We start from the raw sequence: 128,881 nt of genomic DNA on the forward strand, positions 1-128,881 counted from the left end.
CTTTCGCCTTGCTGTTGATTGCAGGCTCTGACGCGAACATCTATCTCCTGTGATCCCTGACCTGGTGCCTTCCTGCTCCCATTGGCTCCAGCCAGGATGACCAATGGTCGGGGGTGGTGGTGCAATGGGTCAGTGCGTTTGGCTGTTAACCAGAAGGTTGGTGGTTCGAGCCCACCCAGGGACAGCTGCAGGCAGGATTCTTGTTGGACTAGATGACCCTCGAGGTCATTTCCAAATCTACAATTCTGTGGTGACAGGAACTGTAGTCCTGTCTGTAGCATTGACCCAAGACTTGGCCTGGACCCTGATTCAGGGCTTTGGAAAAGAGTATGACTCAGTTTAAAGCACTTCAGAGGCTGCCTGATTCACCTCAGGATCCAAAATTGAACTCTGATTCAGAAAAAAACAAAGCTGCATGCCACCTATTTCCCTACTATTACCCCATCCCCTTTTAATGACAGCTGTGTACATGCCATACATTTAGGGCAAATGATTTCACCCCAAAACCCCTGGGAACTGTAGTTTGTTAAGGGAGCTGGGGCATGTAGCTATGTGAGGGGTAAACTACAGTTCCCATGATTCTGTGCACCTCCACTTAAGAGGGAGCACATTTGTTTCTGTGCTACGGTCAGCTAAATGTCTTGGATATGCCCTGGCTGTTGAATGTCTCTCTACTTGAGTTGGATAGCAGCCTTTTAGCACCAGATTATGTGTACACAGGAAATTGACTAAGCCCATGTGAATTAGAGATCTCAGTGGAAACATGATCACTGATTTAAATGTAGCCAAGACTGTTCGGCCAGATTATTAGATAAAAGTATTTCTGTCTCATGTGAATAATGCTGTTGCACACAAACCACTCTCTGAGGGTTGAGAGGTTTCAGGAGTTCCAGTGCAGAACCTGGGTGGGTTCCCTTTGAATGAGGTCACTGGAGGCTTGCTGGTGTTTATGATACAAACTTCCTTTGTTTTACCAATATATAGAGGCGGGTCATGCAGCTTAAGTCCAACAGGTGTCCCAAATGTACATCAGATTTCCAGGGGGACATAAGGTCAGCCTCCCAAATGTTCTTAGCTTCCAGAGTCTAAAGCTCAGGCTTTCTGTGGGTCTCCCAAACCTGCCATTCTGTTGTTCTTTGAATCCAGACACCCAGATTATATCCTCTCCAGTCAGGGGGAAGAAAGACAAACCAGCCTCTTCCAGAATGAATCTCTGGCCAATTCCGTAGGCCAACCATTCAGACCCATCGATGCCTTTCCACTCTCTCAAAAAAGGGGGGATGATATATACTCAGAGTCGCAAAGTGATTTCATGCTCTTTATTCAGCTCATAGTGGTGAGGAGGAATGAATGAAAGTCCCCTCAAAGTATCTGCTTTATATACATTATTTACACAATGGGCTGCACATGATTGGCTAATTCTGGAATTCTACTGTAAGCCAATCAGGTTGTGGATTCACTTATATATGGAGCATGATTGGGTGGTTCCTGCCAACCAATCATACTGATGCATTGTTCTAGGACCAATCAGACTGCTGCATTCTGAATCCTATTGTTCTAGGACCAATCAGACTGCTGCAATTTGGATCCTATTGTTCTAGGACCAATCAGACTGCTTCAGTTTGGATCCTATTCAACTCAGTACATAACAGGGGAATGAGCCAAAACCCTGGGTTCTAGAACTCTCAGCTTCTCTTTAGCCATCTTCCCTACCCATTCCTATGGCAGAGGTGGGGAATCTCCAGTCCACTGGCCAAATTAGGCCAGGCAGGGGTCTCAGTTGTCCCATAAGGCTGTTTCCTCAAACCGCTTTTACTTCCTCACACCTACAGGGCTGGCTCACGACCTTTTGCTGCCTGAGGCAAAGGACAAGATGGCCCCTGCCATGCCATGTACAGAAACTGAGTGGAATGGCAGTTGAATCTTGCAGCAGGCTAGTTTAAGGGGGCATATGGCAGGCCTGTGGTACACATAGCTTTGATCACCAGCAGAATGGAATATCCAGGGGCTCAAGAGAAGGGAAGGGAGGGGGAAGCTGCTGCTGCTGCTGCTGCTGCCTTCCAGCATCTGTTGCCTGAGGCAATTGCCCCACTCTCCCTAATGGTAGAGCCAGCCATACCCACCTGACATCTGCAGTGTCAAGTGAATGGCAGGTAGAGATATGGCTGCAAAGGAGCGATTGGGAGCCTTAAAGCACACTCCCAACTGTTCCTTAGGAAGTGATGCTTGCTGTCAGCACCAGTCAGCTGAATGGTGCTGACAGCAAGCCCTGGTGGGATCAGCTGCACTATGGCATTTGCAATCCACGACCACATTTTTCTTGCAGTCGTGTGGCAACCCTGTGTGGACTTAATGAACCTCCTGTTTTCACTGACTGCTTGTAGGGGTGGCATCACTGCATCACTGGTGAAGTACTTTCTGTCTGGAAAGTCACAAACTGTTGAGGCCTGTTTTATAGCGGGCAACGGGATCGGCTATCCTGATTTCTGCGACCAGGAGGACTCAGCTCTATGGTGTCAATATCCCAGCTTGAACTACCCGCAGTTGCTTCATACCACCAGTAGTAGTGCTATTGAGTACAGGTAGTGGGAAATATGCCTGTTTGGCAGTACTCACAGTTCAACTTTTGACAGTGTCTGACAACCCCTGACTAGTAGGAGAACACCATGGCAGGTTATTATATCGTGAAAAGCTAGGCAGTAAATATTGATTTTCAGATTTGGCTTGTAATTAAGAACCTTGATAATAAAACCTTGCATTTAATAGCATCTTCCAACCCACAAGAGCCTGAATGTTATAGAGTGTAAACAGCAATCACTTCACCCGTCATTAAATAAACAAATGCAGTTACCTTTGTCATCACAGGCGTACGCCTAACAGTAATGCTCAGAGTGAAGAACAATTATACCACTTCACAGACCAACAAAGACCTCTGCAGGCACAAACATCGTACAAATAGCAGGTGATCTGCTTTCATTTACATTTTGTGCTTCTTTGGCAGGTAGTCAAAAATTACAAATAAACTTGTCCAAGGAGAGGGGACACAAAAATCCAAATAATAGGTGTCAGGGGTTTAGGAGCAGAGGCACGGGCAAGGGAGGAAACAGAGAGCGAAGGGGAGGAGGCAGAAGAAAAGATGAGTGATGACGACGACCCGAGATCTCCTAGTCTTTCCAGTGAATCAGAGGATTCACAGAAAGGAGCACCAGTGGCCAGGGCAAGGGGGGAGTCTAGGGGGGCACCCCAGGAAGATAGAGCCAGAGGGGACTCAGGGGGGAGCAGCTGGAAATCGGGACCAGCGTCACCGCCAGGAAGCAGGGAAGAGGAAGGGAGCCAGGGGGGAAGCGCTGGCAGCTCACCACAGGAGGGAGGGCATGAGTCAGGAGTGGCCACACCTCCATCGGGGAGCGAAGAAACGGTTAAGAGGAAAGTGGAAGGTTGGGCGCGCGCGCCAAGTTCAAATGCAGAGGAAGGCGGCGCAGTAAGCAGCCCCGAAAGGGAACCAGGTCCTAAAGCCCGGCGCAAGGAGGCAGGAGGGTCCGGGTCAGCGTCAGAAGAATCCCGGAAGGAAGAAGCCCCGGGGGGTAGAGGGACCCAGAGGAGGACAGTCAGGCGGAAAAGGTGGAGCAAGGCTAGGATATTAAGTTGGTGCACACGGGGCGGAGACTCAGACGGAGCTTCGCCGACCTAGCTACTAGACGTAGAGTTGCGCGCAGCAGCGTGAGAATGGAAACTGTAATTCAATAAAGACTTTTACTTAATGATCGCTGGCTAGCGTGATCCTCCGTGAGCTAGGATCTTCAAGCAGCTCTGACAGTAAGCTCCGTCTCCCTCTTGTGGGCATCTACAGCCTCGAGGAGGGGAGAGAAACAGGTGCCTACTAGCGAGCTCACGAACGGCAGACGACATGACGGCTGAGCAGCAGATAGAGGAACTCAGAAACGCAGTGGCACAACTGAACGCCGAGGCTCTCGCATCCAGGAAGAGAGAGGAGGAGGCAGCCGCCGCCTGCAGGGATCTCCAGGTCAGGTTAGACGTGCTGACAAAGCAGACACCCCGGCAGGAGGGAATTGGGTTGGCGAGACGGACAGGCGGGCTGGTCTCTCACTTCGATGGGAACCTGCAACAGTATCCCAACTTTAGAGCCGACGTACTGTACGCACTGCAACTGCTGCATAAAGACTTTAGAGATGAACAAGAGAGAGTGGGGTTCATCATGTCCCATTTGCATGGGGATGCGAAAGCATGGCTACGCAATTTATGGAGAGATAAGGATCCGGCGCTCCAGAATGCAGATGCCTTTATTAAAGCGATGGATGGGTGTTTTTTATCAAGTATTGACGTGGATCTTGCACGGAAGGAGGTGCATGGGCTGAGACAAGGGAGGGCCAGCGTCAGGCAGTATCATGCCCGCTTTTTCGCCTTGGTCAGTGCCCTGGAATGGGACAGAGATTCGGCTCCTGTAAGAGACCTCTTTTGGGAGGGGCTGCACAACTCGATTAAAGATGAGATCGCGAGGGGGGAGAGACCCCGAACCACCCAGGAGGTCGTTCAGAGGGCACTGGCAGTGGGGGTGAGGCTGGAAGGACGTCCGTGGAGCAGGGACGAAGGGCGTGGAGGGCGCGAACCAGCCGGGGGCCCCTCCTTCCTTCCCAGAGAAGCAGCGCGGGCGCAATCCACGCCTCCGCCAGGAGGAGGAGCCGAACCTATGGAGGTTGGAGGTGCAAGGGCTCAGTCAGCAACTAGAGCCCTAGCACCGGCAGCAGTGAAAGCGAAGCCTCCTAGAGGGAACAGGAAGTGTTACGTCTGTGAGGAGCCAGGGCATATGGCAAAAGAGTGTCCCCAGAGGCCCCACAAGCTCACTGCAGCCTCAGCAATGGTGACTGCAGCAACGCAGCAAGGAGGACCACAGCAGGGAAACGACGCTGTCTGGCTGGAGGAAGAGGCACTGGGGCCCAGCCAGACGTGTTAGTGACGCAGTCCCCAGAGATTTTACAGCCCGTGAACCCCCTCCCGCCCAAACCAGTAGTGAGGCTCACAGCATCTCTCCAGCTGCCCAATGGAATCACCATGGACGTGCCAATCACCATTGACTCAGGCAGCAATGCGGACTTTATAGGGCAGGACTTTGTCGACAGGCACGCTGTGCAGTTGCTGCCGGCCACACTGCCCCTGCAGGTTGTCACGGTGGATGGCAGGGAGCTGCTCGGGGGGCAAGTGGTGAAGCAGACGCCACCAATGGTGATGCGACTTGGGAATCACAGAGAAATCATCAGCTTCAACGTCACTCAACTATCTGACACGCCCATTGTATTGGGCATGAGTTGGCTGGACAAGCACAGCCCAACGATGGCTTGGTACCAGAGGCAGCTGACCTTCGGCTCTTCCTTTTGTGCTGAACACTGCATCGTGCCCAGGCAGGAAGGAGAGGAAGAGGAGTCACAGCTGCTGCTAGGCACGCTGCAAGCGATTCCCCACAAGTACGCTGAATTTTTGGAAGTTTTCTGCGAGAAGGAGGCAGACAGGCTACCCCCTCACAGACCATATGACTGCAAAATTGACCTGCTGCCGGGGGCGGCGCTGCCTAAAGGGAAACTGTATTCCATGTCAGAGGACGAACTGCAAGAACTCAAGGAGTTCATTGATCATAATTTGCAGCGCGGCTTCATCCGGGAGTCCAGGGCAGTGGGGGGCAGTCCCGTATTCTTTGTTAAGAAGCGGGACACGCCCCAAAAGAGACTCGTAGTGGATTACAGGATTTTGAACAGTGTGACTAGGCCATCGGACTTCCCCATGCCCCGAATTGACGACCTCCTCGCAAAGGTACGGAAGGGCAGAGTGTTCACCAAGTTGGACCTGCGGGGGGCGTACAACCTCATTCGCATGCGGGAGGGTGATGAGTGGAAGACAGCCATGTTCACGCCACTGGGGACCTACGAATATAGAGTTATGCCTTTTGGATTGCAAAATGGCTCCCACGTTTTTCAAGCATTTATGCATCACGTGTTGGCGGGACTTCTCTACAAGACGTGCGTCTGTTTCTTAGATGACATCCTGATCTTTTCGGAGTCGCAGCAGGAGCATGACAAGCACGTCAAGGAAGTGCTGAGCAGGCTAAAGCAACATAGGCTCTACGCCAAGCTGGAGAAGTGCCAATTTGACGTGCCGGAGGTGGATTTTCTGGGCTACAAGCTGTCTGACAAGGGGCTCGCCATGGACAGCGCCAAGGTTCGAGCGGTGTTGGATTGGAAGAGCCCGCGCAACCGGAAGGAGGTCCAACGGTTTGTCGGCTTTGCGAACTTCTATCGCAAGTTTATCAAGGGCTTCGCGATGCAGACGGCGGCCATCACTGACACGCTTAGCTCCAAGAAAAAGAAGTTCATTTGGACAGAGCAGGCGGAGCAGTCCTTTCAGGCACTCAAGCGTCTCTTCGCGTCGGAAGAGCAGCTGCTTCATGTCAACCCCAGCAAGCCGATGAGGGTGGAGACAGACGCCTCGGACAGAGCCGTGGGGGCGGTCCTGCTGCAGAAAGACCCGCAGGGGGTGTGGCGACCGGGAGCGTTTTACTCCAGGAAGCTCAGCAAGTCCGAGCAGAACTACACCATATGGGACAGGGAGTTGCTGGCCATTCACGCAGCGTTCAAGGCGTGGAGGCACTTTCTGATCGGCGCCAAGCACACGGTGCAGGTTTGCACGGACCACAAGAATCTAGAGCACTGGCGCACGGCACAGTTCCTGAACCAGAGGCAGATACGTTGGGCTGAGTTCTTTGCGAACTTCGACTTCCGAATAGAGTATGTCCCGGGGGACACCAACATCATGGCAGACGCTCTCTCCCGTAAGCCACAGTATCTGGAGGACGCAACACCAGCGGCCGCCATGCACATCTTCGCACCAACAGTGTGGGCGTGCGCCGTGGCGACCGTGGACCTAGAGGCGGTGCGACGAGCGTTGCAGGGGGACTCCTTCGCACAAGCAAAGATGGCAGAGGTGCAAAGGGGCAAGGCAGCGGCCGACGGTTTCCAGCTAAGAGATGGATTGCTCATCCGTAAAGGGGCCATCTACGTGCCGGGAGACGAACTTCGAGCCAAGGTGCTGCAGCAGCTGCACGACGCGCCCACGGCCGGGCACTTTGGCAAGGAGAAGACGGTGGAATTAGTAGCCAGGGATTTCTGGTGGCCTGGAATGAGAGGGGAGGTCGCAGACTACGTGGCGAGGTGTGACACCTGCCAGAGGGCCAAACCAGTGCACAAACCGCCGGCAGGACTGTTGGAACCGCTGCAAACTCCGGTCGAACCTTGGGAAAGGGTGGCCCTGGACTTTGTCACGGATCTGCCCAGCTCAAGGGGCAAGACGGCAGTGCTGGTGGTGGTGGACCTGTTTTCCAAGATGGCGCATTTCATTCCGTGTGCTAAGGTGGCCACGGCGGAGCAAACCGCCAAACTGTTCATAGACCACGTGTTCAAGGTTCACGGTCTGCCACGGTCTATTCTGTCCGACCGGGGGCGGCAGTTCATCTCGAATTTCTGGCAGAAGCTGATGGGCTTCCTGAACGTCAAGATCAACCTGGCGTCGGCGAGACACCCGCAGACCAACGGGCAAGCGGAACGGGTCAATGCCATCATGCAGCAGTACCTGAGATGTTATGCAAATCAACAGCCTGCGACGTGGGTGGATTACCTGCCGCTTGCCGAGTTCGCCTACAACAACACGAAGCACGTGTCCACGGGGGTCACGCCGTTCTTCGCCAACAACGGGAGGCACCCCAGAACCTTCCCGGGACTGGAAAGAATGGGGGAGGGGGAGCCGCAGACAGCAGATGCGTTCGCGTCGGAGCTGCAGGAAGTCCACGATCAGCTGAGGCGCCACCTGGAGCTGGCCAAGCACGCATACAAGGTACAAGCAGACAAGCACAGAAGGGTTGGAGAAGAGCTCCACGTGGGAGACTGGGTTTGGTTAGCAGCCCACGCAGTGCCGGCCAGGTCGTTGGCCAAGAAGAAACTAGGGCATAAACAACTGGGGCCCTACCAAGTCGAAGAGCAGGTCAACCCGGTAGCTTTCAGACTGGCACTTCCGGAGGGTTCCAGAATGCATCCGGTATTCCACAGATCGGTGCTCACTCCCTACAAGGCACCGCACAGGTTCCAGGAACCCGGAACGGCGCCGAGTCCGGCCAGAGACAGAACAGGGCACGCGGGAGTGGCACAGAAGGAGCGCATCAACGAAGTCACGGAGATTTTGGACTCCAGATGGGGGGAAGAGGGGGTAGAATACTTTCTCGCCAAGGAGGGCACCCCGGCCAGTGCGAACAGCTGGGTGCCGGGCTACGCCTTAGACGAACCTCTGCTCAAAGACGAGTTTCATGCCCTCTTCCCACATAGACCTATGCCAGCAGACTTTTTCGACGACTGGCTTTTCACGCCCACGCTTTCGGCCAGCACGTTCCGGGGGTTCGACTCGGACGAGGAACCGACACGAGACGTCCGTTCCCCGGAGGGGTCACCCTCGGGATCTGCCTCAGAACCCTCGTATTGGTGGGACGATAGGCCAGAGGAGCAGTTCCGCAGAAAGTGGCTGGAATGCTCAGGACGAGCAACGCCGCCAGGAGGAAGTGAGGGAGAGACGGACATGGACATTTTCGGGGACGACCCTGGTTTCGAGCACGGCGGCACAGAGATGGAAGCGGAGGTGACCGTCGTCGACGAGAGCAGGGAGGAAGACCCGGGAGAGTTCAGATGGAGGCCCGCCACGGGAAGCGACCGATATCCGACGTTCGTCCCTTTGCAACAGCAGCCCCCAGCTCCAGCACCGGAAGGAGGGGAGGCGGGAATGGGGGGCTTCGAGGGGGGGATGGATGTCAGGGGTTTAGGAGCAGAGGCACGGGCAAGGGAGGAAACAGAGAGCGAAGGGGAGGAGGCAGAAGAAAAGATGAGTGATGACGACGACCCGAGATCTCCTAGTCTTTCCAGTGAATCAGAGGATTCACAGAAAGGAGCACCAGTGGCCAGGGCAAGGGGGGAGTCTAGGGGGGCACCCCAGGAAGATAGAGCCAGAGGGGACTCAGGGGGGAGCAGCTGGAAATCGGGACCAGCGTCACCGCCAGGAAGCAGGGAAGAGGAAGGGAGCCAGGGGGGAAGCGCTGGCAGCTCACCACAGGAGGGAGGGCATGAGTCAGGAGTGGCCACACCTCCATCGGGGAGCGAAGAAACGGTTAAGAGGAAAGTGGAAGGTTGGGCGCGCGCGCCAAGTTCAAATGCAGAGGAAGGCGGCGCAGTAAGCAGCCCCGAAAGGGAACCAGGTCCTAAAGCCCGGCGCAAGGAGGCAGGAGGGTCCGGGTCAGCGTCAGAAGAATCCCGGAAGGAAGAAGCCCCGGGGGGTAGAGGGACCCAGAGGAGGACAGTCAGGCGGAAAAGGTGGAGCAAGGCTAGGATATTAAGTTGGTGCACACGGGGCGGAGACTCAGACGGAGCTTCGCCGACCTAGCTACTAGACGTAGAGTTGCGCGCAGCAGCGTGAGAATGGAAACTGTAATTCAATAAAGACTTTTACTTAATGATCGCTGGCTAGCGTGATCCTCCGTGAGCTAGGATCTTCAAGCAGCTCTGACATAAAAAACTGGAAAGATGTGTGAACTTCAAAAAACAAACAAACCCTGAAGCTCACAGCTTAAATTTGAACAACACATGAACTATGCTATGGTTTGGTTGCACCCAGACTATAGTTACCAGGGTTTTTTTCCCAATGAATCCAGGGACACTGTTTTTTGTTTTTGAAGCTGAATAGCAACAGGGAGTCAGTAGTGGGGTTGGTGATGCAAAAGACCCTGGGCCCAAGCACACATGCATATTGTATAAAGGTGCAAAGCCCTTCTTACGCACCCTGTGAAACATAAATGCACAGTTTTTTAAAAAAACTTGGCAATGGCGCGCTGCCCGCCCATGACTCCCGAGCCTTCCCCCTTTGTTTTGACAGATCAGGGGAGGCTTGGGAGTCACGGGCGGGTGGCCGTTGCCCAGGAGGGGCCAGCCTGGTAGTGCAGTTGGCTCTGGCTGGCTTCAGGAGATGCTCGCTGCTGTGGCACAGGAAAAATGGCGCAGGAAAAATGGCGGGCACCACGGCAGCGAGCAGTGCTAGCAGGCTGGCTCTGGGCTGCTGAGGCTGCTGCCACATTTCCTGGGGACAGATTTGCAAATCCAAGGACTGTCCCCAGGAACCGGGAACCCTAACCCAGATGGCAGCAGCCTTCCACACCTGCCCCTTGTATGATTTATTGAGCTCCAAATATAGCAAAGTTATATAGGGAGTTGTGCACTTGAATAGCTGGACAGGGTGCATTTGCAGGATCAAACATCACCCATGATAACATCCTGGCCCTCTAGGTCTCTGGTTAAGGAGCTCTTGGAAGGACAGTAGCCAAAAAAAATCCCCGTATGCTAATGGAATCAAGGCAACATCCTACCGACTAGTCCTGAAACCCACCCACCAAGTCAAGCACCCATGTAATGAGGAAAAGAGCACTCCTTTTGTTCACCTGGAAATCCCTGCTTTTAGTTGCCAACATGTAATTCTGTGAAGGAATAGGAATCTAACCACCCTCAGCACCTTTAAACTAAAGCTCCCAAGACTCTTTGGGAGAAGCTATGGCCGTTTAAAGTGTCGTGATACTGCTTTAAATATATAGTGCAGGTGGAACCTTAATCTAGGAGAAAACCCCACAGGGTAGGGTTGGATTTGCTTCTGAACATGCATAGGATTAATGGGGTTGGATGACAGAAGGGTAACAAGGGCAGCCCAGGAACTTCTCCGACAGCAGCCGATCGTCATTTGTCTTCGCCTCTTCCTGTCAGCTCCTGCTCCTCTTTGCAACTCAGCTATTAAATTTAGAAAGAAATTTATTCATTTGATTGCTCATCAGAGATGCCCACAGGAGAGAAAAAATGTGTTCAGCTTAATAAACCTTGTTAGCAGGAAGGAAGGAGAGAGCGTTTAATTAATGTCATTAATGTTTGTAAGCACTTTGAAGATTAAAAAGGCCACAAGAGCCAAGGGTGAAATTCTGGCCTTAGAAGTTGATGGAAGCCAGCAGCAGAGCTTGCTTTTAATTTATGGTGATGTTCCTTAAGACTCACTCCTCAGGGTGAAGGAATGTCTAAACCGGCAGGGTCTTCAACAGCAGGGGGGAGGGTTGATTTGGGGCTGTTGCTTTCTTTTAAAAAAAGAAGAGGTTAATAAATAAATATTGTCTGGTTTTGGTGTCCAGGTGATAAGACTTCACAAGTAGCCCAAGAATTTAGACTTTTGAGGGTTGCCAGTGGTGTTGTCAAGCAGAGATGGGCAAATTACCAAGTCACATGACGACGATTCAGAAGTTTCTTATGTTAACCCATCTCTCTTGATGAAACTCTGAATTATGTTACTGCACCACCCAATCAAGCAGCCTGTGGAGTATCTCCTCTGGGTTCATTCTCTTTATTGCTTCTTGCAGATGTTTTATGTGGCTTTCGTCCGCACATTTCCTTTTGGATGAGGGATCTAAATGGACAGTGCTGTCTGCCTTCCTCAAGCAGTTTCCTCTCCCAAAGCAAGCAGCATCTACTGGGGAATCCCACAAAGCTTCTGGACCTGTTTATCTTGGCAGGTTAGGTGGAACATCTTCCAGGCAACTGATGCCAACTGATGGTGATTCATGGTCAATAAGCAGCAGAGTAGGCAAAAGACGATGACTGCTGTTTCAGAGCAAAGTGGTATGGAGGTTTTGCGGAATCCACATGGTTCTCTTCTATTAGGAGACTGCATAATAGCCTTTGCATGCCTCATACTGGAGTCTGGTTGTAGAGTATGCCTAAACAAAAACCCCACACATGCGAGAAGAAAAATACCTTGTGCAGACATGATCCAAAAATAGATGGAGGTGTAAAGACCTGATATGCCCCAAAGCAGCAGCAAAAGAACTTGTTTTAAAACTGAGAAAGAAAATAAATGGGCTTTAAGAATCTCTCTGACATTACAGCATGGCTCACCACAATGCAATTGGCGTTTTGTGTGTGTGTGCTTGTGTGCTTATTCCCTAGGATGCATCCCTGAGAGGCACATACTGTATCTTCTCCTCTCTGCGTTAGGCTATTAAATAATTAGTTGCCAAAGTTGAAAATGTCAGCATATGGAAATTAGCTAATAGCTATTCTCATCTGCATACCTGTCCTCCCTTGGAAACACTCGCACGTTCTCGAAAGGCCTCAGCCAGAGGCTAAGGCAGCTTTAAGTAAGTGGGAAGATGAATGCGCATGTCGAGGAGTGCAAGGAGTCAATGAATGCATTTTAATGAGAAAACGTGAGGTAGGAAACTTGAGAAAGGATGTGTGCTGGGGCCCCTGCTTGGCCATTGCCAACACTCTGGGTGTGGGCAGCTCTGTAAAAGCAATGCAAGTGCAATGGACAGAGGTACCGTGGAACAAGTGTGTACATCCATGAAAACCTGGTGATTTACACCCATATTTCACAAAGTAGTGTTTCTGGTAGTTCAAACACCGCACAGTCACTGAAAGCTCTAGCTCATTTACCTTCTGCTGATAACCTTACTAGCCCTATTTAGACGTTCTCCACATTGCCCCATGGCTCGCCATCATTGCCCTGACACCCTCCATACGCTGGGAAGGTGAACTTTTGCAACAGGAAGACTTCTCTGCTTCTGAAGGTGCCCTGTGCAATTTAGAGCCCAGGAAGGCTGAATTAGGCATTAGGAATTTATCCCAGAACCTTACGTCCTGAGCCAGGATGTAGCAAGCAAGAGGAAGTTTGGGTGGGTGGAGCCAAGGGAAGATGCAGTGGGCGTGGCTTGGCAGGATAGGTGGGGACTTGAGGCATCCTCAGAGGTGTCTGGCTAGCACTGTGGGGTGCAGTGCTGAACTAGATGGAGACTAGTAGTCTCCCCAGGATATAACTTACACAACAGAGGTGAAGTCTAAAGGACCTGCTTTGGGTAATCTTAATTCTTTTGTTATTGGGTTGTTTGTCTTTTAATTATATATTTTGTGGTTTTATATTTTGGTTTTGTTCCGTGAACCGAGATCTCCGGGTATAGGGCAGTATATAAATTCAACAAAACAAAACAAATACTGTACAGGCAGGTCAGAAACAAGCCCTTTGTGTGCTTCAGTGCACAAATCCTAGAGCCTTAATAAAACAAACGCCAAATTGCCATCTTGCAGATAAAAACAAAATGGTGGTTACATGAATCTCCCCCTTAAGATGTCAGTGTGGTATGCTGGGTGCTTGGGATGATAATCTTCAGGACCCCGTCCAGTGTTGCTCTCAGAAAACAGCACTTTGAATTGGCCCAGAATTTTGTGCACAAGTGCATTTGATACCCACATATGGTTACTTATAACTGCACCTTGTGCAGAGCAGCAGTACACCAGATCAGACAAATTTCACTCCACTCCGTAGGTGAAACCCATCCCCAATGGGCATAGTAGGCAAAGAAATAGATTTCTCTAGTTCATATGATTTGGAAGTCAGCTGCTTGCCTAAACTAGGCATTGGCCATTATCTGCAAATTCTGTTTGCACAGTCATAAAACAATATGGACTGCTCCAGTCAGGTCCCATCTGTGCTATACATTTATAGGTCTCATAGCAACTCTTGGCACCCATAACAAACTACAGTTCCTATGATTCTTTGGGAGAAGTCATGACCATTTAAAGAGGCGTGATACTGCCACCTGCCCAGATTTTAACTTGTCTGAATTAATTTTAAGATGTATTTTAATTAATTGATGTCTGTTTTTATGCATATTGTGTTGTTTTTATGATGTTAGCTGCTCTGAGCCTGGCCTCGGCCGGGGAGGGTGGGATACAAATAAAAGTATTATTGTTGTTGTTGTTGTTGTTGTTGTTGTTGTTGTTGTTGTTGTTAAATGTATAGTGCAGATGGGGCTCAAATGAGCCTGGGCTCCCTATATTTTTCTTGCTGAGCAGCTGTGCCATGAATTTGTTTTGTATTTTTCCGGTTCAAGTGGCTTGTTTTTCTCTGCTTCCTTGCCCATGGAACACCCACTGTTCATCTGGGTATAAGAATCCAAAATGGGTAACCACTCACACATGTCACTTGAAAACTCCCTCGCAAAACCCATCTCACGTTGCCTTTCTCACTCCAGGGCTGGCTGTATAAGGAGTCAACACACTCTGACAACATGAAAAAGGTCCCCTCCTTCTTCTCCCTCCGTCTGCTCTCTTGTGGACCTAAAAAGGCACACACACACCCCATCAGTTCATCAGTGCTACAGGGAAGGAATCTGCAATCCACTAAACTACACAAGATGTTGTGGGTCATGTAGCTTTGCCCTTAAGTGCTGCTTTGGTTTTGGTGTTAAACGTAGCCAGCGAGGAGATCAGGAACCTAGCATGCTGGTTGTGTGAGGCGGGGGGGGGGGGGTTATATTAAAAAACCTTTTGCCTGTACTGTGAGCCTTCTCTTGATTGGGTCCCTGTGGCTGCAGGCTAAATTGCCAAAGCAGCCCTCTTTGTCAAGGCTAGCCTAGCTCAATAGGCAACACAGGCAGTCAAAACTGCAGAATTCAAGGTGTTGACTAACCAGGATTATGTTTGAAAGGAGAACTCATGGTCTTCCAGCAATTTTCTCCAAGTCCAACCCACTTCTCCTCACTCCACTTGTTTAGGGACTGGGAGAAAGTGGGTGCAGTTGGGGAAACCACCACAATTGTCACCACATGCAGCATGGACAACATGATGCCCACAGGCACAGCATGTTAGTGTACCCAGTAGAATAGGTTGTCACGTGTGCTTGGTTGTGTGGTGTATGTGTGGTGCCCACAACAGTTTCTCCAGTTTCCAAATGTGCCCATGCACTCGAAAAGGCTTGGCGACCTTGGCCTACAGCATTATGTGTTACGAACACAAGGCTCCAGAAGCCATGCACTTGTATGACTTCCAAGAGGATCTCTGTTCAGACGCATGCCACTGTCCACATCCTGCCCAACTAATCAACTGCACAGAATCACTGGGCGATTATGGGAATTAGTCCAGCCCCCTCACCTAGGTAAAGGCAAAGGTAAAGGACCACTGGACGGTTAAGCCCAGTCAAAGGCAACTATGGGGTTGCGACTCTCATCTTGCTTTCAGGCCGAGGGAGCCGGCGTTTGTCCACAGACAGCTTTCCGGGTCATGTGGCCAGCATTACTAAATCGCTTCTGGTGCAACAAAACACTGACGGAAACCAGAGCGCCCGGAAACGCTGTTTACCTTCCCGCCACAGCGGTACCTATTTATCTACTTGCACTTTTTGGTGTGCTTTCTAGGTTGGCAGGAGCTGGGACAGAGCAACAGGAGCTCACCCTGTTGCAGGGATTCGAACCATTGACCTTCTGATTGGCAAGCCCAAGAGGCTCAGTGGTTTAGACCCTCACCTACAGGGATGAAGTCCTCTTCTCTCCCCCCCCCCCCAAATCTGTGAAGTGTTTTGAAGCCTTTCACAGAGTGGTATGTGAAAAAGCACAGAAAAGGGTTTAATGAAGGGTGAAAATGTTCTTCGTGGCAACCCAAAGGGACAGACCTACTCAAAGACATCTGAGAGGAACCCCCTAACAAAGCAGTCTTGTTTTCTGTTTTTATGTTGTTAGCCCTTAGTGAAAGAAAAGTGGATTGTAAACTTTAAAAACAACTAAAAATCCAAAACATTATCCTCTTCTTGTTGATATGGAGCTGAGGCCAAGATGACAGCAGCTTGCCTAAGGACACTTTGTGAGCTTGTGTGTGTCAGGCCAGGTTTCAGCCAGGGATTTTCTGGCTCATACTTGAGGCTCATAGCCACGATTTCCCAGTCACTGCTTCTCAGTGAAGAAGGAATTGCCTTTCTCCGCAGAGCAACTTAACCACAACTTCAAAGAAATCTGCCTGTGAAAGGAATTCTTGAACACTTAAAAGAGTCACATGCCCGCCACCACTCACATGATTTGAAATCCAGGAGGGAAAGCACGGCTGTTTTGCCAAATTTATCCAAATGTATCACACACACCCTTTCAAGGTCCCTTCAAATGGGTATTGCCATTCAGCTGTGATTTTACAGAATGATTAAACAAAAATCAGGCCATCTATCAGCCCCTTGATGTTTTAAGAACAAATGTGTGTGTGCTTTTTTAAGGACAAAAAAATAATAAAATGGAATGTCCTTTGGTGCTGTAAGGCTGCAGCCGGACAGTGAACTTTTGACAATGGCTCCCTCTTGTGATAAAATTGCTATATTGCAATGGCCACCCAATATGAAGGTTCTACAGAAGAGGAAATATCCGCTGTGTGACTCTTATTTTGTTTCCATTTGCCCTGTGTTGTCCTAGAACAGCCCCTCTATGGTCCTCTGCCAGTCTTCTGTAGTTCTCAATTACCCACACAAAGACCAATGTAGGAATTAATTTTCCCTACAAGTTGATGACAACAGGACCCAGAATTTGATCACAGAACAGCTAAAGTGACTGTATGCCACCTCAAGGTAGCCAGCCAACCATATTGCTATGATTAGCAGCACAACATCACCAAATTAAAAACAGTAACGTGATGAAGACTGCAGTGAAGTAGGCTATAACACAAGCTCAGAGTGGACTGGAATGAATGAGTGCTCTCCTGTGTAGCCACAAGATGAGAACATGCACAGTATGATGGTTCATCCTCAGGTGTCTCCCCTATAAAGAGCAGTGTGAAACAGGGCTGTGTTCTCACCCCAACTCTATTTGGCACCACCTTCTTCCTGTTGCTCTCCATGCCTTCAAGGAGCAATGGGGGTCTGTTCAACTTGGCACGTCTCCATGACCAGACAAGTGTGGCAGGTTCTTATCCAAGAGATGCTGTTTTGCAGATGACGCAGCCTCGACACCGCACTCCAAGAAAGCTCCTCAAAGACTCATCAGCCATTTTGCCCAAGCCTGCATGGAATTCGGCCTTCCCATCAGACTGACGAAGACCAACATCCTGGGTCAGGATGTTGCCAGCGCTCTATGCATCAGCACTTGGTGACCACATGCTTGAAGTGGTAGGTGATTGTATCTACCTGGGCTCCATCGTAACCAGCAACTTCTCCATCAACACCGAGCTGGACAAGCATATTGGCAAGGGAGCTACAACAATGGCTCACCTCTCCAAAAGGGTATGGAAAAACGTGATGCTCATGATCAATGCCAAGATGAAAATCTACCAGGCTTGGAGAGTTGGGCACACTGCTTTATGCAAGCAAGTCATGAGCAACTTGCAACCACCGAAAACGACACCTTAGTGCCTTCCATATACGCTGCAATCCCTTGCAGATGACAGCTGTGCCTGGAGGAAGACAGGTCATGTATCCACAGCAGAGGAGTGACCGATGGGAGAAGCGCAAAAAGAAGGAATGTCATGGTGACGTGTAGTAGCAAAACCAGACATCTTCATCTGCCCCAACTGCAACAAAATTTGTCTTTCCCACATTAATCTCTGTAGCCACAGCAGGCGCTGTAACTCCCCAACTGTTAGAATTTACCCCCAAAGGCACACTCTTCTGTTGTCTCCTGAGACAGGACTGATGCCAACAATTCCATCTGAAAAGGTCCCAACAAGAAGGTAAGAGCCACCCTTTCTAATGTGCTAGCTTTTATTGGTTTTATCTAGAAGATAAATAGGGTAAAACATTTTTTTTAAATAACAAAATGGCATTCCTTTCACCTTCAGCCTGCAGTTGTGCAGTCCACTCTAGCACTTCGTGATCTGATTGCTTTGTTTTGATGTAAGCGTAGAGTGGGCCATGGAGAAAGTGGAAGACCACAAAAACATTTCCAAGATAAATTAATCTGCCTCTTATCTTTGTCCATGGAGTTTTCTTGGCAGGGATACTTGCCGGTTCCTGCTCCAGGTGGATCACGTTTGGTCAAAACTCTCCACTATGACCTGTCCATCTTGGGTGGCCCTGAACAGCATAGCTCATAGCTTCTCTGAGTTATTCAAGCCCAATCGCCATGGCAAGGCAGTGAGAGCTGGACCATAAAGAAGGCTGATCGCCGAAGAATTGATGCTTTTGAATTATGGTGCTGGAGGAGACTCTTGAGAGTCCCACGGACTGCAAGAAGATCAAACCTATCCATTCTGAAGGAAAACAGCCCTGAGTGCTCCCTGGAAGGACAGATCGTGAAGCTGAGGCTCCAATACTTTGGCCACCTCATGAGAAGAGAAGACTCCCTGGAAAAGACCCTGATGTTGGGAAAGATTGAGGGCACAAGGAGAAGGGGACGACAGAGGACGAGATGGTTGGGTGGTGTTCTCGAAGCTACCAGCATGAGTTTGACCAAACTATGGGAGGCAGTGGAAGACAGGAGTGCCTGGCGTGCTCTGGTCCATGGGGTCACGAAAAGTCAGACACAACTAAACGACTAAACAGCAACAAATATAGTTGCCTCAGACGTTACACTGTATAAGGCTATATTTATTTCTCCTTCAGCTGCCCTTTTTCCTTGAACCCTTGGGGTGTGTTACGCTGGTGAGACAGCAACCTCCTGACTCACGTCAGTTCTCTGATTTGTTTATACATTGAGGGGATGACTCAAATGCTGAAGGAGAGGGCGAGCCTTTGTTAAATCCAAGCGTTCTTGACTCATGTTCTATCCAAGAATAATCAGATATGGAAGCATGAAGAAGATTAGTATCTCTGGTATGCACAGACGGTTAGACTGTGGAGCTGTGTAGAAACATCATGAACCATGAATGCTGAGGGATATGCAGAACGGCTAAGAAAGGTGACTTTCCTACCTGGGAGTTTCTGAAGGTGCAGCCACCACAGAGCTATGCTCCCTGGGTAGCACACCAGTCTGAGAGTCCTGTTTATCAGAGAACAACTGCTGCTCACTACAGGCCAGTGGCAAAATTGCATGTAGACAGCATATAACATCAGAAATATTAAGACCAGTGTCAAGTGTATTGAAGAGCCACAACTCTTAATTTTTTAAAAAAGAAAGAATTATTAGGTTTATTAATTAATTAAATTAATTAACAAGCTCTCACAATTACAGCACAATGCGGGGAGTGGTTTTCTTGGTCTCAATATAAAAAACATATAAACCAAAAACATGATTTATTTCCACATGTTGTTCTACATGAATACCCATTGCCTACAACAAAAGAAGACTGCATTGTCTCTTGAAGGTTCTGACTCCAGCATCTCTTTACTGTGTAAAGATCGCCAGGACTTCAGACTCCACTGGTAGGAACTAGGTAGTAAAATCTACCTAGTTCCTACCAGTAATTCTTCTTCAAAACATGCTTGCAATCATTAGGAAAGCATACATCTGTCAGTCACCTACACAGAAGTTGCTATGGGCACCTGTCCAGATGAACACAGCCTCTAGATTTCAGATACTAAGTACACAAACCTTAAGAACAGCAAGTGCTCATCACCTTGAAAGACAGTCCTCTGTGAGATTTCAAAGCAGCAGGTAGACAATAGGTAGCTCACGCTGTGTACTTTTCATCCCCTTGCTTTAGAGCTTTGTGGTAGTGAGAATAATCGTGATACAGTTCCTTGAAAACTTCTCTCACTCCCACTGGTAAGGACGCATTTAAGAACTTGATATCACGCTCCACACAAAGATCTAGGATGTGATAAATCCCCTCAGTTAGATGTTTCTTTACAGCTGGGTGCAAAGTCACCTAGAGGGAACACAATGACTCATTAAAACGTGTTATTAAACACACACAACACTCATAAGTAAAAGCTCTGAGGCAATACAGTAGCTTATTATCTGTCCAGCCGGTTACCTGATGTAGAAAAACACAACCTGAAATTTTGTAAGACCTGCTGAAAAACTGAAAAATCTCAACACTAAAATGTAGTACACTTTTATTGTTGCATGTGTTCGTGCCACTGAATTTAAATTTGCTTTTATTCCTTATTGTAAGCCACCCTGACAACTTTGTTACAGGGCAACCTAGCACGTACCTCTCCTATGATATACTTCCCTAAGGCCGCTGTCATGTAGCAGTTTGCTTGGCTGACAACAGGTGGCGCAGTGAACTACAGTGGTAGGCCAGGTGAGTCGCGAAGTCACAGCCAGTTGGGACAGCTCCTAAGCAATAGGCCTGGGCCATATATCGATATATCGCCCAGGACCGGTATGAGGAGCAGGCCGTGATGTTGGTTTCCCTCAGTGGTATATTGTTTTTGAAATCATCCTTCAAATTCAAGACAATATATCCAAAACATCAAGTTCATCAATATGTAACGAATAATAGAACAAAAATTGAGAACACAGCTGTCCTTTATAGAGAAGACAGTAGATGCAGAAGAGACCATTCACTTCATTAAACCAGCTTTGCTTTACGACGTTTCTAGCCTGAAAGTGATGATGCACATAAACACACACGAACACACTCTTCTTCCACTGTCACCTCCTCAGGCAGGATATGCACTCATTATCTATTATCCTCTTAAGCACTTCTAAGCCTGTCAATCATCAGAACTGGCTATAAAAATCTTCCACACCTGAGCGCTGGCTGTTCCCTTCCAGCCTTCCCCAAAACTGGCACAATCTCTGCACTCAAATGTCACCCTGGAAGCATCTTGCTGCCAAGATTTCTAGCCCCAAGGGGAGATTGTGCTATTTTCTGCCACAGAGAGATCCTCTCCTTTCCTCCCTCCATGCGCCAAAAGCCCAAATTAGCTTCATGCTTCCAGACCTGTCGCACTAAGTTCCTAGAATAATGGAAATTAAACTAGAGGCTGTCATTAAAATCCAGGCTTCCCTCCTCTTCCCCAGGCAAGTAATAAACTCTTTCCTAATGAAGTGAACTTCTAATCGCTGTGACAGTTCATGCAGCTTCAGCGCAGCTGGAGAAGTGGAAGATGCCTTCGAAGAACAAAACAACCAACGCACATCATCCGAGATGGCCAGGGAATCATTATTACCAAGAAAAACCGCTCATCTTTATATGTACCTGTTTAATAGGGTTCCAGCAGCCAACAACTGGCCTTTATTTTGTACCTGAAGTACGACACCCTCTTGAAAAAGCTCCCCCTAAAGCTGGAAAAACTGCAGCAAGCTGCCATGCTGATGCTAAACGTTCACAGAGCAGACTGTATTTTAAATTGCTGCCACCGCCCTTGGACTTTATGGTGAAAGGCAAGAAAGAAATCGAATAAATGATTACAATGTGCTCCATGGGGGGGCTGCCCTTAAAACTGTTTCAGGAGCTGCAGCTAGTGGTGAGGTTGCTGAGAAGGGCGACCTAAGATGAGCATGTGACGTGCTTTTTCGGGAGGGAAACAAAACCTGCACGGGCTGCCAATTTGCTGCTGAGGCAGATCTAAGGTTCTTGTGTTGGTGCATGGAGCCCTAAACAACTTGGGACTTTGATATCTGAAGGAACTCCTTTTCCAACAGAGACCTGCCCTTATGCCAAGAACTTTCAGTTACGCTCACCTTGTTGCACCACGACTTGCTGAGGTCTATCCCGACACAACCCAGAGGGACGGCCTTTTCCACTATGGCACCCAAATTGAGGAACTGACTCCTGTCTGGAATAAAGCAAGTGCCATCTTCTTCCGATGGCTGCTAAAGGCATTTCAGTTCACCCAGGTGCTAGCAGGTTATGAATGCTAAGCCTAAGTGCTATTCAGCTTGTGCTCCATGGATTGTGATGTATATTATAATATTTTCAATAGAATTTTGTTGCATTGCTGTGGACCATCCTGGCAACATTTAATAAGAGCAGTATAGAAATATTTTAAATAAAAATAAATGGGGGAGGGGGAACTGGGGAGAAGAGCTTGCTTCCACACAAAATTCAGAATCCTCCTTCACTTATTACTCCCTGAACTGGAAAAATGGGTGCTCAAATTAGTATGTAAACTAGGGATGAAATACCTGGTTAATGAACTGTATGTTAAAAGGGATGGGGGTTTTTTGTAGTAGCTTGGACTACTGCAATGCGCTCTACCTTTGAAGGTGACCCGGAAACTACAACTAATCCAGAATGCAGCAGCTAGACTGGTGATTGGGAGTGGCTGCAGAGACCATATAAAACCGGTCCTGAAAGACCTACATTGGCCCCTGGTACGTTTCCAAGCACAAATTAAAGTGCTGGTGCTGACCTTTAAAGCCCTAAATGACCTCAGTCCAGTATATCTGAAGGAGCATCTCCACCCCCATCGTTCAACCTGGACACTGAGGTCCAGCTCCAAGGGCCTTCTGGCGGTTCCCTCACTGCGAGAAGCAAAGTTACAGGGAACCGGCAGAGGGCCTTCTCATCAGATGTCAAGGAAATAAACAACTATCTGACTTTTAGAAGAAATCTGAAGGCAGCCCTGTATAGGGAAGTTTTTTAATGTTTGATGTTTTATCATGTTTTTAATATTCTGCTGGGAGTTGCTCAGAGTGGCTGGGGAAAAGCAGCTAGATAGGTGGTATGTACGTATAAATGTATACATAATAAATGTAGGTATGTATGTATGCATGTATGTATAAATAAATAAATAAATTTAGTTAGTTAGTTAGTTAGTGAGAGGGGGTGAAGGCAGAGAAAGACAGACAACAGAGCACCTGCCAAGAAGCAGACCCCAAAAACAGCTAGTATATCAGCAACGAAGACACAGGTTCCGATGTCAGGAACAGGCTTCAGCCTTGCAGGGTCCTGCTTCCCTTCCCTGCACTGTCTGGGTTTGCTGTAACCACACTTTGCGCCAAGGCTCCTGATCCAGTCAAACCATAGTTCACCTCCAAACCAGAATCAGAAACCCTACTTTAAACTGAGGTTTAAGAACGTAAGAAAAGGTCCTGATGGATCACCTCTTCTCATGGTGGCAAGCCCTGAGCATAGGCCACCTCCATTAGCAGTGGTACTAGGCAGCCGTCGTGGCTGGTGGCTAGTTTCCATATTCTAATAAAAACCTTCCTTAACGGCAAGCATCTCTTAAAGCTCCAGAATCTTTTTGCAATCTATTTATGGCGTTTGATGCACAAGAAACATATAATCATTATACTCTCCTCTTTTCCATTCTTACAAATAAACAGTAAATAGCTGATTATTACCTTCTGCAGTTCAATTACATACTGGGCCACAATGAAGGAAGATAACACAGTGAATTCTTCTGTTTTTGCAGCAATGTAAGTATACATCCGCTCCACCAAGTGGGCACATTTCAGTATTACTTCAAATTCATCTGTGATCCCTTGGAAAACAAAGTTTAAAGTCAGAGTTTTATTTTTTTAATCCTTTTGTGATTCTCCCACCCACCCCCCTGTAAAATACGGGAACAAACCAAAAATTAACCAAACACAACTGTTTCTGCAGCCTGTTATGAAATGTTAACAAAATGAGGGAAATAAGGGGCTGAATAGACAGTATGCATATGAAAACAATGAGACTGTGTAACAGGAACTCCCTCCTGACCTGTGCAGGGCAAATTTTATTGCTGTGAAGGAGAATAGAAAGAAACATGACCTTGCATGTTCACGGAAGGACTTCGGCTACAGTCCCATACACCAGGGGCAGGCAAGCTTTCTTCCAATGGAAGGTGATTGACCAATCAGGAAAAGCCATTGAGAGACCAGAGACAAAGGTTGACGTACCATCCCTTCTGTGGTCGTTGGGATAGGCTTCTACCCCAAGGAGTGAGGTCTTACTGGTTCTTGGTGTGATCATTGCCTCCACCCACTACTGAGTAGCACTATCACACAAAGCCACTGCATGGCACTAGTTAATTTAGGATGCACACTTTAATTTAGGATGTAAGCCCTACTGAGCAAAAATGAGACATATTTTGGAATAAACAGTTTCCAGTTTGTGCTGCTAAACTTTGAATCTTGCAAGATGTAGCTGGCTCCGCTATGCAAAAGTGTTTTATGCATAGGACACAACCAAAGGGTAGGAATAGAATAGGATACAAATAAAATACCAGACCTCTGTCTCCTTTCTGTTTCCCCTCGTGCATAACTGAAATAACCAGTCTATGGAAACTGTTCAAGAAAGATGGAGCTGCTTTGAGCATCACCTGCAAACCAATTAAATACAATACTGAAGCACTGGAACAAAAGGCAATCCGTGTTTTAACTTCAAAACAGATTTGTTTGCTAAATTTATCTCCCATCCTTCCATCGCAATATGATCACAGGGCAGGTGACAAGCTACTAGAAAACCAACCGTAAAAATATTTAACAGGGCCTAAAACTCACAATCCAGTTTTGGATGCAACATCCCTTCATCTGTCCTTCTCAATACACAAGCCGGTCACAAAGCTCAAGGGGTGACCTGGGACTAATCACACTCTCTTAGGCTAAGCTACCTCGTAGGTGGTTGCGAGGATAAAATGGGGAGGAATGCCACTTTGAGCTCCTTATGGGAAAAGGTGGGCTAGAAATGGAATTAATAAATAAAATCATAATGATGGGAGTTGTTGACCGGCAACTTCTAGACCTTAGGAAAAAGGATGAAAAACATCAAAATCAACATACAAACTCTGCCCCCTTTGTTACCTTAGGATGACACTGCAGGATGGAAAAGAGAACCTCGTGAATTCCCAGGAAGATGTTCCCATACTCCCTTTGGTCGAGAGGCGCAGTCAGAAGAATATTGAACACCAGGGTGACATGATGCGGGTTGGAGAGAACGCCTTCTCCTTGCCTTAGGAGGGCTGCCACTGTCTCCAGTATAGGTACTACGAGGATGGGTATGCGCTTTGGATCTTGAGATGCCTCTTTCATTTGCATCTGAGTCAAAAAGGAAGGAAAGAAGCAGCAGCTGTAAGAAAGGATGTGCACCCCTGTTTCTCTACCATGTCCTTTCCTGGCAAGCTTCTGCTGCCATCAAACAGTGAAGCAGAGCTTTCGGAGGCACACGTGGTTTTCTCCAACAGGAGGAATACTGGTGAGTGAATGCAGATCCATAGTTCTGTATCCAAGACACCCGAAATCTGACTTTGTAAAAGTTTATGTATGTTTACGGCAGAAGGACGTACCAAGCAATATAGGCAGAAATCGACGACCCTTCTGTGCTACTATTTCTTTCTAGCTCAACAGAGGTACAGTGGTACCTCGGGTTAAGTACTTAATTCATTCCGGAGGTCCGTTCTTAACCTGAAACTGTTCTTAACCTGAAGCACCACTTTAGCTAATGGGGCCTCCTGCTGCCGCCGCGCCGCCAGAGCACAACTTCTGTTCTCATCCTGAAGCAAAGTTCTTAACCCGAGGTACTATTTCTGGGTTAGCGGAGTCTGTAACCTGAAGCATATGTAACCTGAAGCATATGTAACCTGAAGCGTATGTAACCCGAGATACCACTGTAACTCTGTTTTCTGCACACACACACACCAAGTGTCTCAAGGCTGCACATCACCTGCTGGGATACTACATCTCCCTAGCGCTGGATGAGTGATGTTCTGAAATTCGGAAAGATGATGTTTCCCCAGAAGGGACATTTCATTGCTCCTGCAACTTCTATTTGTACCTGCATCACAGGAACCTATTGAACGTCTCTGATGCGGCCAGCAATTCCCCTCTCCTCTGCACCACTTTGTAAATACTTAACTTTTTCCATTTTTGGTTTATGTTACTGATGGCTATGCACTCCCCTGTTATGGTATCTTAGTTCTGGGGCACTTGAACAATTTTATTTTTATTTTTTTTAAGTGAAAAGGAGGAGGGTGACTATTTTCTGCTGGAATTGCAACTGCTTCATCAATTCATATATACATTCATTGCATACACAATATAATTTTTCCCCTCTCCTCCCTTGACACGTATCCTGCCCTGTGCCCAAATCTGCTCTGCTCCTGAGGGTTGAGTGGGAGACACACAGAACAAAGTTGTGCGGGGAGAGGGGGTGAAGATTCCTTTGCACAAGGAGAAATCATTGAGCTGACAGAATGTCCCCTTAGTGCTACTTTAAAGCACTCCAATGTCCAGAGTGGCTTCATATTCTCCCACTGTGTAACCCTAGGTCTGGAACACTCATCCAGTCCCCATTGGGAGAAACAATTCCTCCCTCCCTTTATGATTCTTTGGAGGTGGAGTGCTATCACTCCCATACAAAATCCAGCCATGTTGGAAAACTAAAGCGTGGAAAGGGCATGGCCCCAACAAGTGTAGCTCCTCACTTTCATCTACTCCTGTACACATCGGGGTGGGGAATCTGTTGCACTCCAGACACTGCCGAACTCCGGCTCCCATCAGCCCCAGCCAGCTTGGCCAATGATGGGAGTTGGAGTCCGATCAACAGCACCAGCTCCCCACCACACACTCCTTGGGAATAAAAGACGTGGGGAGTGCATTAGTGTCAGTAGCATAAATAGGCTCTGAAGCGCCACAGTTCTGGCTGCAGAGATACTCACAACTAAAGCAGTGATTATCCGGGGACTGGAAAACCAGAACGCTTTCTCTTTCTCTCTGCTTAAAGGGCAGCCAAGCAGCACTTTGACTAGAGTAACAACCGACAATGCTTCCTGCACAAAAGAAAAACAAACATTGCATTTCAAACAGGAGACATGAAGGTGAAAGGGTGCAGCCCCAGGAAAGTTAGGTACAATCACAGTTCCATGGAAATGAATAACATTTAAGTCCATCAAAATAGGAGTTCAGAGTCTGCGTTATACATTTTTTTCTAGACATGTAAAATATTTTTTAATATGTCTCTTCCTCAGACCTCCTTTTTCCATTTCCCCCTATCTTTTTCCACACAGACACACTGGTTTTCAGGCTTTTCCTTCTGTGGCCACTGAACACTGTCCTTACTGGGTTCTTTTAGGGCATTATTCCTTCCCCTAAATATATGTTTATTTCTGCAACCCCCACAGGTTATTCTGCCAATACTTTTCTTGTGCATGTGGTTTTAGTAATGCAAGGACAAGCATTTCAAGACTTGAGATATTAGCACGTAAACAGAGTAGGATCTGTACTAGAGGTCCAATTCCCCATTTACAGTATTTACAAATGAAAGGTTAAAGGGCTTTTGGGAAAGGGCCATAACTCAATGGGCAGAACATACGTGTTGTCCTGAGCAGATCCCAGGTTCATTTTCCAGCATCTCCAAAGAAAGCAAACATCAGGGAGTAAATCTGAGAAAAGATCTGAACCTGAGATCTTGGGAGAGCCAGCACCACACAGAATAGGCAACATCGGTTAAATCAGGAATTGGCCTGCCAGATGTCTGTGAACTACAACTCCTATCATCCCCAATACCAAGGGAAGTTAGAGGAGAGCAACAATATCTGTAAGACCAGAGCTTGTTCCTCATCCTGAGATTAAATAGTTTGATTCTGTAGAAGCCAGCCTAAGATGCCCAAACATGTCAGTTTCAATGCTACACATTCTGATACCTCCTTTCCACAAAGAGTAGTAAAAAAAGTCTATGCTGTCATATGGTTGCTATGTAATGTCATAACAAGGAGTCGGACGGGCAACGAACAGTTATGATGCATATGAGAAGTTTAAAAGATAAGTAAATAATTTCCCCCTACTTCATGATTTTGTTTCCAAATATTGCGAACATCTAATCCCTCAAGCACCACCCTCAACATGGCACCAAAGTCGTCAGGGGTACAATTCTCCACCAGCTGGGCCATCAGTTCTGTCAGCTGCACTTCCAGATCTCGAATCACTTGGACGGTGACTCCGGGACCTGCAGTAATGAAAGACAACACTATCATCCAAACTCCAGGCCCGCTGGAGGCTGCTGGGTTCTGAAGCATTTTAAGAACAATTCACAAAATGGGTTTGCATGAATTGTAAGGCTTTTCTGAACTTCTGATGAAGTTCTTGGCATCCATCTGTCTCGAGAGGCAATGGAGTGCCTCTCTGAGGGGGAAATGAAACTGCTGGAGAATCACTGTGTCTGCTGTGGCTGCAGAGACCCGTAACTGCTGCCTCCTGCATTGTTTTTGCTGCATTAGCAGCACCAAAATGATCTCTCTGGGACGAAGCCTGGAGCTCCTGGGCTGCTCAGATGGCAAGGCTCCCCTCAGCCTCACTGATATGGTCCAAAGGAAAGCAGAACAATACATTTGGCACCAGCTTGGTTGCAGGAGCTGCTGGAAGGAGGAGTACAAGGTGCCATCCAACCGTCTAAGGGACTCCACTCTTTATTTGTGTAGGGTTTACTCCTTAGCCTTTTCTTTGTATCATTCATCGCACACTAGCTTCCATCAAAGAGAATAAGTGCTTCTTAGGTGGGTAGGATCCCTATTCCTTTCAAAAGCCTGAGGCTAAGGAGAAGAACGGGTGGCCCGGCCTTCTCTTGATACATGACCTTGATTCTGAACTCTCTAAGGGAACATCATCATGATTTTCCTTGCCTAGTGCAACAAAGAGATGGGATCTTGCAGGGTGAAGTGGCTATAGGACAGGGTGGGTGGTACAATGCACGACAGCAAGTAAGGCTATGCTATTAAGCAGCAGCTATCAGCCAGGTAGGGAGCCTGTGGTTCTTCAACGCTGCTGGACTACAACTCCCATCATTACTGACTTTAGGCCACAGTGGCTGGAACTGAGGGGAGTTGTAGTCCATCTACTTTTGGAAGGCCCAAGATTCCCCATCCCCGAGCTGGATGTCTGTACCAACATTGTAAGTCACAGACTCCCTTAAGGCTTCCATGTGTAACAAAGGGTTGAGAGAGTAGGAGGGATAACCAGTTGGTACCTGCAAGTAGTTTTCCGATGGAGTGAAATGCAGCAATGGAAGTTGCTTGAGCAGGATACAGTTCCGGCATGGAACAGAAGGCAGTTAGGAACTGCAGCGCGGAGCGAAGGAACTGGACATTGCCGCCAGCCAAGTCAAGTTCTCTCAAGAGCTGAATGTAGAAACGTTGGTACAATTCGCGGTGAGACAACTGCTGGCATTTGCTCGGCTGTGCGGGGCTTTTTTGCGTGTTCTCCCCCGTCACCGACTGCGCAAGAAAAGAATCTGCTTTCAGAAGGGTAGTAATGCATGGCAGGAACACCAAAGGCAACGGCTGGCCTTTTGGGTGATTTCTAAGGCAGAGCTGGATGGTTGCTCCCGTCTGCAGCACTGCCTGTTCCAGCAAAACAGGCAGTGTTCCTGAAGCCTGGTGGCTCCCCTGCTGCTGGAGGTGCTGGAGGTGCAAAGTCAGAACTTGACACTGTGCTGTTACTGCCACCAAGAGGAGCTGGTCAGCAGCAGGGCTCCAACTCTCAGCATGTTCGCTGCTGGCTGCACACGGCTTGCAAGTGGCTAGGAACGACATGAACTTTTCCAGGTTCAGCCTCACACTTTGCCGCCTCTCGAGAGTGAACTGAAGGTAGTGCTCCAAAAAGACCTGGACCCCGCATAGAAATTCATCCCACGGAGCAGCTGCTGAAACGCTGGCCGAAGTCTTGCACGCTGTAAATGCAGAGGAGAGGGCGGCTTCGAGAACATCACTGGCATGCAGGACCTTGAAGGACGAATTTGCGTTCCTGCCTGTCTGCAGGCAGGCCAGGAGACGGTAGCAGGTTGTCCTGAACTTCAGAGACAAGGCCTGGCAGCAAGCAACGCTTGCCTTGGTGTTGGCAGCCAAAGATAACAGCAAAAGGAAGCACCGCGTGTGGCCCAGAGGAAAGAGGCTGTCCAGATTCAACGCCGAAATTATATCCAGCAAACCCAAAAGCCTATTGAGGTGCTCTTCTTCCAAGGTCACATAATCCCTCCCCTTTGCTGATGATAGTATAATCTGAGCAGCTTTCTCCATTGCTGTCCAGCACATGGAAGGTTCGCTGCTCGGCCCTGTGCTGGCACCGCGACCAGAAGGGTCAAACTCACACCATGGCACATCTTCTGCAGACAGCTGTTGTAGAGGCTGGTTGGCAACGATGCTCGCACAGTGCTGGACTATGTGGCTTAGGAAAGAGGAATGTAGCGCCCGCAGTTCTGGAAGAAGAGGACTATGCAGCAAATCTGTAGACACCTTTCCAACGGTGATTAAGGAGCTGTTGTCATCATCAGGGGCTGCCTGTGTCTGGTTCGCCAACAGTGTTTTCAGGAGCACACCTGCAACGTGCCATGTATCACTCATGGATAGATAGGGGCCCAGGATGGGAAGGTTGGAGACCACGAGGTGCCAATGAGCGGTAGGGTAAGTGAGGCTAGTTATTGCGCCTGCATTGCCATCCCAGGGCTCTGACTCTTCTCCATTCGTGCAACATCTTCCAGACTGAAGGATGAAAGCTCCAGCACACTGCAAAGCCTGGTGGGATGCCTCGGTCTGAGAGTTGGATTGCATCAGCATCATCTTCATTTTCTGAAGCACCAGCCATTCTGTACAGTATCTGCTCCCTGAGCAGGAACAGCTTAAGAGCTTTGTGATCTTCTCCCAGCACTGCATATCCAAACCAGGGAGGACAGCCGAGAAGTCCCAGTTGCTTACGGTGGAATCAGTAAGAGCCAAGGTTGTTTTGCCTACCGGGGAGGCATACTTTGGGCAATTTAAACTGAAAAGAGTATTGACTGCTACCCAAGTGCAAGCAAAGAGGAGAGCAGAGCCACCAACTTTCTCGGCCCAAAGCTCCAGCTCCGTTTCTTCTGCCTGGTAATCTGTCAGCAGGTCAAATAAAGCTCGGATCACCTCCCTCTGCATCGTCTCCATCAGATTCTGAGTCCGACGCACAACAGGCAACGGGGTGGAATCATCTAAGCTCCTCATATGGAACAGAACAGAGTGCAGCAATGAGCTCATGGACTGGAGCTTCGAGGCCACGTCGGAGTCTCCTCTGACATCAGGTATAAGGAAAGTCTGGCACTTCTCCAGTATGAGCGCCACAATGTCCAGGATCTGATTGGGTGGCAGATCGAGGAGGCACTCGGAGAGCTTGGCCCGGATGCCTGCAGGAAGAACCGGGAGCCTCAACTCCTCTGCAGCAGGACGGCAGATGACGGACAGAACCTCTTCAAAGAGCTTTTGGAACTGGCGCAGCTTGGCGTAAGTGTGGAAGAGAGTCGCGACGAGTGTCTCCTGAGCCTTTTTTGTACGCGGCTCAGAAACCTCTGCATCAATCCAAGCAGAGGCCACCAAGTCGTCCAAATCAGGCTCCACAATCAAATGATTTAAGGAGATCAAGGCCTTGAGACACCTGAACCAGGCAGGGATGGCAGGCTGGGAATGACTCACCAGAATCTGTGCCAGCTGGCGGTAAAAGTGAAACTGCACTTCCTTGTGCCGAATCCTATCCGCGGCAACGTTATAGATGCCGTTGCTCAGCACCGAGTTCAAAAGCTGCTCCATGGCCAGGAGCTCCGAGGTCCATTCTGACGGAGAAAACTGGCTGTTCCAAAGATCCTCTTGCAGGCTGGAAATCCTTAGACAGCGATAAAGCCTGGTGAGCATGTGGAAGCAGACAAGGTGGTTTTCGGCCTTATTGTAGGATTCTAGGAACAGCTTAAAGAGCAGAGGCACCGTGTTTGCTACCACTTTCCCATGAAGAGCTGGAGGACAAAAGCTAGCATCTTCTAATCTAGCCTGGATTGTGCTGGCCGGCAGCAGGAGATGTTTCAACCCCGCTTTTCTTACAGCGTGAGGCTCCTTCTCTTGCAGCAACTCTTCACTGTAAGACGGCAAGAGTTCTGGCCGGAAAATACCAGCCACCAGCAAGGCTTCTATGCTGTTCCGGATCTCCTTGCTCTGATGCTGACGCAGATGGCCGTCTTCCGCCTGTGTCCATGCCCCGCTAGTGAGCAAATGCCTCAGGAGCAGGCACGGCTGAAGCAGCTGCTTAGTCACTTGCCCAAATACGCGGTTCGCATTGGCCTGCTGCCTCTGAATCAGGAGGTACTGCTGGAAGGTCAGCTGGAGGACTTCGAGCAACTGGGGTGACACAGCCTCTTCCGATGACAACTGCCAACACGCCAGACAGGACAACTTGCTCAGAAGGTCCACCAGGAGCTCAAATTTTGCAGTGTAAACTATCGAGAGAGGGGGCACAGACAGAATGCCACTACAGCAACTTAGCACAGTGCCAACGTCCTTCAAGGTTTTTTGGGCATAAGAGGTGGAAAGCTTTTCATTCATGACCTGGAGATTAAACAAGAAGCAAAGACAATTCACAGTCAATCTTCTACATGGGAATGATACTCTAATGGTCAATAACTAGGGGAGCTGAAGGTCAGAAGCTCTCCATCGAGTGTCTTCTTACATGATGTTTGGTTAGAGTTACAGATATTTACTGCAGCTTATGTATTACGTAATAAATCACCTATTATTCTTTGCCTCTCTCTCTTTCTGCCATCAGTATTGTTGTCCCTCCCAACAAAAATATTGTTGTCCCTAAGACAAATAATCCACTGAGGCTCCTTCTAAGGCTAGAGTTTAGATCCTGACAAAAGAGGGGCCAGGACCTGCTGACAGCCAAACTAAAGACCCCTAACATGTGGATGAGGGGAATACCGTGGTATGCAGTCTTTCTAAAAGTCATATGTGACACTGACTCTAAAAGCTGCATTGTGCCTCTGCAGAATGAAAAAAATCTTTTTTCTAAACGTCATCTAGGCTGTTCTGCAGCATATCCTGTTTCAGTGACCTTTTAGATTAGGTTCTTCAAAAGTGACCAGAAAAGATTTTGTTCTTATAAACATTCTATATTTTAATGTCCTAAATATGTTTGTTCTAAATTGCTCAAAGCAGTATGTTCTCAAAAAATTACATAGCTAATTTTCCTGCATGATTGCAGAATTTACTGGGCAATAAAAGACTGACAGCACAGTGCTAACCTAGTCAATAGCAAGTCCTATTGACTTCCCTAGGGCTTACTCTCAAGATTAGTTAGGGCTACAGCCTAAAACTATCTGTTATACAGTTATAATCATAAAACAAGTTATTGGGAGTTAAACCCTATTGTACTGGGAGTTAAATCCCAATGTATTCAGTGGGATTTGCTTCTGAATAAATATACACAAGATGGCCTTGTTTACACATCAAGGTAAGGTTGAATCTTGGGCTACAGCTTGTGGTTCCTAAGGAGAGACAACATGCTAGGTCAAACCTTGTCTTAAATGTAAAGGTAAAGGGACCCCTGACCATTAGGTCCAGTCGTGACCGACTCTGGGGTTGCACGTCTCGCTTTATTAGCCGAGGGAGCCGGCGTACAGCTTCCGTGTCATGTGGCCAGCATGACTAAGCCGCTTCTGGCGATCCAGAGCAGCGCATGGAAATGCCGTTTACCTTCCCACCAGAGCGGTACCTATTTATCTACTTGCACTTTGACGTGCTTTTGAACTGCTAGGTTGGCAGGAGCAGGGACCAAGCAACAGGAGCTCACCCTGTCACGGGGATTTGAACCGCCAACCTTCTGATCGGCAAGTCCTAGGCCCTGTCATAAAACAGGATTTAAAAAGACCAGGGAGGAACAAAGCAGTTGTGACCTCCCTGGAAGCCACACCAAGTTTCTCACACGCACATGAGGATTATATATACATACAAGCTGCAGCCAATACATATAAACATGGCAGCATGCACTTTTGCAATATTAGAGGAATACGGCAGTCAGGGTGAGCAACAGCTGCCAACAGTTAGTGGAGGTTACCAGAGAAAATTAGAGGGGAACTTATGACGGAAGAGGTGGGACAGTCAGAAAGGCCCAGCATGGACTATACACTACCCACTGATAAACAGGGTCATACTGTCCTGAACATATCTACACATCAAGTTACCTGTGCAATTGAAAAACGTAGGGTGATTGTCTTTCCATCCTTGAAGAGACTCTGCAGCTTCCTGCTATGAAGGATGTTGTCCAGGTACGTCCAAAGCTTCTCAACAATATCATTGGGCAATTCAAGTTTCTTGTTGGAACAGGAAACCAGGGTATGGCACACCCAATCCAGCAAGACCTGTGTTCACAAATATATTTATACACTAATAATAGCCATTCTACATATTTTAAAGATAAAGGGGGTGGAGGTGGAGGGAGGGAGGAAAGAAGGGGCGTGAGGACACATAATGCACTGTCCAGATGGGGGGGAAATGCCTAGAAACCATGTGTAAGCTACTCTGGAGTTTCATGGAAGTTTCCAAGAGTGCTAACAAGAAGTTCAAGTTCAGCTGGAATTCTGCATATGCTCCAGAACTATGGGCAGGATTCACTTAACAAGTCCTGTCAGCAATGACTGAGCAGCAGCTTCTGCTTGCGCAATGACTCATGGCATAAACTCTGAGGGTTCATGGATTTTGATGTCTCAAAGCACTATTCAGGAGCAGTAAAGTTCTTTTCAAGTCCCACTGGTTTCAGTGCAAGAGAATTGAGCACGAGCTTAACTCTCCCACTGAGATCAGAAGGATGCCTAGACTGGGGCTTTTAGGAAATAAAATAGCAATCAAGGTGTGCTAATACTCTGGAAATCCTAATGTAGAATGTACCCCCACTGTGACGTGTAAAAAACATTATTTGGAAAGGCAAGACAGTACAGTTGCTACAAAAACCAGGTGTTACATATTTACTGAAACCCATATTTCCTTGAGAGAATACACATATTTACAGTAATGTACCAAAGATGGCATTCTTGTAATAAATCTTATTTGTATGATTGTAAGTTGTTTAAACGGTTTTTAACCCTGAACCTTAGGGTAAAGGGCAGGTAATAAATAAATAAACAAATAACAACAACAGCCTTTTATGAAAAATTGAACAAAATGAAATACCAAAGTATTCCCTGCCACTTCCAGTTAGAGATGGGTATTAGCTAGATATGAAAAAATGGCTTGAATAACATTATCTCTGTTGAACCAAGGCATTCTATATACAAAATTAATTTGAACATCATTTTTGTGTGTGGGGGGGTACATTTATGAAAACACATTACTTGTTCTTTGTTTGGAAGAAAGCACTGGTGAGAAATCCATGCAAACTGAGCCAACTTGAGTTTGTCCTCCCATGATGTCTTTGCACTTTTTAGCTTCAGGTGAATGCCAGAGTAAATTGCAGCCATGAAGACAGTATCTAAAATAAAATAAAAGATTTTGAGAAGGAACACTTGAAGTATGCATTAATTGCGCTACTAGTCCACAATTTATTATTTTATGCAGGTGCACTTCCTTAACACGGGTTCTCTGTATCTATTCTGGTTTGTGCCATCAATGAAGAAAGAGCTAATGTAGGGTTAAGAGTGTGAGCTGTGAACCAGGAAGTTCCTATTTCAAGTTGCAGCCCTCACTTAGGTGGCCTCGCTTAGATGTCACTAACCGCAACATCTTCCCCAAAACATAGCAACTGCTAGCAAGATTGCCTTTCATTCCCCAGGATCACAGAAGCAACACTCCGAACAGGTTATGGGTTGCTTATGGTTCTCAAGGGGCAACTACAAAAGGGTCACCATTAACATCCGGACTTCAATGCAGATCCAGCCCTCACCACCAAGAAACCACATCCTGCCCGTACCGTATGAAAAATCTTTCATGCAGGCAATGACAGGACTTCCAGGGAAACTTGAAAATTTGGCACCTCTCGTTAAAAAAAAGATCCTAAATACTTTGACACAGATCCCTCACAACCAAGTGCCACACGTGCTATTAAGGTCGCACGCTTTCTTAACAGTGAAGCCCATTCAGTATAGTCTCGGTATATGAAAGATATTTCACTTGCGATCTGGTCTGTACCTCCTCTCTTCGCTTGCCCCCAACTTCTCCTTTTAAAAATAAGAGTAGCAGTAGCGGCAAAAAATAGTGTCTCACTAAACTCAACTCAATGAGAATTGCTTATTTAAACAGCCACAGCAACAACGCACGCAGAGGATCCCGGTTCGCTCAGACGCGCATCTTGCGCCGAAAAGCACCACGCGGACGAAAAACTCCCCCTCACCCCGGACTTACGCGCCTATGGCGACGCTTCTCAAGCGCAGCACCACGCTCTTGCTCTGGCCCCGCCCCCTCTCCCGGTCCCTCCGCGCACGTGCTGCTTCTTCCGGCACATCCTCAGACCCCCCCCCCACTCCTCCTCCTTCGGCGGCACCTTTCCCCGAACCAGCGAGTTGCCGGAGCCAGAGAGCGAGAGCGAAAAGAGCTCCGCAGGCGTAACTAGCCGAGCGCCGACAGGGCCAGCCTCCCCATTGGCTGGCAGGCCGCGCCTGCGCGTTCGCCTTCCTCCCCCGGCCCCGCTCTCCTCCTTCTCTGTGTCAGTGCCGTCAGTCATGGAGCGGCTCCTTCGAGCCGCGGCGGCAGCAGCAGGAGCAGCGGCGGCGGCGGCAATAACAGGAGCAACCCCAGCGCTAGCGGCCCGGGACGCCCAAGGCAGCCTCCTTGGCGGAAGACCCAGCAGCGAGGAGGTGCTGCAGGCGCGCGCGCCGGGGTCCGCACGAGCGGCGGCGGCGGCGTCTCGCGCCACTGGGAGCAAGTGACTGACGGCGCGAGCCCAGGAATTCCGTCTCGTGCCTGCACTGGGAGTCGCTCAAACGCACAGGCACGCGCGCGCGCATACGCAGCGCCTCTCTCTCTCTTCCTCTGCCTGCGATGCTTCAGTGAGTGCTTCTTTCAACCCCCCCCCCCCGGCCCCACTTCCCCGGCATGCAGCAACAAACAGCGGCGGCTCCTTTTCCCGGGCGGGTTGAGCGGCAGGACGGGCTACGCCAAGTGTGGCGCGCGGAAGGGCCCTCCCTGGGTGGAGGCGTCGTCGTCGTCTTCTCTCCTCTCCACCCCCCATCCCCACGCCGCTTCTGCCTTTCCCATACAGCTGCCGGCAGGAAGACCTTAGGCTCCATCTGCCTCGGTGCATCCTTCCTCCACAGCTTCCCATTCGCCTCCCTTCTCCCCCCTGGCAGAAATGGGAAGAGCGGGGTTGGGGCCGAATGCAGCCTGGATGGGGTAAAGTTTGGAGCGAAGGGGGACTTCGAGTTCTTGAAACGCGTGGGTCCGTTTTAGAGTGAGGCGTCCTGTAGTGAGTTACTCTGAATAGTTTTAGTTTGCTTTACCGTTGTGGCATCGATTGGATATCAGTGCTATACAGGCTAATACACAAGGTAGTTTGGTCCATGAGAATTTTAAAAAAGAAAAAGAAATCCCAAATGTTACAAGCTTTCAAGTTCTCCAGAATTTTTCATCAGGCTGGATAAGCAAGATATATCCATCCTTTCCATGCAGAGTTTACAAATGAAATATCTATGTACTGCAGCAATTATCAGCAGTGGTTATTGCAACTATGGTATACTGTATGAGCAAATGTTGTGCCACCTTTGAAAGTACACAATTGAAACATCATTTTAAAAATACAGCTGGTATTATACCATATCTCTGAAGGAGAATGTCAGTCATTGCTGACTTGTCTCTGATAGTAATCAGAATTATAACTCACTTGGTTGCATATACACACTTTGGTGGACAAAGATTTTTGTTTTACATTTCCAAAATTGCATGTATTTTTCAAATCCTCAAAGGGAACAGACTGTATTTTCTTAATTATTGCAAATTCAGCCTAAAATCTCTTTTGCCTTTGTAGGGGAGTGTTGAAGGCATAATTATACATCTCATGGGGTTTCTTCTCCTCCCCTGTCCCCCCATAAGTAATACAGTTGGTAGAGTAGTAAATCATTTGTGTGGAACCAAAGTGAACATCAGAATTCTGCAGATTAATTGATTTTGCATGAAAAGCTTCAAGGAACCACATAATGGTGATGCTTTTAAAATACATTGGGAAGATCAACTAGTAGTAGTAAAAAAAGGGGGGGAGATGAGTTCTACTGAAGTTATTTCATTGGAACTTCAGCTTTGTTCAATATTTTACGAGCTATTACTTGAAATCAGATTTGCTCCCAATGGGGCTAACAAACCCTTAGCATTTCTGTGTTTTCCTCTTTTACATTAGAACCATGATCCAAATGTACATATGTAATGCAGATGCCTTTCTGAAATTAGGTAGGTTTGGGTCTGTTGTGCTTCGATGGGATGCTGCCTTGATCTTCCTAAAGAAAATGCAAGATATGCATGTAATAAATCACTGTGAGTGAGCAGAGATTTTAGCAGGTAACAAACACCCAGAATGCTTTTCTATTTCACTTACACACTTTTTTGACTTTCACTCTGTGCCTTTCTACCATGCTTGAGGCAAAAGTTAAGGTTCTACACTAATATTCCATTCAACAGGAATGCCTGCTGTTATGCACTATTAGGTATAAAGGTGGGGCAGAGTGTCAAATAAAATAATGATCTGGAAATAGAAACCTTTAAGCAAGCTGACCTTTGACAGCTAACTAGTAAAAGTGAAACAAAACTGAAACTAATTTTTGATTTTTCATATGTTTGACAGAGAAAATAGTATTAAGAGTTAAGAGTAGAATTTTATAAAATCACATTTGATTATTAACTGCACTACACTAATCACTCATAGGGTTCTATGCAGGATGGCGTAGTGCCTCTACAGTGGGCTTAAGTGTAAAATATTTAAAAACACTGCTGTTGTGCTTGGGAATAAAAATAGAAAAAGTGAAGGAGAACAGCAGCCATTAGAACCCTGAAGTTGTCACTAGTGATATATGCACCATTTGCACCTAAACCTCTGCAATCCTAAAAGAACCTCAGTCCTTGCAAACTTCTGTGCTTTGATGCTTTATGATCTGAGTGATAAGCTGATATTTCATTGAATAAGTAAGGTGTGCATTTTCTACTGTGTCAGCTTTTGGAATGCGTAATGAGTGTCAGTTTCCCACAGGTTTCTCATTCAACAACCATGTTTTAAGAAATGTGCTTCCTTTTCTTTTGGAGGTCATGAAACGTGTACGCACAGAGCAGATTCAGATGGCAGCTTCCTGCTACCTGAAACGCAGGCAGTATGTGGACTCGGAAGGTCCTCTGAAACAAGGGCTTCGCTTATGCCAGACTGCAGAAGAAATGGCAGCTAATCTAACAGGTACCAACTCAAGTTTCTTAATGAGTTTATTGCAGGTGTCGCCAACCTGGTGCCCTCCAGATATTATTGGATTACAAACCTATCATCCTTAAAATTTGTCCTTGTTGGCAGAGCTGTAGTCCAACAACATTGGTCGGGCACCCTGCTGGCTACTTCTGGTTTATAGTAAAGTGCAAATCTCTACTTACTAAAGAGTGAAACTTCTAAGCAATCGATTGGGGACAGACTGAAGCATGAATGGCTTCATGATACTGTAACTCCCACTTGTGTCCAAAGGCTGGGAAGCAAATAAGCAAGCAAGGAGGTGATCTGGTAATTTACCAAATAAGACAAATCAAAATGAAATGTACAGCAGGAATGCGCGCATGGCGAAACCCGCAAAAATACTTCCGGGTTTGCTGCGTTCACATCCTGAAAAATACACACACCGTCTAGAGGTACCACTGTATTTACCTCTAGGAGGAGGGGCTGTCTCTCTCTGTTTTAACTCGTGAAAGAATGAGTTTTTAAAACTAAGACAGTCTTTTAAATCTCATTTATTATTTTACTTACGAGGTAAATTCTGTCAGGCCATGCAAAATGTTGGCTATATTGATGCGAATTGTAAAATACTAACTGATTTAATGAATAAAATTCTCAGATTCTAAAATGTAGTGCCAAGTTACTTGTAGCAGGCTCACTGGTAATACGCTTTGAGTCTTTTCCATTCTTGCCAGCTTTTAAGTAGCTTTGCCTCAAAAGTTCGCTTCAGAATCCTTTAGATCCCTAGAATGCTTATGACTTAACAGTGAAATCAATAACTACTCCAGACCTCTAAAACTTAAGTGACTTGCGGTGGTGCTGGACTACTACGATTGCTGAGAACTTGAATACACTGAAAAAAGGTGCAAGTGTGGGGAAAACATCACAATTATGAGAAGTATTCTGTGCAGGATTTTTTTTTTTTTTTAAGAGTAGGAAGGTCTGATTCATGGCAGTCAGTGGCTTTGTATGTTTGATTTCTCCATAATCAAAAACTTTCTCTTCGCTGGACTTACGAGTGAACAAAGTCTGAAATAAAGTGTGGGGTTTTTTTGAAGTGATGTCAGGTGATACAAAATCTCTGGCATTGGTTTGTGATTTCACCTACAGGTAATGAATTCACTCCTGTCGCAGCAAAATGCAAGTAGAATGGCAACATATTCACTTGTATCCCCATTTCCAGTGTATATTTAAAAGGGATGATATTTGACTAGAAACGCCTTTGTCACAAGCATAAAATATTTGAGCAGCTGTAGCCCTATTGCTTGTGGTTCATCTCCATCATTCACTGATGGAGGAATAATACTTAACATAATAAAATCCTGCTGGATAAAACCAATAACCCATCTAGTCCAGCATTCTGTTCTCGCACTGGCCAACAAGATGTCTATGGGAGGGAAGGAGGCAAGCAGTACTAGACTGCTTCAGTGACTTCACAAATCTTGTCTTGAATGTAAAAGTTAATATATGTGCAGCAAGTGTAGGATTACTTTTGGTCATTTAGCACAAACATTTTGTTTGCTCTAATGATGTAGGTGATTTGGCACTTTTTAAACACTTATCTGTCAATTGTGTGTTTCAATGTAAGAACAATTGGTGTGTTGTATTGCAGCTTCCAGTGCTTTATAGAAACTATTTTTAAAACCTTTGTTTGTTCCCTTAGTTCAGTCTGAATCAGGTAGTGCCAACATTATCTCTGCTGCACCCTGCCTAGCAGAGCCACAACAATATGAAGTACAGTTTGGGCGATTACGCAACTTTCTTACAGGTGAGTTTCATAAACATATGTCCCATATCTCCCCTGACCCTCACTGGGTCTTTTCAAATGGCTTTTGCGTCGTCATTTGTGAAGCTACGAATTCTGCATCCTTGGTGCATGTAAGAATGGGAGAGAGGCTCCCATTTTGTAAATATAATGCCTGAAGTTCACTCTAATGAATGGGTTAATGCTGGCCCTGATGGTTATTCCTGAACAGAGTCAGAAAATGGTCCCAGGAAGGTGGCTGAATGGGGTATGGTAGTTTTACATTTGACATGGAATAATATATTCAGATGTACTCTTGAAATTACCATTGGGATTCACTTTGGCCAAAAAGCAGAAAACAAGCAAGCCAGTACAAAAAAGAAGGAGAGCATAGCATGTTATGGTACTTCCCAAACTGCTGGTCTGTGTGTTTTCCTCCACTCCCAGGTCAACACCATGTCCCTAAATGTGTGTGTTCCTAAATGATGCATTAACAGAAATGGGCTAGTTGCATTCTAAAGTTCTTCTTTGATGGAGAGCCCCATGCCTAATTAAAAATGAAGTATGGCTTAGCAAAACAAATGCGGGTTTTTAGGACTTTCAGAGCAGCTGGATATCCTTTGATGAGGTGAAAATTGCACTGAATGGCATGCAATGTGCATTTTTAAAACACAGAAAGAGAGACCACAAGTGCCTTTAGAATATGTTTTATCTTGCTTTCATAAAAATATCTGCTGAGAAAGTGAACCCTCTCTCTCTTTCCATATGTTTAGATTCAGATTCCCAGCACAGCCATGAAGTGATGCCTCTTCTGTATCCCCTCTTTGTCTACCTCCATCTTAACATGGTCCAAAATGGCCTGAAGAGCACAGTGGACAGCTTCTATAGTCGCTTTCATGGGATGTTCTTGCAGGATGCCAGCCAAAAAGAGATCATTGAGCAGCTACAGACCACACTAACCATGCAAGACATCCTATCCAACTTCCAGCTCCGGGCATTTCTAGACAACAAATACATCATCCGCCTTCAAGAAGACAGCTACAACTTCCTCCTTCGCTACCTCCAGAGTGACGATAACAATGCTCTTTGCAAAGTCCTCTCCTTGCACATTCACTTAGATGTGCAGCCAGCCAAGAGAATGGACTACCAGCTGTATGGTAGTGGTGGCTCTTCACGCAGTGAGAGCAATGGCCTGGAGCCCACCGACATGCCTGCTTCCATCCTGCAAAACGAGGCAGCCCTGGACATCCTGCAGGATAGCATTAAGAGAGTCAAAGATGGACCGCCCTCGCTCACCACCATCTGTTTCTATGCGTTCTATAACACTGAACAGTTGCTGAACACTGCAGAGATCTCGCCAGATAGCAAGCTGCTTGCAGCTGGCTTTGACAATTCCTGTGTAAAGCTGTGGAGCTTGCGGTCCAAGAAGCTGAAATCTGAGCCCCATCTGGTAGATGTCTCCCGAATCCACCTGGCTTGTGATATCTTGGATGAGGAGGTCAGAGTATCTTGCTATCAGTATACGTTTGGATGGAGTTGGTTTATGTTCTTATTGCAATGATTTTTTACATGAGAGCTCCTCAAAGCTTGCTGTAGCCTCCAGCCAGGAAAAAACCCACACCACCTCCTTCTGCCCATCAGCTGTAACTGCTAGGTGAAAGTGATAAGAAGCAACAACTTTTGCTGGGTAAAGATTCAGGCAAGGGTTAGTCGCTATTCTTTGTTGCGCTGATTGCAATGTGACAGATCAGCCCTTTGTTGCTTCTTACCATTAGAATCATAGCTGTCAACGTTTCCCTTTTTTTAAGGGAAATTCTCTTATTCCAAATAGGATTACTCGCAAGAAAAGGGAAAAGTTGACAGCTATGATTAGAATGAACATGTATTTACGTCTTTGATAGGAATTGTCAGGGCCTTCCTATGGACAGCTGCTCCATCCTTAATGCACGTACATTAATGCACCCTGACTTCCAAAGTGTGTGGGCTTCAAACTGCATGAGGCAAGGAGAAAACTGTATGTAAGTGCATATAAGCCTCTAATGATAGCTAATGGATGCTATAAGTGATAGGGCAGGGATAAACCACATTTTTTTGTTTCCTGCCAGCAGGTCAAAAGGTGGAGTGGCCCGGCTTTTTAACTTTGGCTTCCGATAACCATTTGTTGTTTTTTTTTAAAAAAAACAGTTCTCTCCCATTGCTCCCAGGCAGAGGAATGTGAACTGTGGCCCATTTGATACCTTGGCTTAATGCAGATTGTGAACCCCTTGTGTATGCTTTAATTACCGTTTTCTCCAACTGCTGCTGTCCTACAGTTTCTCCTCCCTAAATCCAGAGATTCACTGTGCAATTGATGTAGCATTTGGATTTTCAAAGCATAGGAGTCTCCAATTCTATGGAAGGGGAAAGTGTGGGACAGCCGTAGTTTGGAGGAGACCACCGCATGGACAAAGGGCAAGTAAATTCTACTTACTGTAGATGCATTGCAGTTAATAGACCTATGTTGGCAGTGTCCATTAATTTCAGTGGTTCTGCTCTGAGGATTACTAGCTTTGGGTAAACCCCCAATTTTCCTCCCTTCTTGGAACATGTTAGCAGAATAGAAGGGCTTTGGATCCTGTTATTATTATTATTATTAACAATAACAATAATAATTTATTTATACCCTGCCAATCTGATTGGGTTTCCCCATCCGCTCTGAGTGGCTATAGGTTCACATCTTCAACCAGCATGTCTGTGTGCTGTTTCAACATAAAAAACAAACGGGTTGGGGGGGACTGCTTAATGCAAGCAGAGGTAGGAGGCTTGTTCAGTTAGATTTCTCTCTCCAAGAGTAGTTCCCCCAGTCCACTGCTGGAGTAAAAAATCTATATGATTCTGTGGCCCCTGAGAAACCCTCCCAAATATTATATGCTACTGGGCTTCCAGTTGGTATAACAACGTGTTCATATTCTGTAGTACCTTACAGGCAACCCCCAATTAGCACAGGGATTGCATTCCAAGTCATCATGTGCAATAGCGGAGCACGCATAAGTCTGCTACACCCCACTCCATCCTCTTTTCTGGCCACTTCCTGGTCGCTGTGATGCGTTTCTGCACAGTTGTTTGCACTGAAGAAAGTTGTTTTTGCAACCTAGTTTGAATAGGGATTTTGTGTGTGTGTTTGGGGGGGGGAGAGAGAGACAGAGAGATTTTTTCCTTTTGATCAGTAGGGAGTACATTTCTAAAATTATAATTAGAATGCAGTGACTGCAGTCAAGTTAAGACTTTATCATTTTTAACAGATTTATCATCTTGCACCTTTCTCATTTTTAAATGATACAGCATTATAAAATAACAAACAATAGTATTATAAATTTAAACCATTAACTCTAAAGCTAAGAAAAATAACTGGGCCACAGTAACTATAGAAGACAGTGACGCTCAGTGTTTGGTGATAAGTAGTTTTTCCACCAGTTGTACAGTATCTGCTGTTTTGAAAAATCACTGAAAGTAAAGGGATATTTTATTTCACCCTGACTGCTGCAAAGCTTTGGATAGCTGGTGCTTTCACTACTTACAAATCTTATTCTGAAAAGATGAAACTGCAGAAACATTAAGTAAATAACATTTTTCTGCCATAGTATTTCCAGCCTGAATCTACAGGCAAAGATACAGGATTCAAACCTATTGCCATTTTGAATGTAATTTAATGCCTATTCATCCAGCTGCTAATTTAATCCAGAAGCAGAATATTAGTTGCTTACTGCTTTTTGTACACAGTTCTCAGTGAATACCAGCTGCAGCTTTTGCGGATGGAGTAAGAAGGCTGCAGCAATTGGAGATGTCTCTTAGAAAAGTTTTAAAAAACATTTTTAGAGCAACAGCGCTGGTGGTAAAACTACTATAACCACTGATTTTAGTTGCTGCTGCAGTTGTTCACGGGTTTGGGGACCCCATTAATACCTAAGGGGAGCTTTCAGATCCTAGACTGCTTGTATAATAAGCAGGACTGCAAGCCTTCCATTGTCCATTAAAATATTAATTGGGTCTTATCTGGTCCTGTTCCTTCTTTTCTGCAGACTGGGAACAGTGTACAGCAGTCCCAGGAAATTTGCCACTTTTAGTTAGTTTTCTTATAAAAGCAACTACTAAGATGGTGGGTGGGTCGTGGCAGAGTTGGCAGGGACCAGCAGCCAAGGGTTCACAGAGTGGCACCAGTCTACAATCCACCAATTTTAGTGGCACTGATTTGCACTGCTGTTAATTTTAACTGGTATCTTTTGCCGTCTATACCATCTTGCAGTAAGTTTGCCCTTCATTACTTGCAATAGAATATTTACCATCTTGGGTAAATAGGTATTCCTAAACATCTAAATATTGCAATTCCAATTTGTTTCCTATTCTATAGTTTGCTGCTGCCCTTAAAGCTGGTGAAGTTTTGGGGGCCCCAGAAATTTTCCATCTGTTGACTTGTATGTTCTTATTGCTGCTCTTGAGTGTAGATCTCAAATGTTCACCAATATGTCCTCTGAACAGATTTGACTTCTTTATTCCTCCTTGCAGGGTGAAGATGACGATAATAACGTGGGAACAGAAATGAAGATACTAAGAGGGCACTGCGGACCAGTGTATAGCACAAGGTTCCTGTCGGACAGTTCAGGACTGCTGTCATGTTCCGAAGACACATCCATCCGATACTGGGACCTTGGATGTTTCACAAACACTGTGTTGTACCAAGGGCACGCCTACCCTGTGTGGGATCTGGACATTAGTCCTTGTAGCTTGTACTTTGCCAGCGGCTCCCATGACCGCACAGGAAGACTCTGGTCATTTGATCGGACGTACCCACTGAGGATATATGCAGGCCATTTGGCAGACGTGGACTGCATTAAGTTTCACCCCAATTCTAACTACTTGGCAACAGGATCCACAGATAAAACAGTGCGTCTCTGGAGCACACAGCAAGGAAACACAGTGCGCTTGTTTACAGGTCACCGGGGCCCTGTGTTGTCGCTTGCGTTTTCTCCAAATGGTAAGTATTTGGCTTCAGCAGGTGAAGACCAGCGGTTAAAGCTGTGGGACCTGGCATCTGGCACGCTTTACAAAGAACTAAGAGGGCACACGGATAATATCACCAGCCTTACTTTCAGTCCGGACAGTAGCTTGATTGCTTCTGCATCAATGGATAATTCTGTTCGGGTTTGGGATATTCGAAACACTTACTGCAATGCTCCCGTCGATGGTTCTTCCAGTGAACTAGTTGGTGTATATACCGGACAGATAAATAATGTACTGAGTGTACAGTTCATGGCCTGTAACCTCCTTTTAGTGACTGGAATTGCACAAGAGAATCAGGAACATTAACCTTTTTAAAAAAAAGAAAAAGAAAAAAAATGGGTGTGTTGTTGAAATCCAGAGTCTATTATAAACTAAGATTATATATAATTGACTGTGAAAAAAAATGTTTTCTTTCCCATTGGTGGACATGTCCAGAATGATGGAAATACTGTACTTGAAGATGTCTTGTATTGTTGCAAAAAAAAAAAAAAGATAGGAAAGGGAGAACAACAGGAGAACTTCACTGCAAGGGCAGGAAGCTATTGGGGGTGGGTGGGAACCAGCTACACATAATATTTTTCTGAAGGGATAGCCAAAACTCAGTCCAAGCAACTCAGATCATTGACTTGAATGTGTTGCAATTAATGGGCATGTCCTGCTTAACTGTTACCAGGAGTTTATATGTCTGTCTTTTAGCTATTCAGCTCCACCTACTTACTTCCCCACCGAAGTTTCTGTGGCACAAGAATCTTTACCGTCATCTTCGAAAGAAAAATGTATTTTGTTATAGGGTTGCTCCCAAACATAAGTAACATTAAAATAATGTTTAAAATAACATTGAGGCAGGCTTCCAGCTTGCTAATATAAAAGGCATAGTATTTTTATTTTTATCGTTGAATTATAAAAACGTGATTTGAATGTGACAGTGGCTGCAAAAAGATGCAATTTGGATTTGGTATCTTCCATTAGATATAATGTTTTTAGCTCTTTCTTGATAAGAAATTTGTGGGTTTCCCCCCCAAATCTGGTTGCACTGTGATGGTGATGCAGAATACTAGATTGCTGGGGTGATAACTACTACCTTGCCTTCCGAAAAGAACTAGCAAAATATGGCTGACTTTATAGTAGCATGTTTGGACTCCTAATAGAAAGGGACACATTTCACCTCACCAAAAATACTTTCTGCAGATAAATATGGGCAAAGGTGTGCAGGCGATGTGAAAAAAATAGTATTACTAAATTATTAATCGTGAGAAGATGCAGCTTTGCCAACTTCCAATGTTTTCCACTGATTACTGAACTATTAAGTTGTTTCATGAAGTTTTCATACAAGTGTGTGAGCATGCAAAACCTGGGGTTGGAGAAAGCATACTCTTAAATTTTGTCATTCTAAGAAGACTGAATATTTCTGCTTTCCGGAAAGAGATTTTGTATTTTTGTTTTTTTCTATTAAAGCATTTAGTTTAAAGAGGTTTATTATCTCTGCATGGTACTGAATGGGTTTTAGACTTCCATAAACAGATAAAAAGTTTTTACCTTGTGGGTTGCAGCTGTCTGCTGCATGAGCCAGGCAGGTGAGCTGTCCTGCAGGTGCATGATACAGATGTTCTCAGTCCCCTGAGTTTTTACAGAAGCAGTGTCTGTCTACGGGCTCAAGCATAATTTAAATAGCAGGTAAGTGGTACTCTTAACACATGAATGTGTTAGAGCCAGACATTCAGTCCTCTTTCTTAGAATGTTAATACCAAGTTCTCAGTGGACACCAAAAAAATAGGTACTTGAGTTAAAATTTCAGCCTAGAGTGTTCAAAATCAAATTTTGATCAAATGGTCTACATTTATTGTATTTTCTTACATAAACAGCCCAGAGTGTTTCTGTTCTAAATCAAATTTTGATCAAATGGTCTGCATTAACTGTATTTTCTTATATAAACATTTATGTACCACCTTTCTAGTGCCTATGCCCTACTCAGGGCAGTTTACAAGAATTTAAAATTGCAGTACCACAGGGGGGGAAAATACTTACTGTTAAAATGTGGGGGGAAACCAGAAGTGGAAACCTGATATAACACAAACTTTTAACTTGGTGGTGGGCAAACACACAGGCCTAATCCAAGCTGTGGCCCCTCTATTTCCAGGCACACCCACCCCACTCGGTATGGGGAGCAGTCTTCCTTTTCGTGGCACATGGAATGGGGAGGTCAGAGTGCCATAGCAGGGATAAGAATTACCCAGGTCTCAACCATAGCAGATCACCCAGCTCTTAACAGTAAGGTTGGTTAGCAGTATGTTGGTCTTTGATTTCCTGTTTGGCACTGAGAAGCAAGCCGGTTCAAATCTTGCAAGCCGCTACTACTACTAACGTTTTAAAAATAATTTCTTTGGTTGCTGGCTTTAAGAAAAGAAACAACAATATAAATTGCATCACATTATTCCTAACTTTTAATAGAAGGGATCATGCAAAAGTTACTCGGTTGTATCCAACTGCTGCTTCTCTAACAGGAGGCTTCTGTCAACAGAAAGGGGAGGGAGGCCCTCTTCAGCAATGCCCTCCCTCATCAGATCCCTACAACCCCCTGTAAAGTTTGTGACATTTCCAAATTAAGTTAAAATATTTTCAGTACAATACAAATCTGTATTACGGTCATAGACCAGCATAAAAGGGTGGAATACAGTCATTTAAAATCTGAAAAGCGTTTTGGAAAGCTAAAAGGTATTAAAACAGAAGGTAAATATAAAAATCTCTTAAGAATTTAAGAGAGTCTAAAAGAAGGAATAGGAGCATTGGGTGGGTGTGGAGGAGCATAAAAGGTTGATATATAAAAGACAATCTACAGAACATTCTGATATGTTCATTAAATCTGGTTTGTGGCACAGGTCATCCTCCGACAAATTCTGAGCGCTGCTGTGCAACATCATATGTTGTAGCAAGACTGGTATCTGAGAGCAGCAGGGAGGTATAGGATTGCCCTGTGTGCCCTCGGTACTTACAAAGTAGTGGGGAAATCAGGCTAATACGAATGTCTCTGTAACGCAGGCACTAGAGAAGGACATGCTCTATTGCAGGCATAGGCAAACTCGGCCCTCCAGATGGTTTGAGACTACAATTCCCATCATCCCTGACCACTGGTCCTGTTAACAGGGTCATGGGAGTTGTAGTCCCAAAACATCTGGAGGGCCAAGGTTGCCTATGCCTGCTCTACCGTTTCTATTTGTCCCGAGTCATAGGGGCATTGTCTCTCTGGGTAGTCAATCTTGTATCGACCTAATGATAAAGTACTGTATTTTTCCATGTATAAGACTATATTTCCCCCCAAATTTTTTAAGTTTAAAATTGGGGGTCGTCTTATACACGGAATGTTTAAAATATTTATTTCTTAATTTTGGGCTCAAAAAATAGGGGTCGTCTTATACATGGGAGCATCTTATACACGGAAAAATACTGTATTTTCTTCCCCACCCACCTCTCTCTCACACACAAATATTATATGTTCGTCACATTCAAGATATACCTTTTTTGGATATTGAGCTTCATGTTCTGTTGCTTGGAGAAAACATTCTCAAACTATTTAGGGCCTAATTTGACCCCGTTGCAGCTGGGTTGCTAATACTATTTTTTTTAAAGGCACATAAAATGGCTGCCATTGTATTGGATGTCACATTGCTTGTACTGAGCCAAGCTCTAAAACTGTACTATTACGGAACTCCTGTGTGATGGTGTCATTAAATGCATAAATTATCTCTGCCAGAGTCTGTCCCACCAGACCACTCTTCAGCTGCAATTAAAAAAATGTTTTTGGATAGAAGCCACACATAGTAGGAATGGCTATCAGCTTACTCACCAACTAATAGCCCTCCAGGTACAGAAACTCTTCAGTAGTTGAGGTTGAACATATTTATACTGATAAGTCTCTATGCCAATTATGATTTCCCGTCATGCTGATCACCTGTTTTAAATAGAGTTCTACATGCATATCCCTTGGTTGCATGCGAAGATTTGTGGAGCAAGGTAAGCATTTTTCAATAGGCTTTGTAGGTAGGAAATTGATTTCCTTTCCCTTTTAGTTATCACATGTAAAAAATTATGTATTGGTTGATCCATTAGGAAAACACCTGGCATTTTCAGGTGCTGAACAGTTTGTGGTCTACCTAAGACTTTCAAGCAAAAGAAGAAATCAATTCTAAGCTAAGGGGCTTTATAACTGTTCTTAAATCTGTACAGTGGTACCTTGGGTTACATACGCTTCAGGTTACAGACTCCGCTAACCCAGAAATAGTGCTTCAGGTTAGGAACTTTGCTTCAGGATGAGAACAGAAATCATGCTTTGGTGGCGCGGCGGCAGCTAAAGTGGTGCTTCAGGTTAAGAACAGTTTCAGGTTCAGTACGGACCTCTGGAACGAATTAAGTACTTAACCCGAGATACCACTGTATAACGTACTATGCTTTATACATACACAAGTTAACGCCTTGCAAAATCTGCAGTTGTAGCTGGCATAGGTTGACAGTTGCACAATTTTATTACCTTCGTACCAATTTACAACAACCAAGCCTTGGGACCAAACTCCATTCAATACTATGTAAGTCATGCATCTTTGCATAATCTGTCTTAATTTATTGTAGAGTTTTTATTTTAAAAAAACCCACACTAGAATTTTTAATTGCAATATGGGGGGGGGGGGTTGTTGGTGTCCTTACAGTAGATTGAAAGTAGGGTTATTAGCCAACCATAATTTTACAGCCACTGCCAAGTCTTTGCTATCTAGTTTTCCTGATTAGAAGGTGCAACACACACCCCAAAACAGAAAGTCAAGCTGTTAATTGCAAATGTGCTTTTATAGGGCTTGATTTATTATGCATGTTGCATACTGAGTTATGCAACTGTGCTTTCAGAATGACAGTATGTGCTGTTACCACTGATAATACGAAAGCCAAGCCAGGCCATAACAACAATCTTCCTGGCTTCCCAAAGCATACATTCACCTTCAGGAGAATGTCCTCTATGACACTGGTCTTCATCTGGTGGGTCAGAACACATTAGTGGGTTGCAGCTTGACCTAAGGTGGGTTGCAACTGGGGCCCTACCACTGTACAAATATATGGGTTTCAAGTGGGTCGTGGATCCGAAAAGGTTGAAGATACCTGCTTTGTTTGCTTTGGAAGCAAGACTCTGTCAAGGGTGACCCCAAGCGTATTGTGGCATGCAAACCTCTAGTTCCTTCATCTCTACCCACATTGGCTATTATTGGCATGGGGGCATCATGCTTGAACATGTCTTATGTCCAAACATAATTTTGGCACTACTCTTAAGATGGAAGATTATGACAGTGATTTGTTGGCACATATAAATTCTGATGCAGCAAAGCAAATTAGCAGGATAACGTGTTTTTTAACACCCCTTTTAAAAAATGATGGACACAACTGAGTAGCCCCCTGATAGGCTTCATAAATGGGGTGTTGCCAGTGCTTTTTCCTGGGGGAATGCAGGGGTACGCATACACCTAAACATTTTGTGAATCTTTGTACTTTTGTCCATTTACTGTATTTATGTTTCCTGATCTGAACTATAAAATGGTGGTTTTCTTGAGTCAAAATGAGAGTACCCCTAAACATTTTTTTAGAAAAAAAGCACTGGTTGTTGCTACATGATTCTCTTCACAAAGGAGCATGTCAGTAGGACCTCTGTTTTGAAAGACCTGTTCTCCTTGGAGTAAAACTCTATATATGCTCAGAAGACGAACAGCATACTGAAATAATTTACAGAGTCCAGAAAATATCCTTAAAACCACAGAAGGGAAAAACTGCTAGAATTGTATTCAAAGATATATCTCAATTATAATAGACTGGCGGGGGATTTTTAATCAGTGGAGCCTAATCTAGTGCTTTCTTCCCCAGGCCTTACTCTTTATTACTATGATATTGGCAATATTTCAGAAAGAAAAGGGAAATGTGCCAGATTTTTGGTTTGTGCCTTCCTGTCCAGATGCTTTGAATTAAGACCTCCCATTTCCAGCTTCAACAGGGTTGTGATTTCTTTATTTGAATTATCAGTTGGCTGCATCTTACTCTTCCAAAGGGGGAAAGCACACACAAAAATGCACTAACAAGGGGTAAAGGCTCTAAGAGCATTTCTGTTTCCTGATTCTAGTTGAATGAATTTTCCATGCATGGAATGAGAGTGGTGCAGGCATACAGAGGAACATATATAAAATTCAAAGAAAACAGGCATGATTAAAAGTGCACCTTTGCTGCGGTGTTTTGAAATAATCATGCCTTCTGCCTCCCCCCACAAAAAAAATGGACAATGCTGCTTAACACTAGTATTTATCAGAAATAAATAATGGTGCATGCAAGGAATGCAATCTTTTTTTATTTTTATATAAAGTTAGGCTCTGTGGTTCTCTATTTGTCTTTGAAAATTAATGATTGTCTTCGCTACAATGAACCCAGTTTATACACTGGAAATCCTTTCTTATCCTAATAGCACCAAGACATAGCCTTAGAAATGTTTGTTCTGGGAACTTGCTGGTAGAGATCAGAGAAGACTGGGAGTTTTAGAAAGGAGGGGCTAGCATAAAACAGAGGCTGTATAAAATCTTCAAAATATGACAGCCCAGCTGTCTTGAACAGAGCGGCCATTTAGTTAGCATCCTGTTTCTAACAGTAACTAGACAGATGTTTCTGAAAAGTTCACAAAAGCAGGGCATGAAGGTTAACTTGAGCCTGCTGTATGCTTCTCTTTAATTGATTTCCATCTTTTAAATTGCCTAAGGGCTGGCTGGAACTGAGGAGTTGTACCGTAGTCCAAAACATCTGGAGGGGACCAGGTTGGTGAAACCTGCCCAAGGTTTTAGGTTCAGAAGTAGGCCCAGATGCCCATTTCATCCTTTGACAGGAGGCTCTTGTACTCTGAGGGCTGCAATCCTCTGCATACCTTGCTTCCCAATAAACATGGATAAAAATGGACTGTCAAAATGGCAATTAAATTTCTGTGACTCGCCAGCCTTAAGTACTGAACTGAGGAAGAACTGAATAAGGGCCTGGATAAGGAACTAAGGAAAAACTGAATAAGGGCCTGGATAAGAAGAGACTGAGAGGAGATATGATAGCCATCTTCAAATATCTACAGGAAGATGGAGCAAGCTTGTTTTCTCCTGCTCTAGAGTTTAGGACCCGAACCAATGGCTTCAGGTTACAAGAAAGGAGATTCTGACTAAACATCAGGAATAATTTTATGACTGTAAGAGCTGTTCGACAGTGGAACCAACTCCCCCAGGTGGTGATACTCTCCTTCCTTGGAGGTGTTTAAGTAGGGGTTGGATGGGCATCTGTCGTGGATGCTTTAGTTGAGATTCCTGCATTGCAGGGGGTTGGACTACAAGGCCCTCAGGGTCCCTTCCAACTTTACAATTCTATGAATCTTCAGTATTGATCTGAATTTATCAGCCAGTTCTTAGGTTGCAGGCATCGGAACACTGAACAAGTTACATACAGTGGTACCTCAGTTCTTGAACGTCTCTGTTGACAAATGTTTCGTAATCCAAACGCCGAAAACCCGGAAATAAATGCTTCCGTTTTTTAACTTGCCTTGGAAGTCGAACAGCTTCCACTGCATGCTTTTCAATTTTCTCAATTGAATTGAGGCTTCCGCGTTGAGTTTTCGGTTCTCGAACGTTTTGGCACTCGAACGGTCTTCCGGAACAGATTACGTTCATAGGCGCCGACTCCATGGGGCTTGAGGGGGCCCGAGCCCCCTCAAAAATTCGTTTGGGGGGGCTCCGCCCCCCCAATAATCTCCGGCGCCCCTCCAGCAGAGTGCCACCGCCGCCCCTCCCCCAGCCCAAAATGCACAGGGTCGGGCTGCATGCCTCCTGCCCTCCCTCCCAAGCAAAAGCTCCACCTTCGGAGCTGATTAATAGGAGCAGCACGCTCTCCCCTATTCGCTCACGAGGAGGCGGCGCCACTTTATTTGCATATTCATGAGCTTATTTATTATTCATGAGCTTTCCCGGCCCCCCCCCCCAATATTTTTTATAAGTCCGCGTCCCTGATTACGTTCGAGAACAGAGGTACCAAATAGAGATAATTTTATTTACCACATTTATATCTCGCTTTTGCTGCAAGGAATTCAAGGCAGCGTACATGGATAAGCATGGTACTTATGCACCTGCTTGGTGTTTTCACAACAAACCCACCAAGTAGGGTAGGCTTAGTAGTGGTGGTTGGCCCAAGATCGTCACCCAGTGAGCCATATGGCTGAGTTGAAGATCTGAGCCAAAATGACAGGACATTCCTAAAAAGGAACCCCACCTTAGACACAGACTTACCTGGAAGTTGTACACAGTGACTGGAAACTCCTTGGCTTTTACAACCCATGTATGCTTACCGCGTTCACTGGAAAGTAAAGATAGGAATACAAAATACATAATAAAAACAAGAAAAAAAAATCGGAAACCAATAAACCTTACTACCCTCCTGTTGTGTAAAAAACAACAACCGTGCAGATCAGTTTTATTCCCTGGACTGTCTCACTCCCAAGTGTACATAGGCTTGCAGCCACAAGTCCAAAACCTGGTTTATAGTGTAGTTCCGGGGAGAGCAGCACCCTGCACATGTTCCAATAAGCTTTTGGGGGGAGGGGGGGAAAGCCACTTAGCGTGTTTCAGGAACCTTAACTGAAAACCTGGCAGAGTGATAGGGTGTTGTTGTTGTTGTTTTCCCGTTTTCGTTATCAGCGTGGTGATCATGGGGCGCGGGAGGCGGGCTTCTCAGGGAGGCTCCCTGTCCTCCCGGCATAGGCTGGACGAGCAGCGGCGGCGGCGGCCTCTACGCCCTGGTCCGGGCCGCGAGCGGTAGAGGGCGCCGCCGGACGCCGCGATCGCTCGGGCGGGTCGCTTCTGCCGGCTGGGGATGGTCGGAGGCCGCCTCAGCTGAGAGCCTTATCAGCGCCCAGCAGAAGCAGGAGGGGCCGGGCTGGGCCCCGTTTAGGCGGGCCGCGCTCTATGGGGCAGCGCCGGCGGCGCAGCCTGTGAGGAGGCGCTGCTTTGCTCTCTCCCGCCGGGCGCCGCAGCAAGGAAGCAGCAACAGCAAGCAGCCGCCACCTCCGCGCGGCCCATTTGCTCCATGGCAGGCTTGCTTCCCCGCCTCCCTCTGCTGCTGCTGTGGCGCCAGCAGCGGCGCCGGCGCCTGCATTGCTGGCCCTGGACTCCGGCTCCTCTCAGAGGCGCAGCGGCGGCCGGTGGCGGCGGCGGCGGGTGGGCCGCGTCGCCCTCGGCGGGCAGGTGGCGGGACGCTGCTGTTCCTTCGCCCGGCTCCCTGCACTCGGCTCCCAGCTCCGCCGCGTCCTCGTGGGCGGCCTCGGCGGGGACCTCACGGAAGAAGGCGGGCGATCCCCCGGGAGCCGCGCTTCCCCCGGCTGCCGAGCCCGCCGCCGAGGTCTCGGACGCCAAGAGGCTCCTGGCCTTGGCATATCCCGAGCGCTGGAGACTGACAGGTACCTCCTCCTCCTCCTCTGCCGCCCCGGGACCGTCTCCCTGCTCGCCTCCCGGAGGGCTCTGGGGCGCCAAGGGCGCTCCTTGCTACTACCATGCCCTGCCAGGCTTCGTTGGCTCTTCCTTTTCTCTCTGTTTTCTCTTTTTCTCCCACTTCATTGGCCTCCACCCACTAAATGGCTGAGAGTTGAGAAAATGCTTCCCCCCCCATGAGGTCGTTCTCTTCTACCCCCCTGGTTGCACCTTTGCTGCACCCCACAAATGCCCACCATAAAGAACTGACTCTATGCAGCTTTTTATCTCTCCCAAACGCCGGACTTCTGGCGCTTAATCTTTCTTCCCCGCTCCACAGGTCCTACAGTTATGTTCTCTTTCCCTTTCTGACACATCCACAAGGATGTGGTGGTAAATTTTGATGTGCAAGAGCTCATCGTGACAACCCCTCTAGCCATGCACCCAGGGAGAGTCCAGAAATGCAGGAAGCTGGGTCGATCCACTTCTATATTAGCTGGCCATCCTACAACAGTGAGCTGTCCTCATTCTCTTTCTTCCACCATGGCTGCATATGCATGATGCCTTTAGAGCGCATGCAAAGCACGGTCTGTTCCTCAAAGGTTCCAGATGCTGTAGTTTGGGACGCTTTGCAAAGGGAGGTGGGGAACTCTGAGGGGTAAACGACAGTGCTCAGTATTCCTTCAGGGAAAGAATGTGTTCTGAAGATGCTTTAAGAGTATAGTGTGCCATGGGATGAACATCTGAATACAGTACTGCATTACTTTTAGTGGAACATACTTCTGTGTGTCCATATTCTGTTCCAAGTGGTGATGCAAAAGTGCATGCTACAAAAAATGGATCAATGCAGAAGTTTTGCCATGTATTACAAGTGGGCAATGTACTATGCAATATGCTGTAGGAAGGCAGAGAATGTCGGCTTTGTTGTCTAGGCAGCGTCATTGTATTGCCTCTCCCCACCTTCAGTGTGAGCAGCACTGGATTTAGGGTGGTGCGGGCAGTTCCCCAGCACAGGGTGCCAAGCCGAGGGGGAACAATAACAGCAGCAGCAGCAACAACCACCTATATTTATACGGGTACCTACTCAAAATTGAGGGGGCGCAAAATGTTGTCCTTGCTCAGGGTGCCATATTACCAAAGTCTGGCCATGAGTGTCAGTGCAACGTAATATTGTGTAGCCTGAGTGATTATATCGTGCAGTGACATGTTGTTACATGTTATCCTGGACTGGCTGTGGTCCATCAGGGTTAACTATGAGGAAACCCTTTCAAAGGCCACTTTATCTTAATTTATATCTGCTGTACAGATTCCCTTTAAATTAGGCACTGTGAAATGCACCTGATGTTAAGCTGATGTTTCATATAAGTATTTCACAAAGTATCCACGGTTATTGTGGACAGAATGCTTCTGAGTACTAGTTTTTGGAAACTCCAGGAGATGGGAGGCCACAGTGAGAACAGGATGCTAGATTAGATGAACAATTGGTCTGATCCAACAGGGCACTTCTTAGGTTCTTAATACTAAGAATTCTCCAGTTAGACTGCTAAAATATAAGAAGCTGAAGTATTTTATAAAATGTTAATTTTATAATCCTTGCATCATCCCCCCCCCCCCCATTTATTAAACGGCTTTTATTTTCCCCTAGCTGCTGTTGGCTTTCTGACAGTTTCCAGTGTCATCACAATGTCTGCCCCTTTTTTCTTGGGGAAAGTAATTGATGTCATCTACACAAATCCCACTGGTGAACTTGCTGACAACCTAACCAACCTCTGTGCCTTGCTGAGTGGAATATTTTTATGTGGTGCTGCTGCCAATGCAATCCGTGTCTACCTCATGCAGATTGCAGGTAATTGGAATGAATACCTAAAATGATCTTCTGGTATATGGAACAAGTGGCTGAAAGAAGCTCCAGACTAATAGTTGCATATTTAAAAGCCAGTGGTTAGGGATGGTGGGAGTTGTAAGCCACAAACATTTGGAGGGCCACAGATTCCCCACCCTTTGGTCTCTGGGTTCCTTTCCTATTATACGAACTGAAAATGTATATGCTCCAGGGTATGAAAACAGCTGTTGGACAGCATCCAGTCTGGAAGCCTGTTACCCTGCACTGGAAGGGGTTAGGAACAGTCGGAGGTCTCCCTCCCCTGGGTTCATCCAAGCCAGCCCAAAGGATTGGTGGTTTGGAAGCAGCCAATGTAAGGCCCCCAAACAGGGCATTGTAGGGCGGAAGCAGAGCAGGGCCATTGATTGATCCACAGACTTTCTGTTGGTGCCAATAAAGGTTTTGCCCAACCCAACTACAGTATAGATTTGGAGATTTCCCCCTGTGTGGGTCAGTAGAACTACCTTTGCTTTTCACAATGTACAGTACTCTGAAATGCACAATTAAATTTCTTTGGAACATTGTAATAGTATGAATTGCCTTTCTCTGCCTAAAGATAAGCTTCTTCTCCTACGTTATGCAGAAACTACTCCATCTTCTAAATGAATATTAATTTTTGATCCAAATATTTAACAGTAGCAAACAATACAACCCATATCCTCCATTCTCCCTATATGCACACACACACAAGCACACCATTCTGTCCAAGCACATTTTCTTCTCATTATACAAGATCTGTTGCAAAATGACTTGCAATTAGTGAAGTTGCTAATTTGTTTTTTATATGTGAAATCTCTTCAGTGAATTGTCATACTTCTTGACCCTCCTAGGACAAAGAATTGTGAAACGGCTGAGAGCAACAATGTTTTCCTCTCTCTTGAAACAAGAAGTAGCTTTTTTTGACAAAACCAGCACTGGAGAGCTGATTAATCGCTTATCTTCAGACACTGCACTCTTGGGTCGTTCAGTCACCGAAAACCTTTCTGATGGGCTAAGAGCTGGCGCTCAGGCTTCAGTTGCAGTTGGGATGATGGTATGTGCCTCTTGTTTCTTTCTCTGTCTCTCTGTTTATTTCTCTGTCTCTCTGTGTGTGTATTCTGCCGGCTCAGAGTGTTTAGGATGAGGTTGCAAAGATCAGGAGTCCACCCGTGAAGCTGTTTTGTTTGATACAGGACACATATACTGTACTAAGAATGCCTTTAAATATATCTGGTGATGTATTTTTTGTTTGTTAGGTAATTCTACCTTCTATTGTGACTTGTGATGCAAATGGATCATACAACTTGGGTGGGGTTTGAGTCATTTGTCTGTAGTGAGTGATAACAGTGCAGTACGGCTCCAAGTGTATCCCTGAACAGCAGGGATTGAAATATTTCCCTTCAGTTGTTCCCCATCTTGCTTGTGAATAATCTATATTTCTTTTTGGAGTGGACAGAATTCATTTGTTGCTGTAGTAGAGTGCAGTTAAATGGGGGGGGGGATGTTAAAAGGAAATCTCATTGTGTTAACATGTCTTTAATTTATAGTTTTAGCAGAGTCTATTTAACTGTACTAAAATATTGATTCAAGGTTACTTCTTTTCCTTCTAGTTTTTTGTGTCTCCCAAACTTGCCACATTTGTTCTGAGTGTGGTGCCACCTCTGGCTTTTGTGGCTGTTATTTATGGAAGATATTTACGAAAACTGACTAGAATGACACAGGATTCCCTTGCAGAATCAACACAGGTCAGTTACGACATGTTAAAATAAAAATACTGAAAGTCAGTGTTGAGGTTATATCACTCTGAACTTTGCCATTATTCAGCCATTTCCCACTCATTCTCAGCTGTCTCCTGATAAAGGTTCAGTTAAGGAAAATGAGGTAACATCAGGCATGGATTGTGGAAGATGAAGCAACAGGGATGTTGCAAGCTTTCTATTCCCCTTTTTAACTGAGAGTGAAGTCCTTTTTTCTTATTATGGTATACAACAGTTTTCTATGTAACTTTTCTTTGTAGGTGTCATGGTAGGGTTTGTGTATATTGCCTCGTAACAACAAGGTTAAGAAAATGAAAGCCTGCATCAACATTTTGTGTGGGTGGATCTGCACTGAGCTTGTGTTGTTGGCCTGTTTCAGGTGCCATGTTAAACTATAGTTGAAAATAAAGGATGGCTTAATAAGAACAAGCAGCATGCTGGTGAATACTGCTCAGTAGTGCCTGCTTGGCTCATTTGACACCTATACTTGTGGCTTGTTTGGAGAGAAACTATCAGTGCTGGTTCACACATAATGCAAAACCAGCCTCTGGTTTGCTTCCTTTGTGGGATGGCAAAGACAGAAGCAGGGAGGAGCAAAGCAGACACTATTGAGCAGGGGGCATCAGCTCACTGCTTGTTCTTGTTAACCTATTTTAAACTACAGCTTAATATGAACTAGGCCATTGTATAACTGCCCTCTGTGGCCTGTGCTACAGTGCTTCCCCCCCCCCCAGCCCCATGTGGTACTGGGGCTTAGCCTTAGATCATGTTATAGCTGCCTTTTACACAGGAACACAGAGGCAAAAGTTCAGGTATGTCTTTTAAACCATGGCATCACATGTGAAATACTTCTAGCATACGTCTAGCACCTTAGTCTAGTACTTAAAAGCAATTAGAGCAATGGTTCCCAACCTTTTTTTGGCCATGCCCCACCTAAGCATCTCTAAAATCCTGATGCACCCCCACCCCATGACATAGAATTCTTACTATTCAAAAAGTGAACTTCTATTCATGTGGGGGAAGTCTAAAAGGCCATTCACTGTTAATAACTCATTATTGAATTGCCCCCCCTTAAAAATCAAATTGCCCCCCTGTGGGGCGTGTAGCTCATGTTGGGAACCACGGAATTAGAGGGATCACATTTACTATTATTTTGGTTTGGGGCACATGAAATTCAAGCCTCCTGGTTTATATCTATATATATTTTAAATGTTAACTGCAGTTAGCAGAAGAACGGATTGGAAATTTGAGAACAGTTCGAGCTTTTGGGCAAGAATTGAAAGAAATGGAGAAATACAGGAGCAAAGTTGACCATGTGTTACAGTTAGCCAAAAAGGAAGCGTTAGCTCGAGCAGGATTCTTTGGAGCAGTAAGTATATGAAGAAGGTGAGGAATCCACAATGTTTCTGTAATGTCTCTGGGTTTCTCTTGAATATTTATACTGCTACTTTGATATAGGCACCTTCATTCTCAGATTTTCCATCTGTAAATAGCGTATCACAACACCCCTACAGAAAATTATTTGCACATCTAGCTGGGAGTTGCACCTCAGGCCATGTATCACTTTTTTTGTTTTGTTCTGTTCTGTTTACAGAAGCTTTCCTTGTTAGCAGTAACTGTGACCAAGGCACTTTTTGGAGACCTCGGCCACTAACTGCTCCAGAGAATTTCCAATCTATCCTGATTTTAATAGGAACATTGGTGGGGGGAGAGTGGATATCAGAGCTCATTCAGTGGAAATTCAGGATATATACTGCATGAGTATGGCAGCATTTCCCCTTTAAACTACCTTTCTGCCTGTCATGAGCTTCCTTGTTCGTGTAATGTAAACAGGGACTACAGATATACAGTATTTCCTAAGAAAATTGGTTGAAGACATTTACATGGTTTGTTTTCCTATCTGATAAGAGAAGACGTAGTCCCAGGGTGGGTAGAGCAGGCAATGGATTGGATCATAAGAAACTGCCTTGTGAGCCAGACAATTGGTCCATCTAACTCTGTGCTTCCTGCACTGACTGGCAGCAGCTCTCCAGGATTTCAGGCAGGAGCTTTTCTGAGGCTTGTCAGGAGACATGTTGGACCTTTTCTGTGCAAGGTAGATGCTCTGCCACTGATCTGTGGTCTCACCAAACTCTTCCTGCAACAGGTCCCAACAACCTCAAGAAGAATAGACCTAGGACTGCAGCGGGGGGGGGGGGGGAAACAGGGAATCCTTTGCATGAATGGAAGTGCCTTCTGCCAGCACAGGGGCTCCTTTGGCTCATAGTTAATATTTATTTGGCTTTCTTTGGAGACCTTCTGAAAAGTTTGGAAGTACTGAAGATAATAGTTGCATTCCTAGAGATGCACTCCAAATGTAATAGACTTCATGTACTGAATGTTGTACTGAATGTTGCGTGTCCAATTGATTCTCTTAGAAGAATGTGATGAAAGAATTTATGTCTTCACTTTTTTAATTTTGGCAATATGGGTACCGTAGATGCTCCCCCCCCCAAATACAATAAATTACTTTAAGATTTTAGATAAATGTTCTCAAACATGAGAGAATTTTAGAAGATGCCGCTATGAAGGTTTGGATTATCTTGGAAGATACGTTACTTTTTCTTTTTCAGACTGGGCTATCTGGGAATTTGATTGTGCTCTCTGTTCTGTACAAAGGAGGATTACTGATGGGCAGTGCCCACATGACTATTGGTGAACTGTCTTCTTTCTTAATGTACGCCTTCTGGGTTGGCATAAGCATTGGAGGTATGGATCATAAAATATATGCTTAAAAATAATGAGTTAGAAATATTATAGGCAAGCTTCAGTTTAGAAGTAGAGACATGATAAGTGTTTATAAAATCATTCATGGTGTTAAGGAAGTGGGTAAAGAATAGTGTTTATCCCTCACCATACCAGAACTTGGGGTTATCCAATGGAACTTACTGGCAGGAAATTCAAGAAAGACAAAGGAAAGCACTTATTTCCATAACACACAAGTAATTTATGGAATTTTGCTGCCACAAAACATGGTGATGGCCACCAGTTGAGACAAATCCATGGAGAATGTGTCTGTCAAGGACTACTAGTCATTTTAACTATATGCAACCTCCATGATCAGACAGAGTATGTTACGAAACACCAACTGTTGGGGAATAGCAAGAATTGCTCTCACGTCCTGCTAGACGGACGCTCGGCCTGATCCAGCAGGGTGATTCTTTTGAAAAGTCCTTTAAAGTATTCTTTAAAGTATACTTTACTTAAAAGGAAAAAATAGTTTTCCAGTGCTGGTGTACCATATTCAAAAGACAGGGAAAGGTAGTGCCCTCGCAGAATGACTGCTCTCTGCCAAAAACACCCTAGTCTTAAGATTTCAATTTTATTTAAGTGTACTGTACATGCTAGCTATTTAAAATCTCCTGTTTAGAAGCAGGTTGGCAGAGTTTATTCTGTCAAACATGCAAAACTTGTTTTTCAGGCTGAGCAGCCATGAAGCAGTTAGAATAAGGATTTAGGCATGGAGGTTATGCCACTCTATTTCAAGACAAACTACCTGTCCTACATGTTCCTGTTTGTACATAACAATACTTTTTCTTGTTTAGGTTTAAGCTCTTTCTATTCTGAGCTTATGAAAGGATTAGGTGCAGGAGGGCGTCTGTGGGAACTTATGGATCGAAAGCCACAACTTCCTTTTAATGGTAGGTTCTCTGTTTCATAAATGTTTAAGCTGTGGTGTGAGCTCTCTAACCCGGAACACCATCTTACAGCTGAAGTTCCCATCAGGGCTGGTTTTCAGGCATATATATAGATGACCCGCGGGTCTCTTGCAACTCTATAATTCTGTGACTTGCCCAGGGATGTTGCTGATTACCTCTAGCCTGACTCTGTATGCTCCTTGTTGTGTTTGTTCCATTTAGTGGGGGACTGAAATCCCCTCCACATTTTTTCAGAGCTATTTGAACCCCACCTCTAAAAAAGGGTGGGTTTTCAGTTGCTTTCAGGGAGAGGCAAGAGCAATTCCTGCAAATGTATTAGTATGTGTGAGTTTTCCTTACTCTGTGATTTGTCTTCTGTGTTTCACACTTTAAAAAAAAGCCTTACTGGCTTCTGACTGCAGCCTGCAAAACTCCTAAATTTTCTAGCCATGTTTTCTCTTCCTGCCTGTGCCACATCCCCATAGAAACAACACTATGTGTTTCCATAGGGATCTGGCACAGATGGGAAGAGGATATACTATAGGAAAACATGCAAAAGTCTTGCCAACTGTGATCAGTGAGATCCTTTTCAAAAAGGTAAAAAAACAGAAAATCCTTAGCTATGTTGTGTTTATAGTAAGGGAAGCCACCCACACACAAAATTTGAAGGCATTTCCCCCACCCATGCCTTATGTGTATATTGTCTCTCATCCCTCCAAATATATGAGAAGAATGAACCAAACATATCAGCCCAGCCCTTCTGTTCCTATTGTGTGACCCATTCTCTGTCTTTGGTGCTGCTATTGATGCTGCTATTCCCTTGGGAGAAAGTGGGAATAACTACCTAGTCCAGCTAGGCCATAAGCAGAATAAGCCACTGGGGATTTTCAGAATGTGCAAATGCTAAGGTACTTAATTCCCAGAAAGAACACAGCTAAGGCTCATGCCCAATTCCTCTGATCAGACTGGTCCAGGTTGCCTTATAGATAACATTTAAAAATGAGCAAATCTGTAGAACTCTAAGAAGAATCACAGTAGATAACCTGTGCCCCTTATTTTGATTTTTTTGATGGGGCGACTGAATGTAATGCACATAGCTGCATCTTACTTGGACAAATTTTGGGTTCCTCTTCTGTCATAAATGTGTTTATATTACTGCAGTTTTAATTTTTAATTTTTTTTAGAGGGAATGGTATTAAACCAGGATGCTTTCAAAGGTGCTCTGGAGTTCAGAAATATCCAGTTTGCATATCCAGCTCGTCCAGAAGCATTGGTTTTTCAGGACTTTACCCTTAGCATCCCATCGGGCTCTGTGATGGCATTGGTCGGCCCAAGTGGCTCTGGCAAATCAACTGTTGTCTCTCTCCTGCTAAGGCTTTATGATCCAATCTCAGGTAAGAATGAGGGTGTACTAGGTCAGCAATTGTGTTGGATGCCGTTTTGCATTCAGAATGGAATGCAAAAATGCTGGTCTCCTGTTCACAATGTGCAGAGTTTGCTTCAGCAAGGTGGCGGCCTCCTGGGTCTTCAGACTATTACAAATGATTAAGATCCAGAGCAACCTTATCCAAGTCTTCCAAAGCATAGGCAAATAATTGTGATTTTAGTAGGTGACAGTTCCAGTCAGGATACAATTGCCAAGAAGGCCATGCATACAGTAACCTCTGTGGCACTTAGGCATTCCCTCTGCTATTATTTCTCATTCTCCTGAGCCTCCTATTTCTCCCTCTGTTCCTAGAATATTATCTAACAACCATCTCTTGTTCAAGGAAGCATCACTGTCGATGGTGTTGATGTTCGTCAGTTAAATCCACTCTGGTTCAGGAATAGAATCGGAACAGTAAGTCAGGTAAGAAGAGAAGCACTGATTCTTTGTATATTTATCTTAATTCTTGCACTCCTTGTGAAAGGAAGATTCTTATTGCAATGCTCCATTCGAAGCTTTGGACAAAAGTTTGAGAACACTTCCTTCTGTATTACTATGGAATATAGGAATACTTCCTTCTATATTCCTATAGAGGGAATAGATCCACTGCTGTACAAAATGTTTAACCACTGCAATTGGTAGGAAATATTAAGACTTCGGATATTTAAAAAACCCTCATATACTAATGCTATATTTTACACGTTAGGAACCAGTTCTTTTCTCATGCTCTATTGCTGAAAACATTGCCTATGGTGCAGAGGACCCTTCTACAGTAACTACTGAAGAAATTGAGAGAGTTGCTGAGATAGCAAATGCTGCTAGTTTTATCCAAAACTTTCCAAATGGATTCCACACGTTAGTGGGGGAGAAAGGCGTTCTTCTTTCAGGTATGACTTTGAACTTTTCAAAATGCATTGTGTAATATATGTGCTTTTAAAATAGAATTTTAATTTTGTTAATATCCCAGGGAGGAGCAAAGAGGCCATGATCTCCTCTCCATGGGTCCACACGCTTACACATTTGCACTGACTGATAATTTGGCTTAGCGTGACAAACCAGGCCACTCTCTGTACTTTACGCATTCTATTTCTCTCTGACCTGACTGTTTACAAATCTCCCTTTATCCAGCCTGCAACTTAGAATAGCACTATATTATAAACAAAGAAATAAATTATTATTATAGCAGGATAGCTTAGCTGGTTAGAGCATAGTGCTGATAATGCCAAGGTTGCAGGTTCAGTCCCCTTTAAGGACAGCTGCATGTTCCTGCTTGGCAGGGGGTTGGACTGGATGATCCTCAGGGTCCCTTCCAACTCTGTGATTCTACGATTCACTTACATTAAATGATGAAGTGAACCCTAGTCCCCAAAACCTAGGCTTTTCTAAATTTATCAATCTCTAAGGCAATGATGGCCAAACTTGGCCCTCCAGCTGTTTTGGAACTACAACTCCCATCATCCCTAGCTAACAGGACCAGTGGTCAGGGATGATGGGAATTGTAGTCCCAAAACAGCTGGAGGGCCAAGTTTGGCCACCACTGCTCTAAAGCATGGGTAGGCAACCTAAGGCCCGAGAGCCGGATCTGGCCCAATCGCCTTCTAAATCCGGCCCGAGGATGGTCTGGGAATCAGCGTGTTTTTACATGAGTAGAATGTGTGCTTTTATTTAAAATGCATCTCTGGGTTATTTGTGGGGCATAGGAATTCGTTCATTCCCCCCCCCCCTTCAAAATATAGTCTGACCCCCCCCCCAAGGTCTGAGGGACAGTGCTAAAAAAGTTTGCTGACCCCTGCTCTAAGGTGTCACAAGACTGTTGTTTTTGCTGCAACTCACTCATACAGCTACTCCGCTGGAAAGCTTTAAAATTTAGTTCTTCTTGCAGAATTAGTGGAGAGCAATTAATCCTCCTGCGTTTAACTAAGAATTTTCATAAAGAGAAAAAAACAGAAAAAAATATATTTTAATGTTACATTTTTTAACAGGTGGGCAGAAGCAACGGATTGCAATTGCTCGAGCTCTTCTCAAGGTAAGACAGAAACCAATTGGCTTTTCTCATATCCATATCTTGAAAGAAGAACAAGCGAAAACACATGTGTCAAATAGACTTTTCTTAACTGAGGTAGTAGGAATAGGAAATGTGTTACAGTTGTGGAATTATATGATGCTTACTATAGAGTCAAATTGTCCGGCGCTACTTTTCCATCTGAAACCTGCTCTACAGGTTTGTCTGGAATAGATTGCTCTTCCAGGAGCAACATTTTTGCTCTGGGAAGGTAGTAATTTTGATTAAGGTGTCAAAGGTGTAGTACCTTTGCTTAGCACTTTAAGAGGGTTAGCTTGCAGGTTACTTTAGAATAATGTAAAATGCCTTTCTGTTTGTTGGCAATAGCTCTTAATTTAGTTAGATACAAACTCCAGTCCCTACATAAAAATTAAAAAAAGTTTGAGGAAAGGACTTTTATAGCAGAATCTTTTTTTTCTAGTATGTGATAAAACATTTTTGTTGTTTTAGTACTGAGTACTAATACATTGCCATTTTTGCAATTGTGCTTTAGAGGAATCTTAATAATCTAATGGTGCATATTAAAAGCTACCATGTTTACTCCAGTTCATCCTTATACGTAAATATGTATTGTTTATGTCAGCTCTCCAAGGAATTTCAAATTTTTGCATAGAATGACATTGGCATGCTGCTCTTCTGAATGCGTTTGCTTCTTCCATATATTCTTCATGTAATTGGAGCAGCAAACGTAGCTGCTTCATATCTATGCTTATGTAGCAATTCCACCAGAAACCAGTGAAAAGTTCATTGTTAATAAAGGTGACCTCATAGTTGCTTTCCACTTGTATAGAGGAAGAGAGATCTTAAGTATTCTCCCTAATGTTCCAGTTATTTTTCCAATGTATGTACATTAACGCAACCTTCAACTAAAAAAACTGTCAAAGTAAAACCAAGTTCGTTTTGTTCTGTAGAATCCAAAAATTCTTCTTCTTGATGAAGCAACGAGGTAAGTAAAACATTTCTCCCCAGAAGTGATGATTTCTTCTCTACTACTGACCTTTTAATACTTCTATACTACTCACCTTATGCCAGAGCAGGCCATGTATTTTTCTTCAAAGCAGTTTGGAAGGAACTTTGACTTGATGTTCCCAACAGTTTCTGACCACATCTGTGGAATACTTCAGCAAGTCCAGGCCAAGAGATCACAAAAATCAGCGCAGGATAAGCTGTGCTCATTTATACAATGAGAGGAAATGTCTTTCTTTCTGGGACACTTCCTTCTCTCCTACTGGGAAGCTCCCATTCGGATGTGCTCCTTGCCTTTTGAAACTTGATTAAAAATAAATTTGATTAAAAATGAACATGTTTAATTAAATTTCAATAGGAACTGATCTGTCAAAAGGTGCTGCGTATTGCCGAAGACAAAATGGGTTAAGATTATCTTTTCCAATAAATAATGGGATATTATTTCGTCCACAGAATGCGTATTTGTGGCAGATTTTTAAATGAAATGAAAGCAAGCTGGTTAGACAACTAGTCTGCCCTAAAATAATAGCTCTCAGAGTGTAGAAAGGGGAATATATCACATCTTTTCCCTTCAATCTATTCCTGAATTAGTGCTTTGGATGCTGAAAATGAATATCTTGTCCAAGAAGCACTAGATCGGCTCATGGAAGGGAGAACTGTCCTCATTATTGCTCATCGTCTGTCCACCATTCAGAATGCTAATTCTGTTGCAGTTCTTGACCAAGGTAGAATTATTGAGTGTGGAAAGCACGAAACACTGCTTGCAAACCCAGATGGACTTTTCAGCAAACTAATGAAGAAACAGTCTTTTATCCAGACTCCTGAAAGTTTTGCATTAAATGTGAAATCCTGAAAGAAAAATATTTTTTAAAATTATGAAAGCGTATCGAAATGTATCACATTTCCAAGAATTTTAAATTATGTTTCAGTTTATGTACAATAAATGTTATATATATTTTTTCAGCGTGTTTCAAATATTTTAAAACTTGATTGTGCTAAACTTTTTATTCAAAACTACTAACTATATTCTGAAGATACCCAATACTGAGCTGTTTTCAGGTTGTAATTTCTTTGTATTTTGATTGATGACTATCATATGGATGTTCATTGGTTTTAAGTTATGGCAGCACACAGATTTTTCCATTGTTGGAAATTAAAACGACATTTAGTTCTGAATTTTTTTAAAGTTATGGGGTTGGAAACAGAGATCCATTCATTGAACAAAGTGGATCAGAGCAGAGGAAAAGTTTCACCAGTCCCCTGTTCCCACCATTGACCCTTGCATCCTCCAAATTTGTTCCGGGGAGTTGGAGAACCCTCTGGTACAGTATAAGATGTAGCACAGGAAGCTGAAGGGGGAATCATAGAAAAGCTGCTACTAGTTGGGCTGGAAGACAGAGACCTATGACAGAGATGGGGGACTTGTGGCTTTCCATATGTTGTTGGACTAAAACTCCTGTCATCCCTAGCCATTGGTCATCCTGGCTAGAACTGATAGGGGTCAAAAGCCCAACAAAATGGGAAGGCAGAAATTCCATCCTAACCTGTTCAGGTGTGGGTTTTTTTAGAATATTTGCCCTGCTGACATGATTTAGACATGTTCTTGAGTGTATCTAAAACTTGCACTCTTCCCAATTGGATAATTTTTTTTAATTAAATCGTGAGGCTAGTAACTGATTAGGAATAAAGAACCTTCCTCTGTCTTCAATTCTGTCCTGATGCCAACAGGACACTGGATGACATTTTAAACTGCCTTTGCAATCTCTTCTCCACTTTAGGATTGCACCCTAAAAATCATTCTGTCACTTGCTTAAAAAGCTGAACAAGCAGCATTTAAAACCCAGTATACATTATCTGTTCCAAAGTGCCCCACCCCCATAAAAAAACAAAAACATTCAAAATAGTCCAGGGCAGGGAAGCATTCACCTGGCACCAAAAAAGTCTGGGGTGCGAAGAGTATTCACTTGGCTCAAAAGTATCTTAATGTAGGCTCATTTCATATAAGGCAGCTTCATTTGTTCATATGTTTATAAATATATGTTTAAGTCACACAGAATAAAACTGTATAAATAAAAAAAACAGTTTACTGTGCATGGGATTGCAGTCATAGCCACTTTACTATTACCCACCATCTATTATATTGAATCAAAACTGGAAATATGTCATGAAATATAAAATGGGTATAACTTCGCAAACATGTTTATGCTTAGGTGTGTGTTAAATATTGGAAACTTTCATGAGGAAAACTATATTTACTCAGTTGTAAACCTTATTGAATTCAATGGGGCTTATTCCCAGGTAAATGGGATTAGTCTTGCAGCCTTAGATTGTCAGAGTAAAGAGAACAAAATTAATAATACTATGCATTCTAAAAACTACCAAAAAATAAATAAACAAAAGCATAGGAATTTACTTCTTTGATTTTTAACTGTATTTATTATTAAAATACTAGCAAACAGTCCTCTTTCTAACTTTGCAAATTTTATCAGATTACATAAAATTGTATACATCACACACTGGTGAAACATAATTGAACTGTCAGTTAACTCACTTCTTGGTTTAGAACTTAATGTATTGGTGCATATTTCAACTTTTGAAAAGAAGCATTTTTAACAAACCTTTAGTCTAATATAAGAGCCTTTGACAAAGCTCTACGTAATATTGAAAGCAAATTCTACTGCAGCTTTGTAGAATAGCTTGTAAGTAAATGTATTTGGAACTGCTGCCTTTCTGATCAGCTACACAATATTTTAAAGCTTCTTCAAAATGAGAGATTTATTTATTCTTGTTAGAGCATTTCATAACATATACATCTGTAACATGACAGCAGGGAAGTTTTTCAAGAATTTCTCATGGATTTAATGTTACAGGTTACCATGTTGCAATGCTTCTCTTTTAACTGCTGATAAGTGAGCTCTGTGTCCAGCTTTCATACCAAATACTGTCCCCATTCTTACTGATCCTACAGTAATGGTTTGCTTCTTTTTCATAGGAATTGTCTTGCTTGTTTCAAAAAATCTTATGGGAACCAAATTGTTGGTCTCACCTGAAAGGTGATTTAGATCATGGGTAGGCAAACTAAGGCCCAGGGGCTGGATCTGGCCCAATCGCCTTCTAAATCCACCCCACAGACGGTCCGGGAATCAGCATGTTTTTATATGAGTAGAATGTGTCCTTTTATTTAAAATGCATCTCTGGGTTATGTGTGGGGCCTGCCTGGTGTTTTTACATGAGTAGAATGTGTGCTTTTATTTAAAATGCATCTCTGGGTTATTTGTGGGGCATAGGAATTCATTAATTCCCCCCCCCCAAAAAAAAAATAGTCCGGCCCCCCACAAGTTCTAAGGGACAGTGGATTGGCCCCCTGCTGGAAAAGTTTGCTGACCACTGATTTAGATGGATGTCAAGTCATCACATGAGTTCATTGTCACCTAGTGTCCAAGGCAGGAAATGTTCCGAGTTGAGAACTATGCAGCTACTTCGTGCCCTCATTCAGTCCATTTTCTTCCTTCATCCGAAGTGGACCTCTCAGAACTGTACATATGAACAAAGCAAGTTTAAAATCGAAAAGTCCTCTTTCTATATTAAACAGATGCCATTTCATTTCCATGTTGGGAACAGACATGGTAGGGGAGATAATGAAGGGCACCCAGGACTAGCTCAGCACCTATAAAAGTTTCTATCTCCATATATTTTTGCACCTTATTCAGCTTTATCGGAAACATTATTCCCTCAGAACAGCACTTGTGGTGTCTTCTCCAGGGCCTGCACCACACACTTGCTGTGGGTTAATTTGTTATAACCCAGTAGTTGGGATTGTCATCTACAGCAGTGTGTGCCTGTCTAATAGTTTTTCACATGTATGTACAAACGTACAGTGCCTCCTACTGTCTGTAAGAGGAAAATGAGATGATCTAGAACTCGATTTCATGTATAATGTAGCATTTTGCCCTATGTGAAAGGAATGGGGAAATCAAACCATATTTAGAAGCCATGGTTATCTGCTTTTGAACATGGATACATATTGATCAAAGTACTTCACATAACATGCATTTGCACAGGTATCTCTGAGACAAGCCGTGACCTTTTTCTGTATTTGAGTTCTTGAGATGATTTTATATTGCAGTTTGCAAATAACACTATAAAATCCAACAGTGCTTATTAGGACAATATAGAAGCCTCACAATGTCTTTACTACATTGGCATATAAATAGCAATTAATTCTCACAAATTGAAATACTGCAAGGAGCGAATAATGATGTCAATTTCAAATCGGCAAACTACAAATTATTTAATTTTTTATGGGTGCAAATCTTACTATTATTACTATATTCGAAATCAGGGGGATCTAAATGACAAGCTATTGTACATAGGCTGCTGCAATGTTTCATGATGACTACACCAACTTCTAAATGTCCTTAACTTAGGAGTAGTGTGCATTGTTTGATGTTGCTTGCTAGTTTTGTAACTTCAAAGTTCATTTCATGCAGGTTTTAACAATGGAGTACAAGTGCGCAAACTCCTACAATTGCAAACTATATAGCTATTACTATCTGTAATTCAGGGGTCTCTGGATGTAACAGTTTTATAATTAAGTAAAGCATTTGACAGTTTAGAGTCTAAAACATGTTTGTCTATCTTCTGTATACCTGACTTCAAGTAAAAAAAAGCTTTTTTCTACATTCTTTGATATTTATTTTTCAACACTATCTGCTTGTCAGTAATATTTTCTATTATGGATTAAAATTCATTGATAAACCATGAGCTGTGGTTTTATGTAACTTACCTTGCTTTTTAATGATACCATGAATTTTTGGATCATTATTTTTATTGCTTATTTATATCCTCCTCTCAGGGTAGAACTACACATTTCCAAGAGGCTGGCAAAGATTTGTGTGGCTTCACCCCAGCTCCGCATCACTTAACTTTCTTCCATTAAGCAAACCCAGAACATTATGGCATTACAGGGTACAGGATGTGATACAACACGCTACGGGAGTGAACCCAATAGAGAAATGCCATTTTTTTGGTAACATCACAATGTCTTCCATAATTTGTAATTCTATCCAGAATGTCAAATTAAGAGTGCTTTTATTTTAGAAAGATAACACAGAGGCACTAGCACAGGTCCTTACAATGCTATTCTAGAGTGAATCTGCTACCTCTCTCTAAGTCACCAACTTTTCTTCACCCCTTCTTCCTTGATTCTTTTGTCTTCCCTCTTCTGCAATCTTTAAACTTTTCCTTATTATTTATTTATTTAATAAATTCTGATTGTAAAATAAATACAGTAAAATAGGGGGGTCACAACTATACTTTAAAACATACACCAGTTAAAATGCTAAAATAGATTTAAATTACCCGTTTCAACCCCCACCCGCTAAATGCACCCACATTCCTCTGATTTGTCTTGCTACTTGCCATGCAAACTTAAGTCTTAGAAGGAAGATGTGGGGCATAAAACTTTTAAAGAAAGTGATAAGCACATCACTGAGAGAACGGGCGTTTAAAAATATTCTCGAGTCCCCGCCCGCGAATAAACGCTTTTCATACTAACCACGTGATTCCTCCCTCCGCTCTCTCCCATACGTAAATAACGGAACTTCCCGCCTTTCTGACGCGACAGAAAAAAGGGCTCTTCAGCCAATCCCCTTCGTGGTGGGGCATGGGTGACGCAAATCCGACGCGCCAGCAAGCCGGCACGTCAAACGGGGGCGCCCGCAGCGCGCGAGTTTCCTGAGTGCCGCCGCTGCCGCCGCCGCCGCTGCTGTGTTTTGCGAAGCCTTCGGGCTCTTCTCGCTGAGCTCGCGATGTTCCCTTCAACCCCCGGCTCGCCTCACACGGCGGCGGGCGGCGGGTCGGGCCGGAGAGGCCTCCGGAGTGGAAGCCGGAAGGGCCAGCAGGCCTTCGCGACCTCGTCCCTCAGTTCCCCGGCTTTGTTCTCGCCGGTGGCCAGGAGGAGCGTCAGTTCTCTGTCTGCGCGGTGAGTGAGGGGGCCGGGCCCGCCCTGCTCTGCCCGGCAGCGGAAGGGAGCCTTCCCTTCCCTGGTCAGGACATCGGCTGCCCGTCTCGCGCGTTGGTTTTCCTCTTGAAGGGCGCCTCCAGGCCATCGCTGTTTTGTGGGAGGGATTTAAGCGCATCCCAGGACTAGCTTTGCTGAGCTGAAGGTGGAATAAAAAGCTGTGTCGCCCTAGGGCAGCAAATCCACTGTTAAAAAAGAACTTGACTTTGTGCCAGTGAAGAGGTAATTCACTGCAAATTGTGGGATGAACAAATAACTTGATGGGAAGAGATATAAACAAACTGGGATGGAAGCAAGACGAATGCTTAAGTGTCATATAACTGCCGTCTATTAAATTGCATTGGAGATAAACTGCAGTACACCCTACCGTAACTGCCAGAGGGCTGAAAAGCCCTCTCCCAATTCTATTCATGGTCCAGAAAGTAGGACAAGAACTGCTGTGGCATAGTGCCCCTGGTTCCCATGCCACAGAGCCAGTTCAGGAGGCTGCCATGGTCACTGGTATCAGATGCCACAGAGAGGGCAGGAAGCAGGTTGCACTCTTGCTGTTCCGCTCTCTGAAGATTATCTAGGGGGGGGGGGTAAACAAGGCCAACTCTTGTATCATGACCATGCCTGGAAATAGATTGGAATGGATCTAAATAATCTGTCATCCAAGAATGCCTGCAGGTGCGCCACCACAGCTTTCTACATTACCTGCCCCAAGGAGCCAGCTTTTGTGACTGTTTAGTAGTTATTCCAATCCAAGGGGTCCAAGGCCAGTTTCTTTAGGAGTGGTTGCGCCACCATCTTTTTCAAGGCAGCAGGCACCACTCCCTTGCACAACAGAAACAATGCAGAAGTGAAGTAAAATGTGAAAGCTTCTATAAACTTAAGAAACATTTGGTTGAACAGCTTAAAAAAGGTACACATTTGTTCAAACAATTACAAGAAAATGAAAAACATAACATGGTATTGGATTAATGCAATTTACTCAATTGAAACTGAAATATTGGAAATGTTTATGACATTACATACATCTTTTTGCTTAGAGGTACACCCACAAAAGTTGTACATCATCCATCAGGAAGTGAAACCATCAACTATGATGTGAAAAGCTTTGGTTCACCTCTGCCAGTAAAGGTTATGGAGGCCTTGAGAATGGCTGGTGGTAAGTAGTTTAATTCCTTCTAATGTTCTTAGACTAGATAAATGTTTCAGTCAGCATGCAGTTAAGTTTGAAATATAAATATGCAAATTAGCGCTTGTACTCATACATGAGATATTGTATATTCCAGACAAGGAATTGATGGTATGGGGTAATGGCTTAACAAACCAAAGATGTGAAATTTAGCCTGCCTTAGATGGGTTTACACTCCCACTTAAGGGGGTGGGAATCAAAGTTTGAAGGTGTTCTTAGATCCATCATTGTGCAGATGGCTTCAGAAATATGTCATGCCTTTTCCAACTTCAGTCATTGTGCAAGCTTCACTCTGCCTGGAGAGAAATAGTCTGTCCAAAGTTGTCCATGTTCTGATAACATCTATGGCAGGTTAATGTAATGTAATGCACTGAACATGGGGCTGCCTTTTAAAAACATCCAGAAGCAATGGGTTCAGAATACAATTGCCGGAGTGGTAACTGACTGACTACCATGACCATAATACACCAGTTTTGGAAGATCTTCACTGATTGCTAGTGATTCCAGGCTAAATTCAGTGTCTGGTTTTGACCATCGAACCCCTAAATGGTCTGTATAGTCAGAATAATAACTTCTCCTGCACAGTTAAGATCTTTCACATAAGTCTCTATTCAGATGCCCCTACTTTAAAGTTTAGGCCACCAAAGAGAGGGTCCTTGCCACACCCCAGTGTGGTGATGTCCAAGTCATGGAACTCCCTTCCCAGGCATATTTATCTGGTACACAGTCATCATCAACCCCTCTAATTCTGACTTTCAGGCTTTGAAAGCTGTTGCTTCTGTTGCCAAAATGGCATCACCCACACATAACGGAAGAACAAACTCAGGGAAACCCCGAGGTTTGTAGGTATTAAAAATTTAGAAAGAAAGGGGGGAAACCCCAAAAAGAGCTCAGTGGGAACTGCTCAATGGCCATGAAATGCAAGTTGACTGTGGGGATGGAACAGAAACCCAGGTGATGTGTGAGAGGAAGCATTCATTGAGCTGGAAAACTGAAAATCGGCTGTTTTATTTTTATTTCAGCTGCTGATTTTATTAGCTTTGTTTATTGTTTTATATACTGAGGTTTTTTTACTTATTATTAGTGTTTATTGTAAAGTTCTTTGGAACTGTTTTGCAAAAGGTGGGGTAAAAATCACCTAAATACATGTGGGTCATGTGCTAGCATTGTTGCTTTTTATTTAACGTTACCCACAAACTGTAAAGGACCTGTTCTAGCAAGTCATCATAATGGTAATGGTTTTAAGTGGGCTACGTCCCCAAACAACACTGGGTAAAGTAGGTGCCATTCAATAAAATGTATAGGGCTTCAAATATACACTTGGATATCTTATTCTGCTATGCCTCGGGTATGATAAATTTAAAACTTTGTTCATTCTTGTAGCTGAGGACCATTTGAATGTGCATCTCGATGAAAGTGGATGGGCTTGGCTAGTCTACAGAGACAGACTGATTATTTGGAAGACTGGCCAATCTCCCGTTGCTAAGGTAAGATAATAGTACGTCAAATATAGAATTGTAGGTTTTTGTTGTAATGTATATCTTCAAAATAAAGTGTCGTAGCAAATGAGCAACCTCAAAACAGTGACATTGCTATGAGCCTCATCAACTTAGGGTACTTCTGTGTTGCCACATTTAAAGTTCTCTCTGCAACAAGTTAAGACCTTACATGAGTTGGTATCTCTGCTAAAGTAAAAACTAGTGTTCACCTTACTAAGTTTCCTATTTTCTGTTGTCTCACTGAGTCTTTAAGTAGCCTCAAAAGACTGTTTTGAGTTCAGTGGAGTTTCCAGGTAAGTGTGGTTAGGATTGGAGCCCTAATGTTTTGTCAGAAACTAGCAATATATTCTAGTGGTGATATTTCCTGCTTTCAACTATTTACCCATGAGTACAGACAAATCTACATTTCATATGCCATCTCATATGCTGCATACGAGAACTAGGCCTTAGTGCAACTTTGATGTGTTGGTGATGCAGGAGGAAGTACAAAGCACGTGGCTTCTTTTTCACATGCTTTTCCATTGCATCCAAAACAGAACATTTGTGCTAGCTCATGAATGCAAAAACTGCATTTCAGCTGTGGCAGAAATTTCCACTTCCTGTTACTTTTGCACCATTGCAGTTTGCAAAGTGCCTTTAGTAGACACTGAACTGATAATATAGACTACTTCATTTTGTTCAAGAAACTCATAAAGGAAGCATCATAAAATGATGTGTGTGTTTTGCAGTTGTCTGCATGTAAGGAACTTCAGTTACCACCTAGCGACTATCTGTGGAATTCAAGCTTAGTGGCAATATCGTCTCTTAATGCCTCTGGTGAAGCACCTTCTTTACAGGTGAGAAACTTAATATTTATTTTGGGAATATCATTTAGGAAAGTAATGAATCGCAGCTTTTGTTACAGGATCACAAGTGATGTGGAGCATATTTTAAGTTCATTTGCAACAATCAATGGATGCCAATTTCAAGTACAATATTTGGCAAACTTTGCAGTTTCAAGCTTTTTTAAAAAGCTTTAAAAAATGAAATACAAGTAAAATGAACATGGTAAATTAAATTATTGTCTTAGGCATGCAATGCAAACTGAAAAAAATCCTATGCAAATTAGACTAATTTGCAGAAGAAAGTTTTTAATTCAGTATTTCCAGAAAACCAACATAACTGGAGTAATCCAATGTTCACTTTGCTAGAGCTGATAGTATTACTTTTACAAATGGGTCTTGTTTACAATTTACTTATGAATGAATAAATAGAAAATTAGCCTGTAGCTTGTACTGCATAAATTGTATCAGCCTGTTTATCTTACGGCACACTGCACTACAGATTTTTAAAAAGCTTAAAATAACTTTACATTCTTCAACAACCTCACAAATGAGTTTTTGTTCCTTCACACAATTAGTTTCAAGAACTGCTTGTCTAGAAACCATGACATGAGAAGCTTGAAACTGGTGTAAATATGTTGCTCAGATTCTGAATAAATACTTAATCATTTTTTTATTTGCTGTGTTTGCAAGTCTCTGTCAATCATGGTTGCCACCTGTGAAGGATTAATACGCTATTGGCCCAGCTTTGTGCATGAAAGCTCTTTTACTGAGACCCATACAGACTTTGGAGGCGCTCTCTGCAGTTTTCTAACAGCTGTAAAGGTAAAATAGAAACTTAAGTGTGAGCATATATTTTATGGGGTATTTGTTAACAATTCTGGGAAATCTGGATTGCGTCCTGTCACTGACCATTGTCCATAAGTGATGAAATGCTTTTTTTCTCACATTGTATTTGTAAAACAGAATAAAATGTTGCTCTGAGTTGGATTAGCAAGTCTGTATTCTCTTTTTAAAAACTGAATAATAATGCAGTGGCAACAAAAAGCTGGCCGGATTAAATTGGGGTTTCTTTTCTTTTAGGGTGGAAGCTTTATTTTATCATCTTCAAGGAGCCATTTTATTCGACTGACACCAGACAGTAGTGGCAAGATTTATCAGCATGGCCTACCACAAGGACAAGGCATGTTTTCTGGAATAGGCCGAAGAGTTTCTTCTCTGCTGGGAATCTTGTCTCCCAGCAATGATGTAGTAGTAAGTCTTTAAAATAGTTTAAACTTAATTATGATGCTGTATTTGGATTTTTTAGTTTTTTTCATATGAGGGAAGCATCTTACAACATCAGCTTTAAAAAGTAATAGAATTACAAAAAGTATCCAATATCTGACCATGATACTGATGGACTTTAGTCTTATCAGTTAGCGCTTGTGTCTTCCAGAACTGGTTTTTGATCTACAGTGGTGCCTCGCAAGACGAAATTAATTCGTTCCGCAATTCTCTTCGTCTTGCGGTTTTTTCGTCTTGCGATGCACGGTTTCCCATAGGAATGCATTGAAAATCAATTAATGCGTTCCTAGGGAAACCACCTTCAGACCAGGTCCGGGGACAGTCTGTCCCCGGACCTCTTCTGAAGGCTGGGGGGGGGGGGACAAGGGCTTTTCTTCCCACCCCCAGCATTTTAAAAAACCCTGGGACAGCGGAGGACTTCTCCGCTGTGCGGGGCTATCTTAAAATGCTGGCGAGCGGCATTTTAAAATCGCTCCGGACAGCGGAGGACTTCTCCGCTGTCCGGGGCGATTTAAAAGCCCCTGGGAAGGCAGGCAGGGGGGACAAAGACTTTCGCCCCCTGCCCGCCTTCAGAAGGTGTTCCCGCCCCCCGCCCCACTTCGGAACAGCTTTCCGAAGTGGGGCGGATGGGGCAGGTGTTCCCGCCCCCCCTCCCCACTTCGGAACAGCTTTCCGAAGTGGGGCGGCGGGGCCAGGTGTCCCCGCCCCCCCCGCCCCACTTCGGAACAGCTTTCCGAAGTGGGGCGGCGGGGCCAGGTGTCCCCGCCCCCCGCCCCACTTCGGAACAGCTTTCCGAAGTGGGGCGGCGGGGCCGGGTGTTCCCGCCCCCCCCACTTCGGAACAGCTTTCCGAAGTGGGGCGGCGGGGGCGGGTGTCACCGCCTGCCCGCCCCACTTCGGAACAGCTTTCCGAAGTGGGGCGGCGGGGGCAGGTGTTCCCCCGAGCGCTTCTAAAGGCGGGCGGCTGGGAGGGAATCCCTTGGCCCCCCGCTGGACTTCCCGAAGCTCTTTTGAAGTCCGGCGGGGGTCCAAGGGATTCCTTCCCAGCCGCCCACGTTTAAAAGCACTCCGGGGAAAGCAGCGCACTTCGCTGCTTTGCCCGGAATGCTTTTAAATGCGGGCGGCTGGGAGGGAATCCCTTGGCCCCCCGCTGGACTTCCCGAAGCTCTTTTGAAGTCCGGCGGGGGTCCAAGGGATTCCTTCCCAGCGGATCTCTCTGCCAGCAGCGGCAGCTCTGCCGCTGCTGGCGGAGACTTGCCGGCATCCCGAAGCCTGTGCGCAGCGCGCCCAGGCTTCGCGGATCTCTCTGCCAGCAGCGGCAGCTCTGCCGCTGCTGGCGGAGACTTGCCGGCATCCCGAAGCCTGCGCGCAGCGCGCCCAGGCTTCGCAGATCTCTCTGCCAGCAGCGGCAGCTCTGCCGCTGCTGGCGGAGACTTGCCGGCATGCCGAAGCCTGTGCGCAGCGCGCCCAGGCTTCGCGGATCTCTCTGCCAGCAGCGGCAGCTCTGCCGCTGCTGGCGGAGACTTGCCGGCATCCCAAAGCCTGCGCGCAGCGCGCCCAGGCTTCGCGGATCTCTCTGCCAGCAGCGGCAGCTCTGCCGCTGCTGGCGGAGACTTGCCGGCATCCCGAAGCCTGCGCGCAGCGCGCCCAGGCTTCGCGGATCTCTCTGCCAGCAGCGGCAGCTCTGCCGCTGCTGGCGGAGACTTGCCGGCATGCCGAAGCCTGCGCGCAGCGCGCCCAGGCTTCGCGGATCTCTCCTGCCTTCAAAAGCCGTCTGGGATAGCAGGAAGCGCTTCCCTGCTATCCCGGACTGCTTTTAAAATGCTGGCCCTGGGGAGCAAAGCCTTTTGGCCCCCGCCAGCCTTCCTGGACCTCTTCTGAAGGCCGGAGGGGGGGGAAAGGCTTTGCTCCCCACCGCTAGCATTTAAAAGAGGTCCCCGGAGATTTCCCTATGGGCTTTCGTCTTGCGAAGCAAGCCCATAGGGGAATTCGTCTTGCGAGGCAAATCGCGGACGAAAAAACCTTTCGTCTAGCGAGTTTTTTGTCTTGCGAGGCATTCGTCTTGCGGGGCACTACTGTAGCTTGAAATTCTCACATTTGTGAAACACTAAAGCCAGTCTGACCAATCTCAGCAAAGTGTAGAGAAACTTGTTTTTAGTTTTTGAGAGGTGGCGTTAAACAGTTCTGTTTTATTCTTTAAAACTTTAAATAGAGAACTTTATTGTATCGAACACTAAACCCCTATAATTTATGTTTAATGCAGCTTTCTAGTGTTCTTTGGGACAAAAACGGTTCACGTTTTTATGCTTTGACCAGCTTAAATCTTTACAAATGGGAAATAGATGATACTACAGAGCGTCAAGTTGTCAGCTGGGATGTAAACAGAATACTTAAAGAAAACATCATGGAATCAATATGGGTAAGAGGCAGTACATTTGGAATGTAAAACAAGTGTTTGCTTTCTTGCTAGCATATTTAATAACTATTATTTGCACAGGGTTCTGAAAGCAACTATGAAGAAATTAAAGGAGATGTCAACGTGCAGTATTTGGATTTGCAGCAAAATCGGTGAGTTCTTATGATAAAGTTTCTTGGTAATACTGAGTAATACCCCTCCCCACCTTCTCACTATATAGAAGGATCTGGCAACTTCTGTTTCAGTGTATCTGAAGAAGTGTGCATGCACACGAAAGCTCATACCAAGAACTAACTTAGTTGGTCTTTAAGGTGCTACTGGAAGGAATTTTTTTTATTTTTCTTATGAGAAAGTGAGGAACCTATTATGAACTAGCATATACATTGTCCTTTTGTGTCAAGGTCAGTTATTTCAAGCTGCAGAACTGTTACGAGAATTGACATTTTAGAAAAATACTTAATTTCTTCTTGGTTTTTAAGTCTACTAGCATGAGTTTTCCTTGTTTTAGAAGTTCTCCACCCAGAATAAGATGTCAATTTTTGTAATTTAATCAGGGATCTTCTGTGAAATTCTGTGGTTTCTCCTCCCTTCAAAAGCCAAGGGATATACAAAGGCTTAGCATATAAATGTAATGAATTTGCTTACATGCAGCATGTAAAAAGATGCATGTGTACATATTCTTAAGATACTATTTTCTAAGAAAAGCAAAGTGAATGCTGTCAGATACTGTATTTTTCGGCCCATAGGGCGCACCGGCCCATAGGGCACACCTAGTTTTGGGGGGGGGAATAAAGAAAAAAAATTATTTTCCCCCCCCAGGCGTGGGGCTGGGGTGGGGGAAGCCCGAGCTTCCCCAGCCCACAGAACAGGCAGCTCTCCACAAGCCGTGGGAGAGCTGTGCGAAGCCTGAAGCCTGGGGGGCGCTGAGCTCAGCGCCCCCAGGCTTCAGGGTGCAGGCAGTTCTCCACAAGCCGTGGGAGAGCTGCATGAAGTCATGCAGCTCTCCCACGGCTTGCGGATAGCTTCCTGAAGCCTGGTGGGCCATAGGGGTCACTTCAGCGAAAGCCTGCATTCGCCCCATAGGACGCACACACATTTCCCCTTCATTTTTGGAGGGGAAAAACTTTGTTTTGCTTCTTGGTATTTCTGATCACAGTTTTGCAAGGCAAATGCTTATCTCTTTTGTCTTCCAATAAATAGTGATGGATTGGTGATTTTAGCTGCAGCCTGGCATCTTGGTGACAGTCCATGCCTCATCTACTATACTTTAATAACAGTAGAGGATAATGGTTACCCCACATGTGATAATGTTATTGTGGAAGTCACCCAGTATAATCCACCGTTTCAGGTAATTGACCTTATGCATTACAGGGGTTTTTGTGCCTTATTAGCTATTAGCTCTTGATTCTAAACACACTGTTGGAAATACATCATGCTGACTGTGTTCACCTGTTGCATTAAGGGGGGAAAGGGGGGTATAAAATAATAATAATAATAATAACAACAACAACAACAATCACCATTTATTTTATACATGAACACTTATGTTAGCAGCCTAGAGCTGGATATCAACCTAAACATATTATACTATTATGGAAAACGATGTGGAGTTGGCAACACCAACCATAAATGTGTCACTTTCAGCCTGTTTTCCCTACCCCTTTGGGATCAAGCCGTTAGGCTTCATACAAACGCATAGGTGTCATGCTAACAGGTTGAGGGTAATATGCTTTTATAAATGTCGGTGTTAACCCTTAATGCAACATATTTCAGCCTGAAGAACTGATGTGTCGTTTAGTAGTCCCAAATTTCTCCAGCCATGCTGCCTGTCTTTACACAGAAGAGGAGGTATTTGCTTGCTCAACAGGAACAGGAAGAATTTCTTTGCCCCAGGAGAAAATGATATTCAGTATTCAAGGTAAGAACCTAAAGAAGCCGGAGCTCTTAATAAGCCAATGAGGGTGTTTGTAGGGTCTCTCCAGAACAATTATGCTTTTAAAACTTACTGTATTTACTTTTTATGGAAATGGTCATAGGTATAGCAGTGGTATAGATAGAGCAGTGATTATTCATCTTGCCATTGACTCACAGTACAATCCTGTACATGTCTACTCAGAAGTAAGTCCCATTGAGATCAATTGGCCTTACTTCCCGGTAAGTGTGTATAGAATTGAAGTCTCAATGACTTAAGCAGTTACGGACCTAACAGTGAAATCTTAGATTTAAGAACAATCCCTATTGTGTTATATAGAGTTATTATTGTAGGCATAGGAACTTTATAATAAACTCTGTCTTGTTCCTTTTTCGCTTGATAACTCTGAAAACCAGGCCTTGCAGCCTTTTAACTTGTGCTTATAACATAGCTTAGCAAATCAAACTTAAGCCCACAGTTTGACATTCATTAATGGTGTTGAAGTTGTATTGTGTTGTGTTTATTTCCTACCTTAGGTGATAGAATTTTAGGAGCAGGTTCCTGTGCTGGACTTCCAATTTTTTTCACTAGAAAAAGTGGGCTGGTTGCCATACATTCCAGGGAAAACATTACCGTGCTTCCTGAAGATATTGAGGATTCTTTAGCCTCCTCTATAGCTGAGACAAATGATGAGGTAAGGAGGGAAAACATTGTCTTAATTGTCTTAACAGTAAAGATGTATATTCCTGCACTGGATTTTCTTAGATAATTTAGTTATTTCAAAGTTAGCATTTTTACTATTTCAAACTACTTTTTTGTGGAAGCATTATTCCTCCCTTTACATTTTTCTCTCTTTTTCAATTTTATTTTAGAGCATTGCGTTTGATGCTGCTTCCAGGATGGATATTATAGCGCAAGAGGATAAGACCAAAATGTTAAAATCTGCTTTCTTACAGTTTTGCAGGTATAAAATTATGTCATATTTAATATACAGTATATTTCATTCTGGGAGCATTGTGGGTTTGTAAAACTGAAGAGAAATATTAACATTTTAGCATTACCTTTTATAGAGGATGAAAGCCAACATAATACAAATAGGTATGCCCTGGGTTTTCTTCCTCTCTTCCCTGCAGCCATTTGTGCACTTCCAAAATCTGTAAAAATAGATGGCTTTATGTTCTATCAGATAACAAACAATTGGGTTCTGCAGACTATCAAAAGATCTTGTTCTCCTTTCTATCCAAGTAGTCTATAATCCCTCCTGTTGCTTGTAAGACCTCTCCCTTTGCTGGTCCTTCAGTCTGTTTCTTATCTTCCTTCATTTGGAGCAGAATCCATTTGTTCCTCCTTCAGTGTGCTAATCTTCTCCTTTAAAACTACCTCCCATCATTAAGCATATCACGGTGGTGAGATGATTACTGCCCACCCCTGCTTCAACCACAAGACAAATTACACCACCGTCCTCCTCTTTCATCACGGCACAAGTTCACAGGAAGCAGATAGAGCACTACCAGCTGAAGCTGTGACTGGGGTTAATCTCCTTTCATGCACCCCTCCAGTAAAGACAGTCACAGCTCTGCTCCTTACAGCACCTATGGCAGCTTCTGCCTGTTCCCCATCTGATGTCAACATCATTCTCCCACAGTAGTTCTGCAGTACCAGATGTGGTCCCCCAGAGGGCAGAAGATAACCATGAAATACTTAGAGAACTTGAAGAAAGAGGCAATATTTTGAATACAGCATCAGCATCTACAACCTGCTGCTGTGGATCCAGCTGATTGGTCTTAGGTACCTCTCATCTAGTGCCCTGCCCGACAGTTTTTCCTGTTTTGTATTGAGGACCCAATTTGTCCTCAAGATTGAAGAGGCTGTTGTGGCAGATACAGCTGAAGAGCTAGTTCCCAATAAGCAGTTTTAAGAGTATCTAGGACCCTCTCCTGCTCTTGAGGGCCATCCTTTAAGTGAAACCCCAAAGTTGTTTTTGTTGTTGTTGTTTTTAATAGTCAGTCCACCGCAGATTCTGTGATTTCTCAGCACCATCTGCAGAGGAATCTCCTGACCCTATTAGCTCACTAGTAAGCACTTTCATAGAAGAACACTATTGCATGTACCCTACCCTCAGCCTGTGTAAAGTTGACAGCATGATAGATTACCCCTTTGCCTTAGAGACCAGCCACCAGACCAAGAGATACGTCAAAAGGTTCCTGATCCAGAGGGCAAAAGCTGTGAATGCCCTCATAACATCATGGCCTCCAACTCCCCTACTGTCACACGTTGTTCACAAAATTCAGTTGGACAGGGTTTAGGTAGTCCTAGTGGCTCTCTGCCGGCACAGCCAGTCCTGGTTTTCCAAAATTCTCTAGCTGGTAGAGTATCCACCGTAGTTCCTGCCACTCAAGCCAGACCTACTCTCACAGAGACCCCTATTGCAGCCAGGCCTCGCCCACCTCTAGCTAACTGTTTGAAAACTGAACAGAGCGTTCTCCTGAGGGCAGGTTTCCAACCAGAAGTGGCTGAATGGTCCTCAGCAAGCACTTTCGTACACCATTTCGTACAACTTAGACCTACTTGCATAGGTAGTAGCTGCTTTGGGGAAGATGAGTGCTGCGGCACATGCTCCCATTTCACCCTGCAGCCACCTGATCGCACCCACAGGACAGCAGTTTTGATGCATTCCACTTGACTCACATCCCATGCCCAAGGTAGCCCAGAACCATGGTCTTTATTATGAATGTGGTTTCCAGTTGAGCATTAGCAGGTGCCAATGCCACCCACTTAGCAATCACCTGAAGGGTTTTTTTGGTCTTGAGCATCCAGCTTCAGTGCACACACAGCTAGCCTTGGCTATGTTTCCTTCTGCCCCTCCCCAGCCCCAGTCCTTTTATGGATGTTCTTCCTGATTCCTGTTGTCATCGTACACTAGCTTAGCCACAGAACAGAACTGAAGGGCAAGCAGAAGGGGCCTTCTTGAATATGGGGCAAGAGGGATGCAATCACAAGCTTCTTGTCTTCCAAGCAGTCGGAGGGATTATGACCTACTTGGACACCCTCAGATGTGCAGTTAAAAGCAACATTCCCAATGAGGACCAGTGTTCCGTTCTAAGAGTCAACTCACCAAGAGTTTCCTTTCATTTCAGTAATAATATGAAAGGTGCACAAATCATCGTCGCTGAGCTCTTTCCACAGCATGGAGATGCATACCCTGATGCAGACCTAGACAGTGCTGTGTTTCAAATTAGTGAGAATTTGGTGGATGATTATCCTACATCTGACCCACGATGGGCTGAATCAGTACCTGAAGGTGAGAAGTCCCATGTGTAAAATGGACATTCTGACTGTACAGCCTTAAGAAAGTAAGACTGTAAGTTATACTAACTTTCAAACCCCTTTCCTTGTCACTTTTTTTGTACCAAAGCAGCTAGTTTTCCAAATTCTTCCATCATTCTTCTTCATCAGCTGGAAAATAAGACAAAGGCCCATTCTCTATTCATTGACTTTCTTCGTCAGGTAGGTTCCTAATGTTCTTGTGTAAATGTGGTAGTATAGGATGTGGCACAAGAGTATTTTTATGTACAATTATCTCTATCCAAGGTGGGTCTATTTGGTCGCCTGGGCAATTTCCAAGTACGAAGCATACCAATGGCAACTCGGTGGTTACTCTGTGAACATGCAGAAAAGTTAGCGGCAGCCATTGCTCTCAAGAACCATCACTACAGATTGCCAGATGTGGTCAATGCTGCAATAGAGACTGCTTTGATGAAAAGAGAAGACGACGTTCCGTCAAGTCTAACTCCTGCAGATGTTTTCTTCAGAGAGGTGATATAAAGAAATAATTTATCTACAACCACATCTGTCGTTTTCTGTGTGAATAGCATTTCCTAATAAAATTCATGAGAATCCATGTAACATTCTAGATTTCTTCTTTTAGATCCATACTTTAGGACGGGGGTGGTAACATGAATACTTTTCCTTTAGGAAAGTGCCTGATGAAAATCTCCCATGCTTATGGATCCATTTTAAGAATGAAAATTAAATGACACAAAAGCCATTTATGAGATTCGCGGAGCAATCTAAGCTCCCGGCTGAGAGCAGATGCTCTACCACTACACCTGAAGCCTTGCTGCTCACACATGGCAGGAGGAGAGGTTTTGTTTTTCCAGCTCCAGGCTAGTCCTGCTAGTGCCTGTGGTAGCTAGTAGATCATTGTATCCCCAGCCTGTTTGGTTGGGTATACAATTGCGCTCTTAACGTGCTAAGTGAAACACTTAAACTGCTCAGTGCATAAAATATCAGGCTGAATCACTGCTTTTATACCTGATCAGCAGTGTTAATTGTCAGTGTTCCGTCTTCTTTTCTGTTTTTCAGGTGTCACAGATAGATACTATTTTTGAATGCTTACTGGAAAAGGAAAAGCAAGTCTTGAGGGATATGTCAGTTCAATCTGAGGAATGGTCTGAAATAGTCGTCAATGTAAACAATATCATAAAGGTATTACATTTCAAAAATTAAGTAACGGTAAAAAGTCCCCGACCTAGGAAACTGGACGTAATACACCCAGCTAAATGTTTTAAAGCCCCATTTGATTTCATAGCTTAAATCCTTCCAGATCCAATAAATGAAATTTGAAAAGGGGATCATACACTAATTTAGGGTTTTAATAAGAAGTGGGAGGCTGGACAGTTTTAGATTACATGTTGCAGTAAAATGAAAATGAATGACAATATTGTTGATTTCCCAAAATATCTTCCCATCAGATGAAAACAGAAAATTGCAGTAGCAGTAAAATAACTGGTTATTCTCGCTACCCATAGGAAACTACCCAGAATAAAGGAGGGGGAAATACAGTGTGGCTTGGAATCATAATACAGGATACAGAAATGTAAAATGTAATAATACTAAAAAATGCTGAGTGCTAATATATAGATGACACTCCCAAAAAATCCTGTTTGGTAACGTCCTATGTTTTCTGTGTCAATATTCTCTAGGATATGCTGCAAGCTGCTATCCAAGACCGTCAGTCCAAAGCTGCTTTATATAAAATAAGAGAGCCTCCCGAAATGGAACCAGAATATGTTCCATGGACAGGTGAGAATAGAGGAAATCTTATATAAATGGTTTTGTAACACAGTATTTCTCTTTCTACATAAAATCCACCGAAGAGTACTTTATTAGCCTTTCAAATTGTTGCCCTTGCTCTTAAATTTCTAACTCAATAGTGCCATGTTTCATAAATACCTCACTGGTTTTCTTGAACATAAATGTTACATTTTTCCTGAACGTCTGGGCTAACATGCTTGCCTGCTTATCATCATTATGGCTTATGTAAGGCCATTACTGCTGTCTGTGCATTTGAACATAAGCATTTATTTACTGGTGCAGATAACATTAGGAGGCTAGTAGTGCTGTTAACATTGTAAGATGGTTGCCCTGGAAACTGATTTCAAAACTTTCTTGAATTAAATTGTGATTGGTTGTTTTTTTAATGGCATTTCAAAATAAATGTGATTTCTCAGCCACAATTTAAATTTGCACCTTTTTTCTTCCTGGAGAAATCAGACAGGGAAGGACAGATGAGAGCTGAGTTAACCTGAGGCACAGTCTCTCTCCTACTCAGTACAACACTTGTTCCTGTGAACAAGCCCTAAGCTTATTATAGACTTACATTCCTGCCTGCAATAACTTGAAATTTACACTTTCGTAAAAATTACGAGCAACATCACAGTACAGGTGGCTTTGCAGGAGAAATATATGATACATTCCCTCATGCTTTTAAGTTGTTTTGCACATCATAGAATTAAGAGCCTACATGGAAGTTATAACAAATGCTTTCCAATGCATGTGCACATGTATCATCAAACAAATCTATGTACCGGATGGCTGTAACATTTTGCTTAGAAATCCCTTCCATGTAGAATTTTGTAATGCAGGCAGGAGAGACTTTTAGAAACCATGGTTTTAAAGCTGTAAAGGAAAGAAGCCTGTGTATTAGGTTTTGGTGTAAAGAACAGGATTTTATCCTATTGTTTCTAAAGTTTTCAGATTATTTCATGAGGGGAAAGGTAGACAAGAGGGCATACTTGACACTGAGCTCAAGCAGTTGCCTTTTCTTCTCAGCCATAGCCTTGGCTCTGCTAGGATTGTTTATGTGGACGCTTTTCTTTCTCTGCTGTGCAGTGCTGTTGTTCCACTAAATGACTTAGGCTGGGGGTTGCTGCTTTGCTATGGAAAGTAGATACATTTACTTTGTAACGGCCTCTTGTGTCTAACTTCCCCTTGGTACGCTATCATATGTCATTTTTCAAATTCCATATGCCAAATATAATAATGCGTTACTACTTCATTTTTCGGTCTTCTCAAGCATCTGTTGGTGTGCGAACGACTATAATACAGCAACATGAAATCATTCTGAAGAAGGTCTATCCTCAGGTTAACAGCAAGCTTCGTAGCATAGTGACAGAACAGCTGGTGGCACTTCTAGATTGCTTTCTGGATGGTTATGTTTCTCAGCTTAAATCTGTGGACCGGCCAGAGTACCAAGAACGCTATAACAGTCTGGAAATGGAATACATGCAGAAAAGATCTGAACTGTTGTCACCACTACGTAAGTGCTGCGATTATTATACAGGGTGCCATTTAAGTCTCTGCCATGGGTATAGGAAAGCAGGGGAATAAGGAAATGCTCTTCTTTCTTTTCTTCTTTCCAATAATGTTTGCCTATTTTTAGCTTTCAGAGCAGAGTTTTCTTTGTAATGTCAAGTCAAAAATGTGGATTAGAATATTTCAACAACATTTCACAGTGTGCCGTTTGGTTCTTAGTTTTTCGATTCTTGGCAATGTTGAGTTGCTTTTTCTTAAGGGGAAGATAATTTTCAAGGAATTATTAATGAATGAACGTGTGATTGTATTATTGTCAGAACCTAATCCTTTGCTTAGGAGTTCCTCCCTGGCACCTTCTCCATGCTAGAGTTTGGCTTGTCAGGAATTACAGTCAGGCCCCCTCTGCCCTAACATTAACTTTTCCCTTACTCCTCAATTATAAGGAACTTTGAAGCCCCCCTGCCAACAGCTGTGTGTCCCCAGGTTGTTCCTTATCTGCCTTATCAGGCTCCACTGCAGGGAGGAGAAATGGTGTGTTTTGTCTGACTGCAGGCTTGCTTCCCAGCCATTCTCCAGCAGCAAGCTCTGCTTACTGAGGACTTGATCCTGCATCCATGCAGGTGGGAAACACAGCGGGCAATACGGTGGTCCCTGGTGGCTCACAGCTCTTCTGTAGGAGAAAAATTGTATTGTCCTACTACTCCATTGTTTGTTGCTGGGGAGAATGCAGTACCCACCTTCACTCACAGGAACCAAATCCTATTGGTTGAATCAAATTGTCCCCCCACTCACAAAAGACTCTTTGATCTAGCATAGTCTTTCAACTTAATCATATAGAGCCTATGATCTTTCTAATGGCATGTAGAGTATACCCCTTGCAAATTGCTCTAACTGCTTTATAATTTTTGAAAACAATTATCTAGAGGCAAAATGCCCTTGAAACCCACACTCGTGGATCTTATTATTATTATTATTTTAAGTCTTCACAAAATGGCCATGTTTTTATTGTGGGTATTTTTCCTTGTTTGTTTTTGTTCAGTTTCTCTTGGACAGTACCAGCTGGCTGCCGCTCTAGCAGAAAAATACTGTGACTTTGACATATTGGTACAATTGTGTGAGCAGACTGATAACCAGACCAGATTGCAACGTTACATGACACAGTTTGCTGATCAGGTAGTGTTTTTTATTTACTCCAAACAACAGGCTGTTAAGTAAGTGTATATTGTAGGAGAAACCTCAGACTTGCTGTCGGGTTATTTTTCAGAATTATGTCAGTACAGATTTCTTTTTCTCTTAAGCAGCTATCTTATTACACATACAGATAGTGACTATCCAAGAGCGTCATAAGTTACAGAGAAAATAACCAGGCTTAGCCATTAGGTGGCTGCATCAGGCAACAGATGCTAGGGGAGAATTGAGTTGTTGGAGAACAGAAGTCTGGGTGCTCCATGACTTATGTGTTGCAGTAAGTTTCATCTGTCCATCGGTCAACTTTGGTATATGGAATGGTGAAGGGGACCCCATTGTAAACAGCTATTTCTTCACTGATGACCTGTTCCTGAAATGTAAACTTGTGTGAAACAAGTGATAGAACTTTTATAAGTATTTTCTATGCTGGAATGTTAAAACTTGCCCCATTTGGTTAAAATGTTTACTTTTTAGATTATTATTTTTAACACAAGTTGCATTCTTGCAAGCTTGACCGCATTCTTGCTACTTTTAGAATTTTTCAGATTTCCTCTTCCGTTGGTATTTGGAAAAAGGAAAACGGGGAAAGCTGTTATCACAGCCCATTGCTCAGCATGGCCAGTTGGCCAGCTTCTTACAAGCTCATGAGCAACTCAGCTGGCTACACGACATCAACAGCAATGATTTTGAAAAGGTAAGGCTTTATAAAAAAAGCAAAGTATTTGTAATGGGTAGTTGCTCTGTCCTCTGTCGTTGCAGAGCTAGGGAATGTGACTGTCTGTACACAGGCACCTCACTTTGTTAATCGAAGGAACAAGCGGAGACCTGTGTATTTGCACCTACCATTTTAGTGGGATTCTGCAAGCAGAACAGCTTTTCCTGACTTGGCGCAAGTTACATGCACAACAAAAGAAAACTGAAATCCAGCAGTGTGCCTCTGATAGTGCATGGCTTTGTTCAGTATCTTGTACGAAAACCTGCACCGCTTCCCACAATGTGTGCTAGCACAATGCATTGCATATCCTTTTGCCTTCTGCTGTGTTGTGCTGAGTTTTCCAATAGTTTTTCCACAACAGTTTGTAGAACAACACTGTTATCAGAGTTTTATTCTGTTCCTGTGTATCTCTGGCTCTTACCCCATGCAAAGTAAAAATAATATGCATAGGAGGCAATTCTGTTCTTTGAAATCTTGACACAGAGGTAATTTGTAATCTCATCAAATATTTCTAGAACTTAAGTGACCCAGCATTCTGCAGTTTTCTTTCTTCACTGAGGTTATTCTGATAGCTTTGTAAATATTAAGCTGTTGGGTCCAAGTTACACAAATGAATGTCTTTCTTTTGTTTTATTTGTTAAAAGTGCAAAATATAACTTAACTTTTTTTAAAAAAAAAACTTCCCAGCCTAAATACTGGACAAGTTATAAAATCAGATATTTTAGCAAGCAACTGTTTTTGAAATATCTTTCCTCTTTTCCTTTTTCTTATTCTGGTAGATCCAGTCATTATTTTAGTGAGTTTCTCTTAGTGAGTTTCTTAGCATTATAATTACAGGAGGCGACCATTTCGCACAGGGTTTCTACTCCTGGCCCCCATGAGAGCCAGTGGAATGAGCATCAACCTGCCCCATTACACCCCCATTCTGCCTTCTTCCTGGTCCAAAAGGACTCACACATTGGTGATTGCATGTCAATTGGACATGCCTAAAATGGTCACCACCATTCACAATACTGGGGTGTGAATTCTCTTTAGAGCTTTGTTTGAAGAAACATAATAGAAATATTTACCTGAAATCAATGTATTTCTAAAATACCATTTCTTCATAATAGACTTGCTTTGATACTATTTCTATTTTCAGTTACTTTTAACGTGTGTCCTGTAGTGCAGCTGTTTAACATCTTCCCTATCTTGCTTTTTGCATGTTGTTATTCCCAGAGTTATATAAAATTGTTCACTGTAGAAGAAAATTCTCCTTGGGCATATCAGAATTTGAATGTGTTTATGAAATAATAACAATATATAATCATCATGCAGATTACTAATGTCCCTGTTATATGTGTGTGTGTGTGTAAATAAACTTACATGTTGAGCTTTGTGTCACTTGAAATATTAAAAGTATTTTTTGTCAATGTTAGGCTAACCGAACACTGCAGAATTTAGCAAATACAGAAACTCGGTACTTTGCAAAGAAGAAAACTCTTCTTGGCCTGTGTAAACTGTCTCTACTGGCTTCTGATGTATCAGAAGTGATGCAGAATGAGAAAATTGAAGGTACTATTTTTTCCATTGCAAAGTTTAAAGTACGTTTTCTGTATATGGAGATACCCCTTAATTTATTAGATCTGGAAGGTCAATTGTGATCCCAGCAGTATGGTGGTTGAGACACCAACGACAGAGCTTTAGTTTCCAAAGCAGTTTGTCCGTTCCCCACTGAAATTCTTGGCTGCCACACACAACAAATTAATACAGGTACAGTGGTACCTCGGGTTAAGTACTTAATTCGTTCCGGAGGTCCATTCTTAACCTGAAACTGTTCTTAACCTGAAGCACCACTTTAGCTTATGGGGCCTCCTGCTGCTGCCACGCCGCCGGAGCCCGATTTCTGTTCTCATCCTGAAGCAAAGTTCTTAACCCGAGGTACTATTTCTGGGTTAGCGGAGTCTGTAACCTGAAGCATCTGTAACCTGAAGAGTATGTAACCCGAGGTACCACTGTATCTATGAACAATTACTGCTGTGGTTGGAATGTGAAAGTTTTCCATCTTTCTGATGTTGCTCCAGTAAGGTGTGCAGCACTTGAAGTAAGGGGTTAATTCAGTGGGTGTTGATGTTTAGCTAGTAGATGACACCACCTTGTAATGTAACTATAATGTGTATATTGCTTTTTAAAGAGCCTGCCCATTTTGAGAATGATCACTAGGATATTAAGGAATTTTCCATAGAACTGTGGTGCAGAAATGTGGGGGGGCAGGTCCACTATCATGAAAACGTGTCATTTTTGCTGCCTGCTTTCGACATGATTATCAATAACTTGGGAGGTAGCACATGGCAAGGGCTGTCATTTACAAGTCTTTCTGAATACATGGACAGAATTCCCTCCCTTGGGATCTTGTAGGTAGACTTCCCACCACTTTTAGGGGTGGTGGTGGTGGCCTTTATGTTCTATGTTCTATGAGGTCAGAAAATAAAAGCTTCTTGTCAAAATCCTCCCTCCAACTAGCCATCCAGTTCTTTGCCAAGAAGTGAAGGGGATTTGTAGCAAGTGGTCTGTCTGTCTACTAAACATACTGGCAGGTTACAGGTAGAGGTAGAGTCACTGGTCTTCAGGCTCACTGAAAACCTTGAGCGTGATGGAATATTCATAATTAGGTAAATAATACTTTCTTTGTACTCGGGAATTATAGTAATTTGTGCTGTGCTTTTTATTTCTTGTATACAAGAAATTACTGAACAAGAGCGCTTTCTGCTACACCAAGAGACTCTACCTGAGCAGCTGCTGGATGAGAAAAAATTAAATCTCAATGAAATGCCAGTGTTAAGTGCTCCACAGCTGATTGAGGTATGTACTACTAAGTGTCCTACCGGTATTGAATTTCTGAGCTACTCTGTCGAAAGACTTCTCTAACACGGTTTTGTGTTCCTGAATAATATTGGGTAAAATGACTGGATGAAAATGGGCCATGCTTTGATCCCCTGACCCCAGCAGACAACTCGGCAGCCCCATGGCATCACTGTGGCATCACAATTGATGGGTGAATTGCCACGCTCACCAGTCAAAATCACTTGTGCTTACAGTGCTCTTTGCAGCAGTCTTTCTTCATTGCTGTGTGATGGAGCAGTCTCTCAGAGCCAGTGTCTCCATAAAGCAGACATCAGCTCTGGCAGGGACTGCTCCATCGTGCAGCAATGAAGGAAAAAACTTGTCTGCTGCTTTCATTGCCTGCGCAAGGCTGAGCTTTTTTAGAGATTGAAGGAATCAGTGGAGGTAGGCTGTCCAAGAAGGTCCTGTCTATCAGCTGACATCACCAGTGATGTCAGTTGATGGGCATGGTTTGGAGAAAATGGGCTCTTGGCTCAAATTGGACCCCCTGGCAGGCCCAGATTGGCCCGTGTGCTGGAACTTCCACACCCCAGGGAGGGAGGGACGGCTAGAAAATTTGTGTGTTAGATACTGTTCATGTGATAGATACTGAGTGCCCTGCCTTGCTTGAGTAGAAGTGCTTTCTGCTGCCACAGAGTCACTATTAGATACAGCCCAATGAAGCTGCCCTGAGTCTGTCCTGACTCCTTTGTATTACAAATCTTAGTGACCTCGCCAACACAATCAAAATAAATTTAGGAAATTTTGGTAGGGAGTCTGCTGTGCGGTTTGAGTCAAAAGAGTTAATCTTCAGTGCTAACATACCTTATAGGTTTGCTGTGATAAAATGGGGAGCAAACCATGTATAATGCTCTCAGCTCCTTGGATGAATGGTGGTGTTTGGGTTAAATTATTTTGTGCCTCAAATACCAGGAACGTATCCTGTTTCAGATGAGTTGGCTATACTCTTACATAGACATTGTCCTCTGCCACCATATCCAGATGCCTTTTGCAGTGGGTTTTGATTATACACGCAGTTCATGGGTTATTAGAGCACTAATCTGTGCTTGCTTTGTGGCAAGATCTGTGACTAGGAATGTTCATCAAATCCACTTACACTTTTTTGATGATAGTCGGAGACTGGGACACCATTGAGCTAAGCTTATAAACAGTTTCTTGGTAAATACACTTTTTAGTCCTTTGAATTAAGGAAACCAGAAGGATAGACAGGTGTGGCAAATTGTCTGCATATGTTTTTATGAATGGAAACTCCTAGTAAAAGTATTACATATATAAGGGCTTTTTTCCTTTTCTGCCTCTGCATTCCACGAAGTCCATCCTGGGAGGCAAAAAGGAGTCCAAATGTTTTGGTGTTTAGGCATTACAATGGTATTACAGAAGAAGTCTCTGTAAGCAGAAAGGGAGGAGGAGTTTCTTTAACAGCTGTGCTAAAGCCAGGCAGCTCTGATGCCCCCTAATAATCTTCCTGCTTGGATCACTGCCAGACCCAGCTTTTAATTTCTTCTATCAGCAAGGCCTTTCCTTTCCAATCCTGGTGTCATTCAAGTTTAGGAACTTTTTTTTTTTTAAGAAACAGCTATAATCTGAACAAAGCTGCTCATTGTGCTGAACCATAGCTTAACTTTTGTGACTGCAACCATACTTCTGGATCTTAATTCAAACAGTCCCACAACTTACAGACATTTAGCTTGTGTACATCCAGCTTTATGTTCTTGGCAAATAATAATAAATAGAAAGGGGACAGGTGTCGGGGGAGGGGAGTCTTTGGCAATCCCACCCACCATTGCACCCAATGTTTTGTGATTATAAGCAATTTTGGCTTTAGGTGTGATCCCCAGAACATAACCCCCATGTCAGTTGAGGGCTTACTCTATTAAAGTAAATATGCATGTCTCCTTTGTGGGTATTTATCTTTCCAGAATATTGCAGATGATTTTTTATTTTTATTTTTTGCACATAGGAAGCTGTCTTGTACTGAATTAGACCCTTGGTCCATCTAGCTCAGTGTTGTTTTCAGACAGAGGTCTTTCCCAGCCCTGCCTGGAAATGCTGGGATTGGACCCTGAGCCTCCTGCAGCCCAAACAGATGCCTTGCCACTGAGCTCTTCTATAACAGAGTACTTATTTGTGGAACTATGTTCCTACCACAATAGGCTAGGAATGCCAAAGCCTTAAATGGTTTGTAAATTTGAGCCGATCATATAGCAACCTTATAGGCAGTGTAATCTGTCCATTGTAATATTGGTGGAATGCCTTTCTAAAACCCCGACTCTCTTCCTTACTATAAAAATGCCTCCAGCTGAATGAAGGCATATTTCAGTCAACAGTCACATGAGTTAGAATCCAGGGTGGTCTTCCCACAAGGAGTTCTTAACAAGATCAGTTACACTGTTTTGGAGGCTAAAAATAATGCTGTCCTTCCATCTTTCATACAATAGTTGTACATATCCCCTGAGAACAGAAGGGCTAATGAATATGACTTCAAGAAGGCACTCGATCTGCTGGAGTATATTGATGAGGTATGAAAATGAGTGAGTTTTGGTGATCTCTGAACCAGGATGTTTTTCAGTCTAACTGAAGTCCCCTCCCCCATCTGTAAAAAATAAAATAAACATAACCTCTTATTTCTCAGCTACCAAAATACTCAAGTCCCATCTAATACCAACTGCTTGACTTATTGGCCATCTTTTAAAAAAATAATGGAAGGCTAAACCTGTGAAAACATAAAAACTGAAACTGAAGACTATGACTCAGTTTTAGTGATGCCATCAGTCAAATATCAGTTCATATCAGTATGGGAATTGATCATTTCCCATCCACCTTCTTTTTAGTTATTGATGTCGCTACCCCAACTGGTATAATTACCTTGTCGGGATCTAGATTCATGATATGGCAATGTCCCAAGACCTCTTATCGGTCCTCCGCCTGCCCCTGTGTTAGGTTTTATTTTATTAATATTTCTATTAAAATATTTTTAACCCATTCTGTATCACTTGATCCCAGCCAAATTGACACTTTCCCTCTCACAAAAACTGAACTGCAAACTGTTAAGTGCTCTGTGTCACATTCTGTGGCATCAGACCAGGTTTTCTCATTTCCCTAAGCACAATAATATACTGATCACCTTAAAGGAGCTTACATGTATGATTACATATCTGTATGGACATTGTGGGTTCATGCAAAACTGAGAACCTCTCTGAAGGTCCCGTTGTTCTTTCTGATCTGTTCTTGTTTAGAAAGCACATGGCTTTGCATCTTCTTGCTTGCCCTCTTCATCCTGCCACAGTTTTCCCAGTCTGGTATTTCTGTCTGTGGCCAAGAGGAAAAACATTTTTTATTCTTGTTCTTAAGAGACTCTTGTGCAAAGTCTCTATATGCTTGGCTATGCTGGAATAAAAGGCATATTTTAATAAATAAAAGGCATAAATGAAGTCTTTTTTAATGTAGATTCCCCTCCTTTCCCCATCAAGTCATAATCCATTTTCAGACATACTTCAAAAAACTATTTTCTGGCCCATACCCTTGAAAATTGTCCCTTTTTCTTACTTCTAGTCATGTTTTTAGCTTGTGAACTATTGAATTTGGATATAATCACAATGCATAATGTGTGTTTCTCTAAAATCTCCAATGCAATTTAATATTTCTTTTCTTTCTTTTTTTCCTTTGAATGAAGGATGAGGAAGTGGACATAAATGATCTTAAACTTAAAATACTTTGCAAAGCTCTTTTAAGAGATAGGTAAGCAAGCTATTTGTTTGTTTGTTTAAAGCATTTTTGTCCCCACTTTTTGGCTGTAAAGAAATGCAGCTCACATAAACTCGGTAACAAAGACAGTTCCTACATGTAGGCTTACAGTCTAAAAGACATAACACAAAAGGAAAATGCGATGACAGAGGAAGGGGAAAATAAGCAAACTCGGGTCTTAAATTTACAACAACTATTTTATAACAATCAAACCAGCTTGAATGGAAACAATTAGGGAGAGGAGAAAAATAGAACTCAAATAGAAGAGCTGATGGAGTGGTCCTGCTTCCTCTCTCTCCCTTTTTTCTGTAGCCATTGTATAAAAACATGTTAGTACACTTAATATTCTGTTAAAATTTGTAGTTTTCCCAGCTGCTTATACCAGATTGAATATTTTCTTCGAAACATGTTTATGTCACTCTTCATCGTATCAGATTTCAGGGTGTTGTACAGCAGGGGAGGGCAGACTTGAGGCTTGCAGGATCTACTTTGTGTGTTACTAGAAGCCTGAGGTCCACCGACCGAAGCAAGGTGTAAAAGACATGAGCTTAGAATTGAAGAACACATTGCCTCTAAGCAGCTGTTGAGGACAGGGATTTGTTTTGAGTATTAGAAGTGAGGCTGAGCTCACAATCTTTCCATGCAAAAATCTATTCCTAGTTACCAAGTCCCCCCCCCCCCCGGGGTTATTTTGTTGTAATAAAAAAGTTCCTTCCAGTAGCACCTTAAAGACCAACTAAGTTAGTTCTTGGTATGAGCTTTCGTGTGCATGCACACTTCTTCAGATACACTGAAACAGAAGTTGCCAGATCCTTCTATATAGTGAGAAGGTGGGGAGGGGTATCACTCAGAAGGGTGGTGGGAATGGGTGATTGGCAGTTAGCTGAGATGAGATTATTTTGTTGTGTTATTGTTAAACAGGTTGGAGTCAAAAATCCTTGCTGATCTATTGCAAATCACCCAGAGATCTACCAGAAAATTCTGGTCTACTTTCTGCTCACTCCTGGTGTACAGCATTAAATATTTTTTAAAGTGCAAAAACAAGATAGCAGATAAAACATTTAAGTGACTACAATATTATTGGTTAAATCAGTAAATCATAGCAGTGTGGGTGCCAGGCAAAATTCTTAAGGGAGAGCATTCCACAACCAGGGCATCACTGCAAAGAATGCCAAGACTGTCCCTTGATTGAGGAGGTGCATGTCAAAGGGTATTGGCAGATGATGACAAAGATCTGGCAAGTTAATATGGGGTATGGTGCCTCTCAAATTATATTAGTAGGTTGTATAGTTATGGGGAAGATGCACTGTGCTCTATTGAAAACACATCCATAATAGGTTGTCTGTGCAGGCTCATGATTTGTGTCTCTCCAAACAAATTTTGTCCTTACGTTTTACTACTCCTGCTTGGTTGGGGTGAACAAACCATCAGCCTGGGTTTGGACAAGGTGACAAGCCAGCCCATAGTTTGTTTCCCAGCAGGAAGCAGGAAGCCTGCAACTTCAGTAGCATGCAAGAGCACACTACACATTCACAGTAAACCATAGTTTAATATGATGTGTGAACCTGGTCATCCTCAGTAGCCCTCAGAGAAGCTAATAATTCCCCTCCTGTTTCAGATGGGGGGCTAAATTAAGATTACCTAAGGATACCCAACAGGTTTTGGCAGGGCTGAGACTTGAACTGTGGGCAACTAGAATCTCCTAACTATTATGCCAAGCCAGCTTTTTTTGGTTCTCTGGCCAACGGCACAGCAATGGTACATTTCTTTTACACTTCAGATGATTGCTGATTGCATTTTCTTCCTGGTAATATGCTACATCATGGGTAGTAAACCTTTCCCAGCCCTAGAGCCACTTTCCATCATGGGGGAATCTGGAGGAACCACAGGCCAGTAGTGGGCGGGGTCAAATATCTTTCCCCATCGACAGCTTGCTTGTGTTCCATACTACATGCTTCGAAACAGGCGTCTTTCTCTAAGGGCACAACATGGAAACATAGCAGGCTTCCGATAGAGAGATTTATTTCTCCCTCAGCAGCAGGCCTCTGCAGCGGTTCCCCCTCTTTCCTGCAACTCAGCCATCACTGATCACTTGGGCACCAGGGGTGAGAACTTGGGTTTCATGACCTGCCACACCTCACTACTTAGCTGGTTGGCAGAAACAACCAAGTAGTGGGAAAATGGTGCTGCAGTGTGGGCAGGGCATGGGAGGAGAGGCCAGTGGGCCAAATGGAGTGGCCCAGGAGGCTGTGTGTGGCCTATTCTACATGTTCCATTTAAGGAATTGCCTGCAGTTACAATAGCATTTGAACTAAACGTTATTGGCTCTAAATCAAGAGACAATTGAAGGTGTGTGTTTTGTATTTGTGTCAGGTGGTGTTTAGAACATGCCTGTTTGCAGGTTGTTCCAGACAGCCCCTATGACAAATGAAAACCCCCATATCCCACCTTTTAATTTTCAAAAACTAGTCAGTTTCTAAAACAATACTCAGTCTCTAAAGCCTAAATGATGGAATAAATCAACACTGTGTTTCAAACTTGCTTAGCTGGCTAAATCCCTAAGTCTTTGCAAGACTAAGCTGCTGTTTCTACCTTCAGACGTTTGAGTGAATATCTGAGGTACACTTATTCCGAACACTAAAGAAATCTGTGAACCCCTTTGAAGCCCAGTCTGTGCAGGTTTACTCAGAAGTCAGTTCTCTCTAACTTCATGGAATGTTTAGGATTTTGGAGTTAATTATTTCTCCTACTATACTGAGAACAATTTAAGGATTCACTGAACAGGGATCACTATGCACAAATAGTATATAAACTCTGAGCGAACAAAGTTAAATATAAATCTGTCAAGGTTTGATATCCAAGTTGGCAGCCGAAACATTTGTTGGAAACTGATCTTCATTTGAATAGCATGTTTAGCATTTCAATAGATATGCCCAATTGATTGAGCTTTAGATAAAATAGCTATGCAAGAATAATCCTTATTCATGAGAATATGTCATCTTGAGTTTTGATGCATCTTCAGATCATTGCATTGGACACTTTGAACTACCTGTTCTTCAGGAATGTGCATAATGATGCATAATCCTTTATGCATCCCTGCTTCATAGCTATATATGGCAGCTGAATTCTTGGGTAGTACCCTGAGGCTTGTGGGGAACACTTGGTGACTTCCTAATATGGTAGTAGACTGTGTTTCTCTTACATTTTGTGCCCTCCTCGTGAAGGTGAAGTAGCAAATAGAAAGGCAAAGGAAGTTGTAGGGAAATAGATCCTTTTCCCAGCATGCTTAGTTGTTTAACACATCCATTTTCACCTACCTAGGAAATTCTTATTGTAAATGGTAGTGGCAAGGGAAATTAAGGAAGGTCTTCTTTCTGCCAAGGTTTTGACAATGCTTTAAAAAATGCATTACTGAGAGACATGCTAAATGGATTTATTGATTGTATTGAAATGGAACGCTAAACATGATTTCAGAGTTCTCTTGGTCCAGCATCCTGCAAATGAGACACTTCTGAAAACCTGCTTATAGGGCAGATTAAGGCCGATAGTTGAGTTAATGTGCTAATAGGACATTTCCTCCGTTGACAATGTTTTGGGGCATGGATGCTGTTTGTATAATGCAACAACACTGAATCGGAAGGTATATTGAAATAAAAAAGCTTGTTGTGCAAACTGCACATCATTTCTAATATTTGATAAGCCTCTTTCTGTGGCATAGGTCACTCTGAAAAATTGTTTGCTAATCCCACTACAGGGGACAGCCCAGTACTAACACCTCTATGTATATATCCTGCAGTGTTTGGAAGTGCAGCTTATTAGTTGTAACAAAAATTTTATCCATAGTGAGGCACATATAATTATTCTTTTTTTACTTTAATCTCTGTCAAGTAGAGTATACTTTTTAGCATTCTTAATACTGTACGGCCTTGAAAGATGTGAAATTGAGTAAAGGATACACAATAACTGCAAATAATCAAAATACACACAAAGTGACACTGGGAATTCTGATTTAATACTGTATATATTTGTTTTTTAAAATATATATTCTATTTGTACTACCTTTTAATTTTTGGTTACAGTTGGTGTAGTTCAGAAGGCAAAGACGATCCAATTGAAGCATCTAAAGACAGCATATTTGTGAAAATTCTACAAAAGCTGTTCAAAGAAGGTACATATTGTGTGAAATATGCTCAGAAATAAGTTTTTGTGAGTTTGCTGCTTACATATATTTACATCAAATGGCATTAATATCATTAGTAGTCAAGATATAAACACAGCAGGCAAAATTGAAAATAAGGCATGGTTTGCTAAGGGCAGAAGGGAATTGCCAAATGTGGTTTGAAAATAAAACTTACCCATTGGTGATAGTGCTTGGAAAAATTATCACTGTTTCTCAGGCCTAGACAAGTTATTCTGAAATGTAGGTACACATTTCAATGATCACTCAACGTTTACAGTTTACAGTAGCTAATAACTTCTTTCTGTTTTAGGAATTCAGCTCAGCGAATATCTACCTGGGGTAAAAGACTTAATGCAAGCAGATGAACTTGAACACTTAACATGCAAACCGTACTTAGAATTCGTACTTAAAGCAAATTACGAACTTTATGTCTATAGGCAGACCTGAGAGAATTCTGAATTTTAGAAAGACCATTTCTAAAGAATGAAGTTTTTGTACACTTTTTAAATTTTTTTGCAATAAAATCTTTATGTTAACTGAGGACATGTCCATCTTTAAAATGGTAAAGAATTCATTGAGTATCTAGAAGGTTTGGTGGCCTTTCCATCTGACAAAGACAAAAACTTACAAAGCTTAAGAAAACTGTTCTGTGCACTCTCAAGATAAGCTTTAAAACATGGTTTGGAACAGACATCTCCTCTTGCTTCAGTAATCCAACTTCTGACTTGTGCTCTGCTTCTGTAAGTAAATGAATATAATCCATCCAATTTTCAATCTTATCCTGAAGAATGCTTTTTATTCAGTTACAAACACACTGCAGGTCCACAGATATTTTATACATAAATAATGAAAGTTTTGGTGCTCACCACAAAGCGGTATCACGTTCTACTACCATCTAGGTAAGGGCACGAAGACTAGAAAGCTGTTCTCTGCCTGCCACTCTTGGAAGAGTCTCTTCTCTGTTTGATACCAGGCTGTTTTGAGTTGCTGGGTTGCTGTACAATCCACAGAATTTATACATTCTAATGCTTTGAGTAGATAGCTAACTTTATTAGTCTTATTGGCTTTAATCTGACAAATGTCACGGGAGAATCTTTCTTACAGACTGCTAAGCATGCACAGATTGACTGCAAAGCAAGTTGCCTCTCCTCACATTTTACTTTATGCCTTGGCTAAATGCCTATTAGAAGAACTTGATCCAACAGCTGAGAAGGTCATAAGTTAAATCAGTTGAAGAGAGTCCAATTTCTAGTTTTAAAAGCCCTGCTATCATTCCATGGCTTCCCTTCTTGCTGTGCTAATACGGCGCTAAGAGTGGAGGAGCTGAATGTGTTCGGAAAAATAGACTTATCTGGACATGTTCAAACCAATGTAGAAAAGAAATGCATTAGCACCACTGGAAATAGATCCAAAGTTCTGCATAGCAGAGAGGGGCTCAGTGTACTTGATAGCAATAATTAAGTAGAGTATCTTGGCTATTTATCTAGAGAATAATGGAGTTAAAAATATGACTTAAAATGGATAGTGATAAAATGAAGCTATTTCTCTCCCTAGACTTTACTGCTTGGCTTTGTGTCTAGTAATATGGACTGAAGGTTCTGCTAGAATTTCCCTCCTGTTGTCTCTAAAACCCACTTAGCTTGCTTTGTTGTATTTAACATTGACGAGTGCTGCTTAACCCTCATCAGCCGGAAATTCTGTTACTGCTGTCTGAAGACCTCAGAGTCAATTGGAGGTTCCCCCATCCCATGTCACTGTTTATTGACCAAAATACATTTGGTGAGAGTATGTTGCTCATAGAGTTTTTGTAAGCCCCATCCTCTGCAAGTTTACTCAAAAGCAAGTCTCACATGAGCTTACTCCCATGAAGGTGTGCATAGGGTTACAGTCTTCACAAGTGTGAAATCAGGAAGAGTAATTCCATTATGTTTTAGTGCATCACTGTACAATGACCTGTTGATGTTGATACCCAGTGGGGAGTCACCTTGCTTAAAGATCGCAGGGCTAGGGAGTGGATTTTGTTTTGAGAGTTTGGCTTCTGTAAGCATGGGTTTGCAGCCTTCCCATATGAATTTAGTGAATGGCAATTGCAAGAACTAACTATGTGATGATAAAATGGGTCATCTGAATATACCCACAGAATACCTTTGGAAGATTTATCAATAATATGAATTCCTCTTACTGGAGATTATATGTATTTCTTCAATATCAATCCACTGATATTACAAAAAAGGGCAACATTTGCAGCACATTATACTGATCAGCTCTACTGAATTGGGGAAATTCATTTCTACAGGATGTTTTAATCGGTAAGTTATTTAGCAGAGTGGAAAAGTTGGATTAGTATGTGAGATAACTACCAAACGTGGCAGTTTGTTTTAATGTTGCACCTTACAAATGACTCTTCTGAAAACATTCTATGATTTAAAGCAATAGGCAAGGGTGTAAAGTTGTTACTTTCATCTAGACAGACTTGAGAACCTACAGCAATTTCTCCTATGGAGATCGGCTTTACTCTTAGACCAGCTCTCGTTGCTGGAATTTGACCTGCCTTGTCTCTGTTATAGCTGAGTACTAACAAAATATTAGTTTAATCCTTCATGCCTATCTCCCTACATCCTAATCCCTAAGAATGTTTACAACGGAAATGACCACTTGCTTGGAGAGAGCAGAAAAACTGATGTTTAGTCATTTTTTGCATTTAGTTTATATACTGTTGGCATGGATATTTGTAAAAAGACATGCATCATAAGGCAACATTGTGTCAGAAGTTTGCATAACTGAAGATCACAAAGTCTGCTTTTATGTTCTGTAGCTTGGTTGGTATGATCAACGTTAACAATCTGAGTGCAGGTAACAAATTATAATACAGGCAACTCCCCATTTATGCAAGGGTTATGTTCCAAGGCACCACACGTTTCAGTGAAATAGTGTATATTTGAAATGCCATTGGAAAAGCCTGCAAACACCCCATTCCGCCCCCATCCCTTTTTGTGATGTTTTTTGGTCGCTTCCAGGTTTAGTCCAATGCACATATGCACGGCCGTGCACATATTGAAAGTGTGTAAATGGGAGGTTGCCTGTAATCCCGTATGTTAAAAGCAACTTCATTTTCTGAGTGTGGATCCCTGTCCAGTAAAATGTCATCACCCATGCTGAAGAAAGGCATATCAGCCAGCTTGGGGAAATCCCATGGCTTGCAAAAATATATAAAAAATAAGGGACTCAATATAGCTCTGAGCATGGACAGTAGCCACAGGATGCTGGCTGACTTGTGGAAAATGAATGGGACAGGGAATGGGGTATCTGAGAAGAGGCACGGCTGGAACCCTAGACAGCAACACTTTCCACTGCAACAAATTCCACTTGTTGCAGGCTCCACATGTTCATTCATTCTTAAGTGCTTGGGGGAGGGAGCGTGATAAGAGGCTGTATAGAATATAGAACGGAGAACCTCCCTGCAAGTTTACAATCTTAAGATTAGAATTCAATACACAAGAGGGGATTTATGCCTCATGATAAACTTGGGCCATCCCATATCATGAATCCAAAACTCCAGGGGAGTTGCATCTGTAAGACACCTCAGCAGTGTATCCGGCCCGGCTCTGGGTGCAACACACTTGCAGGTGTTGCCAAGAACACCCAAAACATGCATAAATGAACAAAATTGGGATTGTGCACCCCAAACTTAGCTTTGGTCACCCCTGCACCATCCATCCACATGTCCAGCAGAGTAGAAGAGGAGGCAGCATATGAACCAATGTTTCATTTTGGCACAAGCCACTCTCAAGCATAGTGTCTGTAGAAATTAATAATGCACCAGTTTGAGCTGCCCAAATGTGTCTGCTTGAAGTTTGAGCATGCATGCACTGACATGTATTATGACAAACTTGTAAGACTAGATACGTTCAGAACAAGGTAACTATAATCTCTTAACAACTGAAATTTAGAGGTTTCTTGTGAGATTTGCATAAATGCTGTTAATATAAAGTAAATTTGCACAGAATGCTGGTTGGGATGCTTCAAATAACTATATCAAAACATACAGTAAAGAGTTCCACCAGGCTGCAGTTTTATACCCACTCTCTAGAGAATAAATCCCATTTAATTTCAGTGGGTATAAAAATATTCTGAGTAGATATATATTGGATGGCACTGTTAGTAACGTAACAAATTTTTGACACACAGACTATATGATGGGTGCAGGCCTTATCACCTATTCCCTACTCTCGAGATATAGATGCTTCCAAAAATCATGTTCTGGAATGATATGTAATAAACCGCATGGGAAGAATTTACTGCTTTTAGTGGTATGGCTCAAGAACTGTGGATTGTATCCAAGTCATCCTGTTCCCACCAGGACTTGTTCCCACCATGAGATTTCCCCTCCCTCTTCTCTAATATGCTCCATAGGATCAAGGGAACTCCCCAAAAGAGATTTGGGAAGCACACAGGGATTGGAGGGAGGAAGTTCTGTTACACAAGTGGAAGTTCCAGCACCAGCAAAAAAACTTTATAGGATACAACCCTATTTAAATGTTTCCAGATGTGAACATTTAGAAATGTCTATTTTACATACAGATTAACACAACTTAAGTGCAGTGGATCATAGCATCACAGTGGAATGCAATTCAGATACATAATCCAACCTAATTAGTGTATATTGTTGTTTAAAGCAGTTTGGGGTATTATATGGGACACAGATGGCCTCTGGTTTTTTTACAGAGAATGTCTTCAGTAAGGTTGAAGGGGATGAAGGTCCAAAGTCCCGTACTTCCTTCACTTTGAAAATGCAAAAGTATATACATGTGCATTTCCGTTCTAAAAGATACATGGGAAATCCTGAATTACTATTATTTTACCTAACACAAGTACAACTAACCATGCAATGTGCACATATCAAATTAGGCCATGGCGTAATTTCAATGTGAGATTATGGTGTCTTTAAATCTTACATATTGGGGTGGCGGACTGCAGGGACAGGGTCCCAATGCAGTCCTCCCAAGTTTCTCTATCTGGTCTTCCCCCCACCCCATGCCCTCCCCACTAAGACCCTGTCCCTCACATGTCCTTCTTGGCACCCTTGAGTGTTTTTGCCTTGAACTCTAATAATACCTTGCCTGCATGGAGAACAGAGAGGTGGGTGGGTGTGGGTGTGTAGAGACTAGTCTACTGTATAAAAGTAAAATTTACATTGGTTGTTCCACCCTCATTTGCCCCTAGCCCCACCCACCACTGCCATGTGGCATTTGGAACATGGAACATGCCCAGGAGGGAATGCAGTCCTTGAGCTGAAAAACATTCCTCACCCCTAAATAGATGTGTTTTTTCACATGTACGAGTCCAAATGTACAAAACTGGGTGCTTGCCGTCAGAGTGGGTCTTCGTCCTATTGCTGTTGTGAATGCCTGTAGTTTAGCCAGTAATGAAAACATGCTACCAGTGTCACCAAATTGCAGCAAGGGACATAATGGTGTGTCATCTGCAGTCATGCAGGCAGTAGGATTATAAGATCTCCAAGGTGCCTTACAACTCTTAAAAGGCTATGATTCCGTAACCAATTTCCTAGTGAGTCTTGATGATTGTGAAAACAGGTTTAAACAGGCATGTGCACAACAGCTGGTGAAATCTCCAGTTGGATGTGCTGCAGGGGGAGCTTAGAAGTTGCAATGGAGAAATGGGACTAGGCTTCAGTGTTCCATATTGCATCTTACCCTCACTTGTTGCCTACAACCTGCCAACCTCTGCTATAAAGACACTGTTAACCTCTCAGGAAACCTCTGATTGCTGCAACACACTTGGGGCTTCCTTTGAAAAGCATTCAGAAACTACAGCTAGTGCAGAATTCAGCAGCCAATTGTTGACTGGAACCAGGCAGTCAAAGCATATCTGACTGCACTGGTTGTCAGTTTGGGACCCCGATATCTTAAGGACTGCATCTCTCCATCGGAACCTACCCAGATCCTGCTAATACCATCAGACGTCCTTCTCTGTGTGCCCAACCTCTCCCCTACCACAAGAGGTGTGGTAGGTGGCAAGGCAAGAATTTTTCTGTGTATGTATGTAAAGCAAAACTCAATAAAAATTATTTAAAAAGAATGGGCTTGTCCAGTGTTGTCGCCATTTGTAGAATGCTTTTTCTAGGGAAACATATCTGGCATTGTCATTGTCAACTTTCAGAAGCTAGGCAAAGCATTGTTGTTCACCTAGGCTTTTAAGTTGTTAAATAGGATCATACTAGAGTCTGATTTAGGGGTTTTATTTGGCAGGGGAGGCTTTTTCCCAGCAGTATTGTTGGGTGAATACTTTTTACATAAAATGTGCACTTTTGTTGCATTTTCTTGATGTATTTTTTAATGTTTGTTAATCTTGTTGCTTTGAGTCACTCTTTGTGTAGAAAGTGACAAATAAATGCTGATGATGATTGTTAATATTCCCATGGTTAGCAAATACATTTGTTTTTACATAATTTAAAGTTACAATATTGACTTGGTACAGTCCTGCCTGCAAAGTTCTTGAAAATAATCAGCGTCTATTCGAAGGGCTGCAAGTATAGCTGTTACTTCCTCTTACTTTTGGCAGGGTGTTTGTACTGTCCTCCTAAGGTATCTGTTCAGTCCAGTCCTCTCCATAAGTGGTTGGTGCCCTGGCTCATCCTAAAGGGGACTGGACTTCCACCCTTTCTCCAATCCCAAAACTGCCATTAACCACCTCCATGACCATAACTAGATATGAATCTCTTTAGATTTTTTTTTTAAAGTCAGTGTACCCAAGTGGTATAAATAGCCTAAAGTGCGGCAGGGCCCATGGTGTATGGTAACTGTTCAGTGTAGTCTGGCAGCTAGCCAGACCCTTAGATATTTATCATCCTCTATATATAAAACTGATTTTGCACAGCATTTTGAATTGTAGAGAAAAAGGTTAGGAGCTCCCCTACCCCAATAACAAATTCCTTTGACGTCTCTCCTGATTTGTTTCTGAGCTGATCTTGTACAAGGCTTTCAATAAGCTTTTCTCATACAATCTTGCATGGAAATAGACTTCACTGTGCTCCAGTCTACCTGACAGCCCCATTTAACTGGCATATATCTTGAGAACTGGTGTTGCCAGCCAGAAGGGAGAGGCCTAGATTATCAGCCCAGTTCGGCCATGATTGTCTAGGGCACATCCTAATTCCTCATGTAAAACTGTTCTTCACATGTAAACGTTGGTAAATATTGATTTAGTTCACACAGCTGGAGTTTAATAAACTGTTAATTAGTACAGATTAGACATGACAATCTATGCAAAACTTGCAGTGAAAGATCACATTTCAATAGCCACATGGTCCAGTGAGGACAGAGATGTAAAATGGTTTTATACTTGTTCCCTTCAATGTATACAGTATGTTGTATTTTGTGAATGTGGTTCAACTATGCCGAGCTCTAGCATCCGATTAACACCTTGAACCAACCTGCTAATTAATATGTTTTTCCTGTGATACCTCCCTGATCCAAATACTTAGAAGCAAATCATTGATTTCAGTAAAAAAAAATCCATCTCATAATGTCTTTGTTAGTAACGTGGCATTGTTTGCCACTGCAAACACAAGAGGTACAGTAATTCTGGGGTAGACAGAGCAGATCAAAAGAGGTTTTCTGTATGTGTCCTAATTCAATTTTAAACACTTTCCTGTACAATAAACCCATTTGCTTCCATTCCTTCTCCCAATGTGATCTTAGCATCCTATACTGGAAGAATGCGAGTTCATGAAATGCGCCCTACATTGGATTAAAATTAACCCACAACAAAAGCGTGTGATCTTATGAATGAGCCCTAGACCACAATAATTGATCCTGAATGAAGAGATGTGATACAAGAGCTCTAAAAAGTAGCATTAGTCTGAGATAAAAGGGTGTGCTTGTTTATGTGGTTTCAGACAGGAGAGATGAATTAGCGGCCAAATTTAAGAAAACGAAAAAACCAAAGGTACGCTCCTTAAGGCTGCAATCCTACCACACTAACCAGGGAATGAGTTCCTTCCGAGTAAGCATGCACAGGTTGACCCCAGCCTTGTTCACACCTTGCACCGAACACAGGTACAAGCGTATGTGAAAGAGTGTACACGTGAACAAGTCGGTACAACTGCGATTGCAGGTTACACACTCACTGAATGCAACCCTTACAGTAAAAAGTACTTGAGTTTAGCACGGGTCCAAACCTATCTTGGGCGCCCGTTGCAGCTAAGGCGGCCCTGCTCCGAGTCCTGGCCCGCCCTGACTTACCTGGGAGTAAAGCCTATTGAACAAAGCAGGCCTGTTTGCTGGCCAATTCCCCTTCCCGCTCCGCAGGCGGAACGAGGCTGAGCGAGGGGGATCCGCTGCTGGCCAGCTCCTTCCCGGCGCGGCCGAGAGGGAAACGCGGCGGGCTGGACAGGCGCGTAGGCCGCAGCCTCGCCTCCCCTCCCGCCCTCAGCCCCGGGCCGTTTCCTTCCTCCCCCTTTTCCTTCCTTCCTCCCCTCCTTCCCGGGGCCTGCCTGCCCGGCACCCCCTCCCCGAGCCGGGGGCTTCTTTCTCCTTTCAGGGCATGGCGGCTCGGGGGACTATTTGGGACAGGAGCCCTCCTGGCCCGGGGGGCGGAGGAGGTCCCGGCCGGCAGACACTCCTTATACGGCCCGGCCCGTGTTACCTGGGCGCGGGCCAGGCGCTCCTTCTTTGGGCAGCCCCGCGGCAGCGCAAGGGGCCTGGGGGGCTCCGGCCAGGCCGCCCGGGCTCGCTCGGTGCCCGACACCCAAATATGGAGACATTCCTGTGGGTCGGCGGCAAGGGAGGGAAGAGCCCGGCCGGGAGCCTATATAAAACCCACCGGGCTTCCTCGCAAGCCCACCGAGCTGTAAGAGCTGGGAGAAGCAGCAACCGGAGCTAAGAGCCAGGAACCAACCCGAAGGTGAGGAGCGGGCGGGCAAGGGGGATGGATCCGGGCAGGACCACATGATGTGGGGGGAACTCCCAGCCACGCGGCCCGGGGGATACCCGGGAGAGGGAAGGTGGAGACATCGCAAAGCCAGCCCCGATAGGAGGGAGCCTTCCAACTCCTCTCCGGTGCAAAGCAGAAATGGGCAACAGGGAGCAGAAAGCAGCTGCATCCAGCCGCCTCCGCCTGGCGTTCTTCAATTGCCACTGCTATTTTTTTTTATTAAAAAAAGGTTTTTTACATTAAATTATAAAAGAGATCCTGCCTGCATCCAGCCTTTAAACCAATCCGGGAGCAAGTTTTCAAATTATGCAGAATCTCTCACTTGGCTTACTTAGGCTGCTGCTAAGACTTGTGAAGATTCTGACACACACGCTCATATTGTAAGATGGAATCATCCGTAGCCAGAGTCTGCGGAGTCCCACGGCAAGGATCTCTAAGATGTGGGCTCAGGGTCTGACTCTGCCACCCACGGAACTCTTGTGACTTTCAACAAGTCGCTGCTGGCCACTTGGAGGGGACTCTGAAGGAGAGCGGAGGCTGGAACTGACAGCTGCCAAGTTATAAATTGCCTGGGATGAACAAATCCACTTCTCACTTGGAACATAACTGGTTCCATTGGTATTTATCATTAAATTAGAAGGTCTTTGAAGAATCCTGCCCTTTTGTTACCGTGTTTTATATTACTGAATGAATGGTAATTTTACTGTGTGTTAGGCACAGGATGTTGAGCTACAAAGGACAGGAACCATTTTCTTTGAAGGATGAGATTTGATTCTGGGTTATTCTTTTTTCATCCTTTGCTTCCATAATTCCCGAAGTTTTCATGCACAGAGAAAGGGCTCACCCAGTTGGAAGCCTCTGTTACACCAAGCCAGATTCTGTAGGGTGTAGCTAGTCCTGTAGAAAGTCCCCAGGACAATCCATCATTTGCAGCACTACAGCTCAGAGTGTTTAGTGCTGCCTGGAAGTACAGGTATGCCCAGAAGGTTTATCAAGGAAGCAAGCCTTCAAGCTTTTCCTTGCAAACCGTATATTCCACAAGGAAAAATATCCCCTATTTTGTGAGCTGTTGCACGCTGTGTCGTGCTGTTCAGATTGTGTGACAAGGTTTGGGTTATCTCCATTGAGATGTAAAATGGACCAACCTTATTCAACTTTGTCACTCTCTGAAAGTGCTAGCCACTTTAGCCATGTGTCAAAAGTTTGGTGGCGGGGTGCCTTTGCTAAAGCTCTTCAGCATACTTCTAATTCCAGGCACAAGAGCATAATACCTTGTATATTAGCATCTTAATATGGGGATCTAGAAGTGGGTGGCCTGCACATCTTTTAAGAGGGAGTTTGATTTAAATTTTATTTTTCAAAGTGTACAGCTCCAACCCTAACCACATTTACTATAGACCAAGTACCACTGAATTCAGTGGAGCTTCCTTCTTATTCAAAATGTGTTGGGTTGCATTGTAAAGCCTAACCTATTACTCTGGAAGTCACTGGAGACAAATGGGACTTCATCCTAAGTAAATGTGATTCAGTTTCTCGACCCCAATAAGTTCATCTAACTGTGCTGAAGATTCAGCTGTTACTTGGTTTGCAGTTTGCAGATCTTTATTAACAATAAAGTAAACAGGTAGAAGGGGAACAGAAAATAATCTATTTTGCGGCCAGTGTAGGAACTGCTTTCTCCAGATTGATGGCCTATACACCCCCACCATGGTGGAGACACCCTGTCAGACTTCCATAGATGAGAATTCTGCCCGTAGCCTCTAAGCTTTTGTGAGTGGATGCCTGCTGCCCAGTTGCCTCTTGTGAACTCTTCTTGCTTCTGCTTCATCTCCAGAAAGCCGACACCATGTGTGATGAGGATGAGACCACCGCGCTCGTATGCGACAACGGCTCCGGCCTGGTGAAGGCTGGCTTCGCCGGGGATGATGCCCCCAGGGCTGTGTTCCCCTCCATTGTTGGCCGCCCACGTCATCAGGTATTTTAGCCTCTTCTGCCAGCCATGCCCCTCTCCAGCTATAGGCAGGTTGAGACATGGTGACATCTGTTAGATTAATTCCCGTTCTACTGGACCCTGAGTGGGACTGAGGAAATAATATATATGCGAGATGGGCCATTTCTCTTTTCTTTCCCCCACTCTCATTTGGGCTTCCTAGGATTAGAAAGATTAAGTCTACAATTCTGTTAATTCTTACTTGGGTATATGTACCACAGAATTCTACAGAATACAAACGTCAATAGAGCTGTGGCATTGAGTTTATGGACTTCCCAGGGGCATAAGTCTTTCGAAATAGGGATATCAATAAAGTGATTGCCCTAGTAAGCATTTTTTTATTTGAAATGTGGTGTGTCCATCATAGCCTATGAGCTTATACTATCTCTGAAAAAGAATAGGAATACATTAAGGGGAAATCAGCTGTTCTTAGCAGTCTGTTACAATGTTCCCTATTTTCCTAAGAAAAGGATAGAGTTTTGTTTGTTGGTCCCCTAAATATATTCTCTACAGCTGATGCTAGGTGTTTTCCTTCCTGCACCTTGTACTTTATTCTCTGTTGTGAAGGAAAGGTCTTAGGACCTTGGTAGGAATAGCTTATAGCTCTTTGCTTAGTGTAGAAGACAGCAATTAGGTTGTCATGATCCACTTCCTCAGCCCTAAGAAGATGCTGAGAGCTTTTCCCACTTCTTTCCTAGGGTGTCATGGTGGGTATGGGTCAAAAAGACTCCTATGTAGGGGATGAAGCTCAGAGCAAGAGAGGTATCCTGACCCTGAAGTACCCCATTGAGCATGGCATCATCACCAACTGGGATGACATGGAGAAGATCTGGCATCACACCTTCTACAATGAGCTCCGTGTGGCCCCTGAGGAGCACCCCACCCTGCTCACTGAGGCCCCCCTCAACCCCAAGGCCAACCGTGAAAAGATGACCCAAATCATGTTTGAGACCTTCAACGTCCCTGCCATGTATGTGGCTATCCAGGCTGTGCTGTCCCTCTACGCTTCTGGCCGTACCACTGGTGAGTGACAGGACCAGAAATGGAGAAGAGAAAAGGAAGGATGTCCAGGGAACACTGCAAGTCCAAGACAGAGGGGAGAAGAGAGAGTTGTAGTCCAACTACGATAGGGGGTGCCCAGTCACTGGTGTGGGTTCAGGTACACAGGAAACTGCCTTGTGCTGAATCAGGCCACTGGCTCTTCTCGGTTAGTATCATCTGTGAGAACAAGATGCTGGACCAGATGGGCCTTTGGCCTGATCCAGCAGAGCTCTCTTGATGTTCTTACATAGACTGGCATCAGGATAACAGTCATTGTACAGTAGTCTGCTGCTACAGTAGTCTGCTGCTGAGTCTCCTACATGCCTTTACTGGCACTAAGACCGTCAAGAAAAGGAAGAAACTAGGCACTGTCATGAACAGTTCAGTGACGGAGGCCCCCTACACACCTAGCCATTAGCTAGGATGCCCACTAAGGAGGGAGAACACTTGTCTGCTAGCACTGCCTATGATGCCTGGCAATCTCTCATCTAGATGTCAGCAAGGTTGCATCCCATTCCTCCCTTGCCTGTGTGTCCCGTATCAATCTGACACAGCAAGCAGGTGTTGCAGCCTCCTTTGCTAACTTTCACACCCGTTTCTTGTTTCTGTAGGTATTGTGCTGGACTCCGGCGATGGTGTCACCCACAACGTGCCCATCTATGAGGGTTATGCTCTGCCTCATGCCATCATGCGTTTGGACCTGGCTGGCCGGGACCTCACTGACTATCTGATGAAGATCCTGACTGAGAGAGGCTACTCTTTTGTCACCACTGGTAAGGAGCGCGGCCTCTCCAGCCCTCAGCTTTTGCGCCAGCGTTTGACTTACACCTCCTCGCCCTGATTTAGAACCATCAATACCCTTTTGCTCCGACAGGCCCTCGGCTCCTTAAGACACTAGCAGAGGCCTTTGAGTAATTTCTAGGAAGCCAAGCTTTGCTTCTGGTCATCAAGTAGAGGATGAGCCTGGAGGCTGATGCCAGGCTCAGTGGAACCATAAAATCCACAGCCAGCCCATCTCATGTTTTTGGCCTCATTCATAAAAAGTGTAGGCTAGACTTTCTAGCCCACGTTCTCCCTCTAGTGGCAGATTTTTAAACGTTTAAAAACTGAGCTTCAGTTTGATGTACAAGGTGCCGTGCCCGTAATTTTATTATGTGCCTATTGGCTGTTCTCTCCTCCTGGGCGGGATTCTCTTTTGGCAGGCTGCTAAATTCTTCCTCTTCTCTCTTGCTAGCTGAGCGTGAGATTGTCCGTGACATCAAGGAAAAGCTGTGCTACGTGGCTCTGGACTTTGAGAATGAGATGGCTACCGCTGCCTCCTCCTCCTCCCTGGAAAAGAGCTATGAATTGCCTGATGGGCAGGTCATCACCATTGGCAATGAACGTTTCCGTTGCCCAGAAACCCTTTTCCAGCCATCTTTCATTGGTATGTATCTCTCTGTTGAGCATCCTCCCCACTGAGCCATCTTCTATGAAGAATTCTTTGTGTGCCTGTGGTTCCAGTGGCTTCCTTCACTTTTCTGTTCTTTCACCTTCCCTATGCCACCAGGTATGGAATCCGCTGGTATTCATGAGACAACCTACAACAGCATCATGAAGTGCGATATTGACATCAGAAAGGACCTGTACGCCAACAATGTCATGTCTGGTGGTACCACCATGTATCCCGGTATTGCTGACCGCATGCAGAAGGAAATCACCGCTCTGGCTCCCAGCACAATGAAGATCAAGGTGGGCTTAATTCCATGCATTACTGAATCACAACTCGTATGCATTAGGCATGCAGGAGAGGGAGACCCAATGCTTAGGGCAATTGCATGCTTCTAATCATAGTGCTTGCGAAGGCATCTCCATGCAAGAACATGAGAAATAGGGGAACAGAATTTAATAATCTTGAGAGGGCTCACCCTGTTGTACAATCATTACAATACAAACGATGCCACCAAATTAACTGGGTAACTTTAATACAATATTAGAGGTGTTGCTAGGAGCTACAACTGGGAATGTGGAGGGCCATGCCTTATTGTATGAGGACTGGATTAGTATTCCTGTATAACGTCAGTTGTAGACCTCTTCCCAGTACCCAAATGGTGGGAGGTGGTGCCACTGCTTATAAAGGATGCTGCTGTCTAGGACACCTTTTGCAGAGTTCTTCTGTCATTATCTAAGGACTCCTGTATCTCTCCCCCCCCCTCTTGCCAACTGAATCATTCCTTTTCTTCTTGCAGATCATTGCCCCACCTGAGCGTAAGTACTCCGTCTGGATCGGTGGCTCCATCCTGGCTTCCCTGTCCACCTTCCAACAGATGTGGATCACAAAACAGGAATACGATGAAGCCGGCCCATCCATTGTCCACCGTAAATGCTTCTAAACATGTTTACAAAAAAAAAAAAGGATCATTATTATTACTTGGTTACTACTCTCAGGATGACGACATTGTGAGTTGCAGGCTGTTGAACACCTGCAACAGCCACCTCAACGTTCTATTTTGTAACAATGTCTTTGTTGCTGTTGCTGCAGACGCCATGTGACACTGAGTGTATGTAAAGTGTACATAAAATTAATTTATTTTACCTCATTTTGTTATTTTTCAAACCAAGCCCTGTGGAAGGAAACCAAAAACAAAAAAATACTTCAAGAAGCATTAAATCATCAGTCATTCTGTCATGCCCCAATGCAGCTGGCTTTGTGTGATTTATTGCTCTCAAATGCTGTGGGTTGTGCTGTTTCAAGCCTTCTGGCTTTTTTCTTTCAAGTAGTTGCAATACATAAATGGGATGGGGAGGTGCTTTAAAAAGGGAACCCACATGATAATGATTTGGGATTCTATAAAAAGACTTTGATTTCCAGAAATCCACACACACAGGTTTCTGTGAAGAGGGTATGCTTAAAATATACACAGAGCTGCTACTACAGATGGCTCGGTCAGACTGAGTGATTAACCCTAGGTCACCCAGTGATAGCTAAGCACGGATTTTAATTCATATTCTAATCTCATGCTCTCAGTCTGTACCACACTGGCTCTCGGGACTGTTGATGGAAAGAGGAAATTCTTTCTAAATAAGAAAAAATAATTTCAGTTGCATTCTTGTGTTTCTAAAGAAACCTAGTTTCTGTCCTCACAATCAAGTTTTACAAAGATGCATAACATTCATAACAGACCCAGTTGTTTCCTTGCATTGTACGAACTCCTTAACGAGATAAAAGTTGTTTTCCTGCAGAATTCAGAGACACTGTTTAAGGATATCCACAACTGCCTTATTACTAATTCAGACTAATGGCCCATATTCTTGCCTATCTGTATTGCTGGAGAGTTTCCACCAAAGATCTGTCCAAGAGTCTTGCTACGTGAGATCCTTTAATTAGAGATGCCTGGAATTAAACCTGAGATATTACATATGCAAAACATGTGCTGTGCCACTCAGCTATGGCTCCTTCAATTACTGGGTGTCAAACCTAACTGAGCCAAGGACCTAAAATACCCCAGAGGGCAGGACAGATTAGCACAGCACACTTGGTGTGCAAAGGGACTTGCAGCTCCCAGCTGTTCTTTTCTTTACCATTCCCTCTAAAGGAATTGCATTAGATTCTCGCTAATGTTTTCTGAGCTACCATACAGTTGGAAAGAGTCTGAAGGTCATCTGGTCCATTTTACTTCAGCCAAAAGCCTGCCACATCCCAAGGGCTTAGAGCAAGTTACAGTGTGGTATCATAAGACCATTTCCTGTTTGGAACACCTGCAGTCTAAATGAGTTTAAAACAGAAATCACTTGCACTTTTGGCACTAAAGGGAAACTCCTTCCTGACCTGACAGCCCAGCCCTCCATTTCCATCATTCCCATTCTCTGGATTCTTAGAAGCATTTCCATCCTCCCTGAGGCAGCACAAACTTGCCTGTCCTTTGTACTTTTTCATCTCACCCATCTACCTACCTCGCTCTTGCACACACACCCCTCTTGGCAAAGCCTGGTATAATCTAAATCTGTATTGGCTTCCCAAATCACATGTGGATCTGTGACTGACCATCCATAGATGGCTGGGGCCCATCACTACCTTTAGCATCTTCCAAGCAGGTAAAACAGGCTTTGTAGCATCCACAAGGAAGCACAAAGATGGACTGAGCCCAGGTGGGAGCAACCAGACTTGTGGAGCCTTCGCAGAAATCCTGCTCCCATTTTCCTTCCAGGGCAAGTGGGCAGTCCTTGCATGGTGATGGGATCCTTGGCAGCTTAGCCCCACTGTATGTCAAAAGCAGAGAGCAGGTGCAGACCAGAGGCCCCTTGCCAGAGGAGACTAACACAAGGACACATTCAGTAAAACAAGCTCAGATCATCAGGCTTGGTAATGAATCAAGCCAGCTTTCTCAGATGCCTTGCTGGAAATGCTGCAAACGACAGATGTCTCGATGACACAGGGTGGGAAAGGTGATACTTTCGCAAGGCTGGGCGCCTTTTGCTCTCTTTTCAGCAACAGTGGGAGCAGTTGCAGAAGCTGGACGAGATTCCTCCCGTACAAGCCCCACACAGAACTTCGGGAGCAAGAAACAAGAACAAAAGCCAAGCTCTTCTGCAATTCATAGAATTGTAGAGAGTTGGAAGGGACCCATCTGTTCCAAACCCCTGCAAAGCCCCTCCATCGAAACTCATGCAGGAGATGTTCCCAGTGACTTGCGTCCTTTATTCTTGGGGTGGGTGTGAAATATGTAGATCTAGCCCATGGGTCCTCCTCATCTGACCTACTTTCCCCAACCCGTGGCAATTTAACTTAAACAACAGCTTCCCATTGGAGCCAGCAAGAATTTTAATGGGGGAGTGGAGCTCAAGAGGAACCCTCCAGTGCTGAAAATAGAATGAAAAAAGAAAAACTCCTGGTGGCTTCAACGGGAGGCTGTTTTCAAGCCCAGTTGCGTCAGAGGGGAACATTTGGGAGTGGGAGGGTCACAGCTGGGGAGAAAGTTTATGCATTCTTGGGAAGCAACATACAGTGTAAACCGATGCCAGTGACAGATAATGGAATGTGATTCTATTAACCAGGCAACACGTACGTCAGACAAGCTGACCTTGGCAAACTGGAAGGGAGCAGAACTGAGGAATTTCGTGCTTCACAATGTTACCAGGAGGCAGTATCACCTGAGCAAAGCGGCTCCTTCTGAACTGGTTTCTCGGCACACTCAGAGTAAAGCCTCAGGTTCTCCTCAGGTGCCAAAATGTTTTGGGCCAGCCCTGTATGGGGATAATACAGGGCATTTGTAAGGACTGCAAGAAGAAAATGCATGGGAAGTGCTTTGAACACTTGAAAGCTCTATGCAAATATAACGATAATGACTGCTGTTACTATTACTACTATTCCTGGGTTTTACTAGGGTGTCCCGTTCTCCTATATCACAGGGCTGATAGGAGCACCAAATGTCTCTACCTAGGCTTCAGAGAATTTACAGGCTGAACTTGGTGAAGACCTATTTATCCAGCTTGGAACAAAAAACAGAAATGTTTTCAATTGTTTCTGGGGATGTGCAGAGAGTGGGCACCTGTTGTATGTTGACATGCCTGCTATTCCACAGAACAGGGGCAGCCCTGCTTCTGAGATCTTTGGAACATGCAAGAGAAACCCTCATGCAGACCGCAGGGCTCTTCTCTAAAGTATTCCAAGAGTGCTTTGCAAATATATGCCACCGGCTTCCCGTCAACATGCGGAATGCTTATTTCACAAGTCAGATATAGCAAGGCAGCAGGGCTTTAAAAATAGAGAGGCCTGGCTTGCAGACCATAAAATGCAGCTCCCAAGGAAAGCTGCCCAGGAGGTTCTTGCTTGCCTGCCGCCTGCTTTCAAAATTTCATTGTGCAAATCTTCACATTATCCAGATAGTTGCCGTACATCCAGCACACGTGTAATTCCATCCTATTTCAGGGAGCAACGTCTTCAGAATCAGACCCTGCTTGCCCCTCTCGGTTTGACTTGCCCCCTTCTTGTGGCCCCAGACTTCCTTGAAGTCAGCCTGTGCTTATTGGTGGACCATAGAACTGCATAATCTTCCTGCTATTCCTATCGCCCTTCCTGCGTCTGGAGGGCATTGCTGGTTGAAGGGATATATATGGAAAGGAAGGAAGGAAGGTGCCTTCAGCCCAGTGCTTTTCTTCTTGAAAAAAACAGTGCTGGTACTCACCATGAAGTTGTTACAGTGAGTGCCACACTTTTAACCAGCGCTTTGCTTCTAGGGGGGAAAAAAGAGGTGCCAGTATTGCATCCCCCAGAAAAAAGCACTGGTGGTGGTTATTGGGATGGTAGCATGGAAGGCAGAGAGGCTAACAGTGGCTGGAGCCAGAGCCAAGGACTGGCAAGCGAAGAAGTTCTTGGTGGGGGGGGGGTTGTCCCCATTCTCCTCCCTGCTGTGTTCTACAAGGGAAATCTGGAGACTAAGAAGGAGCCACCACTTGGACTGGTTGTGTGTAAAAAGGCAGGTGGGTTGGGGTTGCCTGAGGTTGAACAGATCAGCTTCCACTGTGTGCAACGGATCAGGGTCCACAGGTCAGTGGCAGAATGAGCTACTTGCATTCAGAAGGCCCTGAGTTCAGCTTCTGACACCTCCAACTGAAATGATCAGAGTTGGCTTCATCAGGACCAGGAGGAGCAAATCTCATCGCCTGTCACAAGATCCATTTAGAAACAAACCAGAGCCATTGCTGAGCCGGTGTATGCACTACGGATGAATTCAGCGTAGCACTAAGGAGATTGTTCTGTCAACATAAGAATTCCGCTTGACTAGCAAAACTATCTCCCCTTTCCTCTCTCCTGCACGCTGTTCTGGGGGTTCCCACAACCTTCCAGAGCAGATTGGGGTGTGTGGCGTGGCGTGCGGCTGCACCGGGAGAGGAGAGTGAGGGGAAGCTCCATTGTGTTAGGAACAGCCCTTGGGCTAACATTCACTAACGGAACTGAGTAGCTGAATCTGGCCCTATACCTTTAAAGTCTAGTTGAAACACACTGCCCACCTCAGAGAATTCTGGGCACTGGGCACACTCCTCTCTTGTTTGCCGAGACAGACGGATGGGTTAAGGGTTTGCTAAGGGTTAAGGGTTGCTAGGAATTGTAGCTCTATGGGGGATAAGCTACAGTGCCCAGAATTCTTTGCAGGGGAGGAATGTTTCTTGAATGTGCTTTAAAGTTATAGTGCGTATATGCAGCCTGAGTCTCCAGGATAGGGAAACAGCCTCTATGAAAACCAATAGGTCGTAAGTTGAAATCTAAGGCTCTTCTGGGATATTAGCTTGAATAAAAAGGAATTTACCACATACAAAGGCTCTAAGCTCCTGAACTTTCTGCTGGGCCACTGTTTAGCTGGAGGTCTCAAGTCTTCTTTGCACAAGGGAATTCTATATGAAAATCACTTCCCCCTCCTGGGGCGACCACCAAGCTGTTACTGTGTTGATGAGAATCTGAGTGTTGAGAACGTTTCTGTGGCTTGAAACCTTTCAACAACAAAAAAAGATACCTGAGGATTACCAGAAGTTCTCTGTTACATGAAGACCTTTGGCAACATTGCAGTTCATACTGGATTACCATAAGGCTCTGTTCGTTATAGAGGCAGCCTCAAACCTTTTATTTCAGAGTAGTTTAAATATAGTAGCCAAGATATTTGCCTTATGCTAGGACATTAGCCTTCATAGTAGATTGCTCTTTCAGGGCCAAACTAGATGATAATGTTGTACACCACCCCTGTTTCCAAGCGGGGCACGATTTCAAGGGTTCCAGGCGCTTACCAAGGATTTGTGTTTCTTTTGGAATGAGGGACAGCGGAGACTGTGATGTCTTTATGATATATGGTTTATTTACTCATATATACAACCTGAGCCTACAATGGAGGGGCTCACGGCATTAGCACCCCAAGATGGCCTTGCTTCTCCCATAGCCACAACCTTGGATTCAAGCAGAAATCAGGCATGGCTCTCTCTCTCTCTCTCTGGCTTCCCAGCCTGCACCTTTGCTTCTAGCTTCTAGCTCACACACCTTAACTCTTCCCTTTGTCTTTGTCTTTCTAAGTACCAGCAAGTTTTGGGGGAGGAGGGGAGCATTTGTCTTCTCGCTACATCCTTTGTTTCTTAGGTACCTGAGGTACCTTAGGTACCTTTGTTACCCATACTAAGGCCATCAACTCATCAGGAAGCTAACCGGGCTATTCCAAGAATTGAATCTGTGCTGGATCCAGGAATTTGAAGGGGGGTCAGGCATACAGCCCCCCCCCCCAGTTTATAACAATATGTTAGTTCATCTGATGCAGCTACTTGGGGCAGAAAAATATATGGGCTGAACCAAGGAGTCTGAACATGTACAAGGAAGCAAGCAAGCAGGTATGTGCCATTGCTAATGCCTGATGATGTATACTTGTTTGATTCAGTCACCAGTTTTAGCCCTGGCGGAGTTATATCAGAAAAGTGTACATTGCTGTTCGAGGTGCCTAACCCATGAAGCTGAAAGGTTTGCAGTCTTCCCGCTAACAAAACCACATTTCAGCCACTCCACTTGGATTAGCAACAGCAAAGGTTATGTTTTTTTATCATCATCAAGCCCCACCTCCAAGATAAATTGGGGTGGTGGCCACAGCTAGAAAGGGGCTGGACACCGGGTGAAGGAATACAATGGGAACATTAATGGGAATCTGTCTTCACTGTGAGCTACCATTAGCGCTTTTCTATTTTGGGAATACAGAGTGAGCTTCATAGGGGGGTGTCCCATACGTGACAGCTGATCAGACAGAGACGCCGAGTGGGGGATGCCATTTAGCATTACAGAGCACTGAGGCCACAAGCCCAGAAGGGAACAGATGTGCCACATTTGTGGTCATCACTGATGAATGGCTGGATGTTATACAGACCAAAAAGAAGCAGACTGCAAGGTTGCCTGTGCTGGAAAAGGACAGGATGACTTAACTCAAAAGAGTGATTAATGTTCCTTTTAACTGCGGCAGCGCCTGCTTTTTCTGACTCTACACTTCCAAGGGTTTGAAGTTTTGGCTTACGGCAGAAGACATTACAGGCCATAGTCACATTAATAAGAAGAGCTTGCTCCATCAGGCCAATGACCCATCTGCTCCAGCCTTCTTAAATAAATAAGAACCTCTGCTTTCAAGTTGTAATGGAATGGAGAGGGGTGGCAGGATCCTTGGGTTCAACTGACGTCACGGTCACCAGAAAGGAAATGGGTATGGTGATCAGAATGTTGGAGGACCAGTGGAGTGAAGCCATGAAGCTGGGATTGGGACTGCTCATCAAGCTACTCTAAGGCCCTTTTGCTAGGCCACACCGGTGTGCTACGCAGTCCCAGAATTATGCCCCAGCGTTCTTTGCGACCATTTGAGTGATCCTCAGTTGCATCTGCTGGACTGCATGCTTCTTCACTGGCACACCTACAAACATGGCCACTTGGGGAATGCTTGTATTGTCCAGCCAGGGCTTGGATGTGATGCTAATTGGGTGTAGTCATTGGACTACGTTGGGAGACTTGGGTTCAGGTCTGCACTTGGCCCTGGAGTTCGCTGGGTGATTTTGGGGTAGTCACCATCCTTCAGCCTAAGCTACCTCAAACAGTTGTTGTGAGGATAAAAAAATGGATAGTGAGAGAATCAAGTATGCCTCCCTGGAGGAAATATGGGATATAAATGGGGTTTTTTTTAAGGAGTCCCCTGTTACAAGTCGAAGGGCAATCGAGTTCCCTAAATTCCAGATAACTTGAGGAAATTACAAACAATTACCTTATGGAATGTTGTTATGGAACTCAGGACAAGGGTGAACAAAACAAAGTATGTAAATCCATTTATTCCGTTTATAAACCCTGTTATGATTGAGTGTCACCTTCTGAGCTGGACAGAGGTCTTTGTTACTCATTAAATGTTGCCCTAGGAGGGGAATGAAATGTTTACTTCTGGTATTTCTATCTCAAGCATCCGTAAGCGCAGATCTCCACCAGAGGCAGGGAAAATCTCAACTGGCAGGCTGCATGCTATTGTTGTACCAAGGTATTCTATGCCTTTTTATAATCCATTCCAGGAATTTACTTGGCGAGATGAAAGAGGAGATTACTCTTTCCTTCGGAGCAAAGAATACATACAAATGGTTGCTATATTTAGAAACCATACTCTGTTTTTATTGAGTTCATTCACGTTAGACAGGGTGCTTTCAGACTGATGCCTAAGACTGCCAACAGGTCATTCAGATATCATACACAGGTCATTGGCAACAGCCTTTTTTAAAAATAACAAAAAACCTACTGGCTTTTCCACAGACTGGGCAAATCCTGATTAACTGGTGAAAAAATATATCTACTGGCATTTTGATGCAAATAAAGTCCCATAGATGCTGGAGAAAACAGAAGCAGTACTGAACCCACAATACATATTCATTTGGAAGGATTCCTAGTAAATAAGCTGTTTTTGATACTGACCAAAAGGGCAATATGATGAAACAACAATAGACTGGGAGAAAATGTTCCATATTGTTTGAACTCCATTTCAGTGGGGAAATTCAGAGACAAGGGGCAATTCAGGGACAACAGTAATGCAGAGTGGACTGCCACAGAAACTATGAACCCCACTAACACTTTTATTCCTAGTTGTCATAGTACAAGTGGGAGCTGCAACAATGTTTTGCATCTTCTGTTCAAGGTTCCACCCCCTTCCATTCCATCTCCTCCCACTCAGTTTTTAACCCTTTGCATACCCTGCAACAGACCATCAGCATTCTATGCCCATTGAGCATTCTGTCCCCAATCATCTGCTTGTGGAAAAGATATCCAAAGTAGATAGAGTAAAAATGCAAGGGGAGGGGGCTCCAATTTTCACCAGAGGGGTTGGACACAATTTCAGGGCCTAACAGTTGGTCATCTGCAGATGATCCAGACAGAACTCAAGGATGTGCGTAGGACTGTTCTTAGAACAGCACCGGTTTAGACAGGTGGCACATTATATTTTCTTTGAAATCAATTGAACATTCAAGTTTAATAGTACAGTGGTACCTCAGTTTACGAACAGTCCTGTTTACGAACTATTCAGTTTACGAACTCCGCAAATCCGGAAGTAGTGTTCTGGTTAGCAAACTTTACCTCTGTCTATGAATGGAAGCTGAACAGTGGAAGGGCACTGGCAGCGGGAGGCCTCATTAGGGAAAGCGCGCCTCAGTTTAAGAGCAGATTTAGTTTAAGAATGGACTTCAGGAACGGATTAAATTCGTAAACCACCACCCCCCATTGCCCAAATAAAGCCAATCTGTTGTCCCTCTTGGGACATATTTCAAACGGGTCGTTCAGCAGTCCCTATTTTAGGGCAACCATCCTTCCCTTTCTGACGCTGGCAGAGACGCAGCCTACGGCTGGCAAAATCACACTGACACATAAATTTGCACGCCTCCCTCCCACGCGACGCAGCACACAGCCCAGCTGTTGTCATCTCTTATCCCGGAGGATTGCAAACAGGCAGTGTGGGTAATGACTGCAAGGCTGCACAGGCAAATATATAATCTTAACATGGCTAACTGAGCCTTCCAAGAAATGTGTGACTCTGAGAAATATGATCTCTGCGCTTATTTTCTCCTGCAGAATGATTTCACCTAGGAGGTGGGGTGTTTGGCTCTATGGGTCTAACAAACTGCCATAGTTGGGGAGGGGAAGGAATGGACCTTAACTGGTGTCTCTAAGAGTTCTTTGCCTTCCACTTTTTGCTGTTGCTTCTTTGTGAGGCTATGATCATTCTTCCAATTACTTTGCACATGATTCAAAACAGAGTGGACTGTGGGGGGTGCTGTAAAACAGAAACAAAAGGGGTCCAGCAGGGGAAAAGAATGATCTGAACTTTGCAAGCCTTCCATTTGTAGGGAACAATTTTTTAAAATGTGGGACTCACCTCCAGCCTGAAGTCCATTGCACTACCCCAGGATTGTATTATTTCATTCCGCTATTGGTGTTGACCAGGAATTCCACTGTAAGGGAGAGATTTCATTGATTTCAATAGAATATACCCTGTGAAACGGAAAGTTGACATGAATTTGGAGTGAAATGCATATCGGAGTTGTCTGCGGTGCAGCTACCCCAATGTGGTGAGCTATGAGAGCTACAACTTGGAGCATTTTCCAGGCCACCAGGCATTCTCTGGCTCTGGATTGACCCTATCCACTGGGCCTTCCTGGACAGAAAGGGCTATAAAAGGCTTTCTAATTGGTCTTGAACGTTGCCTGAGCAACCAAGTCTTCCAGGTTCTGGGTGATTCCCAGGTTCACCTCTAACAACTATCTAAGGCTCATCCTTGACACATACTCAAGGATATTATTCTAATACGAGCTATAATATTACCCTAATGTGATTTTGCCCCAACAAGTCTGGTTATGGATGCTGTTCAGCTTTAGGAGAATTTAAATAAGTTGTAAAAACCTCATATAATTCAACATTTATTCATAACTGGGTTCCTAGTGGGGAGTTGGGGGGGGGGAGTGAAGATTTTAAGAAAAGTGCCTAAACATTAGTTGTTATTCAGCTAAAGCTAATCAGAACTATATCCCATTTGAGTTAATGACACAGCTTTGCTGCCACTAACTTAAATCCCACTGCACCTTAAAACAGGATGAGGCAAATTCATGAAGGATAAAGCTATTAATGGCTACTGACCATGATGGTTGTGTTCTGTTTCCACTGTCAGAAGCAGTACCCTGCAAATCACAAGTGGGGGAGTGCTGCTGGGCTCAGGTCCTGCTTGAAGATTTCCCACCAGTATCTGGTGGGCTGCTGTTACAGCAGAGTGCTGGCCTAGATGGGCCTCTGGCCTCATCCAGCAGGGCTCCTAAGTCACAACACACACATACACACACATACAGTGTGGTACTTTGGTTCTCAAACTTAATCCATTCCAGGAGTCTGTTTGACTCCCAAAACCCATTCGAAAACCAAGGTGCAGCTTCCGATTGGCTGCAGGAGCTTCCTGCACTCAATTGGAAGCTGTGGAAGCCATGTCGGATGTTCAGCTTCCAAAAAACATTCGCAAACTGGAACACTCACTTCCAGTTCCGGTTGAGGCGTTCGAGAGTCAATTTGTTTGACAACTAAGCCGTTCAAGAACTAAGGTACCACTGTACCAGATTTAATAATATCACTGATGCTGCACAATTTCCTGGGGAAACAAAACATATTTTCCTGGTATTGAAACATTGACAAGGTTTTATTCTGGAGGGCCACAGGTTCCCCAGGGACAGTCTCCATTTGACTGTCTAAAGTACAGCAAGAATCGGAGGCCTCACCCACTTCAGCTGCATAGCTCTCAAGGCCAGTCGAGTTATTCTTGACAGGGAGGGGCCACAGCTCAGTGGCAGAGCATCTGTCTTGCATGCAGAAGGTCCCAGGTTCGATCCCTGTCATCTCCTGGGAGAGACTCCTGCCTCCAACCCTGGAGAGTCACTGCCAGTCAGTGTAGACAATAATGAACAAGATGGACCAACGGTCTGATTCAGTAGAAGACATCTTCCTCTGTTCCTATGTATTCTGGCACCTGGGACAGAGAAGCTCTTCTCCCTCCACACACACACACTGCCCCTGGTCGTCAAAATAGAACAGCAATAAATTAAATAGCAAATAGTTTTCTGCCCTTTCAAGACAGCTGAAGTGGCTGCATCACTCTGTGTAACAGTTGAGCCAGCCCTGCTTAAAATGAGTTGAGTAGCACAGTGCACCGCTTGGTAAATGAACAACTGAAATGTCTGCTTCAGCAAACATGGTTTTTTATTATATTCTAATTGCTTCATAATGCCATTCACACAGAAGTGTCTTGGCACAGTTAATGTTTTGAGTAACTGATGAACTGTTGACTTTGGCTAAGTGAGTCAGTTCATAAACTGCGGAGAGAAAAAACAGATACCTCCAGCTCACGGTTGTTTTGTAATGCTAACCACCAAGCAACGCTATACTGTCTTTAATGGAGAAGTCATTATGGGAAGGAAATAAATACTAAAGTCTCAAGGAGACCTCAAGTGGGCAAATTTGGAAATGAACTTGACTACAGCTATTCTATTCGCCCTACACTTCTGTCTGGAAATCCTATCCTTGAACGCCGCACAAAAATTTCTGGGGTCTTTTGCCTACAGAAAGCCAGAGAGCTTATAATAATACTTGACAAGATTTCATCACCTCCCATGGGTAAAGAAGTCACGTTTCATCAAAACATGATTTTCCATCATCTCTTTTGCAGTATCCCCGGTGGAAAAAATGGTTGTGTCCAGATCTTATAAAATGTCTGTCCTTATACTGATGGTGGTTAATAATACAATTATTTTGGTTGTTTTTTTTTATTCTTTGTGTTTATTTTTTTTAAAAAACCTGAATGTAAACCCCCTCCAATTGAGCTAAATGAAATGCTCAAATTTAATTTAGGTTTCTGTTCATTTGTTGCTGATGAAGTTCACCTCATAGAATCATAGAGTTGGAAGAGACCACAAGGGCCATCGAGTCCAACCCCCTGCCAAGCAGGAAACACCATCAGAGCACTCCTGACATATGGTTGTCAAGCCTCTGCTTAAAGACCTCCAAAGTAGGAGACTCCACCACACTCCTTGGCAGCAAATTCCACCGTCAAACAGCTCTTACTGTCAGGAAGTTCTTCCTAATGTTTAGGTGGAATCTTCTTTCTTGTAGTTTGGATCCATTGCTCCGTGTCCGCTTCTCTGGAGCAGCAGAAAACAACCTTTCTCCCTCCTCTATGCGACATCCTTTTATATATTTGAACATGGCTATCATATCACCCCTTAACCTCCTCTTCTCCAGGCTAAACATGCCCAGCTCCCTTAGCCGTTCCTCATAAGGCATCGTTTCCAGGCCTTTGACCATTTTGGTTGCCCTCCTCTGGACACGTTCCAGTTTGTCAGTGTCCTTCTTGAATTGTGGTGCCCAGAACTGGACACAGTACTCCAGGTGAGGTCTGACCAGAGCAGAATACAGTGGCACTATTACTTCCCTTGATGTAGATGCTATACTCCTATTGATGCAGCCCAGAATTGCATTGGCTTTTTTAGCTGCCGCGTCACACTGTTGGCTCATGTCAAGTTTGTGGTCAACCAAGACTCCTAGATCCTTTTCACATGTACTGCTCTCAAGCCAGGTGTCACCCATCTTGTATTTGTGCCTCTCATTTTTTTTTGCCCAAGTGCAATACTTTACATTTCTCCCTGTTAAAATTCATCTTGTTTGTTTTTGCCCAGTTCTCTAATTTGTCAAGGTCGTTTTGAAGTGTGATCCTGTCCTCTGGGGTGTTAGCCACCCCGCCCAGTTTGGTGTCATCTGCAAATTTGATCAGGATGCCCTTGAGTCCATCATCCAAGTCGTTGATAAAGATGTTGAATAAGACCGGGCCCAAGACAGAACCCTGTGGCACCGCACTAGTCACTCTTCTCCAGGATGAAGAGGAACCATTGATGAGCACCCTTTGGGTTCGGTCAGTCAGCCAGTTACAAATCCACTGAGTGGTAGCATAGTCAAGACCGCATTTTACCAGCTTCTTTACAAGAATATCATGGGGCACCTTGTCGAATGCTAGTATTTTAGTACATTTCA

At 44.2% G+C, this 128,881-nt stretch overlaps 5 protein-coding genes and 2 long non-coding RNA genes across 15 annotated transcripts; 4 read left to right on the forward strand and 3 right to left on the reverse strand.

Annotated features, from left to right (window-relative positions):
• Positions 1–18,968: 18,968 nt before the first annotated feature.
• Positions 18,969–36,384, reverse strand: URB2 (URB2 ribosome biogenesis homolog). 5 transcript variants are annotated; one of them, XR_014524481.1, is made up of 11 exons: positions 35,942–36,384; positions 34,797–34,933; positions 33,651–33,827; positions 28,653–32,016; positions 27,475–27,635; positions 26,350–26,460; positions 24,497–24,730; positions 23,925–24,015; positions 23,054–23,193; positions 19,267–19,676; positions 18,969–19,195 (listed from the first exon to the last, which is right to left on the reverse strand). XR_014524481.1 is itself a non-coding variant. In XM_083496786.1 (10 exons), the coding sequence occupies exons 2-10, from the start codon at positions 34,920–34,922 to the stop codon at positions 19,479–19,481; spliced, it is 4,602 nt and encodes a 1,533-aa protein (XP_083352912.1). In that variant the 5' UTR covers positions 34,923–34,933; positions 35,942–36,016; the 3' UTR covers positions 18,969–19,478. The 5 variants fall into 5 exon arrangements, 2 of the variants coding, with proteins under 2 accessions (XP_083352912.1, XP_083352911.1); XR_014524482.1 differs by having other exon boundaries at positions 35,803–35,960; XR_014524483.1 differs by lacking the exon at positions 35,942–36,384 and adding an exon at positions 35,803–35,930 and having other exon boundaries at positions 24,497–25,053; positions 25,257–26,460.
• Positions 36,304–47,097, forward strand: TAF5L (TATA-box binding protein associated factor 5 like). The gene is made up of 5 exons (XM_083496893.1): positions 36,304–36,446; positions 38,683–38,827; positions 40,512–40,616; positions 41,366–42,090; positions 45,135–47,097. Exons 2-5 carry the CDS (start codon positions 38,686–38,688, stop codon positions 45,933–45,935), a joined length of 1,773 nt encoding a protein of 590 aa, XP_083353019.1. The 5' UTR covers positions 36,304–36,446; positions 38,683–38,685; the 3' UTR covers positions 45,936–47,097.
• On the reverse strand, positions 45,811–54,065 carry LOC310704036. The gene is made up of 3 exons (XR_014524504.1): positions 53,954–54,065; positions 47,166–47,280; positions 45,811–45,936 (listed from the first exon to the last, which is right to left on the reverse strand). It is a non-coding gene; the product is annotated as an uncharacterized lncRNA (long non-coding RNA).
• Positions 54,066–54,749: 684 nt separating this feature from the next.
• Positions 54,750–68,957, forward strand: ABCB10 (ATP binding cassette subfamily B member 10; the record flags this gene model as incomplete). Of its 2 annotated transcripts, none has more annotated exons than XM_083496854.1 (13): positions 54,750–55,119; positions 56,775–56,975; positions 57,842–58,044; positions 58,601–58,735; positions 59,970–60,116; positions 61,360–61,495; positions 62,332–62,427; positions 63,609–63,818; positions 64,194–64,273; positions 64,557–64,737; positions 65,833–65,876; positions 66,824–66,858; positions 67,470–68,957. In XM_083496854.1, 13 exons carry the CDS (start codon positions 54,750–54,752, stop codon positions 67,729–67,731), a joined length of 2,100 nt encoding a protein of 699 aa, XP_083352980.1. In that variant the 3' UTR covers positions 67,732–68,957. The 2 variants fall into 2 exon arrangements, with proteins under 2 accessions (XP_083352980.1, XP_083352981.1); XM_083496855.1 differs by lacking the exon at positions 54,750–55,119 and adding an exon at positions 55,168–55,642.
• Positions 68,958–72,509: 3,552 nt separating this feature from the next.
• NUP133 (nucleoporin 133) lies at positions 72,510–101,857 on the forward strand. 4 transcript variants are annotated; one of them, XR_014524484.1, is made up of 28 exons: positions 72,543–72,861; positions 73,932–74,050; positions 75,464–75,567; positions 76,308–76,415; positions 77,094–77,225; positions 77,484–77,654; positions 79,950–80,105; positions 80,184–80,254; positions 81,303–81,450; positions 81,876–82,020; positions 82,551–82,708; positions 82,887–82,978; positions 85,152–85,315; positions 85,430–85,521; positions 85,606–85,830; positions 86,380–86,502; positions 87,000–87,099; positions 88,373–88,615; positions 89,651–89,784; positions 90,335–90,493; positions 91,933–92,068; positions 93,237–93,355; positions 95,836–95,916; positions 97,071–97,826; positions 98,035–98,418; positions 98,760–99,292; positions 99,334–101,309; positions 101,632–101,857. XR_014524484.1 is itself a non-coding variant. In XM_083496805.1 (26 exons), the coding sequence occupies exons 1-26, from the start codon at positions 72,689–72,691 to the stop codon at positions 101,766–101,768; spliced, it is 3,441 nt and encodes a 1,146-aa protein (XP_083352931.1). In that variant the 5' UTR covers positions 72,510–72,688; the 3' UTR covers positions 101,769–101,857. The 4 variants fall into 4 exon arrangements, 2 of the variants coding, with proteins under 2 accessions (XP_083352931.1, XP_083352930.1); XR_014524485.1 differs by having other exon boundaries at positions 72,544–72,861; positions 85,433–85,521; XM_083496805.1 differs by lacking the exons at positions 98,035–98,418; positions 98,760–99,292 and having other exon boundaries at positions 72,510–72,861; positions 85,433–85,521; positions 97,071–97,135; positions 101,221–101,309.
• Positions 101,131–106,025, reverse strand: LOC310704045. The gene is made up of 2 exons (XR_014524518.1): positions 102,188–106,025; positions 101,131–102,059 (listed from the first exon to the last, which is right to left on the reverse strand). It is a non-coding gene; the product is annotated as an uncharacterized lncRNA (long non-coding RNA).
• A 3,876-nt stretch (positions 106,026–109,901) lies between these two features.
• On the forward strand, positions 109,902–115,983 carry ACTA1 (actin alpha 1, skeletal muscle). Its single transcript, XM_083496949.1, has 7 exons — positions 109,902–110,246; positions 112,111–112,251; positions 112,965–113,289; positions 113,919–114,080; positions 114,542–114,733; positions 114,857–115,038; positions 115,536–115,983. Exons 2-7 carry the CDS (start codon positions 112,123–112,125, stop codon positions 115,677–115,679), a joined length of 1,134 nt encoding a protein of 377 aa, XP_083353075.1. The 5' UTR covers positions 109,902–110,246; positions 112,111–112,122; the 3' UTR covers positions 115,680–115,983.
• Positions 115,984–128,881: the final 12,898 nt, after the last annotated feature.

This window comes from Podarcis liolepis (genome assembly GCF_965112155.1).
Source record: "Podarcis liolepis genome assembly, chromosome: 3".
Taxonomy (NCBI): domain Eukaryota; kingdom Metazoa; phylum Chordata; class Lepidosauria; order Squamata; family Lacertidae; genus Podarcis; species Podarcis liolepis.

Bases quoted from the DNA above. Each gene is read 5' to 3' on its own strand.
- URB2 (XM_083496786.1), bottom strand. From the start codon at position 34,922: ATGGCTGCAATTTACTCTGGCATTCACCTGAAGCTAAAAAGTGCAAAG. The intron at 27,636-28,652 runs GTACCAACTGGT...TCATTACTGCAG, and splicing joins CATCGGAAAACTACTTGCAG to GTCCCGGAGTCACCGTCCAA. The intron at 19,677-23,053 runs GTAATAATCAGC...TGTTCCCTCTAG, and splicing joins ATGTAATTGAACTGCAGAAG to GTGACTTTGCACCCAGCTGT.
- TAF5L (XM_083496893.1), top strand. From the start codon at position 38,686: ATGAAACGTGTACGCACAGAGCAGATTCAGATGGCAGCTTCCTGCTAC. The intron at 38,828-40,511 runs GTACCAACTCAA...TTGTTCCCTTAG, and splicing joins AATGGCAGCTAATCTAACAG to TTCAGTCTGAATCAGGTAGT. The intron at 40,617-41,365 runs GTGAGTTTCATA...CCATATGTTTAG, and splicing joins ATTACGCAACTTTCTTACAG to ATTCAGATTCCCAGCACAGC.
- NUP133 (XM_083496804.1), top strand. From the start codon at position 72,689: ATGTTCCCTTCAACCCCCGGCTCGCCTCACACGGCGGCGGGCGGCGGG. The intron at 88,616-89,650 runs GTAAGTGCTGCG...GTTTTTGTTCAG, and splicing joins TGAACTGTTGTCACCACTAC to TTTCTCTTGGACAGTACCAG. The intron at 95,917-97,070 runs GTATGAAAATGA...CTTTGAATGAAG, and splicing joins TGCTGGAGTATATTGATGAG to GATGAGGAAGTGGACATAAA.
- ACTA1 (XM_083496949.1), top strand. From the start codon at position 112,123: ATGTGTGATGAGGATGAGACCACCGCGCTCGTATGCGACAACGGCTCC. The intron at 112,252-112,964 runs GTATTTTAGCCT...CTTCTTTCCTAG, and splicing joins TTGGCCGCCCACGTCATCAG to GGTGTCATGGTGGGTATGGG. The intron at 115,039-115,535 runs GTGGGCTTAATT...TTCTTCTTGCAG, and splicing joins CCAGCACAATGAAGATCAAG to ATCATTGCCCCACCTGAGCG.